The sequence below is a fragment of the Scylla paramamosain genome, chromosome 46 (genome assembly GCF_035594125.1).
Source record: "Scylla paramamosain isolate STU-SP2022 chromosome 46, ASM3559412v1, whole genome shotgun sequence".
Classification (NCBI taxonomy): Eukaryota; Metazoa; Arthropoda; class Malacostraca; order Decapoda; family Portunidae; genus Scylla; species Scylla paramamosain.
In genome coordinates, this window is record NC_087196.1 from 1,491,066 (window position 1) to 1,617,500 (window position 126,435).

The 126,435-nt window shown below is 39.4% G+C and overlaps 2 protein-coding genes across 2 annotated transcripts; both read left to right on the forward strand.

Moving 5' to 3' along the window:
* Positions 1-34,846: 34,846 nt before the first annotated feature.
* On the forward strand, positions 34,847-99,411 carry LOC135094617 (perlucin-like protein). The gene is made up of 6 exons (XM_063994866.1): positions 34,847-34,957; positions 47,800-47,919; positions 66,448-66,622; positions 84,923-85,090; positions 97,243-97,366; positions 97,584-99,411. Exons 2-6 carry the CDS (start codon positions 47,800-47,802, stop codon positions 97,705-97,707), a joined length of 711 nt encoding a protein of 236 aa, XP_063850936.1. The 5' UTR covers positions 34,847-34,957; the 3' UTR covers positions 97,708-99,411.
* An 8,658-nt stretch (positions 99,412-108,069) lies between these two features.
* Positions 108,070-108,462, forward strand: LOC135094636 (uncharacterized). Its single transcript, XM_063994893.1, has one exon. It carries the CDS (start codon positions 108,070-108,072, stop codon positions 108,460-108,462), a length of 393 nt encoding a protein of 130 aa, XP_063850963.1.
* The last annotated feature ends 17,973 nt before the right edge of the window (positions 108,463-126,435 follow it).

The following is a 126,435-nucleotide window of genomic DNA, read 5'->3' on the forward strand; positions in this document are numbered from 1 at the left end:
GGAAGAAATCCTGGAGGCGAATGGACTGGTGACGTTGAAGGAATTGAGGGAGGAAGTAAGCATTGAGAATACTAACTGAAGAAGAGTGCTGGCCCGCCTGACAGGCTGAAAGCCTACCTGGGAGCAGAAGTAAGAAGTAAGAAGTAATATATATATATATATATATATATATATATATATATATATATATATATATATATATATATATATATATATATATATATATATATATATATATATATATATATATATATATATATATATATATATATATATATATATATATATATATATATATATATATATATATATATATATATATATATATATATATATATATATATATATATATATATATTTTTTTTTTTTTTTTTTTTTTTTTTTTTATGTAAGGACACTGGCCAAGGGCAACAAAAATCAATAAAAAAAATGCCCACTGAAATGCCAGTCCCGTAAAAGGGTCTAGAGAGTGGTCAAAAATTGGTGTATAAGTGTCTTGAAACCTCCCTCTTGAAGGAATTCAAGTCATAGGAAGGTGGAAATACAGAAGCAGGAAGAGAGTTCCAGAGTTTACCAGAGAAAGGGATGAATGATTGAGAATACTGGTTAACTCTTGCATTAGAGAGGTGGACAGAATAGGGGTGAGAGAAAGAAGAAAGTCTTGTGCAGCGAGGCCGCGAAAGGAGGGGAGGCATGCAGTTAGCAAGATCAGAAGAGCAGTTAGCATGAAAATAGCGGTAGAAGACAGCTAGATATGCAACATTGCGGCGGTGAGAGAGAGGCTGAAGACAGTCAGTTAGAGGAGAGGAGTTGATGAGACGAAAAGCTTTTGATTCCACCCTGTCTAGAAGAGCAGTATGAGTGGAACCCCCCCAGACATGTGAAGCATACTCCATACATGGACGAATAAGGCCCTTGTACAGAGTTAGCAGCTGGGGGGGTGAGAAAAACTGGCGGAGACGTCTCAGAACACCTAACTTCATAGAAGCTGTTTTAGCTAGAGATGAGATGTGAAGTTTCCAGTTCAGATTATAAGTAAAGGACAGACCGAGGATGTTCAGTGTAGAAGAGGGGGACAGTTGAGTGTCATTGAAGAAGAGGGGATAGTTGTCTGGAAGGTTGTGTCGAGTTGATAGATGGAGGAATTGAGTTTTTGAGGCATTGAACAATACCAAGTTTGCTCTGCCCCAATCAGAAATTTTAGAAAGATCAGAAGTCAGGCGTTCTATGGCCTCCCTGCATGATATGTTTACCTCCTGAAGGGTTGGACGTCTATGAAAAGACGTGGAAAAGTGCAGGATGGTATCATCAGCGTAGGAGTGGATAGGACAAGAAGTTTGCTTTAGAAGATCATTAATGAATAATAAGAAGAGAGTAGGTGACAGGACAGGACCCTGAGGAACACCACTGTTAATAGATTTAGGAGAAGAACAGTGACCGTCTACCACAGCAGTAATAGAACGGTCAGAAAGGAAACTTGAGATGAAGTTACAGAGAGAAGGATAGAAACCGTAGGAGGGTAGTTTGGAAATCAAAGCTTTGTGCCAGACTCTATCAAAAGCTTTTGATATGTCCAAGGCAACAGCAAAAGTTTCACCAAAGTCTCTAAAAGAGGATGACCAAGACTCAGTAAGGAAAGCCAGAAGATCACCAGTAGAGCGGCCTTGACGGAACCCATACTGGCGATCAGATAGAAGGTTGTGAAGTGATAGATGTTTAAGAATCTTCCTGTTGAGGATAGACTGAAAAACTTTAGATAGGCAGGAAATTAAAGCAATAGGACGGTAGTTTGAGGGATTAGAACGGTCACCCTTTTTAGGAACAGGTTGAATGTAGGCAAACTTCCAGCAAGAAGGAAAGGTAGATGTTGACAGACAGAGCTGAAAGAGTTTGACTAGGCAAGGTGCAAGCACGGAGGCACAGTTTCGGAGAACAATAGGAGGGACCCCATCAGGTCCATAAGCCTTCCGAGGGTTTAGGCCAGCGAGGGCATGGAAAACATCATTGCGAAGAATTTTAATACGTGGCATGAAGTAGTCAGAGGGTGGAGGAGAGGGAGGAACAAGCCCAGAATCGTCCAAGGTAGAGTTTTTAGCAAAGGTTTGAGCAAAGAGTTCGGCTTTAGAAATAGATGTGATAGCAGTGGTGCCATCTGGTTGAAGTAGAGGAGGGAAAGAAGAAGCAAAGTTATTGGAGATATTTTTGGCTAGATGCCAGAAATCACGAGGGGAGTTAGATCTTAAAAGGTTTTGACATTTTTTGTTAATGAAGGAGTTTTTGGCTAGTTGGAGAACAGACTTGGCATGGTTCCGGGCAGAAATATAAAGTGCATGAGATTCTGGTGATGGAAGGCTTAAGTACATATATATATATATATATATATATATATATATATATATATATATATATATATATATATATATATATATATATATATATATATATATATATATATATATATATATATATATATATATATATATATATATATATATATATATATATATATATATATATATATATATATATATATATATATATATATATATATATATATATATATATATATATATATATATATATATATATATATATATATATATATATATATATATATATATATATATATATATATATAAACAAATCTACATATATACAGGATACTAAAACTCGATGATTAAACCATAGAGTGATAACGAAGTTTCAGTCTGTAAGAAGCTGTGTGTGCGTGGTTAAGCTTGAGTTGTTTTGAGGATCAACTGAATCAGAATGAAGTGTTACCTGATATGCACACCCATCATCAAACCCTTTGTTCACGCTTCAAATGATCGACATGGATAATGGGCCAGGACAGAAAATAAGAGATGGCAGAATACGAACAGCACACAATAATAATGAGTCCTATAGCTACTAAATCACACTCACAAAGATAAAAAGCCAGTAGCATAAAAAAAAAAAAAAGGCAAAGGAGTCTGCTCGACTCAAACGACGAAATAACAATACGCAAAACTCCACCATCCTGCGTGGCCAGAGGACTGACTCGCCACAACTGGTTATAAAAACGTACACACAAGGCTCCTGAGTGAGCAAATATCTGCAAGAATGAGAGGGAAGAGAGCTGTGTAAACAAGCACTTGATTAGCCCTTAAATATACATTAACCGTAAAATATATCAAGGGTATCCTAACTCTTTATCTACTTGATTTATAACCTCACACCGCTCTCACAGCCACCATATCTGACCTCCATGAAATACTAAAGCCAACTAAGCTGCTTCGTTTCGTCAGTGTCATTGAGTTGGGTTGAGTTGAAGGTCGGGAGTGTTGTCTTTGGAATCGCACTCCGTGACACATGCCTTCTCACTGTCCGGGTCTCCTGTTTTCTCCTTTCTCTTTTCTTTACTTTTTAATCATCCAAAATGTATTCACTGTTCTCTTAATTTTCTCACTATATTAATCTTCAAACAGGTTATCATTGCATGACAGACTCTATAAGAGCATTTTCACACATTGTCTCTCGTTCTATCATGCTTTTAGGCTTAAAAATCTGGATCAGCAAATGCTCATTTCTCAGAATAGAAAGTCAAATTCCTTGGCCACAAAGTCGACAGAGATGGTATTCACACTTTAAATGACAAGGTAAACATGAAAAATTTTCCTATTTCTACTAATGTCGATCAGATCAAGGAATTCACCGGTTTTCCTGGATTTTATCGCCAGTTCATCAAAAATCTCAGTCTTATAGCTCAGCCTCTCACTCATTTCCTGGAGAAAAATGATGCACTCATTTGGTCTGAAAAGGAACAAAATGCCTTTGATCATCTCAAAACTGCCTTGTGTCAAGCACCAGTCCTTGCTTTTCCTAATTTTGAGAAAATTTCATCTTATACACTGGCGCTTCAGGTTTTGGAATCGGTGCTGTTCTCATACAAAAGGATTCACTTGGTAAACATCGCGTATTAGCACATGCTAGCAGATCGCCTCACTGCATCGCAAACTGAAATGTTGCTTGAACTACATCGTAGAGAAACAGATTCTTTCATCGAAGACGGTGACATTGTCTTCACCAGAGTTCACGATCGCAATTCTAGATTAGATCCATTGTTCTCTGGGCCACATCGTGTAATTGAATTTCTCCATGACCACAAAGTAAAAATTCTAGATCTCAAAACAAATGATCGTCCATGTCGATCATTTGAAGCGTGAACAAAGGGTTTGATGATGGGTGTGCATATCAGGTAACACTTCATTCTGATTCAGTTGATCCTCAAAACAACTCAAGCTTAACCACGCACACACAGCTTCTTACAGACTGAAACTTCGTTATCACTCTATGGTTTAATCATCGAGTTTTAGTATCCTGTATATATGTAGATTTGTTTATATATATATATATATATATATATATATATATATATATATATATATATATATATATATATATATATATATATATATATATATATATATATATATATATATATATGTATATATATATATATATATATATATATATATATATATATATATATATATATATATATATATATATATATATATATATATATATATATATCCATTCCACATGCGGTGTGTTAATATATTCATCCCACGTGTGCCCATGGCCAGCTAGTCTGTTCTAATTTTAACCTCTCTCCTCCTTCTTCCCTCTCAAGGGAACTCACATCTTCCTTCCAATCTTTAGGGAAAACACCTGCCTTCACTCTGAGTCCTTCTTTCTGGTCATTGGCAATCAGATGTATATTATTGATAGAGGAAGAAGGTAAATCATCTAAGATTACAACTTTCTCAGTGTAAGGTAAGACTTTTCCTAGTAGCACACTTGCTTTGGGCTTGACAGCCATGACATGTCTTGTCTCCAGCCTATCACGGATGATCACATATCTGTACTTGATCTCCCAGAATTTGAACTAGAATTACTTGCTCTCCGAAATTCCTTCAGGAATGTTGTCTCGCTCCCTGGTGAACCTTTGGGCCACACAGGCATCGTCACACACGCTATCCATCTTACTCATGGGTCCAAATCATCTTACAGCCCCAGCTACAGGGTGCCAAACAGCCGTCGTGTTCTGCTTGATGACGCTGTCCGAGGTATGTTATTTCAGGATGTTGTGGAACCTGCCTGTTCACCTCGTAATGTTCCCTTGTTACTCGTTCCGAAGAAACAAGGTGATTGACGTGTCGTTGTCGACTTCAGGAAACAAAACGCATTTACCATTCCTGACCGTTATCCAGTGCCGATATTAGGTGATCTTCAGTCTCTCGGTGACTCAAATGAGGTATTTTCCACCTTAGATTTACACTCAGGACTCTTCCAAATAGAACTCGAGGAAAGTTCGCGACCATGCACTGCTTTCACTACCTCCTCTGGCTAATTAATGTTCCAACGCATAGCTCAGGGTCTACGTAACTCACCTTTAAGGTTTCAGAGATTCATGAATTCTGCTCTCTCAGGTCTCATCGGTAAAAGTGTGTTCTACTTCCTTGATGACGTTATCATCACATCAAAGTCTCTACAGGACAATTTTCATACACTGTCTGTAGTTCTGCCATGCTTTCAATCTGCTGATTTAAATATCAAATTCAGCAAATGTTCGTTTCTCCGAGAGCAAGTCAAATTCCTTGGCCATAAAGTCGACAGAGATGGTATTCACACTTTAAATGATAATGCTGTGAAAAATTTCTCTGTTCTTGCTAATATCGATCAGTTCAGGCAATTCATCGGTCTTGCTGGATTTTATCGCCAGTATATCAAAAATTTAAACCTTATCGCTCATTCTCTCACTCATTTGCTCAAGAAAAATGTTGCATTCCTCTGGTCTGAAAAGAAGAAAATGCCTTAGATCATTTTAAAACTGCCTTGTGTCAAGCACCAGTCCTTGCTTTTTTTTTCAAATTTCGAGAAAGATTCCATCTTATACACTGACGCTTCTGGCTTTCGAATCGGTGCTGTTCTCTTGCCAAGGGCCAAGGGCAACAAAAATCTAATAAAAAAAATGCCCACTGAAATGCCAGTCCCATAAAAGGGTCAAAGCAGTGGTCAAAAATTGGTGGATAAGTGTCTTGAAACCTCCCTCTTGAAGGAATTCAAGTCGTAGGAAGGTGGAAATACAGAAGCAGGAAGGGAGTTCCAGAGTTTACCAGAGAAATGGATGAATCATTGAGAATACTGGTTAACTCTTGCGTTAGAAAGGTGGACAGAATAGGGGTGAGGGAAAGAAGAAAGTCTTGTGCAGCGAGGCCGCGGAAGGAGGGGAGGCATGCAGTTAGCAAGATCAGAAGAGCAGTTAGCATGAAAATAGCGGTAGAAGACAGCTAGGTATGCAACATTGCGGCGGTGAGAGAGAGGCTGACGACAGTCGGTTACAGGAGAGGAGTTGATGAGACGAAAAGCTTTTGATTCCACCCTGTCTAGAAGAGCAGTATGAGTGGAACCCCCCCAGACATGTGAAGCATACTCCATACATGGACGGACAAGGCCCTTGTACAGAGTTAGCAGCTGGGGGGGTGAGAAAAACTGGCGGAGACGTCTCAGAACACCTAACTTCATAGAAGCTGTTTTAGCTAGAGATGAGATGTGAAGTTTCCAGTTCAGATTATAAGTAAAGGACAGACCGAGGATGTTCAGTGTAGAAGAGGGGGACAGTTGAGTGTCATTGAAGAAGAGGGGATAGTTGTCTAGAAGGTTGTGTCGAGTTGATAGATGGAGGAATTGAGTTTTTGAGGCATTGAACAATACCAAGTTTGCTCTGCCCCAATCAGAAATTTTAGAAAGATCAGAAGTCAGGCGTTCTGTGACTTTCCTGCGTGATATGTTTACCTCCTGAAGGGTTTGACGTCTATGAAAAGATGTGGAAAAGTGCAGGGTGGTATCATCAGCGTAGGAGTGGATAGGACAAGAAGTTTGACTAGGCAAGGTGCAAGCACGGAGGCACAGTTTCGGAGAGCAATAGGAGGGACCCCATCAGGTCCATAAGCCTTCCAAGGGTTTAGGCCAGCGAGGGCATGTAAAACATCATTCCGAAGAATATTAATAGGTGGCATGAAGTAGTCAGAGGGTGGAGGAGAGGGAGGAACAAGCCCAGAATCGTCCAAGGTAGAGTTTTTAGCAAAGGTTTGAGCAAAGAGTTCAGCTTTAGAAATAGATGTGATAGCAGTGATGCCATCTGGTTGAAATAGAGGAGGGAAAGAAGAAGAAGCAAAGTTATTGGAGATATTTTTGGCTAGATGCCAGAAATCACGAGGGGAGTTAGATCTTGAAAGGTTTTGACATTTTCTGTTAATGAAGGAGTTTTTGGCTAGTTGGAGAACAAACTTCGCATGGTTCTGGGAAGAAATATAAAGTGCATGAGATTCTGGTGATGGAAGGCTTAAGTACCTTTTGTGGGCCACCTCTCTATCATGTATAGCACGAGAACAAGCTGTGTTAAAGCAAGGTTTAGAAGGTTTAGGACGAGAAAAAGAGTGAGGAATGTATGCCTCCATGCCAGACACAATCACCTCTGTTATGCGTTCAGCACACAAAGACGGGTCTCTGACACGGAAGCATTAGTCATTCCAAGGGAAATCAGCAAAATACCTCCTCAGGTCCCCCCAACTAGCAGAGGCAAAACGCCAGAGGCACCTTCGCTTAGGGGGATCCTGAGGAGGGATTGGAGTGATAGGACAAGATAAAGATATGAGATTGTGATCAGAGAAGCCCAACGGAGAAGAAAGGGTGACAGCATAAGCAGAAGGATTAGAGGTCAGGAAAAGGTCAAGAATGTTGGGCGTATCTCCAAGACGGTCAGGAATACGAGTAGGGCGTTGCACCAATTGCTCTAGATCATGGAGGATAGCAAAGTTGTAGGCTAGTTCACCAGGATGGTCAGTGAAGGGAGAGGAAAGCCAAAGCTGGTGGTGAACATTGAAGTCTCCAAGAATGGAGATCTCTGCAAAAGGGAAGAGGGTCAGAATGTGCTTCACTTTGGACGTTAAGTAGTCAAAGAATTTCTTATAGTCAGAGGAGTTAGGAGAGAGGTATACAGCGCAGATAAATTTAGTATGAGAGTGACTCTGTAGTCGTAGCCAGATGGTGGAAAACTCGGAAGATTCAAGAGCGTGGGCACGAGAGCAGGTTAAGTCATTGCGCACATAAACGCAGCATCCAGCTTTGGTAAACATCGCGTATTAGCGTATGCTAGCAGACTTCTCAATAAGGCAGAGCAAAATTATGACACAACAAACCGTGAAAGTCTCGCCTTGATTTGGGCGTTACGTCATTTGCGTAAACTCATCTTAGGCTATATGATTCATATCCACAGTGATCATTATGCTATCACAGAGACCTTCAGAGGCAACAACTTCACAGGTCAATTTGCTCGCTGGCATCTCACGATTCAAGAATTTAATCCTATATTTGCATATATTCTTGGTAAGGCAAACTCAGTGGCAGACGCACTATCACGCAATGTTGCCGTTATCTCCACCATTACAGAGAATCCTGCCATGCCAATCATGATTGAAATAAGGAAACATCAACGCTCAGACGTCTTCTGTTCTAGTGTTGCTTATTACCTCGAATGTGGTGATGAGACAAATCTTTCTAAATTGCAAGTGAGTGCTGATACGTTTTTCATGCAAGACGGTCTCTTGTATAAATCAATTGATGTCTCTACTGACGATTCTAGTGAACGTTTATCTCAGCTCGTGGTACCTCAGTCGTTAGTGGGCATCATCTTTCACCACGTTCACGACTCACCCCACGCCGGACATCCAGGTCTGGACAGATGCCTCGCACAAGCAAAACGATCATATTTCTGGCCGATTATGAGGAAGGATATCTTTCAGCATTGTGTGTCTTCAGTGGGTTTCACACAGTCCATCACTCGTTCACGACAGTCCCTCACTTCCATACCCCATCGCTTCCGCTTCTTGGGACTCACTCTCAGTTGATTTGCTTAAACTTCCAATTACAGAGCACGGTTATCAGTATCTTCTAGTTTGTGTGGATAGTTTCACTCGTTTCACCATCCTTCTTGCTCTAAAGGACAAAACTGCAACCTCTGTTGGTCGCGCGAGCATTGACAACATAATTTGTCGTTATGACTCTCCTCGTGTTATATTATCTGACAATGGCGCTGAATTCAATAACTCTGTCTTACAGGAGATTTGTAAAGAATTTCATATCATGAAATGTAACATTATTCCTTACTCGCCCGGTTGAAACGGCAAATTAGTCAAGTGTCCTTGACGTTCTGCATTACATAACAGAAGCAAAGCACACAATGGCTTCCCCAGATAGCCTGCTCTATCAACTCAGTAATCCACTACACTATGAACGACTCTCCACATTTCGTGCTATTTGGTACCGACAAACGTCTTCCATAAGAATTTCTTCACAGCGCTCTGCGTCCTGCCTAAAAAATGGGTGACTACGTCAAATGTCGTCTCCGAGATTTTCAGTACACTCATAAGCTCATTCACGATCGCCTCACTGCATAGCAAGCTGACATGCTGCTGAAACAACATCGTAGAGTGAAAAATTCTTCCATTGAATTCGGTGATATAGTCTTCGCCAGAGTTCACGATCGCAACCTTAAATTAGATCCATTGTTCTTTGGGCCACACCATGTAATCGAATCTCTCCATGGCCACAAAGTAAAAATTTTAGATCTCAGAACCTTAGTAGAACAAATCCATGTCGATCGTTTGAAGCATGTGAACAAAGGGTTTGATGATGAGTGTGCACATCAGGTACTACTAAGTTCTGATTCAAGAGACCCCCCAAGCGACTCAAGCTTAACCACACACACAGATACACACACACACCATCATACAGACAGAAACTTTGTTCCCATTCTAAGGTTTAATCATCCAGTTTCAGTATCCTGTATATATGTGTATATTTTTCGTACCTATATGTGTTGTATATGTATTATATTATATTATCACGTCTGTATACTACTATTAGGGTTATCGTTCCATACTCTCTCTCTCTCTGATAACATAAATTATCTTTTAATTGCTCCCATCTTCCTGCTCTCTTTATTGTTATGTTCAAATTCGAGGACGCATTTTTCGTAGGAGAAGGCAACTGTATTAGTCTTAACAATTATATATATATATATATATATATATATATATATATATATATATATATATATATATATATATATATATATATATATATATATATATATATATATATATATATATATATATATATATATATATATATATATATATATATATATATATATATATATATATATATATATATATATATATATATATATATATATATATATATATATATATATATATATATATATATATATATATATATATATATATATATATATATATATATATATATATATATATATATATATATATATATATATATATATATATATATATATATATATATATATATATATATATATATATATATATATATATATATATATATATATATATATATATATATATATATATATATATATATATATTCATTTCATATATCCATTCCACATGCGGTGTGTTCACATATTCATCCCACGTGTGCCCATGGCCAACCGGTCTGTTCTATTTTTAACCCTCCTCTTCCCTCTTTACCTCTCAAGAGAATTCATACCCCCTTTCAGTCCTTACGGAAAACGCCCTGCGTTCGCATCTGAGTCTTTCACCCTGGTCATTGGCCAAAATAACGACCGGTGTCATTGGTCAATTCACCCCATATCCTGGCATCTCAATGGCTATTTCTTCACCCCAAAATCTGTATCTTGATCCATTTCTCTGATATAAATAAAGCCCGCATGTGTAGCTAGAGAGTCTGATAGAGTCCAGTTCCAGTCACAGTCTGTCAATCTTTCGAAAAAGTTCACATCAGTCTGTTCAGTCATCATCAGTTCACGAAAAGTCCAGTTTATATCAGTTCAGAGAAAGAGAGAGAGAGAGAGAGAGAGAGAGAGAGAGAGAGAGAGAGAGAGAGAGAGAGAGAGAGAGAGAGAGAGAGAGAGAGAGAGAGATCGTCACATCTGTAATCAACTGTTTCATAAATCTCATAAATCATTTCTTTTACTCGCACACATCAACAATATTAACTTATTACTCACGAACTCTACGCTACCAACAATACCAAGCTCACTACCTGTCCTCCACATTACCACCACGCCAAGCTCCTCATCTGATCCAGAAGTGGCAAACATCATCTCAACATAAGCGGCACGTATCTTATCTAAATTAAAACAGTGGTGACAAAAACTATTTAGAAAAAGTGGTGGCAAGAGGTGGCCAAGACATTTTCACTTTCTTCCACATCGAAACAAGGCTGAGCAGTCTTTCAATCCAGAACAGTGACGGTAACATAAAACCGGAACACTCAATATATATATATATATATATATATATATATATATATATATATATATATATATATATATATATATATATATATATATATATATATATATATATATATATATATATATATATATATATATATATATATATATATATATATATATATATATATATATATATATATATATATATATATATATATATATATATATATATATATATATATATATATATATATATATATATATATATTGAGTGTTCCGGATTTATGTTACCGTCACTGTTCTGGATTGAAAGACTGCTCAGCCTTGTTTCGATGTGGAAGAAAGTGAAAATGTCCTGCACAGGAGGAGGCAGTAGACACCTGCCGAAACGATTATTACTCCCAGTGATGTCTAAAGCACTGTTCAGGGGGTGCTGTGAACTTATCATTAAACCCAGCTGTGACCTCCCTTTGTGTCTCACAACACAAGGGGGCAGTCACAGCCTGCCCTCTAAAGACAACTCTCTTCCTCCACACAAAACTACAAGCACCTATTAACACACACACCCTTCACTCAAAAAATTTAAAAATCATCATGGCAACTCCTACACCAGCCTCGGAGTCCACATCTGGGGAGGGGACCATAAATGTCCCCAGGTCGGACTGCCTTTCTGTCGACGACCCTAAGTGTCTTGACACCCCCCTCAACTTTTTCTTCATTAATTTCTGCAACATTCGCGGTCTAAGATCTAATTTTCAATCTGTAGAACACCACCTCTCATCTTCTAATCCTCATCTTCTTTTCCTCACTGAAACTCAGGTGTCTGAGGCAACTGACAGTAGCCCCTTTTCTATTCCCTCCTACTTTCTCTATCCTCATTTTCGATCCAAAGCTGGATGCTGCGTTTATGTGCGCAATGAATTAACCTGCTCTCGTGCCCACGCTCTTAAATCTTCCGAGTTTTCCACAATCTGGCTACGACTACAGAGTCACTCTTATACTAAATTTATCTGTGCTGTATACCTCTCACCTAACTCCTCTGACTATAAGAAATTCTTTGACTACTTAACTTCCAAAGTGGAGCACATTCTGACTCTCTTCCCTTTCGCAGAGATCTCCATTCTTGGAGACTTCAGTGTTCACCACCAGCTTTGGCTTTGCTCTCCCTTCACTGACCATCCTGGTGAACTAGCCTACAACTTTGCTATCCTCCATGACCTAGAGCAACACCCTACTCGTATTCCTGACCGTCTTGGAGATACGCCCAACATTCTTGACCTTTTCCTGATTTTTAATCCTTCTGCTTATGCTGTCACCTTTTCTTCTCCGTTGGGCTCCTCCGATCACAATTTCATATCTTTATCTTGTCCTATTGTTCCAATTCCTCCTCAGGATCCCCCTAAGCGAAGGTGTTTTCTGGCGTTTTGCCTCTGCTAGTTGGGAGGACCTGAGGAGGTATTTTACTGATTTTCCTTGGAATGACTACTGCTACCTTGTGCTGAACACATAACAGAGGTGATAGTGTCTGGCACGGAGGCGTACATTCCTCACTCTTTTTCTCGTCCTAAACCATCTAAACCTTCGTTTAACACAGCTTGTTCTCGTGCTATACATGATAGAGAGGTGGCCCACAAAAGGTACCTAAGCCTTCCATCACCAGAATCTCATGCACTTTTTATTTCTGCCCAGAACCATGCCAAGTCTGTTCTCCAACTAGCCAAAAACTCCATCATTAACAGAAAATGTCAAAACCTTTCAAGATCTAACTCCCCTCGTGATTTCTGGCATCTAGCCAAAAATATCTCCAATAACTTTGCTTCTTCTTCTTTCCCTCCTCTATTTCAACCAGATGGCACCACTGCTATCACATCTATTTCTAAAGCTGAACTCTTTGCTCAAACCTTTGCTAAAAACTCTACCTTGGACGATTCTGGGCTTGTTCCTCCCTCTCCCCCACCCTCTGACTACTTCATGCCACGTATTAAATTTCTTCGTAATGATGTTTTCCATGCCCTCGCTGGTCTAAACCCTCGGAAGGCTTATGGACCTGATGGGGTCCCTCCTATTGTTCTCCGAAACTGTGCCTCCGTGCTTGCACCTTGCCTAGTCAAACTCTTTCAGCTCTGTCTGTCAACATCTACCTTTCCTTCTTGCTGGAAGTTTGCCTACATTCAACCTGTTCCTAAAAAGGGTGACCGTTCTAATCCCTCAAACTACCGTCCTATTGCTTTAATTTCCTGCCTATCTAAAGTTTTTTAATCTATCCTCAACAGGAAGATTTTTAAACATCTATCACTTCACAACCTTCTATCTGATCGCGAGTATGGGTTCCGTCAAGGCCGCTCTACTGGTGATCTGGCTTTCCTTACTGAGTCTTGGTCATCCTCTTTCAGAGATTTTGGTGAATCTTTTGCTGTTGCATTGAACATATTAAAAGCTTTTGATAGAGTCTGGCACAAAGCTTTGATTTCCAAACTACCCTCCTACGGCTTCTATCCTTCTCTCTGTAACTTCATCTCAAGTTTCCTTTCTGACCATTCTATTGCTGCTGTGGTAGACGGTCACTGTTCTTCTTCTAAATCTATTAACAGTGGAGTTCCTCAGGGTTTTGTCCTGTCACCCACTCTCTTCTTATTATTCATTAATGATCTTCTAAACCAAACTTCTTGTCCTATCCACTCCTACGCTGATGATACCACCCTGCACTTTTCCACGTCTTTTCATAGATGTCCAACCCTTAAGGAGGTAAACATATCTCGCAGGGAAGCCACAGAACGCTTGACTTCTGATCTTTCTAAAATTTCTGATTGGGGCAGAGCAAACTTGGTATTGTTCAATGCCTCAAACACTCAATTCCTCCATTTATCAACTCGACACGACCTTCCAGACAAATATCCCCTCTTCTTCAATGACACTCAACTGTCCCCCTCTTCTACACTGAACATCCTCGGTCTGTCCTTTACTTATAATCTGAACTGGAAACTTCACATCTCATCTCTAGCTAAAACAGCTTCTATGAATTTAGGTGTTCAGTTTTTCTCACTCCCCTAGCTGCTAACTCTGCACAAGGGCTTTATCCGTCCATGTATGGAGTATGCTTCACATGTCTGGGGGAGTTCCACTCATACTGCTCTTCTAGATAGGGTGGAATCAAAAGCTTTTCGTCTCATCGACCCTCTCCTCTAACTGACTGTCTTCAGCCTCTCTCTCACCGCCGCAATGTTACATATCTAGCTGTCTTCTACCGCTATTTTCATGCTAACTGCTCTTCTGATCTTGCTAACTGCATGGCTCCATTTCTTCCGCGGCCTCGCAGCACAAGACTCTTCTTTCTCTCACCCCCTATTCTGTCCACCTCTTTAACGCAAGAGTTAACCAGTATTCTCAATCATTCATCCCTTTCTCTGGTAAACTCTGGAACTTCCTTCCTGCTTCTGTATTTCCACCTTCCTATGACTTGAATTCCTTCAAGAGGGAGGTTTCAAGACACTTATTCTTCAATTTTTGACCGCTGCTTTGACCCTTTTATGGGACTGCCATTTCAGTGGGCATATTCTTTTAGTGGATTTTTGTTGCCCTTGGCCAGTGTCCTTCCTACATAAAAAAAAAATATATATATATATATTATATATATATATATATATATATATATATATATATATATATATATATATATATATATATATATATATATATATATATATATATATATATATATATATATATATATTCATGTATATATATATTCATGTATATATATATATATATAATATATATATATATATATATATATATATATATATATATATATATATATATATATATATATATATACATGAATATATATATACATGAATATATATATATATATATATATATATATATATATATATATATATATATATATATATATATATATATATATATATATATATATATATATACATATATATATATATATATATATATATATATATATATATATATATATATATATATATATATATATATATATATATATATATATATACATTATCATTATTATTATTATTATTATTATTATTGTTATTATTATTCTAGCGATCTTTATGAAGAAATTTTAAAAGTAAGATTAACTAGTTTGCATGTATCTAACAATATCCAATAACTTTTTTTTTCTATTCTTCTTTCTAGTTGACGGTGCATCAGCTGAAATTAAAGCTATGTAAGCATAAAAAAATATATATAAATAAATAAATAAATAATACATAAATAAATATCGATAAACTCCAACAGCACGTGTCATGGTGTGTTGTCTTAACAGCCTTCTCATTATCAGTTATCCTTTTTTTGGTCAACATTTATGTGCATAACATAGCAACATATTTTTTTTACAGAAAAGTTACCTGGAGAAAATATGTTTTTATGTTTGGTTGACTGACGCTCCCTTTGCATGTATATTCCCTTCGTTTCGCAAATATAGTGATTTAATTCATCATTACTGTAAACGTTTGTATTTCTAAGATGCGCAAATACATGTTCATTAAATAAAACCAGCGGACAATGTGCAGCCAAACCGGCGCCTCGCTAGTCGGGCCAATTATGTAACACATCTTAACTCGTGGGATACTGCATATGTGTGTTTGTTTATTTTATGCTCGTTATGATATATATATATATATATATATATATATATATATATATATATATATATATATATATATATATATATATATATATATATATATATATATATATATATATATATATATATATATATATATATATATATATATATATATATATATATATATATATATATATATATATATATATATATATATATATATATATATATACTCGTATATATATATATATCATATTAATTAAACATTGTTTGAACATCATTATTGTTATGTAACTCAATCAATAAATAAATCTAAGCAGATATTTCTTTGCTTTATTCGGCTGATCTTCCTGCCACTTACCCAATAACAGACTACGACGTGGACAACAGTGTTAGTGATATTCTGCTTCCAGAAGTTTTGTTTGTCTGCCGGGATGACTCTTTGTAATGAGTTGCGGTCAACTGAAAGTTGGGAAATGCATCGGCATGTGGTGAATAGACATTTCATTTTCTGAACACTTTTGTACCCAGTCAATGGTGGCTTACACCAGTGCTTCCAGAAATTATATATATGACCACATACACTGATAGGTGCGCTTGTATGCACGCCGCGTAGGCACGAACGCACACGCGCGCGTGCACGCACACACACACACACACACACACACACACACACACACACACACACACACACACACACACACACACACACACACACAATGCGATTTAAGTTTTAAGGAACAATAATAATTTAATTAACACAATATGCATAAATTACATAAATCCCCACACAAACAGTTCTTCTCAAGGACTCAGCAGACGCGACAGCTTCTTCATAGTAAATTACTTTTAATAAGGAGCTTCATCTTTTTTGTCGGACGCCGGGTGACTGCATGTTTGTATGCAAAAGCAACAGGGGATCTTTTAGTTAAACAAGAATTAATATTTTAGTTTTGTAAAATTTCACATGCGTATGAGCGATTGGGCGGCTCTCCCGAAGGGTTTTTACTACTTATGCAAGCTACAGCTGGCACCAAGAATTTCGGTATAATCATGACAAATTGAGAACGATATCTGGCATAACCACACAACGGAGCTGAAAATATTCCCAAGGTTAGGGTAATAAGCATGAGGAAACTGTTGGCAACACTGCCAGTTCCTAGAGATTTTTTTTTTTATTGGGGATAGTAAATTGGGGAAAAAGAAGGAATTTGGTTAGAAGAATAGTTTGGTGAAAGATGAAATATAGTAGGAGATCTAAAAGGTGACGAGCTAACCGTCTTGCTGTTTAAGAGACAAACACATGGTCCCTGTTGCTGCTTTTCCCTACCGTGAGGCCGCTGAGGTCTCTCCGCTGTCCTCATCGCCACAGCCTAACGGGCTCAGGAACGAATAACCCGTGCCCTGCAAGATGGGGGGAAGAATACATAAAAAAAAAAAAAAAAAAGGCGGGAGAATTTTACCAAATGAAAAACTACGAATAATATGAATGAAGAGTACAAGTAATACAAAGTAAGTATTGATATTATTAAGTGAATAACGCATACTTCATCAAAAACAAAGAAAACTGTATTATTGGTTAATGAAGAAGAAACTAAATATAAATGATCTTTTCGCCACTTCCAATGTCTCTCTCTCTCTCTCTCTCTCTCTCTCTCTCTCTCTCTCTCTCTCTCTCTCTCTCTCTCTCTCTCTCTCTCTCTCTGTCTCTCTCTCTGTCTCTCTCCCTCTCTCTCTCTCTCTCTGTCCATCTGTTTGTCTGTCTGTTTGTCTGTTTTCCTGTCTGCCTGCCTGTCTCTCTCTCTCTCTCTTTCTCTCTCTCTCTCTCTCTCTCTCTCTCTCTCTCTCTCTCTCTCTCTCTCTCTCTCTCTCTCTCTCAGATTAGGAAACAACAATTGAGGCGCTGCGGGGCCACAAGTACGTAAGCGCAAAAATTAACTTTCGAGATAAACGCGCTCAAAGTTTAACACTGATAATGCACCTAAGATTATTCTAAATATGTGTGTATTATACATCAATAGAAAGGTCTTGAGAAGTTCTATTTAGTTGTGTAGGTTTTGGTGGAAAATGTGAAAATTTTCGGAATATTACGAAAAAAAAAATTTTCGCTACCCCCGAACCATAATTTTTTTTCTCTGTAACAGTGGTTCTAAGTATTTAAATTAAGAGTACCTATTATAATAAGGAATCTATGAAAGTTTCATGAGGATCGCTGTAAAACTAAATTTTTTATGAATATTTTCCCTAGCGAAAAAAAAAATTGCTCGTGATCGGAACTTTAATACTCGTACCATTCAGTTTGGCATCCTGGTATGTTCAAAGGTGTGTAATATTGATAAAAGTCTGTTTGTTTAATGATTATGGTATGTATTAATACACCTTCTTCACCTCCTTTGACTTCACTCTTGTCAGGAGGTAGGCTGACTGGGCGTTGAATTCACCGATGTTCCAATACTCGGTGAAGATGGAACGTACAGCTTCTTCTCCCAGCTTGTCAAAGCAGCTCTTAGGACAGCCACAGGGGTCACGAACACGACGTGCAGCCATCACTTTCCCGGTGCTTCGACTGATGTATTCCTTGCCACTGTTCTTCCTCGCCTTCGCTACATTCTTCTTCCACTCAGCTTCGTTCTTCTTCCTCTTCAGGGACACCTCCTCCCCTGCAGCTTCAGGACGAACATCAGCAACAGGGTTGGTGGTAGAGGTGCTTGCAGAAGCCATCGTAGCGTTGCAAAACGGCAAAAAGTGCGGGAATAACTTGCGTAGGTGTGAGCGTGGCAGTGTTTAAAAGTCCAGAGTGAGTACTAGTCCTCTCCTACCCAGCTGTGAGCGTCGCCATGGTAACTGCGCTGTGATTGGCTGCCGAGAGGCGTGGGTGTGACGTCACGCTCTAGCGCGCTGCTGATTGGGCCGGCCGCGTCTGACAGCCCGCGCTACTTACGGACCTGTGGCTCGCAGAAACAGTGGTATCTCGCTATGTTTTTCTGCACAATTTCGCTCGACTTCCAACCTTCGTATAAGGGGTAGGAAGGTCGAAATTGATTTGGCCGACCTTACCACACGACTTTTACACCCTTCCTCTGTACCGAGCAAGCTATAACTCGATTTCTCCAAATTTTACCTTACGCACTTCTGGCCCGCAGCGCCTCAATTACTTTTTATCAGTGGACTTTCTCTCTCTCTCTCTCTCTCTCTCTCTCTCTCTCTCTCTCTCTCTCTCTCTCTCTCTCTCTCTCTCTCTCTCTCTCTCTCATAGAGAGAGAGAGAGAGAGAGAGAGAGAGAGAGAGAGAGAGAGAGAGAGAGAGAGAGAGAGAGAGAGAGTGGGAGAGGGAGAGAGTCCACTGATAAATCGTAATTGTTGTTTCCTTTCTCTCTCTCTCTCCCCCTCTCTCTCTCTCTCTCTCTCTCTCTCTCTCTCTCTCTCTCTCTCTCTCTCTCTCTCTCTCTCTCTCTCTCGCTCTCTCTCTCTCTCTCTCTCAGAGAGAGGGAGAGAGAGAGGGAGAGATAGAGATAGAGAGAGAGAGAGAGAGAGAGAGAGAGAGAGAGAGAGAGAGAGAGAGAGAGAGAGAGAGAGAGAGAGAGAGAGAGAGAGAGAGTCCATTGATAAAACGTAATTGTTGTTTCCTAATCTCTCTGAGGGAGAGAGAGAGAGAGAGAGAGAGAGAGAGAGAGAGAGAGAGAGAGAGAGAGAGAGAGTCCACTGATAAAACGTAATTGTTGTTCCCTAATCTTGGCTTTTTTTATTTCTTTTTTTTTTATGTAGGAGGGACACTGGCCAAGGGCAACAAAAATAACCCCTAAATAAAAAAAAATAAAAAAAAACACTCAGATGCCGGTCCCCGAATAGTGTCCAACGCAGCAGTCAAAAATTGAAGGATAAGTGTCTTGAAACCTCCCTCTTGAAAGAATTCAAGTCATAGGAAGGTGGAAATACAGAAACAGGCAGGGAGTTCCAGAGTTAACCAGAGAAAGCGATGAATGATTGAGAACACTGGTTTACTCTCGCATTTGAGAGGTGTACAGAATAGGGATGAGAGAAAGTCTTTTGCAGCAGGGCTGCGGGAGGAATGTAGGCATGCAGTTGGCAAGATCAGAAAAGCAGTTACCATAAAAAAATAACAGTAGAAGATAGCAAGAGATGCAACATTGCGGCGATGACAATGAGGTTGAAGACAGTCAGTTAGAGTAAAGAAATTGATGAGACGAAAAGCTTTTGATTCCACCCTGTCTAGAAGAGTAGTATGAGTGCAACCCTCCAGACATGTGAAACATACTCCATACATGGACGGATAATGCCCTTGTACAGAGTTATAGCAGCTGGAAAAGTGGAATATTCGCCTCCTCGTATGAGCTAGCAATTTCCAGGAAGCAGGCCATGAAGTCATCCTCGCTTCTACATCCAGGTACTTCGTCATTGGGACAACTAAGATTACCAGCTGCATCCACCGTCTCCACACTCGTAGTATGAAGGCTGTGGTGCTGGAATGGCTCGTCAGGGAGCAAAGTCTTCCCATGTGTCTTGTCGTTCGGGAATTGTACTTTGAAGAGTGGGTCAATCACTGTTGGTAGAACATATGACCGAGCAGAGTAGAGAGAGACAGGAGAAAGAGAGCAGAGAGAGACAGTTTCGTTTCATGAGATGATGGACATGTCCAGATGTCAGATGTGAAGCTAGGGTTCCTAGTGAACGGACGTGTTTAGTGAGCAGTGATCTGATGCTAATATAGCTGGCTGGCACCTTGTGTTGCTGAGTCGTCTGCTTGTGTTATTTCTCCTGTTTTCAAAGCCTTCGTTGCGAAGGTCTCAGAGGTGGAGGCTAAGTTCCATCGAAGGATTTCGGAGGTGCAGGCTGAGTTTCGTGAGAGGATCTCAGACCTGCAGGCTGAGTTCTTTGAGAGGATCTCAGCACCTGTGGGAGGGTCGTGCCCCATCGTCACCTTGCCTAGTAAGGCGACGGAGGAGCAGTGGTCGGTTGTGTGTAGGGGAGCCAAGAGGGTGAAGGTCCTCAGGACGCCTCGCGTGGAGACGAAGAATCCCTTCAGTGTGTTGGAAGAAGGGAAGGAGATGGAGGTGGACATGGCGGGAGAAGACAAGAAAGAGGGGGCAGATGCAGTTACCCTGCCCCAAGGTAGAGTGCTTGTGTTTGGTGATAGTCAGGTTAGGCACTTAGATAGTGCGTTCTGTGCTAGAGATAGGAAGCGTAGGTCGAGGGTGTGTTTGCCGGGGGCCGGGATAGGGAAGGTCTGTGGTGTCTTGCCGAGGAGGGGAGTTGGTGCTGAGTGGCTGTCTAGGGCTATTACAGTGAATCGCAAGCCCACGAATCATTGTAAGAGTAATGGATGGACGTTCATCGACAAACTGGGACCTTTTCTATGGTAGGGACACCTTGTACGCCAGGTATGGAGTGCATTTATCACGCCAGGGTGTTCGTGTTTTGGCAGGAACACTCGAGCGGGAGGTAACTGCACTCCAGCGCTTTTTTCGTTAGTCGGGAACGAAGAAGGAGTTGTGAGGAGAAAACGAAGGACAAATTAGTTAAATCTAGAAAAGTAGCGAGCTCAGGGAAGGTGAAAAATAGCTTAAGTGTTTACTACACAAACTGTAGAAGTATTTTGAATAAAATAGACTTGCTTAGAGGAATAGCATGTGTAGAGAAATTTGATATCATTCCTTTAACTGAAACTTGGTTAGATATGTCAGGAAAAGTATTTAATCCAGAGGTTATACATTGTTCTATAAAGACAGGGAAAACAGGAGAGGAGGAGGCGTCGCGTTATACATTAGGAACACATTGTAGTGTTGTACTAATAGTAGAATTAAAACATAACAGAGCAGAGTCGATATGGGTAGATATTAAGGAAAGATGACAGTTAATAGCACTGGGAGTAGTGTACAGACCACCGACCAGTACAAAGGAAATTAACACCTCACTGTGGCAGGAAAAAAATAGAGCAGGCAGGTACAGTCAGGTATGTGTGGTAGGAGATTTCAATTTTAGGAATATTGACTGGAGCCTGATGGTGGGTAACAGGGAAGCAGAGGAATTTCTTAAGGTAATTCAGGATAATTTTTTAAAACAGGTAGTCGTAGAACCCACAAGGGGGAATAATATTATAGATTTAATTTTTGCACCATGAATGATATTTATGGGTTTGTTGTATTTCTGGGAAGGGTTGTTTCCACGTATGTAGTGTGTCTATTGTTCGTTCGCTGACGTGGCAGCGCCTCGGTGATGCCAGTCGGGAAGGCCTGAGCCAGTCCTGCCGCTCCACACCCCGTGGATAGGTCACCCTGCTACCGTGCTGCTCGTAGGCAAGGTGACGGTGACTTTGTCTCTTGAGCGTTTGGATGTGGTGGAGCAAGGTGTCCACGGTGTGTAGCCGGTGCAAGGGCTCAGGACTGCTTTGGGCTCCCCAGGACCAGTAGTGTTACGCTGCATGGTAACACTCCGGTTGGTGAGGAGTGCAGATTTGAGACAGCAGTCCAGCACGGCTTAGGACGAGAGTGCTAAAGGGCTACCGAAGTTGAAATGTAGGACGAGAATAGCCGGGTTAAACATTTGGCAACGCTCAACCCGGCTATTCTCGTCCTACAATTCTTACTAACAGGAAGGAATCAGTCACGCAGGTAGAGGTTGGAGGACAGCTAGGTAACAGTGACCATAGGGAAATTAGGTACAATTTAAAATGGGAAGAAACTTTTAGAAGCAAAAACACTAGTAAAATACCTGACTTTAGGAGAGCAGATTTTGAGGAATTAAAAAGGTACCTCCAAGGAGTTGACTGGCAAAGGATGCAGGGTGAGGTCAGGTCCGGGACGGAGTTGAGAGAGATAAGGCAAGATGAGAGAGGTGAGGTGGGGTGTGAGGATGTAGGAAAAGAGGAGGTAAGATGTGTCCGGAAGGGGCGGAAGAGAGAGGGAGGGGGAGATAGGTGTGAGTATGTTGGAATGTCAGGTCATGCTGAAATGAGAGGTGAGGTCGAGTCGAGTAGATGAGGGAGTGGAGAGGATGGTAGGGGCCGAGATGGGGGGATTAGGTGAAGTAAATGTAGATGAACTGTATTTTCGTAATTTCGTAATTTCGTAATTTCGTAATTTCGTGATTTCGTAAAGTTCATACAAGTCAGTTAGCAAATATCCTGTATAGGGAATAAGATCACAGAAAAATAACCCTAAATGGATGACTGCTAGGTTAAAACATTATATAGGGCGTAAGAGAAGTATATATAAGAGATTAAGAGCAGGTGAAGAAGTTTTAAGGTCACAATAAAATGAATTAGTTCGAACAGTCAGGAAGTTAACGAGGAAAGCAAAGGGCAATTATGAATTAAAGGTAGCCAGCCAGGGGAAGACGGACCCCAAGGGATTTTATCAGGTATACAGGACGAAGAATAAGGATACTATAGGTCCATTAAAGGCAGCAGATGGAGAGCTGGTTAGTTCTGGGGAGGAGATTAGTAAAGTTCTAAATGATTATTTTTTAACTGTCTTCACCCAGAAAAACATGCAGGATATGATAGTGAACAGATGTTTAGAGCAGATGAGAATGAGAAAATGACAGATATTTCCATAACTAGGGAAATAGTGGAACAGGAGATAGATGGGCTGAAAAAGTTCAAGACACTTGTACCAGATGAAATATATCCCAGAGTACTTAAGGAATGCAAAGTGGTTATTAGTGAGCCGTTAGTTTCTGTCTTTAGAAAATCACTTGAGTCAGGTGAGGAACCAGTAATGTGGAGGCAGGCTAATGTAGTACCCATCTTTAAGAAAGGGGATAAAACTTTAACTTCTAACTATAGACCTGTCAGCTTAACTTCAGTTGTAGGTAAAATACTGGAGTCAATAATAGCGAGGAACATTAAGGAACATTTAGACAAAACATAACTTGATAAGTCAGTCACAGCATGGCTTCACGAAGAGGAAGTCTTGCCTGACAAACTTGTTAAGTTTTTACAGTAAAGTGTAGGAGGCAGTAGATAATGGAGATAATTATGATATCTTATATCTGGACTTAAGTAAAGCATTTGACAAGGTACCTCATCAAAGGCTCCCGAGAAAGGTTAGGGCACACCGGATAGATGGGAAGGTGTTAGGCTGTATAGGGTCATGGCATAGCAACAGGCGACAGAGAGTTGTAATAAACGGCTCGAAATCCAAGTGCGGTCATGTAATTAGTGGGATGCCACAGGGATCAGTATTAGGGGCATTGTTATTTCTAATATATATCAATGACTTGGATAGTGGAATTAGTAGTGATGTTAGTAAATTTGCGGATGACACAAAGATAGGTAGATTAATTAGGTCAGAATTGGATGCCATCGCCTTGCAGGCAAATTTAGATAGGATGAATGAATGGACGGACAGATGGCAAATGCAATTTAATATCAATAAATGCAAAGTACTTAGCGTAGGTAGAGAAAACCCACACAGTAGGTACACATTAAACAACCAAACTTTGGTAGGTACAACGTACGAGAAAGATTTAGGAGTTATAATTAGCTCTGAACTTCGTCTAGGGAAACAATGCATAGAGGCCAAAAACAGGGGAAATACTGTACTAGGATTCATTTTTAGGAGTGTTAAAAGTAGTGGGCCGTAAGTGATATTAAAGTTATACTTGGTGGTCAGACCTCATCTAGACTACGCTGTGCAGTTCTAGTCCCCACATTACAGGAAAGATATAGGTCTATTAGAATCAGTACAGAGGAGAATGACTAAAAGGATTCAGGGGATGAGGAGTATTCCTTACGAGGCAAGATTGAAGTTGTTAAATTTACATTCTTTACATTCAAGTCTATAAGTGGTGTAAGGGTTAGAACAAGGGGGATGTAAGCAAAATTCTCAGGATTAGCAGCCAGGGTAGAACAAGAATTAACGGGTTCAACCTTGAAAAATTTATGTTTAGGAAGGAGATAGGAAAAAAAAATGTTCTCAAATAGAGTGGTAGATGAGTGGAACGGACACATTAATCATGTTGTTAGTGCTAGGACACTAGAGAGCTTTAAGAGAAGATTAGACAGGTTTATGGATGGGGATAATAGATGGAAATAGGTAGCTATATTTCATACAGGGACTACCACGTGTGGGCCTGGTCACTTCTTGCAGCTTCCCTTATTTCTTATGTTCTTATGTAAAAACTGACGGAGATAGAGTCAAAACACTCAACTTCATAGAAGCCATTTTTAGCAAGAAATTTGATGCCTAGTTTCTAGTTTAAATTATTAGTAAAGGAAAGACTGAAGATATTCAGTGCAGAATAGGGGGAGGAGGGAGCGTTTGAGTGTCAATGAAGAAAAGGGGATATCTTTTTTTTTTTTATGTAGGAGGGACACCGGCCAAGGGCAACAAAAATTCAATAAGAAAAAAAATGGCCACTGAGATACCAGTCCCATAAAAGAGTCGAAAGCGGTAGTAAAAAATGGAAGGAAAAGTGTCTTGAAACTCCCTCTTGAAGGAATTCAAGTCATAGGAAGGTGGAAATACTGAAGCTGGCAGGGAGTTCCAGAGTTTACCCTCTTAAAGGGACGAATGATTCAGAATACTAGTTAACTCTTGCATTAGAGAGTTGCACAGAATAGGGGTGAGAGAAAGAAGAAAGTCTTGTGCAGCGAGGCAGCGGGAGGAGGGGAGACATGCAGTTAGCAAGATCAGAAGAGCAGTTAGCATGAAAATAGCGGTAGAAGACACATAGAGTTGCAACATTGCGGCGATGAGAGAGGCTGAAGACAGTCAGTTAGAGGAGAGGAGTTGATGAGACGAAAAGTTTTTGATTCCACCCTGTCTAGAAGAGCGGTATGAGTGGAACCCTCCCAGACAGGTGAAGCATGCTCCATACATGGACGCATAAGGCCCTTGTACAGAGTTAGTAGCTGTGGGGAGGGAGGGTGAGACAAACTGGCGGAGACCTCTCAGAACACCTAACTTCATAGAAGCTGTTTTAGCTAGGGATGATATGTGAAGTTTCCAGTTTAGATTATAAGTAAAGGACAGACCGAGGATGTTCAGTGCAGAAGAAGGGGACAGTTGAGTGTCATTGAAGAAGAGGGGATACTTGTCTGGAAGGTTGTGTTTAGTTGATAGATGGAGGAATTGAATTTTTGAGGCATTGAACAATACCAGGTTTGCTCTGCCACAATCAGAAATTTTAGAAAGATCAGAAGTTAGGCGTTTTGCAGCTTCCCTGCGTGAAATGTTTACTTCCTGAAGTGTTTGACGTCTATGAAAAGATGTGGAAAAGTGCAGGGTGGTATCATCAGCATAGGACTGGATAGGACAAGAAGTTTGGTTTAGAAGGTCATTGATGAATAATAAGAAGAGAGTGGGTGACAGGACATAACCCTGAAAAACGATAGCAAGTTAGCTCTGCCCCAATCAGAAGGTTTAGAAAGATCAGAAGTTAGGCGTTCTGCAGCTTCCCTGCGTGAAATGTTTACTTCCTGAAGTGTTTGACATTTATGAAAAGACGTGGAAAAGTGCAGGGTGGTATCATCAGCGTAGGAATGGATAGGACAAGAAGTTTGGTTTAGAAGGTCATTGATGAATAATAAGAAGAGAGTGGGTGACAGGACAGAACCCTGAGGAACACCATTGTTAATAGATTTAGGAGAAGAATAGTGACCGTCTACCACAGCATCAATAGAACGGTTAGAAAGGAAACTTGAGATGAAGTTACAGAGAGAAGGATAGAAGCCATAGAAGGGTAGCTTGGAAATCAAAGCTTTGTGCCAGACTCTATCAAAAGCTTTTGACATATCCAAGACAACATCAAATGTTTCACCAAAACCTGTACAAGACCAAGTAAGGAAGACACCAAGACCAAGTAACCAAGACACAGTAAGGAAAGCCAGAAGATCACCAGTGTAGCGGCCTTGACGGAACACATACTGGCGATCAGATAAAAGGTTGTGAAATGATAAATGTTTAAGAATCTTCCTAGTTTAGATTCAAAAACTTTAGATAGGCAGGAAATTAAAGTAATAGCATGATAGTTTAAGGGATTAGAACGGTCACCCTTTTTAGCAACAGGCTGAATGTAGGCAAATTTCCAACAAGAAGAAAAGGTAGATGATGGCAGGCAGAGTTGAAAGACTCTGACTAGGTAAGCACGGAGGCACAGTTTCGGAGAACAATCCATCACGTCCTTAAGCCTTCCAAAGGTTTAGGCCAGCAACGGCATGGAAAACATCAATGCGAAGAATTTTAATAGTTAGCTTGAAGTAGTCAGAGGGTGGAGGATAGAGAGGAACAAGCCTTCAATCGACCAAATTAGAGATTTCAGCAAAGGTTTGAGCGAAGAGATAGATGTGATAGCAGTGGTGCCATCTGGTTGAAATAAAGGAGGGAAAGAAGAAGCAAAGTTATTGAGATATTTTTAGTTAGATGCAAAAAGTCACGAGGGGACTTAGATCTTGAAAGATTTTGGCACTTTCTGTTAATGAAGGAATTTTTGGCTAGATGGAGAGTAGATTTGGCTTGGTTCCGGGCAGAAATATAAAGTGCATGAGATTCTGATGATGGAAGGATTAAGTACTTTTTGTGGGCCACCTCTCTATCCTGTATAGCATGAGAGCAAGCTGTGTTGAACCAAGGTTTGGAAAGTTTAGGACGAGAAAAAGAGTGAGGAATGTACGCCTCCATGCCAGACACTATTACATCTGTTATGCGCTCGGCACACAAAGATGGGTCTCTGACACGGAAGCAGTAGTCACTCCAAGGAAAATCAGCAAAATGCCTCCTCAGGTCCTCCCAGCTGGCAGAGGCAAAACGCCAGAGGCACCTTCGCTTAGGGGGATCCGGAGGAGGGATTGGAGCAACAGCACAAGATACAAATATGAGATTGTGATTGGAGGAGCCTAACGAGAAGAGAGGGTGACAGCATAAGTAGAAGGATTAGAGGTCAGGAAAAGGTCAAGAATGTTGGGCGTATCTCCAAGACGGTCAGGAATACGAGTAGGGTGTTGCACCAATTGCTCTAGGTCGTGGAGGATAGCAAAGTTGAAGGCTAGTTCACCAGGATGGTCAGTGAAGGGAGAGGAAAGCCAAAGCTGGTGGTGAACATTGGAGTCTCCAGGAATGGAGATCTCTGCAAAAGAGAAGAGAGTCAGAATGTACTCCACTTTGGAAGTTAAGTAGTCAAAGAATTTCCTATAGTCAGAGGAGTTATGTGAGAGGTATACACCACAGATGAATTTATTTTGAAAGTGACTCTGTAGTCGTAGCCAGATGGTGGAAAACTCAGAAGATTCAAGAGCGTGGGCACGAGAGCAGGTTAAGTCGTTGTGCACGTGAATGCAATATTAAGCTTTAGATTGAAAAGGAAGATAGAGAAAGTAGGAGGGAACAGAAAAGGGGTTACTGTTAGTTGCTTGATATACCTGAGTTTCAGTGAGGAAAAGAAGATGAGGTTTAGAAGAGGAGACATGGTGTTCTACAGATTGAAAATTAGATTTAAGACCGCGAATGTTGCAGAAGTTAATGAAGAAAAAGTTGAGGGGGAGGTGTCAAGACACTTAGGGTCGTTATTAGAAGAGTAGTCTGACGCAGGGACATTTGTGGACCCCTCACCAGGTTTTGACAGATGAAGGATAGGATTTTTGGGGCATTGGACAGTTCCAACTTTGCTCTGCACCAATTAGAGATTTTAGAAAGCTCATAAGTCATTCGTTCTGTGTCTTCCCTGCATGAGTTGTTTAATTTCTGAAAAGTTGGGTGCCTAATAAAAGACATGGAAAAGTGCAGTGATATCATCAATGTAGGAGTAGATAGGACAAGAAATTGACCAGGATCATTATAGAGTAATAGAGAGAGTGAATGACAGATTCACTCTTCTGTGTAAAAATGGTGTTATCAGTCAGAAGGAGGCTCCTCGCGAAGTGCACGGAAAGGTCAAGCAGCAGAAAAATATAGTGGTGCTCCTTCACGAAGAGCACTCAAAAGCTACCTCTTCACTTATTTCACGCTTTAATACATATTTTTTTTCCACGTTATTGTAATGGTAATTGGGTATAGTGTCATGTTATTGACCGAGTTTAGCCCGAAGAGGAACACGTTTTCCTAATGTTGCCCGTGTTCCATATTCCTTCTGAACATGTCTTTACTCTTAATTATAAGTTAGTATAAGGCTTATTTACTCATTTTATATCATGCAGTATTATTCTCTTCATAATTTAAGTTCTTAATATTTTTTTTATTTTTTTTATGTAGGAAGGATACTGGCCAAGGGCAACAAAAAGCTAATAAAAAAAAATGCCCACTGAAATGCCAGTCCCATAAAAGGGTCAAAGCAGTGGTCAAAAATTGGTGGATAAGTGTCTTGAAACCTCCCTCTTGAAGAAATTCAAGTCATAGGAAGGTGGAAATACAGAAGAAGGCAGGGAGTTCCAGAGTTTATCAGAGAAAGGGATGAATGATTGAGAATACTGGTTAACTCTTGCGTTAGAGAGGTGGACAGAATAGGGGTGAGAGAGAGAAGAAAGTCTTGTGCAGCGAGGCCGCGGAAGGAGGGGAGGCATGCAGTTAGCAAGATCAGAAGAGCAGTTGGCATGAAAATAGCGGTAGAAGACAGCTAGATATGCAACATTGCGGCGGTGAGAGAGGGGCTGAAGACAGTCAGTTAGAGGAGAGGAGTTGATGAGACGAAAAGCTTTTGATTCCACCCTGTCTAGAAGAGCAGTATGAGTGGAACCCCCCCCCAGATATGTGAAGCATACTCCATACTCGTACATGGACGGATAAGGCCCTTGTACAGAGTTAGCAGCTGGGGGGGTGAGAAAAACTGGCGGAGACGTCTCAGAACACCTGACTTCATAGAAGCTGTTTTAGCTAGAGATGAGATGTGAAGTTTCCAGTTCAGATTATAAGTAAAGGACAGACCGAGGATGTTCAGTGTAGAAGAAGGGGACAGTTGAGTGTCATTGAAGAAGAGGGGATAGTTGTCTGGAAGATTGTGTCGAGTTGATAGATGGAGGAATTGAGTTTTTGAGGCATTGAACAATACCAAGTTTGCTCTGCCCCAATCAGAAATTTTAGAAAGATCAGAAGTCAGGCGTTCTGTGGCTTCCCTGCGTGATATGTTTACCTCCTGAAGGGTTGGACATCTATGAAAAGACGTGGAAAAGTGCAGGGTGGTATCATCAGCATAGGAGTGGATAGGACAAGAAGTTTGGTTTAGAAGATCATTAATGAATAATAAGAAGAGGGTGGGTGACAGGACAGAACCCTGAGGAACACCACTGATAATAGATTTAGGAGGAGAACAGTGACCGTCTACCACAGCAGCAATAGAACAGTACAGAAAGGAAACTTGAGATGAAGTTACAGAGAGAAGGATAGAAACCGTAGGAGGGTAGTTTTGAAATCAAAGCTTTGTGCCAGACTCTATCAAAGGCTTTTGATATGTCCAAGGCAACAGCAAAAGTTTCACCAAAGTCTCTAAAAGAGGATGACCAAGACTCAGTAAGGAAAGCCAGAAGATCACCAGTAGAGCGGCCTTGACGGAACCCATACTGGCGATCAGATAGAAGGTTGTGAAGTGATAGATGTTTAAGAATCTTCCTGTTGAGGATAGATTAAAAAACTTTAGATAAGCAGGAAATTAAAGCAATAGGACGGTAGTTTGAGGGATTAGAGCGGTCACCCTTTTTAGGAACAGGTTGAATGTAGGCAAACTTCCAGCAAGAAGGAAAGGTAGATGTTGACAGACAGAGCTGAAAGAGTTTGACTAGGCAAGGTGCAAGCACGGAGGCACAGTTTCGGAGAACAATAGGAGGGACCCCATCAGGTCCATAAGCCTTCCGAGGGTTTAGACCAGCGAGGGCATGGAAAACATCATTACGAAGAAATTTAATACGTGGCATGAAGTAGTCAGAGGGTGGAGAAGAGGGAGGAACAAGCCCAGAATCGTCCAAGGTAGAGTTTTTACCAAAGGTTTGAGCAAAGAGTTCAGCTTTAGAAATAGATGTGATAGCAGTGGTGCCACCTAGTTGAAGGAGAGGAGGGAAAGAAGAAGAAGCAAAGTTATTGGAGATATTTTTGGCTAGATGCCAGAAATCACGAGGGGAGTTAGATCTTGAAAGGTTTTGACATTTTCTGTTAATGAAGGAGTTTTTTTCTAGTTGGAGAACAGACTTGGCATGGTTCCGGGCAGAAATATAAAGTGCATGAGATTCTGGTGATGGAAGGCTTAAGTACCTTTTGTGGGCCACCTCTCTATCATGTATAGCACGAGAACAAGCTGTGTTAAACCAAGGTTTAGAAGGTTTAGGACGAGAAAAAGAGTGAGGAATGTACGCCTCCATGCCAGACACTATCACCTCTGTTATGCGCTCAGCACACAAAGACGGGTCTCTGACACGGAAGCAGTAGTCATTCCAGGGAAAATCAGCAAAATACCTCCTCAGGTCCCCCCAACTAGCAGAGGCAAAACGCCAGAGGCACTTTCGCTTAGGGGGATCCTGAGGAGGGATTGGAGTGATAGGACAAGATAAAGATATGAGATTGTGATCGGAGGAGCCCAACGGAGAAGAAAGGGTGACAGCATAAGCAGAAGGATTAGAGGTCAGGAAAAGGTCAAGAATGTTGGGCGTATCTCCAAGACGGTCAGGAATACGAGTAGGGTGTTGCACCAATTACTCTAGGTCATGGAGGATAGCAAAGTTGTAGGCTAGTTCACCAGGATGGTCAGTGAAGGGAGAGGAAAGCCAAAGCTGGTGGTGAACATTGAAGTCTCCAAGAATGGAGATCTCTGCAAAAGGGAAGAGGGTCAGAATGTGCTCCACTTTGGAAGTTAAGTAGTCAAAGAATTTCTTATAGTCAGAGGAGTTAGGAGAGAGGTATACAGCGCAGATAAATTTAGTATGAGAATGACTCTGTAGTCGTAGCCAGATGGTGGAAAACTCAGAAGATTCAAGAGCGTGGGCACGAGAGCAGGTTAAGTCATTGCGCACATAAACGCAGCATCCAGCTTTGGATCGAAAATGAGGATAGAGAAAGTAGGAGGGAACAGAAAAGGGGCTACTGTCAGTTGCCTCAGACACCTGAGTTTCAGTGAGGAAAAGAAGATGAGGTTTAGAAGAGGAGAGGTGGTGTTCTACAGATTGAAAATTAGATCTTAGACCGCGAATGTTGCAGAAGTTAATGAAGAAAAAGTTGAGTGGGGTGTCAAGACACTTAGGGTCGTCGACGGAAAGCAGTCCGACCTGGGGACATTTATGGTCCCCTCCCCAGATGGGGACTCCGATGTTGGTGTAGGAGTCGCCATGATTTTAAAATTTTTGAGTGAAGGGTGTGTGTGTTATTAGGTGCTTGTAGTTTTGTGTGGAGGAAGAGAGTTGTCTTTAGAGGGCAGGCTGTGACTACCCCTTTGTGTTGTGAGACACAAAGGGAAACGTTCAGTGAGGTCACAGCTGGGTTTAATGATAAGTTCACAGCACCCCCTGAACAGTGCTTTAGACCTCACTGGGAGTAATTATCGTTTCGGCAGGTGTCTACTGCCTCCTCCTGGTATGCATATGCATATGGTATGCATATGGTATGCATATGTAAGGGAAAAGGTGTATTTGAGGTGAGATGTGTAGGGACGAGGGGACGATACACGTCTGGCTTGTGTATCTGAATCAGCAAATTCTTCTTCAGAGCGTAAGAGGCCCTGAGGGGAATAGAGGGCAGCGTTCTTATGGGATAAATTTGGGTGTGGTGTAGTGATGGAGTGTGTGTGTGTGGAAGTATTAGTGATGTGGTGATGTAACCCTGATATTCAGGATCAGGTTGGTGAGTCTTTTGTGGTACCAAGAGCTCTTGTCCGCGAAATTTGCTTGGCGAATTGTGATGGTGACGTAACGCTGTGGAGCAGCATCTGGGCAGACAGGTGGCCATTTTGTGGTTGGGGTTGTGGTAGTGTTGTGGTATTATTGGTGTCTTTGGGGGTGGTGTTATGGTGCAATAGGTAGTCTATGATGATGGTGGTGATGTCTTCTTAAGTTTGAGGAAGTAAAATACGGGAATTATTATTTAGTGACACACTGACGACATCTAGGGAAATTCCTGTAGTTAGGGAAAATATTTTAGCAGCCTATGAAGGAGAAAATGGTTTTAATGCTTTGTGAAGTTACGGGAATGTCAAATATTGACCTCTGAGCAATAAGGGAGGCGGTGCAAGAGCCTGAGTAAAAGGAGGAATCTTTTTTTGTGAGTGAGTGTGAGAATTATCCTGTATTGTTCTAGGGTAGAAATTTGTTCCCCAATTTTCTTTGATGTGTACTAGCTCAATTTGTTTGTGAGTTAACATTATTATTAATACATCCTGTAATTATATAAAATAACTGTGCTTTCTATCCCAACATTGATCTAGTATTATGGAGATTCCTGGCGTGTTGTGCCAAGGTAAGAGTTTTGTGAGAGGGTCTAACAGCTGGCGATTTCGGATAGGTCGGGTAGATGTCCGAAACTTTTTAAAATCCAGACCTGTAAAACTTTCCGGGATCAGTGTAACGTCCACTTTCTTGGGAAGATAACCGGGATCATGACAATAGGAACGGATAATATTTTCTAGGCGTCAAATAAAAAATCACAAATTGCATGAAAAATTACTTTTCATTATGAAGCGTAAAAGGATCCTCACTTACCCCAAGCAGAGCTGTCACCAATCAATCCTGGGTACCCTGCCCTCTCTCCCCCACCAGCCAGAAGAAGGAGGAATCACTACTGTCCTTCAGCTCAAGGAAAATGTTGTTGTTGTTGTTCTTGTTGAGGGCTGAGGCAGCGATCGCATGATAGTGACTATTCATCACATGGTAATGTTTTGTGATTCATGCAAAAAACAACATTCCATTGCAAAGTGAATCCGTCTGAATAAAGTTTACTCAGTGCTTTCAAAACTTAATTACTCTGTTAAGCGCTGCTAGTCTAGCGATCAAAAAATAGCTAATGGCTTATACGCCGATTTGAACAACACTACAAAAAAATGTCTGCTTCTTTTGTCACAAGTAAGCAGTCATCATCGAGCTCAATTACCATGCCAATAAATCCGTGATATTTATTATCATCTCATTCAACACGTTGCCTAATTGACAGTTCATCATTTGTAATCATTAATAATAGAAAAATAAATAAATAAATAAAAAAACTCGTCATTCCTTGGGAATGCCCGAATATGTCATTCGAGTGTACTAAATGACATCAGTAAATCCTGGTTTTCTCGCTATAGTATTGTACCACTTTCGTAGAGTACGTGGGTGGGGGGAGTTATTATATATATATATATATATATATATATATATATATATATATATATATATATATATATATATATATATATATATATATATATATATATATATATATATATATATATATATATATATATATATATATATATATATATATATATATATATATATATATATATATATATATATATATATATATATATATATATATATATATATATATATATATATATATATATATATATATATATGTGTGTGTGTGTGTGTGTGTGTGTGTGTCTGTGTGTGTGTTTCAGCTTATCAAATTGCATGAACAAAAGGTCATTGTTGGTGTAGCGGTGACAAGTTCCTCTTCATGATAAAAAAGACTATCGGAATAAGTATTAAAAGACCTCCCTCCGATCTAATCGAACCATTCAAGAAATGTAAAGAGAGAGAGAGAGAGAGAGAGAGAGAGAGAGTTAGGTTATGCCAACAACTACTATTAGCAGGAATATGCTTAGAAACGTACAAAGAAAATGCATATGTCGTTAATGGGGCGATTCACTCAATTCTTGCAACACACTGATGCATGAAAAAAAAAAAAAAACATTCACTGAGATCTGGTAACTACGTTCGTTGTCAGACAGCACTTAAGAGAGCAATGTATTTATATACTCGCTGTACTTCAGCTGACAAGCCAGAACAGGATAGTTGTGGTCTTTACTGTCCCTTAGCATCGGCAGCAGCAGCAGACTACTTGATATCATCAAAGATCTATTCCTCTAGTCAAAGTAAGTCAAAATAAGGATAAAATAGTATGATGTACTAATGATTGAAGAATTTTATTTGTAATGAATTTTAAACATTGATATGCGAATATTAAAGAGATTGAACTAATTTATACCACCTAATTTGCTGATATATTGTGCCTTGAGATCGCGAATGTCTTTGTAAATCATAATTATGAGCCTGAATTTCAACGAAATTGTTTTATTAGGATCAGTTTTATTTATTTATTTATTTATTTATTTATTTATTTATTTTACATATCTATTTATTTATTTTTTTAGAGGTGATGGTACCTGATATAAAAATGGCTGTCCTAGTAAAACCAGTGGAAACCAGAATAACTGGCGATCTAATTTCAAAACTAGCATATGTGGTGCAATGGAGAGAAATCAGTTTTTTGTTTCCCCTTTCTGAGTTGCTGAGGCCACCTAGTCATGCCAGGTGGGTCCTAGGTCAATTGGGCTTCACTTATTTTGAGAAAGGTCACTTCGTACTGGCTAAAAGATACCCATGACGGTGCTAGGACTCCTTTTATTTCAAGACAACGTTGTGCTGGTACTTTATATAAAGGCGAAATTCTTAGAATTAGTTTACCAATGTTAAAAGACACGTCTGTCCCCGACCGGAGCACTAGCTTGCCGGGCATCGTTATTCACTGAGGAGGCGAGAAATCAAGCGAAATACAATACTAATAATAAGCTCAGTCGCTGCCAGCGTACAACGAAAAAAAAAAAAAGAAAAACGTACATCGTAAGTACTTGAGAAAAGAAATACAAATAAAGGGAGGGATATATATATATATATATATATATATATATATATATATATATATATATATATATATATATATATATATATATATATATATATATATATATATATATATATATATATATATATTATTCAAACAACGTTGTGCTGGTATTTCCCGCACTGTCTTTGTGCGTCTCCTCGCTGGCCGAGGGTTGGTGGCAGTAATGTATATTAAGTCCAAGTTTTGTCGGTGTTCTACACATTGCGACAGTGTGCTAGACTCCTTTATCCTTAAATTCATTTCATTATAGTTGAAGTGAAACGGTTGTATGCATCGTAACAAGTTACGAGAGCAGCTGTGTAAGTTACGAGAGCTTGTGAGAGATACGAGGTTTCCAGTATGCAGAACCTGCTTTTGAGAGAGCCAGACGCGTGTGTAAGCTAGCGAGCGAAAGCGAGGTGTATTTGCAGGAAAGTGAAGCTAATTAGTATACTGAGGTATTCGTTAGACATCATCACTTGTGATGTTTAATTAATATAGTCCGTTTGTCTGGGCTCCGCATTCTGAGAGGGTTTGGTGTGTAATAGCCCGTGACTCAACTTATTTCGTGTCTGTCGTTGTGTCGTGTTTTGTTGTGTGGAGCAGGCAGTTGTCCCCTCTTAGTATGTGTTCGTTGTTTCTTAAAATGCAACTAGCTTGTAATACATCATAGTTTGTCTTAATGGCAAGAGGGTTATGTGTTATACAGTGTTTTGTGTTTAAGCGTCTTCTTTGTCCTCGGATGCACCGTTCTTAGTAGGTAACGCATGTCTTCTGGGAGACAGACTACAAGTTAAAGACGAATTAGAGTACTGAAATCCCTTGTTGAACAGTGGACTGGATTGAGATTGAGGGAGGTAGATCACAGCGTATTTTAAGCCCATACCTAAGTGATTAGTCTTGTGTGACTGTCTCTGAGTGTGACTGGCGAGCCATTTTCTGGCAAAAAAAAAATTTGTCGCGTTGTCCAGTGTAGTATTTTTTTTCCAGTGGAAGACTGGGTGGCGACCTCAAGATTGCTGCTGTATTGTGTATGACCACATGAGCGATTAGTGTTCAGTTGATTTGCCCGCACTAGGCTATACTATGGTTGCCTAGGGAGACAGACCCTTATTGGCAATAGTGAGGAGGCTGGAATTGTGTCGTATATATATCTTATATTTCAGCAAACGTTCTAAAAGAGTTCTTCATTAGATATTATGAAGCAAAATTGAAACACATAGTTGACTTTTTTTTTCACTAGAACAAAGTGTCATAGGAAGGAAAGGATACAGATAAATGGCAAGAAACTGAAATTAAATGAAGATATTAGTGGTGTTCTCCATGGATCTGTTTTTGGCTAATTTATTTATTTATTATTTATTTATTTATTTATTTATTTATCACACAATTAATGCAGGATTAGTAAATTTGCCGATAACACAAATGTCAGAAAAATACTGAAGCCAGAATAAAATACAAACGTATAGCAGAGGGAACTAGATAAAAAGTATGACTGATCATATAAATAAAAGTGAACGTAAATAGAACGTAAACAGAAAAAAAAAAAGCTTTTGCACGCCTTTCCCCCTCTCCCCCGCCTCTTTATTTTGCCCACCTTCCTAATGCAAAAGTTAGCCAGTACTCTCATTCTCTAATAACTTTTACTGAAAAACTCTTTCTGCTTATTTTTTTTTTTTTTTTCCTAATTTCTCCCTCGTATGGCAACATTTTTGATGAGGGAAGTTTCAAAAGATTTCATAGCGTCATATTAGTAATGGTTTCATATTCTCTCTTTAATAAAGGGGCTGGTGCCTCTACTGATTTTTTTTTTTTTTTTAGTTGTGTTGTCCTCACACGGATCACTCTTAAAAAGAAAAAAAAATGGATTTAAGATAAGGCCAGATAAATTTGTGAATTAAGATGTCAGATGCTATTTTCAGAGTTTAGTAGACACATTGTGCAGACCAATTTGCAGTCTCCACATTTTCATAAAAACACATAATAACATTAAAAACTACAAAAAAAAAATATATATATATATATATATATATATATATATATATATATATATATATATATATATATATATATATATATATATATATATATATATATATATATATATATATATATATATATATATATATATATATATATATATATATATATATATATATATATATATATATATATATATATATATATATATATATATATATATATATATATATATATATATATATATATTCTTGAGGACGAGTTACCTGCAAGGAAGACCATTTGAGAGGTTCTTTAATGAAATAATATTTATGTAACTTACTAATGGTGGTAGTTGTGGCGAATCTGGCAACCTAACTGACAATGCTTCAGTGGGATTTACATTTATTTATTTACTTATCTATTTATTCATTTTCTGGAAGCCCGAAACCAACGATTGAAATTTGTTTGTGGTAGCGGCATAGTTTCGTGTGAATTGTTTAGAGTGCACTATTCACAGTTACAGTGGGTGAACTGTCACCGTTCTTGTTATTAAATCTGTAGGCAAACGACGAAGTTAACTAATCATTCGGTGGAGAGATACAATGATGAAAGATTTTTTTTCTCGGACACTAACTTTAGTGAATGATAGTTCTACTCTCAGTTAAAATTAATAAAAATGATAAGGATAGTAGTAGTAGTAGTAGTAGTAGTAGTAGTAGTAGTAATAATAATGATAATAATGTATAAGAAAATTCAGAGAAGAAGAATATTATGACGGAATGGAAATATTTGTTGCCATTACTAGTGGCACTACAGTAATGTGAACTGTGAAGCAAGGTGTCTCGACTCCCTTCGTGACGGGAGAACGCTTTGTCTTGAAGACTCTGTACTGCAGTCAAAGACCTCTTTTCGATGTCAAGGTGGTGCACGTGACAATATTTTTTTTTTTTTTTTTTTTTAAGATAGCAATGGTATCAGCCTTAGGATGAAGCTACTGGTGTAGCACTAATGCCAGCGTTTCTCGTTGTGAAGCTTGACTAAATGCAAACCAGATATCTATATTATATTTTAAGTGATAAGCTGGAAATAGGAGTTTCTTTGATATCAGAATAACAAAAGGCAAAGTTGTATTATGACGCTGAAGCTGGGTAACTAACCTCCATTACTATCCAAGGTAAAGAATCAGTGATTGAAAATAGCGCGATGGGAGAAGGGAAATATCAGAAATTATATCTTAACATTTGCTCTAGGGATGGCCATGGAAACCAACTGTACTAGAAATGTATACATTTACTATTTTACCTACCATACTGTAAATGATACTGAAATTGAAATGCTTCGCGCCTCCAATCAGATACATCAAAGCTTCTCTTGGTTAGCGCAACGAGTGAGTAATTTCATGAAGCCCATACGCATCAAACAATCACAAGTGTTGTTTCATTTCCTTCTCAAAGGTATTCAGTTCCCCTAGAATTACCGGTTACAGTAACAAGTCATTTTCGTTAATTTCAAGCATGACTGACCTCATAAGACAACTTTCAAGAAAATTTCACAAGAGTTTCCCTTATATATAACATTTTCATCAATAATCATCATGTGTTTAATATGTATTTTTTTTTTTTTTATAGATTTCATTCATAATTATAAAGATAATAATAATAGTAATAATAATAATAATAATAATAATAATAATAATAATAATAATAATAATAATAATAATAATAATAAAAATTAATAAAAAAAATAATAAAATAATACTTAATAATAATAATAAAATTATTATTATTATTATTATTATTATTATTATTATTATTATTATTATTATTATTATTATTATTATTATTATTATCATTATTGTTTTTATTATTATTATTATTATTATTATTATTATTATTATTATTATTATTATTATTATTATTATTTATTAATATTATTATTCTCATTATTATTTTATTTTATTATTAAAACTCATAGAGAAGAAAATTAAATAAATTTTTTTTTTTTTTTTTTTTACTTTGGAAATATTTCAGCAGTAATTTTCCCAAAGGTTAAATTACACTATGTAACACGATTTTTGTCTTTGACAGGCCAATGTCATTTTTCAACTCTTTTCATTGCAGAACAATAGAAAATGTCCATTATTTATTTATTTTATTTTATTTTATTTTGTTTTATTTTGTTTTTTTTTTATGTAGGCTGGACACTGGCCAAGGGCAACAAAAATCCAATAAAAAAAATGCCCAATGAAATGCCACTCCCATAAAAGTGTCCAAAGCGGTTGTCAAAAATTGATGAATAAGTGTCTTGAAACCTCCCTCTTGAAGGAATTCAAGTCATAGGAAGGAGGAAATACAGAAGCAGGCAGGGAGTTCCAGAGTTTACCAGAGAAAGGGATGAATGATTCAGAATACTGGTTTACTCTTGCGTTAAAGAGGTGGACAGAAAAGAGGCGAGAGAAAGAAGAATGTCTTGTGCAGCGAGGCCGCGGGAGGAGGGGAGGCATGCAATTAGCAAGATCAGAAGAGCAGTTAGCATGAAAATACCGGTAGAAGACAGCTAGAGATGCAACATTCCGGCGGTGAGAGAGAGGCTGAAGACAGTCAGTTAGAGGAGAGGAGTTGATGAGACGAAAAGCTTTTGATTCCACCCTATCTAGAAGAGCAGTATGAATGGAACCCCACCAGACATGTGAAGCATAATCCATACATGGACGGATAAAGCCCTTGTACAGAATTAGCAGCTGGAGGAGGGGGGGGGGTGAGAAAAACTGGCGGAGTCGTCTCAGAACGCCTAACTTCATAGAAAATGTTTTAGCTAGAGATAAGATGTGAAGTTTCCAGTTCAGATTATAAGTAAAGCACAGACCGAGGATGTTCATTGTAGAAGAGGGGGACAGTTGAGTGTCATTGACGAAGAGGGGATAGTTGTCTGGAAGGTTGTGTCGAGTTGATAAATGGAGGAATTGAGTGCTTGAGGCATTGAACAATACCAGGTTTGCTCTGCCCCAACCAGAAATTTTAGAAATATCAGAAGTCAAGCGTTCTGTGGCTTCCCTGCGTGAAGGGTTGGACGTCTATGAAAAGACGTGGAAAAGTGCAGGGTGGTATCATCAGCATAGGAGTGGATAGGACAAGAAGTTTGGTTTAGAAGATCATTAATGAATAAGAAGAAGAGAGTGGGTGACAGGACAGAGCCCTGAGGAACACCACTGTTAATAGATTTAGGAGAAGAACAGTGATCGTCTACCACAGCAGCAATAGAACGGTCAGAAAGGAAACTTGAGATGAAGTTACAGAGAGAAGGATAGAAGCCGTAGGAGGGTAGTTTGGAAATCAAAGCTTTGTGCCAGACTCTATCAAAAGCTTTTGATATGTCCAGGGCAACAGCAAAAATTTCACCAAAATTTGTAAAAGAGGATGGATGACCAAGACTCAGTAAGGAAAGCCAGAAAATCACCAGTAGAGCGGCCTTGACGGAACCCATACTGGCGATCAGATAGAAGGTTGTGAAGTGATAGATGTTTAAGAATCTTCCTGTTGAGGATAGATTAAAAAACTTTAGATAGGCAGGAATTAAAGCAATAGGACGGTAATTTGAGGGATAAGAAAGGTCACCCTTTTTAGGAACAGGCTGAATGAAGGCAAAGTTCCAGCAAGAAGGAAAGGTAGATGTTGACAGACAAAGCTGAAAGAGTTTGACTACGCAAGGTGCAAGCACGGAGGCACAATAGGAGGGACCCCATCAGGTCCATAAGCCTTCAGAGGGTTTAGGCCAGCAAGGGCATGGAAAACATCATTGCGAAGAATTTTAATAGGTGGCATGAAGTAGTCAGAGGGTGGAGTAGAGGGAGGAACAAGCCCTGAATCGTCCAAGGTAGAGTTTTTACCAAAGGTTTGAGCAATGAGTTCAGCTTTAGAAATAGATGTGGTAGCGGTGGTGCCACCCGGTTGAAATAAAGGAGGGAAAGAAGAAGAAGCAAAGTTATTGGGAGATTTTTTTGGCTAGATGCCAGAAGTCTCAAGGGAAGTTAGATCTTGAAAGGTTTTGACACTTTCTATTAATGAAGGAGCTTTAAGCTAGTTGGAGAACAGACTTGGCATGGTTCCGGGCAGAAATATAAAGTGCATGAGATTCTGGTGATGGAAGGCTTAAGTACTTTTTGTGGGCCACCTCCCTATCATGTATAGCACGAGAACAAGCTGTGTTAAACCAGGTTTAGGAAGAGAAAAAGAGTGAGAATGTACACCTCCATGCCAGACACTATCACCTCTGTTATGCGCTCAACACACAAAGATGGGTCTCTGACACGGAAGCAGTAATCATTCCAAGGAAAATCAGCAAAATACCTCCTTAGGACCTCGCAACTAACAGAGGCAAAACGCCAGACGCACCTTCGCTTATGGGGATCCTGAGGAGGGATTGGAGCGATAGGACAAGATACAGATATAAGATTGTGATCGGAGGAGCCCAACGAAGAAGAAAGGGTGACAGCAAAAGCAGAAGGATTAGAGGTCAGGAAAAGGTCAAGAATGTTGGGCGTATCTCCAAGATGGTCAGGAATACGAGTAGAGTGTTGCACCAATTGCTCTAGGTCGTGGAGGATAGCAAAGTTGAAGGCTAGTTCATCAGGATGGTCAGTGAAGGGAGAGGAAAGCCAAAGCTGGTGGTGAACATTGAAGTCTCCAAGAATGGAGATCTCTGCAAAAGGGAAGAGAGTCAGAATGTTCACTTTGGAAGTTAAGTAGTCAAAGAATTTCTTATAGTCAGAGGAGTTAGGTGAAAGGTATACAGTACAGATAAATTTAGTTTGAGAGTGACTCTGTAGTCGTAGCCAGATGGTAGAAAACTCGGAAGATTCAAGAGCGTGGGCACGAGAGCAGGTTAAGTCATTGCGCACATAAACGCAGCATCCAGCTTTGGATTGAAAATGAGGATAGAGAAAGTAGGAGGGAACTGAAAAGATGAGGTTTAGAAGAGGAGACATGGTGTTCTACAGATTGAAAATTAGATCTTAGACCGCGAATGTTGCAGAAGTTAATGAAGAAAAAGTTGAGGGGGGTGTCAAGACACTTACGGTCGTTGACAGAAAAGCAGTCCGACTTGGGGACATTTATGGTTCCCTCCCCAGATGGGGACTCCGAGGCTAGTGTAGGAGTCGCCATGATAATTTTGAAATGTTTGAGTGAAGGGTGTGTGTGTTATTAGGTGCTTGTAGGTTTGTGTGGAGGAAGAGAATTTTATTTAGAGGGCAGGCAGTGACTTATCTGCGGGTTTCTCAAGTGCACATAAGTTTTTTTTTTTTTTTTTTTCACTAACTCATACACTACTGGTCCACTAACCGTCAGGAAAAGAGCTCGCTTCCGTTTGTCCCCCGTAATGTTGTTGACCTCTAGGAACTGTCCAAACCTCTCCGTGTAGGCTTCAAAGTCCACCCCTTCAATGTACTGCTCCACAACTCCAATCACTGCTGCCATGCTTACTCCCTTGGCCCACACGACAACCCTCAGTATCCTCGTCGCCACGTGTAAGATCCGTAGTAATAGACCAGGTTGAGCTGGGGTTGTAGTTTATTCTGCTCCCGAGCCAGCACAGTCGAAGCCCTTCCTTTTACGTGGTATATAAAGGGTATATATATATATATATATATATATATATATATATATATATATATATATATATATATATATATATATATATATATATATATATATATATATATATATATATATATATATATATATATATATATATATATATATATATATATATATATATATATATATATATATATATATATATATATATTTTTTTTTTTTTTTTTTTTTTTTTTATGTAGGAAGGATACTGGCCAAGGGCAACATAAATCTAATAAAAAAAAAATGCCCACTGAAATGCCAGTCCCATAAAAAGGTCAAAGCAGTGGTCAAAAATTGGTGGATAAGTGTCTTGAAACCTCCCTCTTGAAGGAATTCAAGTCATAGGAAGGTGGAAATACAGAAGCAGGCAGGGAGTTCCAAAGTTTACCAGAGAAAGGGATGAATGATTGAGAATACTGGTTAACTCTTGCGTCAGAGAGGCGGACAGAATAGGGGTGAGAGAAAGAGAAATTCTTGTGCAGCGAGGCCGCTAAAGGAGGGGAGGCATGCAGTTAGCAAGATCAGAAGAGTAGGTGGCATGAAAACAGCGGTAGAAGACAGCTAGATATGCAATATTGCGGCGGTGGGAGGGGGGCTGAAGACAGTCAGTTAGAGGAGAGGAGTTGATGAGACGAAAAGCTTTTGATTCCACCCTGTCTAGAAGAGCAGTATGAGTGGAACCCCCCCAGACATGTGAAGCATACTCCAAACATGGACGGATAAGGCCCTTGTACAGAGTTAGCAGCTGGTGGGGGGGGGGGGAAAAACTGGTGGAGACGTCTCAGAACACCTAACTTCATAGAAGCTGTTTTAGCTAGAGATGAGATGTGAAGTTTCCAGTTCAGATTATAAGTAAAGGACAGACCGAGGATGTTCAGTATAGAAGAGGGGGACAGTTGAGTGTCATTGAAGAAGAGGGGATAGTTGTCTGGAAGGTTGTGTCGAGTTGATAGATGGAAGAATTGAGTTTTTGAGGCATTGAACAATACCAAGTTTGCTCTGCCCCAATCAGAAATTTTAAAAAGATCAGAAGTCAGGCGTTCTGTGGCTTCCCTGCGTGATATGTTTACCTCCTGAAGGGTTGGACGTCTATGAAAAGACGTGGAAAAGTGCAGTGTGGTATCATCAGCATAGGAGTGGATAGGATAAGAAGTTTGGTTTAGAAGATCATTAATGAATAATAAGAAGAGAGTGGGTGACAGGACAGAACCCTGAGGAACACCACTGTTAATAGAATTAAGAGAAGAACAGTGACCGTCTACCACAGCAGCAATAGAACGGTCAGAAAAGAAACTTGAGAGAAAGTTACAGAGAGAAGGATAGAAACCGTAGGAGGGTAGTTTGGAAATCAAAGCTTTGTGCCAGACTCTATCAAAGGCTTTTGGTATGTCGAAGGCAACAGCAAAAGTTTCACCAAAGTCTCTAAAAGAGGATGACCAAGACTCAGTAAGAAAAACCAGAAGATCACCAGTAGAGCGGCCTTGACGGAACCCATACTGGCGATCAGATAGAAGGTTGTGAAGTGATAGATGTTTAAGAATCTTCCTGTTGAAGATAGATTCAAAAACTTTAGATAAGCAGGAAATTAAAGCAATAGGACGGTAGTTTGAGGGATTAGAGTGGTCACCCTTTTTAGGAACAGGTTGAATGTAGGCAAACTTCCAGCAAGAAGGAAAGGTAGATGTTGACAGACAGAGCTGAAAGAGTTTGACTAGGCAAGGTGCAAGCACGGAGGCACAGTTTCGGAGAACAATAGGAGGGACCCCATCAGGTCCATAAGCCTTCCGAGGGTTTAGGCCAGCGATGGCATGGAAAACATCATTGCGAAGAATTTTAATACGTGGCATGAAGTTGTCAGAGGGTGGAGGAGAGGGAGGAACAAGCCCAGAATCGTCCAAGGTAGTGTTTTTAACAAAGGTTTGAGCAAAGAGTTCAGCTTTAGAAATAGATGTGATAGCAGTGGCGCCACCTGGTTGAAGTAGAGGAGGGAAAGAAGAAGAAGCAAAGTTATTGGAGATATTTTTGGCTAGATGCCAGAAATCATGAGGGGAGTTAGATCTTGAAAGGTTTTGACATTTTCTGTTAATGAAGGAGTTTTTGGCTAGTTGGAAAACAGACTTGGCATGGTTCCGGGCAGAAATATAAAGTGCATGAGATTCTGGTGATGGAAGGCTTAAGTACCTTTTGTGGGCCACCTCTCTATCATGTATAGCACGAGAACAAGCTGTGTTAAACCAAGGTTTAGAAGGTTTAGGACGAGAAAAAGAATGAGAAGAAAAGAAAGAAAAAGAATGTACGCCTCCATGCCAGACACAATCACTTCTGTTAAGCGCTCAGCACACAAAGACGGGTCTCTGACACGGAAGCAGTAGTCATTCCAAGGAAAATCAGCAAAATACCTCCTCAGGTCCCCCCAATTAGCAGAGGCAAAACGCCAGAGGCACCTTCGCTTAAGGGGATCCTGAGGAGGGATTGGAGTGATAGGACAAGATAAAGATATGAGATTGTGATCGGAGGAGCCCAACGGAGAAGAAAGGGTGACAGCATAAGCAGAAGGATTAGAGGTCAGGAAAAGGTCAAGAATGTTGGGCGTATCTCCAAGACGGTCAGGAATACGAGTAGGGTGTTGCACCAATTGCTCTAGGTCATGGAGGATAGCAAAGTTGTAGGATAGTTCACCAGGATGGTCAGTGAAGGGAGAGGAAAGCCAAAGCTGGTGGTGAACATTGAAGTCTCCAAGAATGGAGATCTCTGCAAAAGGGAAGAGGGTCAGAATGTGCTCCACTTTGGAAGTTAAGTAGTCAAAGAATTTCTTATAGTCAGAGGAGTTAGGAGAGAGGTATACAGCACAGATAGATTTACTATGAGAATGACTCTGTAGTCGTAGCCAGATGGTGGAAAACTCGGAAGATTCAAGAGCGTGGGCACGAGAGCAGGTTAAGTCATTGCGCACATAAACGCAGCATCAAGCTTTGGATCGAAAATGAGGATAGAGAAAGTAGGAGGGAACTGAAAAGGGGCTACTGTCAGTTGCCTCAGACATCTGAATTTCAGTGAGGAAAAGAAGATGAGGTTTAGAAGAGGAGAGGTGGTGTTTTACGGATTGAAAATTAGATCTTAGACCGCGAATGTTGCAGAAGTTAATGAAGAAAAAGTTGAGGGAGGTGTCAAGACACTTAGGGTCGTCGACGGAAAGGCAGTCTGACCTGGGGACATTTATGGTCCCCTCCCCAGATGGGGACTCCGAGGCTGGTGTAGGAGTCGCCATGAGTTTAAAATTTTTGAGTGAAGGGTGTTTGTGTTATTAGGTGCTTGTAGTTTCGTGTGGAGGAAGAGAGTTGTCTTTAGAGGGCAGGCTGTGACTGCCCAATTGTGTTGTGAGACACCAAGGGAAACGTTCAGTGAGGTCACAGCTGGTTTTAATGATAAGTTCACAGCACCCCCTGAACAGTGCTTTAGACCTCACTGGGAGTAATTATCGTTTCGGCAGGTGTCTACTGCCTCCTCCATATATATATATATATATATATATATATATATATATATATATATATATATATATATATATATATATATATATATATATATATATATATATATATATATATATATATATATATATATATATATATATATATATATATATATATATATATATATATATATATATATATATATATATATATATATATATATATATATATATGCTGCCATCTGATGGCTGTGTAGTGATTTAGTCAACTACTCGTTGACTACCTAGTCAACTAAACTACACCCTCCATGACAGTTTAAATCTCTTGATTTGGTGAGTGGTTGTCGAATGTTCTCTTATTTATTGTATGGACGCACTTTTCCTTGTGTTATTTAACACACACACACACACACACACACACTTCATCTGTGCTATTAACTCTTTCACCGTTAAATATTTAATTCAAGCTCTTCTTTAAACACTAACATCTTTGAGACAACGTTTTTTTTTCCCCTAAAGCCACCTACAAACACTGTAATGGCTAAAAATTGCAAAATCTTTTCTTTTTATGTGCATCTTCTTTCTCTTAGATTTTTATAAAGATAACATACATTTCTTTTAGTGCTATGAATTAGTGCATACCTCAGAGAAAGGGAAAAATGACACACACACACACACACACACACACACACACACACACACACACACACACACACACACACACACACACACACACACACACACACACACTTTTTTAAAAGTCGTGGCAATAGCCTTGCGTGTATCTCGCTATGGGTGATAAGGTTGTCATTAATGAACAGAATGTAAAAATGTGTGAAAATGTGTGAAAGGAATCAGCCTTACTCATAGAACGGGCTATAAACCTTCAGGCTCTCACTAGGAGGGTAAAAACAGGCAATAACGAGTCTGCCGTGCTGACATGGTTGAAATAGAAAGACTCATACATGTTTCTTTCTCCAGATGCGATTGTTTGGAATTTTGGTCTCCATCGTTTTGATGTCTGCGGTCATGCATTCTCCGGGGGAATCATTAGAAACTGTGGAAAGCGTGTTTGTGCCTCCCACAGAAAACTGCACGAAGGTAAGCTTATGTAGCAAATTCAATTTTAGGCAATCATAATAAACTATAATCAGTATATTATATCAGTATCTCAGGGAGTCTCTCTCTCTCTCTCTCTCTCTCTCTCTCTCTCTCTCTCTCTCTCTCTCTCTCTCTCTCTCTCTCTCTCTCTCTCTCTCTCTCTCTCTCTCTCTCTCTCTCGTCATATTTGACCTTTGACGGGGAATGAACGACTGATAACCAAAAGATGGCCAATGGTTTTAATACATATTTCAGCGATGTTGCCGAACAACTGGCATAAAACTTATCCCCCATCATGTATTTAACCCCAACATCAGTAGGAGTGCAGGAAATTATAAAGAATCTAAAGTCTACCTCAACCAGCCATGACGATATTCACCCTAAAGTTGTCAAAGAATGTGCAGATATTATAGCATCTTTTTTTTGAAGAAGGTGTTTTTTCCCAACCAGTTAAAAGTTTCAAAAGATATTGCAGTATTCAAAAAAGGTATAAATACAATACCACACAATTATAGACCAATTTCAATGCTAACAACATTTAGTAAAATATTCGAAAAAGTAATGGTCAAGCATTTAAGAGACTACTTAACCCAGTATAACATACTATCTAATGACCAATATGGATTTAGATCAGGATATTCAACGGATTTAACCTTACATCAACTGTGTCAGTCAATCTATAACAGTCTTGATAAAAAGATGTACCAGATAATACTTTTTTGTGACTTAGCTAAAGCATTTGACACGATCTCGCACACCATCTTACTGGAAAAGTTATCTACTTATGGGATTAGAGACACTGCTAACAAACTGTTTGAAAGTTATGTTTGTGACAGGAAGCAATATGTAAGTATAAATGATCATGTGTCATCTCTAACAACAATCCTTCATGGAGTTCCACAACGATCGGTGTTGGGACCTTTGCTCTTTTTGCTTGATATAAATTATTTAGTAAGGTCTAACACGAAATTAAACTTCCTTCTATTTGCAGATGACACTAATATATATGTTAGTAGGCAAGATCTCAGAGAGTTAAGAGGTATTGTAAACAGTGAACTCGTCCATGTATATAACCGGATTAAAAGTAACAAACTTACATTGTACATTGAATGTTGACAAAACTCATTATATGTTATCACATACTAGGACACGTAACCAAATTACTAATATAACTGTTATGATCAACAACTTAGAAATAAACAGAATAAGATAAATTAAGTTCTTAGGGGTTATTATTGATGATACTTTAAAATGGAAGGCTCACATTGATTTTAGTAAACAAAAAATTTGTAAATTGATAGGGATAACATATATTATAAGGAAGAAACTAAATTCTAACAATATAAGACGAGTATATATGTCATTACCTTATCTTCATTTACTCTATTGTGCAGCGATATGGGGAGGGGCATGTTACAGATTTCTACAAAATCTCTTTGTTATACAGAAAAAAAAAATATTAAGAATTAAGTATTTTAGTTGCAAGTATGAACACATGCTTCAGAAACAACTCTTTATTAAAATTAGATGGCATCATAACCTAGTGCACTTCTTTGTTTATATTTCATTACACAACTGCCCAGTAGCCAAAGAATACTCTCGTATGCATCACAAAACTGACACCAGAACACGGCATGAGCTCAGACTGCCACCGTGCCGGACGTCCCACGCCCAGCAGAGTGTGCTGGTGTGGGGCATCAGGCATGGAACCAGCTGCTAGGTGACACCAAGAACGCCAACACCAGAAACATCTTTAAGGCCAGGCTCAAAAGAGAGCTCATAACTCGATATTAATTCCTACACTTACTATCTCATATCAACCGCTATTTTTTTTTTCCAAGTACCTTTTGTGGAAGACATGAATTATTATTTTCAAAAATAAATATTATAGTCATATAGACAATAGTGTATCTTATGTATAGTACACTTATTTTCTTCATGAAAACACATTTCGGTATGAGCAATGTCTGTTAGGTATGTATACCTATGTGTCAATTACAACTTTGTATTGGCATGTACTGTATCTGTATACTTGTATGTAATGTGATGATGTGTGTTCGGTGTCTGTGCATAGATGTGTATGCATTATGTATGTATGCATGGAACCACATCTATTTGTATCTTTGGATCTTGTGTACACTTGTGATTGTGCATGTGTATTTATGTACTTGAATGTGATGCACATGTATATCTAGTATTCTATATATATATTATGTGCTTGTTGTCATTCATGCGTAAAATAAGATTCAGTTAATGTAAAGTTGCCTTAAAAATTAAGTAAGCAAAGATACATTAGAAAGATAAGTTGTATAATAAGTATATATTATAAGGATTATAAGAAAATGAATGAGAGAAAAACATTAGGAAAGATTGTTTTTACGTCATAGGACAATTACATTAATAATTATTTATGAAGCATGACTACCATTGCTGTGATATTTTTTTTACTATTAAGGCCCGTCTAAGAGATTTTTCTCAACGGGCCCGTAAGTTACTATATGTTAAATGGTTACTCTGTTGTTGTATTTTAAGATCAATAAATTATCAATTATCAATTCTCTCTCTCTCTCTCTCTCTCTCTCTCTCTCTCTCTCTCTCTCTCTCTCTCTCTCTCTCTCTCTCTCTCTCTCTCTCTCTCTCTCTCTCTCTCTCTCTCTCTCTTACCACATATTCTAGTAGCAGGTAGAGACTTTTAACTTGTTTATTCTCCCCCTGTTGTTTTATTTTGTTTACTTATTTATTTATTTTTTGCCAGTCGATAAACAGTGTCGCTTTATCCTCCTATATTGCAAAAGATAATGGTTTTGACCTACAGACAACGCTTCCATTAAAATGATTATAACGCCAACGTTTCTATTTTGGGCCACCGAAGTAAATATCAATAAAAAGCAGTATTCTTAAATATTTTTGTTTTTTCTAAGCAATGAAATACTTCCGCAGACGTTTATTTATTGATACATATTGGCATGACATAGTAATTCTGTAATTATAACTATGTATTTTCTACAACTTTCTCTAATTTTCATTAAGATGGATATTTTCTTCTGAATTTATAAAGTCGCCCGTTATTTGTAAATTTAATTGTTATATTTCATTGGACAATATATTTTTTTAAATATCACTCTCAGGAAAATTATATGATCTTGGTCTTGGAATTTAAGTGATACTTTCGGTATTGACTGAAACACCAAAAAATTTTGATAGAATCTACCGCAGACTTTTAATTACCAAAGTACCCACCTCTAGCTTCCGTGCTTTTCTCTTTAACTTTATCTCTAATATTCTTTCTGCTGTACTTTACTACTGTAGTAAATAGTCACTGTTGTTCTCTGTTCAGTCTACGAAGATATAATCCTCCGGATTATATCATTTCACCCATATAATAGTCTATGAGAGGATAGAGATAGACAATTGAAATATATATATATATATATATATATATATATATATATATATATATATATATATATATATATATATATATATATATATATATATATATATATATATATATATATATATATATATATATATATATATATATATATATATATATATATATATATATATATATATATATATATATATATATATATATATATATATATATATATATATATATATATATATATATATATATATATATATATATATATATATATATATATATATATATATATATATATATATTTATTTATTTATTTATTTCAATTGTCTATCTCTATCCTCTCATAAACTAATGATGCCACTGTACCTTTCAGGCCTTTTCCTAGACGTTCAACCCTTCAGGAATTGAAGAATTCAAAACGCCTCATTTATGTTCGTTCTAAAAATGCCTGAATGGGGCAAAGGAAACTTAGTGCTGTTCAGTGCCTCAAAAACACAGTACCCCCATCTATCTTGACTTAGTGCTGTTGAATGCCTCAATAACAGTAACCCCATCTGATTTGACACAACTAAAATACTATCCCCTTTACTTTAGTGACACTCAACCTTCCTCTCTTCTACAATTAACACGGTCGATCTGTTTTTAGGAAAAAATAAATAAAATAAATAATAAATAAATAGATAAATAAAAATATTGGCAGGAAACTTTACATCTTTGCTTTCGCTAAAACAGCTTCTATGAGGTTCAGTTCTGAATCGTCTCCGCAAGTTTTTATCACTCCTTAGCTCTGTACATAGACCTTATCCACTTCACATATACGCATGGGGAGAGGGGATTTCAGTGATACTCCTCTCTTTAGTAGCATAAAATCACAAGCATCTTAACTCCTTTCCCCTTAGTTGGCGATTTTTTTACTTTTCAAGAGCGACCCTATTTGAAATATATCAACCATTCGCAGCCCATAGTAAAGAAAGTGTACAGAGGTAAATACGTTTTACTTCAAAAGAAATTAGACAGTCAATAAATAAATAAATAAATAAATAAATAATAAATAAATTATATATATATATATATATATATATATATATATATATATATATATATATATATATATATATATATATATATATATATATATATATATATATATATATATATATATATATATATATATATATATATATATATATATATATATATATATATATGTATATATATATATATATACTTTTTTTTATGTAAGAGGGACACTGACCAAGGGCAACAAAAATCCGAAAAAAAAAATGCCCACTTAAATGCCACTCCCATAAAAAGTGTCCAAAGCGGTAGTCAACAATTGGTGGATAAGTGTCTTGAAACCTCCCTCTTGAAGGAATTCAAGTCATAGGAAGATGAAAATACAGAAGCAGGCAGGGAGTTCCAGAGTTTACCAGAGAAAGGGATGAATGATTAAGAATACTGGTTAACTCTTGCGTTAGAAAGGTGGACAGAATAGGGGTGAGAGAAAGGAGAAAGTCTTGTGCAGCTAGGCCGCGGGAGGAGGGGAGGCGTGCAGTTAGCAAGATCAGAAGAGCAGTTAGCATGAAAATAGCGGTAGAAGACAGCTAGAGATGCAACATTGCGGCGATGAGAGAGAGGATGAAGACAGTCAGTTAGAGGAGAGGAGTTGATGAGACGAAAAGCTTTTGATTCCTCCCTGTCTAAAAGAGCTGTATGAGTGGAACACCCCCAGACATGTGAAGCATACTCCATACATAGACGGATAAGGTCCTTGTACAGAGTTGGCAGCTTGGTGGGGTGGGTGAGAAAAACTGGCGGAGACGTCTCAGAACACCTAACTTCACAGAAGCTGTTTTAACTAGAGATGAGATGTGAAGTTTCCAGTTCAGATTATAAGTAAAGGACAGACCGAGGATGTTCAGTGTAGAAGAGGGGGACAGTTGAGTGTCATTGAAGAAGAGGGGATAGTTGTTTGGAAGGTTGTGTCGAGTTGATAGATGGAGGAATTGAGTTTTTGAGGCATTGAACAATACCAAGTTTGCTCTGCCCCAATCAGAAATTTTAGAAAGATCAGAAGTCAAGCGTTCTGTGGCTTCCCTGCGTGATATGTTTACTTCGTGAAGGGTTGGACGTCTATGAAAAGACGTGGAAAAGTGCAGGGTGGTATCATCAGCGTAGGAGTGGATAGGACAAGAAGTTTGGTATATATATATATATATATATATATATATATATATATATATATATATATATATATATATATATATATATATATATATATATATATATATATATATATATATTATTGCTACGACGAGGTTCATGCCCTCTCACAGCTGCCACTAACTTGGGTCAGCTTCCCTAGCCATCTCTTACGATACTACGGATCCAGACACCTGCTGGTCGTCTACAACTATCACATCTCTGAGGCCGCCACTCAGTTTAACCAACCCACTGAGAAGGGAGCATAAAAACTTCAACTTAATCCTCCAAGCTGGAAAAAATCAATAAGCCACGTTCTAGGGCACAGACAAGAAAACCACCCATCTCCAAATGAAATATTACTCACTCTGGCTAGGTGACAGTATATATATAATTTTCCAGAAGACAGACTCCCACCTCCTATAAATTAGGTAGAAATCCGGGAAGGAAATAGATAGCTGTAGCGTAGCACAAATATGGTATGATCTAACTTCAGGCAAGCACAGCTACGAGTCTGGACATTATTAGCATTTGCCAAACGCACGACTCACGAACATACACGATGGAGTCACAACCAGAAAGGACTGAGCCTGCTTTCACCAGAACACTTCGTACAATGACACACACACACACACACACACACACACACACACACACACACACACACACACACACACACACACACACACACACAAAATGTAATATTGTGCAGTCACTCTCTGTCACAGGAACAGCTGGAATATGAGTCGCAAACACTCTCTCGTCTGATATTTGGCTTCTAGATTCTGGCCTTCCGCAGGGCCTTGTATGGCATCCAATAATAGTAATAGTAATAATGATAATAATAATAATAATAATTATTATTATTATTATTATTATTATTATTATTATTATTATTATTATTATTATTATTACTATTATTATTATTATTATTATTATAATGATAAAAATTATAATAATAATAATAACGGTATTTTATACTGCAAGCCCACTCTTAAATATACAGGAATATTCCCTCCCTAAATATGCCTTCGCCTTGACTCAGCACCATTGGCCGTAGTAACGTCACCGACGTTTCCCTAAACTTGCAGGTTTGCCAGATCAAAACTTTCCGTGAAACACTTATGTGGTAGCACTGCAATTAGAGCTTTTGGTTAAAGGAATTCGACGTCCCTAACATTTTCTATATGCAGGAGTCTATTCCTTACCTTATTAGCATGGATATCATAGTAAATTCTATGATATTTTATTAATTTATTTGAATGCATAAACACATAAGTAAACACATGATAAGCCGAATCCTTTGTTATGGTACCGAAGTAGTCGTATGTGAGCCCATGCACGCACGCGCAAGTTTTGAAGGGATGGAGGCCTCCAAACTCCGTGTAAGACCCTTCAGTAAAAATGAGAGAATGGCTCTCCTTCTCTCTCATTAAAGGGAGGCCTGTCGTCGTGTCCAAACGACAGGCTCCTAACATACGGCAGGAGAAGAAACAAACCTAGGAGGAGATACGCCAGCAATATGCTGAAATGGCGAGTTGATAGGAGGTGGACCAGGCATCAGCTCACGACATTGTTGGAACACGCGGTGGTGCCGCTTCTTCCATGTGAAGAACGTATAACTTGAGATAAAGAATATTCTGCAGTTCTTTTACTTGCACTTATGAATAAAAAAAAAAAAAATTCTGATCACGTAATTCTCGTTCATACATTTTACTTTACAGAACATACTTTACGCTGTAAATAAACGTGTCACCTTGCAGGAAAACATCACCTTATTTCATTACCTCTACACTAAAGTCTTGTGAATGTATTTGTATCTTTAAATATTTCCTCATATACGTGTTGAGGGGGACTGAAAATCACGTATTATACGCCAATGAGAATATGCCTAGCACTTCATTATGCATAATGACGAAATAATCCCTAATTATATCCCAAGGGAAAGGTCCAAGGGAGGTCTCCAGGTACCGTGGATCTGCTAAATTTTACTTGGAGGAAGACGTTGTGGGAGGGAATACTCGTACCACCCGCATGTCTACGCTTTCGATATTCCACCGGTTACTGCTTGAACAAAGAGATGGACCCACAAGGCCAGAGGTTCGTTCACTTGGACGACTTAATTTAATGACTGCTCGGGCTTTCGTTACCAAAACCAAGGTGGTGTGCTGTGCTCTGATGACGTCACAACAAAAATGGCCGCCCGATCATACTTACATTGGTGTTATACTCGCTCATTTATTGCAAATGACTACAATACTGTCCGCATATATGCAATAATATGTACTAATAAGTAAACTATTGAGTCTTCAATATATATATATATATATATATATATATATATATATATATATATATATATATATATATATATATATATATATATATATATATATATATATATATATATATATATATATATATATATATATATATATATATATATATATATATATATATATATATATATATATATATATATATATATATATATATATATATATATATATATATATATATATATATATATATATATATATATATATATATATATATATATATATATATATATATATATATATATATATATATATATATATATATATATATATATATATATATATATATATATATATATATATATATATATATAAGAAAGAAAATTATGAAGTGGAATGGGTAATAAATGATATTAGTAACAGATCTTCACCAAGAACCTCATCGCCGAGGACAAGTGTTCCGTAATATAAATCCCCAAGTGGATGAGCGTCAGCCACAAGTTTACTGCTACAAAGGTGGGTAGAATATAGCCGTTTCCATGGCAACGTCGATGATTTGTTTACAGTATCCCAGAGGCACCCAAAACTCGGGTGACTCGGGTTACCCAGGTCCCCGAGTCACGGTACTGAACGCAGCCAGAGACGCTCTAGGCTAGGGCATGCGTTTTGCACTCCCAAGGGTCCGTTCCCTCTCCCAGACTGAGCATTTAACTTTCGAAAATACTAGTGGCTGTATCTGGGGGGGCGGGGGGGTTAGGAGAAGACAAACTACACTATTTTTCTTTATGCCCCAGTAATTTTAAGTTTAAAAAAAAATGAGATTGGGAAAAATTGGGTGGGAAAACACTAAATTTATAAAAGTTTTACCGTAATTTCTCGGTATATATATATATATATATATATATATATATATATATATATATATATATATATAATATATATATATATATATATATAATATATAATATATATGTATATATATATATATATATATATATATATATATATATATATTATATATATATATATATATATATATATATATATATATATATATATATACGAGTATTATATATATATATTATATATATATATATATATATGTATATATATATATAGATATATATATATATATATATATATATATATATATATATATATATATATATATATATATATATATATATATATATATATATATATATGTATATATATTATATATATATATATATATATATATATATATATATATATATATATATATATATATATATATATATATATATATATATATATATATATATATATATATACGTTATAGTTAGGTAATCAACAGTATCAGACATGGCACGATTGATTAATCTCAAGTTCATTAATCATGCTCTTTAGTCTGTCCTAATCTTCTGTTTATCGTTCGGGTGCGTCCATGTCCATGGATGCACTTGTACTTTCATCTGGGCAGGCATTGTCCTGATCGTGGCCGTGGATCACGTAAATAGGTAGTGGGGCCTCACGAGGGGTAACACCGGGGGCGTTGCTATGGGCGACGTGGGCGTGGCCGTTGTCAGGGGAAATACTATAGGCAGTGGAAGGTGATCCAACATTAAGGTGTAGTCTAAATACATTCTGTATTTAGACATCGCGGAAGTGACAGCAAACTGCATTTGTTCAATGGTGGCTCTCAGCAGTCACTCTGGACAAAACGCGTCTGTCCCTGGCCATGGTCCTGGAGGAGGGCGTATCCGATCCCATATAAGCGTGAAGCATCTTGTATGGAGGACGATGGGTAAGGCTAGACCAAAAGGTGCATTGACGCTACCGAAAGCTTTGTCAGTGTCCGGAATTCTGTTGAATGTACGCTTGGGGGTCATCAGGAGATGGAGAGGCTGGTCCATGGCTGCAATGTCCGAGGCGAACTCTGTAAGCTGTTTCATCAGCACCAAGGAGGATCGAAGATCGGTCATTTGAGCGGGCTTCGGGAAGTTACGTAAGGAAACACCCAAAACATTCTATTCCAAGGAGAAAAAAAATACTGCTTTATGGGGGAAATTCCTAAAAGTCAACAAACCAGACCTAATCTAGCCTATAAGCTTTCCAGCAATCAGAAATCACGGTTGTTCAGTGGAAAATGCAGTTAATTATGATGAGGAGGTTGGCGCTATCTAAACGGGCATTATGAAACAGTCCCGAATCTCTCAACACAGCCCGCCAAACACCCACTGTTCCTCTCTCAGCCTGTCCACATTATATTTTCCTTTTATAAAGTTGCTTTCATCTATTTTCACTATTTTTCCTTCACTCGTTTTGTGATTTTTTTTATTTATTTTCACTATTTTTCCTTCACTAGTTTTGTTTTTTGTTTTTTTTATATCTATTTTCACTATTTTTCCTTCACCTATCTTTCCATCTCTCTTGAGGCATCACTCAATAAAGCATCTCGAAGCAGAGGCTAGCCTATTCACAAATTCCTGTTTCAATGATTTTTAGATCGCTTTTGTTAAAAATGTACGCACTGATAAACGTGATAACAGTTTTTATATCCATGCGAGGGTGATAAAAAAAATAGATAAATAAATAAACACGCGCTTTCCTTGTGCACATTTTTTTTTCTGTAGCTTCTTTTTTTTCTGGCAGCGCCAGAAAACAATATATATATATATATATATATATATATATATATATATATATATATATATATATATATATATATATATATATATATATATATATATATATATATATATATATATATATATATATATATATATATATTAAGGGTGTATATGGGCAGGAGTCTTTCTCTAATACATATCTCATTGAATGTGATAGCTAGTTGAGCATTTATTATTTTTCTTAAGATATTTTCCTTATATCTTATGATTGTCTTATATTCTTTTTTAATTGGCTGTATGACTTCGCCGAAGCTAGTCATTTTCGCTAGATCGCGATTTCGGGTCCTTGACCCTTCTTCAGTAGCGAAGGTCTATCCGTATTGAGGGTGTCGGAGAGAATGGCTCAAGCTAACATAACATAACAAAGAGAGAAAAGATGGGGAGGGAGAAGTGGGGATAGTGGGAAGAATAGGGGGGTGATAAGAAGGGAATTGTAGTAGGAGAAATAGTCACTGGGGCTTGACCCAGGCGCAATTTGAATTAGGAGGGACATCTTTTTTTTTTTTTTTTTTTTTTAACGTGTTATTTTCATTCTAAGATGGCCAGGAAGACAAGGGTTTATCGGGGAAAGCAGGAGAGTCCGCCACCAACCAAGCAAGCCAAGCCCAACACAGCCACAGCCACGGACGCCACCCACGCACCCAAATCCCCGGGCCAAACCACGCACAAGTTAGGGGCCAGACTATCCAGAGCCTGCATTATCAGGATGTGAAAGAGGAGTGAAGGACAGTCAGAGTAAAAAGGGTTTATTTGTGCAAAGAAGGACAGAGGAAGAATTACATCCGTATAGCGGAGGGACCTACAGTTTTACGTGGGTTCCGAACCACGGATAGTAGTAGAGTGATTTGGTGATGGCCGGGATATTTATTGTATGATGTAATGTGGTGGGTGAAAAAAGCGGTGTTGGTCCTTTTTTCTCGTGTCCTGTGACTCGTCCTGCAAAAAGGCCACCCTGCTAAAAAAAAAAAAAAAAAGTGAATATAAAAAATGTCGTGGTGTTATGTGCATGGGGAGGGTGAGGATGGTTTGTGATAATGATTGACGTGATGGTAGGATGTGCAATGACAGAGGCTCGAAAAGGCTCCCTCACCGCAACGAGGGGTCAAATCTAATACCATCTGCTTGCACGCGGTAAGTCGCTGGTGGCGGGGGGTGAATGGGGATTCCTGCATGGATGCTTCCAGGGCCCCGCCCCACCATCTCTTGACTACCTTCCTGCCCAGCCCTTGCCGCACCCAACTACCTCTGTGTGGGGGGTGAAGTGGCTTCCACTGAATGGTGTGGTTACCGTCCCCATCATCAGTACTGGCCGCTCCTTAACTACCTCGGGGGGTACCGCTACCGGAACGTCATGCCGACGGCCGGGGGCCCCATTGCCGTGACGTCAGTGGGAGGAGTGCGGTTCGTGCTATCCCCGTCTCTCTGGAAGTGGTCCGGTGCCCTCTTGAAACCTAGGCTGCGAGGCAGGAAAATAATGTATAAAAAACAAAAATATGAATACAAAGCCATAAGACAAAAAATATGAAAAAACCACTAGGTGTTGGCACACGACCCCACTCCCTCGGTCAGAGGCATGGTATGTTAATGGCGGTGTTTTTTTGTCTAGTCCCTTTCCCAGGAGCGGTCCGGTGCCTCCTTAAAACCTAGGCTGCGAGACAGAAAAATAATGCATAAAAACATAAATCTGAATACAAAACCATAAGACAAAAAATATGAAAAAAACCACTAGGTGTTGGCAGCGCGGGCCCGCCCACGTGAACGAGGAGAACGACGATGATGCCACTCAGACACCATGAGTGGTACAGAAAAAGGAGATAGTGAAGGGAAGAAAGGAGGAGTCCATTATTAGAAGACAGGTTCAGGAGGCACAGTGGGAGGATCAAGGAGATTGCAGTGCGGCAAGTGACGGAAAGCTGGGGGGAGGTTGGTAATGAAATTGTATGTGATTGTGTGTCTGTCGGAGAAGGAGCTTAGTTGTTTTTCGATTCTATTGTGGAGTGTTATGTTAAGAGGGGGGATGTTGGACTCCTAGTGAATGGAGAGAGAGGTTCTGAAGTCGAACCATTTCGTCCCAAGAGCGAAACGAATTGCTCGGTTTTGAACCTTCTGAAGTTTAGAGAGGTTGGAGGGAGCAGAGAGAGAGAGGGCAAGAGGGCAGTAGGTTAAGAGAGGGAGAATGAAAACTTTGTAGAGGTGAAGTTTTGTTTTTGTGTTGCTGTCGCGAAATCTTTCCAGGTTGCTCAAGGCCTTGGCGGCTATGGTTGCTTTTTGTTTTATATGTATATTGAAGTTGAGGTGCTTATCTATGGTGAGGCCAAGCACTTTGTTGTTGTTACTGATGGGGATTGGGGTGGGGATTGGATCAATTCTGTTTAGTGAGATTTGGCGGGGCTGACTTCTTTTAATGTTGAAATAAGTGACTTTTGATTTTTCGGGATGGGAAAGAATTCGCCATTTCATCTCCCACAGGCCAGTCGCCATCAGTTCCCATTGAATTTTGTCGGTTAGGAGATCTAACGACCTGGCACGGGCCAATTGCGTTACATCGTCCGCGTATTGAATAGTTAGTGAGTCATTGTGGGCTGGGAGGGGTAGGTCAGCTGTGTACATGTTAAAAAGGGTTGGGGAGAGTACGGAGCCTTGTGGGACTCCAGCCTGAGGGGTAAAAAATGACGAAAAGGTGCCCTGGTGGCGGATTCTTGTCTGTCTCTCATCCAGAAAACTACACAAGATGCGTTGTGTTAGATAAGGGAGATTGAAGTTATTACAAATTTTATATTTTAAACCGGTGTGCCAAACGGTGTCAAAAGCTTTTTTGACATCTTTTGTCACGAGTGCTGTCTTGTAATATGGCTTGTTGAAATTTAGGTAGGCTACTATGCTGTTAAGGGCGTCCTCAGTTGAGGCGTTCCTCCGGAAACCGAACTGCTGTGGTGCCAGCAATCCGTTATCTTCGAGGAACGCTCTCAATCTTAAAATGATTAGACGCTCAAAAGTTTTTCCAAGAATTTCAAGTAGGCTTATGGGGCGATAGTTTTCTGGTAAGTGAGAGTTTTTTCCGGGCTTGGCAATTAGGGTGATGTTTGAAATTTTGAAAGCCTTTGGGAAGTATCCAGAGGCGAGGCAAGCATTGAATATTTTTGTCAGGCTGGATATGATTTCTGGAGGAAGACTCCGCACCATTGGCCAGGTGACTCCTGAGGGGCCGGGGGCTCGCCGCGGAGTGTGCCTGAGCAACCTGGCGACATCTTCCTCCTCAATGGGTGTGATGAGAGGGTGTTGTGGGTCTAGTCGTGTTAAGTGTATGATGTTATGTGGTAGTGTGTTTGCTAGGTTTTGGCGCACAATATCGGTGATATGGTGTATGTGGGCAATACTGGGCTCATGAAGAGGGAGAGGGTGTGGTTGGAAGGAGTTACGCCAGTGTGTCTGGAAGGTGTTGGTGACCTGGTCTGGGTTGGTGACTCGATCACCGTTCACTAGGAGGTACTCGAATCTTTCCCGCTGGCTTCCCTTCAGCTTGTGCACCATGTGCCAGAACTGCGTAGGGTTTCTACAGCGAGCTCCGTCCATACGGGAGACTAGAGCCCTCCAGTGAGCGCTGTGATCATCCTGTAGGCTATTTAGTATGTGTGTGCGAAGGGTGCATAGGTCTCTGTAGATGGGAATGTTGTTGTTATAAAGATTCATGAATAATGATCCTCTCGCCACCACGTAGTGTGTGTGTGTGTGTGTGTGTGTGTATGTTTGTGTGTGTGTGTGTGTGTGTGTGTGTGTGTGTGTGTGTGTGTGTGTGTGTGTGTGTGTGTGTAACTTTCTTAAAAAGTACTCGTACAAATTAACGAAAAGAGAGAGAGAGAGAGAGAGAAGGAGAAAGAGAGAGAGAGAGAGAGAGAGAGAGAGAGAGAGAGAGAGAGAGAGAGAGAGAGAGAGAGAGAGAGAGAGAGAGAGAGAGAGAGAGAGTGTGTGATGGTGCCATTTTTTTCTCAAGATTACTAATAATAGTGTGCATCCTCTTCATAGCACCTTAGTGAATAAATTTCGGGTGGCTCATTGAACACTGGGCTTATGATTTTGTGTACAAGGGAAGTACTTCGTGATAAGTTCGCTAAGGGAAGTACTTTGTGATGAATTTGGAGTTACTATTACTTCTGATGCATTTTATTTATTTATTAATTACTTATTTGTTTGTTTGTTTTTTTTTTGTTTGTTTTTTTTTTACTTCAGTTATATCTCAGTTCGCATACTTTATCTGGGATATGATGGATTCCATTATTTTTCTTTAATGGCTTTTCATGAATCCTCATAACGACAACAACAACAACTATAACAAAAAACAACAATAATAACAACAACAATAAAAATAACAACACCATCACCAGGAGCAGTAATAATAATTATGAAAATAATAATGATAATAATAATAATAGTAATGATAATAATAATAATAATAATAATAATAATAATAATAATAATAATAATAATAATAATAATATTATTATTATTATTATTATTATTATTATTATTATTATTATTATTATTATTATTATTATTACCAATAAGATAATAATGATAACAATAATAATTAATTATTATTGTAGGCACATGCCGAAACGCTAATTGTTCCCAGTGAGGTCTAAAACACTGTATCAGAGAGTGCGGTGAACTTATCATTAGACCCAGCTGTGACCTCACTGAACGTTTCCCTTTGTGTCTCACGACACAAGGGGACAGTCACAGCTTGCCCTCTAAAGACAACTCTCTCCCTCCACACAAAACTACAACCACCTAATAACACACACCCTTCACTCAAAAATTCAAAATAATCATGGCGACTCCTACACCAGCCTCGGAGTCCCCATCTGGGGAGGGAACCACAAATGTCCCCAGGTCAGACTGCTCTTCACAAACCCCTCAATTTTTTTCTTCATTAACTTCTGCAACATTCGCAGTCTTAAATCTAATTTTCAATCTGTAGAACACCTCCTCTCCTCTTTTAAACCTCATCTTCTTTTCCTCACTGAAACACAAGTGTCTGAGACAACTGACAGTAGCCCCTTTTCTGTTCCCTCCTACTTTTTCTATCCTCATTTTCAATCTATAGCTGGATGTTGCACTTATGTGCGCAATGACTTAACCTGCTCTCGTGCCCACGCTCTTGAATTTTCAGAGTTTTCCACCATCCGTCTACGACTACAGAATCATTCTCAAACTAAATTTATCTGTGCTGTATACCTCTCACCTAACTCCTCTGACTACAAGAAATTCTTTGACTACTTAACTTCCAAAGTGGAGCACATTCTGACTCTCTTCCCTTTTGCAGAGATCTCCATTCTGGGAGACTTCAATGTTCACCACCAGCTTTGGGTTTCCTCTCCCTTCACTGACCATCCTGGTGAATTAACCTTCAACTTTGCTATCCTTCACGACCTAGAGCAACTGGTGCAACACCCTATTCGTATTCCTGACCGTCTTGGAGATACGCCCAACATTCTTGACCTTTTCCTGACCTCTAATCCTTCTGATTATGCTGCCATCCTCTCTTCTCTGTTGAACTCCTCCATTCACATGTGTGCCGAGCGTATAACAGAGGTGATAGTGTCTGGCATGGAGGCGTACATTCCTCACCCTTCTTCTCGACCTAAACCTTCCAAATCTTGGTTTAACACAGCTTGTTCTCGTTCTATACATGATAGAGAGGTGGCCCACAAAAGGTACTTAAGCCTCCCATCACCAGAATCTCACGTACTTTATATTTCTGCCCGGAACCATGCCAAGTCTGTTCTCTAAATAGCCAAAAACTCCTTCATTAATAGAAAGTGTCAAGATCTTTCAAGATCTAATTCCCCTCGTGACTTTTGGCATCTAGCCAAAAATATCTCCAATAACTTTGCTTCTTCTTTTTTCCCCTCCTTTATTTCAACCAGATGGCTACACTGCTATCACATCTATCTCTAAAGCTGAACTCTTCTCTCAAACCTTTGCTAAAAACTCTACCTTGGACGATTCAGGGCTTGTTCCTCCTTCTCCTCCAGCCTCTGACTACTTAATGCTACCTATTAAAATTCTTTGTAATGATGTTTTCCATGCCCTCGCTGGCCTAAACCCTCGGAAGGCTTATGGACCTGATGGGGTCCCTCCTATTGTTCTCCGAAACTGTTCCTCCGTGCTTGCACCTTCCCTAATCAAACTCTTTCAACTCTTTCTATCAACATCTACCTTTCCTTCTTGTTGGAAGTTTGCCTACATTCAGCCTGTTCTTAAAAAGGGTGACTGTTCTAATCCCTTAAACTACCATCCTATTGCTTTAATTTCCTGCCTATCTAAAGTTTTTTAATCTATCCTCAATGGGAAGATTCTTATACAGCTATCACTTCACAACCTTCTATCTGATCGCCAGTGTGGGTTCCGTCAAGGCCGCTCTACTGGTGATCTGGTTTTCCTTACTGAGACTTGGTCATCCTCTTTTTCAGATTTTCGTGAAACTTTTGCTGTTGCCTTAGACATATGAAAAGCTTTTGATAGAGTCTGGCATAAAGCTTTGATTTCCTAACTATCCTCCTACGGCTTCTATCCTTCTCTCTGTAACTTCATTTCGTTTCCTTTCTGACTCTTCTATTGCTGCTGTGGTAGACGGTCACTGTTCTTCTCCTAAATCTATTAACAGTGGTGTTCCTCAGGGTTCTGTCCTGTCACCTACTCTCTTCTTATTATTCGTCAATGACTTTCTAAACCAGACTTCTTGTCCTATCCACTTCTACACTGATGTCATCTGATGTGATGATACACTTCTATCCTTCACTTTTCCACGTCTTTTCATAGACGTCCAACACTTCAGGAAGTAAACATTCCACGCAGGGAAGCCACAGAACATCTGACTTCTGTGACTTCTGATCTTTCTAAAACTTCTGATTGGGGCAGAGCAAATTTGGTTTTGTTCAATGCCTCAAAAACTCAATTCCTCCATCTATCAACTCGACACAACTTTCCAGAAAACTATCCTCTCTTCAGTGACACTCAAACTGTTCCCCTCTTCTACACTGAACATCCACGGTTGGTCTTTTACTTATAATCTGAACTGGAAACTTCACATATCTCTAGTTTAAGCAGCTTCTGGGTGTTCTGAGTTGTCTCCGGCCAGTTTTTCTCATCCCCCCCCCCCCCCACCAGCTGCTAACTCTGTACAAGGGCCTTATCCGTCCATGTATGAAGTATGTTTCACATGTCTGGGGGAGGTTCCACTCATACCGCTCTTCTAGACAGAGTGGAATCAAAAGCTTTTCATCTCCCCAACTCCTCTCCTCTAACTGACTGTCTGCAGCCTCTCTCTCTCACCGCCGCAATGTTGCATCTCTAGCTGTCTTCTACCGCTATTTTCATGGTAACTACTCTTCTGATCTTGCTAACTACATGCCTCCCCTCCTCCTGCGGCTTCGCTGCACAAGACTTTCTTCTTTCTCTCACTCCTATTCTGTCCACCTCTCTAACGCAAGAGTTAACCAATATTCTCAATCATTCATCCCTTTCTCTGGTAAACTCTGGAACTCCCTGCCTGCTTCTGTATTTCCACCTTCCTATGACATGAATTCCTTCAAGAAGGAGGTTTCAAGACACTTATTCATAAATTTTTGACCACTGCTTTGACCCTTTTCTGAGAGTGGCATCTCAGTGGGCTTTTTATTTATTTTTTATTGGATTTTTGTTGCCCTTGGGCAGTGTCCTTCCTACATAATAATAATAATTAATATTTAATTATTAATAAATAATTAATAATTAATTAATCAATAATAATAATTAATAATAATAATAATAATAATAATAATAATAATAATAATAATAATAATAATAATAATGAAAATTATGTAGTAGTAGTAGTAGTAGTAGTAGTAGTAGCAGTAGTAGTAGTAGTAGTAGTAGTAGTAGTAGTAGTAGTAGTAGTAGTAGTACAGTAATAATAATGTTTTGCTTTTTTTTTTTAAATCCTCAGAACCTTTTGGAGTTGCTTCTGTGGCAACATGGCATGCACGTGGCCAGACTTGTAGAAGAGGAACACACCTCAGGGAGCACACTGAAGTTGATATACATCACTCTTTTGGAAATGAAGGAGCTTATGAATGCAAAAGAAAATCGTTCCCAAACAGAAAACGTCGTTAATTATACCGGTATGTAACAGTTGCATATATTCAGCCGCACTTTCATCATTCCTTTTGCAGAATTCAGTGATTATGTGTTTGGAGAACAGTGTTATCAGAATTGAAGCCTTTAATTACGGGAAACAATCCTCGCCCACTCCTCTTCTGTAGTTTCATATATCACGTTCATTTCCATCCAAATCATGTATTTACATTCCACCTAGATTTAGCCAATATTGACTTTGTTGTTTTCCTTAAGATTGTAGGAAATACTCATAAAACGAAGCTTGCATCGGCTGCTCATCATGGCCAATTAAAAGCTTTCCTTATTTCCCGTGTTGAGATTACTGGGAGAGTATATGTAGTACCTACCAACTTAATTATTTCTAGCATTCAGGTATCAATTATCTCAGGCACCGTGATTCTGCTCGTAATTGTAGTAGACTTGATTGAGCGTCTCCCTCCTCTTGGTCCTTCGGATAGTTCTTGTTGTCGTGGCAGTTGTAAGGGTGACGGAATCACATTTTGTTGTGTTTCTGCAGTAAGTATATTTGACAGCGAGAACAGAATGACCTCAGATTGCCGACTCCCTCTCCGACTGACCATTCCTCCTCCTCAAAGGATGTTCCAAAGAGTAGTGTCTCGGAGAGACAACTAGCTTGATCCCATGGCCCTTTAGCCAAAAGAGCCGGAGCATTGCTGTCCAGTCTCCATCACCTCCATATTGCTCAGACAAAAAAATAAATAAATAAATAAATAAAATAAATAAATAAATAAAACAATAATAATAATAATAATAATAATAATAATAATAATAATAATAATAATAATAATAATAATAATAATAATAATAATAATAGTAATAAAATAAAAAAATAAATGAAATAAAACGACTTCAAGAAGGCTTTTAACTTGATGAGGCACTATCTCTGAAGTTTTTTCACTCCCACTCATCGAGCTAAAAAGTTATCTATACCAAGAGTCATGTACATATATATTAGAGGAAACTTTTAACATCAAGGGAGTTTTCCATGGGGGACTATATCCCCCTATCTGTTCAATGTCACACTAGATTGGGCACTCCAAATTACCAGGAGACGTTGGGGCCCATCCTGCTGCCATCTGCCCCCCCTAAACTATATCGTCTGAAAAAAAAAAAAAAAAAAACATAGTCTCCAATATTTCGTTCCTCTAGCCTCTCTAGTCAGTATTTCCCGGACATTACCCCGTCACATCATATATTTACTTTTATTATCATATATATATATATATATAGAGAGAGAGAGAGAGAGAGAGAGAGAGAGAGAGAGAGAGAGAGAGAGAGAGAGAGAGAGAGAGAGAGAGAGAGAGAGAGAGAGAGAGAGAGAGAGAGAGAGAGAGAGAGAGAGAGAGAGAGAGAGAGAGAGAGAGAGAGAGAGAGAGAGAGAGAGAGAGAGAGAGAGAGAGAGAGAGAGAGGAGAGAGAGAGAGAGAGGATAAAGAAGTTCACGCAGGATAGCTGATGGGGCAAGGTTCTATTCACCATTAGGATTGGTTTAATATGGGTCACATGTCATTCATAATCAAAGTTATCAAAAAAAAAATAGAGAGAGAGAGAGAGAGAGAGAGAGAGAGAGAGAGAGAGAGAGAGAGAGAGAGAGAGAGAGAGAGAGAGAGAGAGAGAGAGAGAGAGAGAGAGAGAGAGAGGATAAAGAAGTTCACGCAGGCTAGCTGATGGGGCAAGGTTCTATTCACCATTAGGATTGGTTTAATATGGGTCACATGTCATTCATCATCAAAGTTATAAAAAAAAATATATATATATATATATATATATATATATATATATATATATATATATATATATATATATATATATATATATATATATATATATATATATATATATATATATATATATATATATATATATATATATATATATATATATATTTTTTTTTTTTTTTTTTTTTTTTTTTTTTTTTTTTTTTTTTTATAACATTGATGATGAATGACATGTGACCCATATTCAACCAATCCTAATGGTGAATAGAACCTTGTCCCATCAGCTAGCCTGCGTGAACTTCCTTATCCTCCTCTCTTGCTGAGTCTCAGACACTGAGCACTTGTCACTGAACACTATCACGTTTGGTATCAGTCCAAAATTTACGATGGGCTGATTTTGTTCTAATACATGCTAAAGTTTGAGCAGTGGAAAGGCGCATTTTGCCCGCTCTGGCACTCAACTGATGGAAGGAAACTGCTTATGGCTCTTAGAATATACTAGTCTTGTCTGGAAAGACACTATGCAAATCTGCAATAATTACCAAAATAAGTCTAACTGTACATGCCTTTTCCGTTTGAAGTAGTTATTATGCCACAAAAGGCTTTACAACATACAAACTAACTAACGATATAAGGGAAGTGAAGTGGTTGATGGCATCTCTTGCTTACGCATATCGACATTGTTCTTCCATCTTGAAAAATGAGTTTCTCTGTATGAAATGCCGATTGACTGATTGATTAAAAAAGAAAAAAAAAAAAAGGAACTCACCGAAACATCGTGGTCATATGGCACAGCGGAGACAAAGAGGGAGGAAAGAAAAGCAGGGAAATGGGGAACGAAACGCGACATCATTCTTTCACTGGCAGTCTGCGTCCACCAGCGACAAAAGGGTTCACGGTTCACGGAGCCGACGGGCACCAAACCCTCCAATGACAGGCGAGCCATCAATAAGAAAAGTGGCACCGTCAACCACGTTTCAAACCCTGCTACCACGACAAGGTGACTCCTCACGACGGGTGTGTGAAATACCGAAAGCAAGTTTAAATAATTGAATAATAATACAATAATACATAATATAATAATACATTAACACTATAATAATACAATGCTTGTATGTTCCTTAGATGCCTAATACAGACAACAAATGCGTGAAAACACACACACACACACACACAAAAAAAAAAAAAAAGAAAGAAAGAAAGAAAGAAAACAAAAAAAAGCGATTGCTACAGGGTATTACGTCTCGTATATGCCAAAACAATTAGGCTCCGCAATACTAATCCTCCCGGATGTTGAATTTTCTTGAAATATAGATCTAATATATAACACTATGTAACACGATTTTTGTCTTTGACAAGCAGGTGTCTTTTCAATGTAAAACAATAGAAAATATCTATTATTCATGTCAAACTTTGCTATTGTGGCTTTTATAATGATTTTGCCCCAAAATTGATAAATTTCACCATTTTCAACATTTTTTGGACAGAAAAATCAAATGAAAAAAATAATTTTAAAACTTCTGAAATTAATTTTAAGGATTAAAAATTAAGTTTTTCTTGATTTGCGTTAATACAACAAATCACTTTCACGTATGAGCACCCAACTGTAGTCTCCCATCTTGTTTTCATTGAAGGATCCCTGACATCTCTGTTCAAAGTTCATTATATCTTGGTGGAAGCGCTTCCTCTGAATATGCTCCCATATCCTCCTTGAAGTTGTCGAGGTGAACATCTAGGATAAGGACCTTCAAGAACATTTTGCAACCCATCTCATCATATCATTTCACTAAAGCTTCACCCAGTTCCACAAAGTTATCAGCCTTGTTGTAGCCAAGAAAGTCCTGTACTACAGCAATGAAACACTCCAAACCTTTTTTTTCTCTTTTTCTGTGAGCTTCTGTAGAAGTTCTGAGCACTCCATCATTTTCTTTACTTGTGGTCCAATGAAGATACCAGCTTTCCTCTTTGCTTCTGAAAGCTTAGGAAAGAAGTCTTGAAGATATATGAAGGCAGCGGACTCCTTGTCAAGAGCTGTAACAAACTGTTTCATGAGACCCAGTTTGATGTGTAGTGGATGAATTTATACACATTTGAATGTGAAGTGTTGATGAATTGACCACATATATATCAGAATGCATCCGGAGAATGATTGCAGCCTCTTGATGCAATTTCACCTCTTGCAATGTGTCTTCTCAGGCAACCAAAGCAGAACTGATTGGTGGTCTGACGTCCTTACGTTTATATTGTCAAGAAGTACTCTAGAATGTTCTTATTCTTTCTAAAATGTATTCCAGAATGTTCTCAATCTTTGTAGAATATTCTTAAACCTACTTTTGAATATTCTGAATCATTCTAGAAAATTCTTGTAGATTCTAGAAAATTCTTGATACTTCTACATATTTCTAGTGTATTCTAGAAAGTTCTAGAATATTCTGGAAAAGGTTACATTGAATAGAATGTTCTGAAATGTTCTAGAAGCTTCCAAAAATGTCTGATACAAAATTTGATATGATTTGAGAAGATTTCTGAAATGTAAGCAAATTCTTCTAAATATGAGAAATTTCTTGCTAGATCTTGTCGGTTCAAGAATGATATTATTAAAATATAAAAAAAATATTTAGAACACTTTATATTCTTTCTTTCATTGTTTTGACTTATTTGCAACATTTAAAAAGCAATTAGATAAGCAATTGAGATTTTGCAAAGGTCTTTACCTGACATGAAAACCGATAGTAACCCATACAATAATGAAATAAGGCATAAATGTAAATTCATTGTTCTAACCACAAAAACAAAGTTTTTGGATCAAAATAACTTTTTTTTTCTATTTTGTTTGATGAAAGTAACTGGAAAATTATGGTTTGGGACAAGGACAAGACAAAAGTGAAATTTTGTTACTTAGTGGTAATATAAAGATTGCAAATATGTATGCATGTACACAAATATGTATAGAATATCAATTACAAGCTTAAAATTATCTCATACATACACCTATAAGACATGTACAGAGGCATATAGTAAATGTCGCTTGTATTGGTATCTATGACTTGACCACTGAGGACGGCGGTGCTTAGCATCGGATTGGATGGTTTCTCAATACCTTTGTGAGGAAATCTTAACCTTCATCCTATGGCAAGGAAAATCATTTCGGGACCCGAAGGATCAAGGGATACAGTTATCAGTCATATGTCAGGCAGCACTACATTTGAATCACGTGCACCACGCAAACTGTGTGTTTTTTTTTTTTTTTTTTTATGTAGGAAGGATACTGTCCAAGGGCAACAAAAATCCAGTAGAAAAAAAAAAGCCAAATGAGATCCCAGTCCCATAAAAGACTCCAAGGCGGTAGTTAAAATTTAAAGGATAAGTGTGTTGAAACCTCCCTCTTGAAGGAATTCAAGTCATAGGAAGGTGGAAATATAGAAGCAGGCAGGGAGTTCCAGACTTTACCAGAGGAAGGGATGAATGAGTGAGAATACTGGTTAACTCTTGCATTAGAGAGGTGCACAGAATATGGGTGAGAGAAAGAAGAAAGTCTTGTGCAGCGAGGTTGCGGGAGGAGGGGAGACATGCAGTTAGCGAGATCAGAAGAGCAGCTAACATGAAAATAGCGGTAGAAGACACCTAGAGATGCAACGTTGCGGCGATGAGAGAGAGGCTGAAGACAGTCAGTTAGAGGAGAGGAGTTGATGACACGAAAAGCTCTTCATTCTACCCTGTCTAGAAGAGCGGCATGAGTGGAACCCACCTAAGACATGCAAAGCATACTCCATATATGGACGTAAAAGGCCCTTGTACAGAGTTAGCAGCTAAGGGGCTGAGAATAACTAGCGGAAACGTCTCAAAACACCTGACTTCATAGAAGCTGTTTTAGTTAGGGATGAGAAGTGAAATTTCCAGTTCAGATTATAAGTAAAGGACAGACCGAGGATGTTCAGTGTAGAAGAGGGGGACAGTTGAGTGTCATTGAAGAAAAGGGGATAGTTGTCTGGAAGGTTGTGTCGAGTTGATTGATGGAGGAATTTAGTTTCTGAGCTATTAAACAATACCAAGTTTGCTCTGCCCCAATCAGAAATTTTAGAAAGATCAGAAGTCAGGTGTTCTGTGGCTTCCCTGCGTGAAACGTTTACTTCCAGAAGGGTTGGACGTCTATGAAAAGACGTTGAAAAGTGCAGGGTGGTATCATCAGCGTAGGTCTGGATAGGACAATAAGTTTCGTTTAGAAGGTCATTGATGAATAATAAGAATAGAGTGGGTGACAGGACAGAACCCTGGGGAACACCACTGTTAATAGATTTAGGAGAAGAACAGTGACCATCTACCACAGCAGCAATACAACGGTCAGAAAGGAAACTTGAGATGAAGTTACAGACAAAAGGATAGAAGCCGTAGGAGGGTATTTTGGAAATCAAAGTTTTGTGCCAGACTCTATAAAAGCTTTTGATATGTCCAAGGTAACAGCAAAAGTTTCACCAAAATCTCTAAAAGAGGATGACCAACACTCAGTAAGGAAAGCCAGAACATCACCAATAGAGCGGCCTTGATGGAACCCATACTGGCGATCAGATAGAAGGTTGTGAAGTGATAGATGTTTAAGAATCTTCCTTTTGAGGATAGATTCAAAACTTTAGACAGGCAGAAAATTAAAATAATAGGACGGTAGTTTGAGGGATTAGAATGGTCACCTTTTTAGAAACAGATTGAATGTAGGCAAACTTCCAGCAAGAAGGAAAGGTAGACGTTGACAGACAGAGCTGAAAAAGCTTAACTAGTGAAGGTGCAAGCACGGGGGCACAGTTTCGGAGTACAATAGGAGGGACTCCATCAAGTCCATAAGCCTTCCGATTGTTTAGGCCAGCGAGGGCATGGAAAACATCATTACAAAGAATTAATAGGTAGCATTTAGTAGTCAGCGGATGGAGGAGAGGGAGGAACAAGCCCTGAATCGTCCAAGGTAGAGTTTTTAGCAAAGGTTTGAGCGATGAGTTCAGCTTTACAGATAGATGTGATAGCAGTGGTGCCATCTGGTTGAAATAAAGGAGGGAAAAAAGAAGAAGCAAAGTTACTGGAGATATTTTTGGCTAGATGCCAAAAGTCACGAGGGGAATTAGATCTTGAAAGATTTTGACACTTTCTGTTAATGAAAGAATTTTAGGCTAGTTGGAGAACAGACTTGGCATGACTCCGGGAAGAAATATAAAGTGCATGAGATTCTGGTGATGGAAGGCTTAAGTACTTTTTGTGGGCCACCTCTCTATCATGTATAGAACGAGAACAAGCTGTGTTGAAGCATGGTTTGGAAGGTTTAGGTCGAGAAAAAGAGTGAGGAATGTACGCCTCCATACCAAACACTATTACCTCTGTTATGCGCTCAGCACACAAAGACGGGTCCCTGACACAGAAGCAGTAATCATTCCAAGGAAAATCAGCAAAATATCTCCTCAGGTCACCCCAACTAGTAGAGGCAAAACGCCAGAGACACCTTCGCCTAGGGGATCCTAAGGAGGGATTGGAGCGATAGGACAAGATACAGATATGAGACTGTGGTCGGAAGAGCCCAACGGAGAAGAGAGGGTGACAGCATAAGCAGAAGGATTAGAGGTCAGGAAAAGGTCAAGAATGTTGGGCGTATCTCCAAGACGGTCAGGAATGCGAGTAGGGTGCTGCACCAATCGCTCTAGGTCATGGAGGATAGCAAAGTTGAAGGCTAGTTCATCAGGATGGTCAGTGAAGGGAGAGGAAAGCCAAAGCTGGTGGTGAACATTGAAGTCTCCAAGAATGAAGATCTCTGCAAAAGGGAAGAAAGTCAGAATGTGCTCCACTTTGGAAATTAAGTAGTCAAAGAATTTCTTATAGTCAGAGGAGTTAAGTGAGAGATATACAACTCAAATAAATTTAGTTCGAGAGCGACTCTGTAGTTGTAGCCAGATGGTGGAAAACTTGGAAGATTCAAGAGCATGGGCAATGAGAGCAGGTTAAATCGTTGCGCACATGAACATAACATCCAGTTTTGGATGGAAAATGAGGATAGAGAAAGTAGGAGGGAACAGAAAAGGGGCTACTGTCAGTTGCCTCAGACACCTGAGTTTCAATGAAGAAAAGAAGATGAGGTTTAGAAGAGGAGAGGTGGTATTCTACAGATTGAAAACTAGATTTTAGACCACGAATGTTGCAGAAGTTAATGAAGAAAAAGTTGAGGTGGGTATCAAGACACTTAGGTTCGTCGTCAGAAGGGCAGTCCGACCTGGGGACATTTGTGGTCGGAGTCCCCAGGACTCCGAGGCTTGTGTAGGAGTCGCCAAGAATTTTGAAATTTTGAGTGAAGGGTGTGTGTGTTATTAGATGGTTGTAGTATTGTGTGGAGGAAGAGAGTTGTCTTTAGAGGGTCTTATTTACTGAACTGTAATATGTGTTGCTCCAATAGGGTCCACTCGGATCCTATGTCATATCAGTAAAGCATTCAGCTATACAGTTTTTGACTGTGGAACACTAGATGTTGGTCCCATATAAACGACGGTAGTGACGACACTTCTGTTAGGCTGTGGACTCGTGAAGTGAGGCAGCCCACACTTTCAGGTGTTACCAAACTGTTGATGATGTGGCTCAGTCTCGCATCTGAAGTTTTCCACACGGGTATCTTGTAATCTCTCTCGATGATCTCTTCGTGACAGTTTCCTCATAGACTGTGGATTGCCGTTCCATTATTATTATTATTATTATTATTATTATTATTATTATTATTATTATTATTATTATTGTTATTATTATTATTATTATTATTATTATTATTATTATTATTATTATTATTATTAATATTATTATTATTATGAAGATCAAGATCAGAGTTAAAGTATACACCTTACAACGCCAGGCCTAAAAACACTTTACACTAAAAACATTTACACATTTTCACAAAGTCCTCTACACCTCCTCCTCCCTTCTTCTACACTTTCCTCCTCTTCTTCCTCCGCTTCTACGCTTGGTATCATATTTACACATTTCGAAAAGTCTTCTACACCTTCGCCTTCCGTCTTCCTCCAACACTTCCTCCTCCTCCTCCTCCTCCTCCTCTTCCTCCTCCTCCTCCTCCTCTTCTTCTTTTTCTTCTTCTTCTTTCTCATGTTTCTCTTCCTCTTAAATGTACATATTAAAAGCTGTAGTAAATAATTTATTATACCGTGATATATCGATGGGTCCGTAGAGGGTAGGAGATCTGTGAATGAGAGAAAAGTGTATCGGTGGCCGATTCGGACAAAAAAAAAAATCGAGAGAGAGAGAGAGAGAGAGAGAGAGAGAGAGAGAGAGAGAGAGAGAGAGAGGAGAGAGAGAGAGAGAGAGAGAGAGAGAGAGAGAGAGAGAGAGAGAGAGAGAAAGAGAGAGAGAGAGAGAGAGAGAGAGAGAGAGAGAGAGAGAGAGAGAGAGAGAGAGAGAGAGAGAGAGAGAGAGAGAGAGAGAGAGAGAGAGAGAGAGAGAGAGAGAGAACTGTTGTACATGGCCATGCTAGTCCTACCCACAGTGTTGGTGGATTTTCCCAGACAGGAGGCATGCCTGAGGAGATGAGATTTAACTGGAAGCTGAGGAAAGGAGACTGAAGGCGCTGGTGGGTAGGGAAGCCAAGAGTTTTGAGGCCGAGGAGAAGGCGATAATGTATGAGCGAGAGATGAAGAGATTTGAGGCAGAGAGACAGTGAGAGAGAGAGAGAGGAGACTGAGAAGGATAGAATATTTGAATAGGAGAAGACCTGGATAGAGATTAATCCAACTCATGTTAATCGAAGAGGAGGAGTGAAAGAAGATACAGTTGAAAACCAGTTGGCTAAAAGTTTAAAGGTATTTTTTTTATTTATTTAGGAAAGGCACCACCCAAGGGAAACATAATTGTGATAAATAGATAAAAGGCCCACTAAGGTGCCGGTCCCCGAACAGAGTCCAAAGCAGTCACGAAAAATTAAAAGATGAGTTCTTTCAACACGGATGTTTGAAGATATTTAAGTCGTAGGAAGGAGGAAATAGAAAAGCAGGAATGGAATTCCAGAGTTTACCAGAGAAAGGGATGACTGATTGAAAATACTTGTTAACTCTTGCATTAGATAGGTGGACAGAACAGGTGTGAGAGAGAAGAAAAAAAAAAGTTTTGTGCAGAGAGGTTGCAGGAGGATGGGAGGTATACAGTTAGCAAGATCCGAAGAACAATTAGCATGAAAATAGCAGTAGAAGACAGCAAGAGATGCACCATTGTGGCGATAAGAGAACGGTTGAAAAGAGTCAGTTATAAAAGAGGAGTTAATAAGACGAAAAGCTTTTCATTCCATCTTGTAAGGAGGATGCAGTAGCCACCTGCCGAAACGACAATTATTCTCAGTGAATCATCGATAACCCACCTGTGACCTTACTGTATGTTATCCTTTGCGTCTTACAACACAAGTGGGTAGTCACAACCTGCCCATTAAAGGTAACCCTCTTCATTCATACAAAATTATATGTATCTAATTACACACCCTTCTCTCAAAATTATAAATGAAATATGGCAAGTCTTGTACCACCCTCTGAGTCTTCATCAGGGGAGGGGACCACAAATTGTCCCCAGGTCGGACTTCCTTTCTGGCATAGAACCTAAGTGTCTTGACACCCCCCTTAACTTTTTCTTCATTAACTTCTGCAACATTAGTGGACTTGGATCCAATTTTCAATCTGTAGAACACCACCTCTTATCTACTAAACCTTATCTTCTTTTTCTCATCGAAACACAGGTGTCTGATGCCTCTTTTCTGTTTCCTATGTGCGCAATGACTTCGCCTGCTCTCCTGCTCCCGCTCTTGAATCTTCCAAATTTTCCACCACCTGGCTACAGCTAAGAAGTCACTCTCAAACTAAATTTATCCATGTTGTATACCTCTCACCTAACTCCTGAATAATGAGAAAAAAAAAAAAAACTCTGACTACTAAAATTCCAAAGTGAGCATATGTTGATTCTGTTCCTATTTGCAGAGATCTCTATTCTTGGAGACTTAATTATTCACCACCAGCTTTGGCTTTCCTCTCCCTTCACTAACCACCCTGGTGAACTTGCTTGTAATTTTGCTATCTTCCACGTCCTAGAGCATCTGGTGCAACACCCTACTCCTATTCCTGACCGTCTAGGAGATACGGCCAACATATTTGATCTTTTCCTAACTTCTAATCCTTCCGCTTATGCTATCTCTCTATCTTCTCCGTTGGGTTCCTCTCAATCACAACCTCATATCTGTATCCTGTCCTATCGCTCCAATTTCACTTAATCATCGCCCAAAGTGGAGATGCTTCTGGCGGTTTGCTTCTGTTTACTGGGGGTTCTTGAGGAGGTATTATTCTGATTTTATTTGGAATGACTATTAGTTTCGTGTTAGAGACCCGTCTCTGAGTTCTAAGAGCATAACAGAGGTGACAGTATCTGGCATGGAGGCGTACATTCCTCATTTTTCTCTCAACTTAAACCTTTAAAACCTTGTTTTAACCAAACCTGTTCTCGTGCTATAAATTATAGAGAGACAGCCCACAAAATGTATTAAAGCCTTCATCAGCAATATCTCATGCTCTTTATATTTCTGCCTGGAATCATGCCAAGTCTTTTGTCTATCCAGCCAAAAACTCCTTCATTAAAATAAAGTGTCAAAATTTTCAAAATTCATCTCCGCTTGTGATTTCTAGCACCTACTGAAAAATATATACAGTAACTTTACTTCTTCGCCTTTTTCTCCTTTATCTAAAACCTGATGGCACCATTGCCATCTCATGTATCTCTAAAGCTGAACTCTTCGCCCAAACATTTGCTAAAAATTCCACCTTCGTTGATTCAGGGCTTATTCCTCCCCTCCATCCTCCAAGTACTTTATGCTACCCAACAAGATTCTTCGCAGTGATTTTTCCATCCCCTTGCTGGCCTTAACTTTTGGAAGGCTTGTGGACCTGATGGGGTACCTCCTATTGTCCTCCAAAACTGTGCCTCCGTGCTTGCACCTTGCCTAGTGAAACTCTTCCAACTATGTCTATAAACATCTGTCTTTCCTTCTTGCTCGAAATTTTCATACATTCAGTCTGTTTCTTAAAAGGGCGACCGCTCTAATCCTTCAATCTACCGTCCTATCATTAATTTCCTGCCTCTCAAAAGTTTTGGAATCTATCCTCAACAGGAAGATTCTTAAACATCTATCATTTCGCAATTTGATCGCCGGTATGGGTTCCATCGAGATCGCTCTACTTGTGATCTGGCCTTCCTTACGAGTCTTGGTCATCTTTTACAGGGATTTTGATGAAACTTTTACTGTTGTCTCAGACATATTAAAAGTTTTTTTGATAGAGTTTGGCACAAAGCTTTGGTTTCCAAATTACTCTCCTATGGCTTCTCTCCTTCTTTTTGGAGCTTCATCTCAAGTTTCCTTCCTGACCATTGTATTGTTGCTGTGGCAGACAGTCACTGTTTTAGGCATCCTGAGGAGGGACTGGCTTGAAAGCGAAAGATACAGATGTGAGGTTGTGGTCGGAGCCCAACATAGAAGATAGGGTGACAGTATAAGCGAAATGATTAGAGGTTAGAAAAAGATCAAGATTGTTGGGCGTATCTCCAAGACGGTCAGGAATACGTGTAGGGTATTGAACCAGAATTTAATGAAAAGAAGGTGACAGAGAGGTTTAGTTTTGAGAAAAAGGCAGCTGAATTTGACTAGCCGAAGGAGCGTTGGGTTGGCCCATTTGCTAATATGTTGAAGGGCAATGCGTTAAAAATATATGACAGGATGTCAAAAGATGATCTACAGGATTATGAGGAGTTTAATGCTGACATCCTGAGAAACTATGTACTGCAGCCTGAGGCCTTATATTGGTTGCAGTTCCGTGGAGGGAAGAAAAGGCCTGGTGACTGTTACTTTAAGTGTGGTCGCTATCTCGAGGAGATTTTTGAAAAGTGAATGGCTAAAGAGCATGTAACTTCTTTCTGTGAACTAAAGAAACTCATGGTGATAGAGCATTTCGTCAATATGTCCGAGAAGGATATATTGTTACCGGTGCAGGAGAAAAGGTTTAAAACCTTTAAAAAAAGGTTTAAAAAAAGGAGGCAGCTACATGGATATGTTGTCCCACAGACCTATGCCTCATTGGATTAGTGGGATGTCTGGCAGGCCCAATTAAATAAAGCATGTCTTGAGGTGCGGCAGGCAATGGTTTGTTGGGAAGTCCATGTTATGGTAGTGGGGTTGGTAATAAGTCTCATAGAATAAGTTTCGTTAATAATAATAAGTCTCTGTTCCTGCTAATTGAGGGTGACTCCATGAGCAGTTCTAATTTGTCCGGCGTCCGTTGTGTCCTTATGTAGAGTATTAATAGGAGCAGGCTCCTGCCCTCTCCCTCTTTCTGCATAAGTCAGTGTATTGTGTGTTGTGTGTTGTGTGTGTGTCAAATGCTATTAATGTACAGACTCACTGCTGTGTTTGACCGGCATTAGAGGATTGTATAATAGTAACCAGGCTACAGCTGTCTACACTCTTCCTGAATTCCTTTCAATTCTAGCAGAGGTGGAAACATGTCTGCTGGAAGACTGTAAATGGCTGTTACCTGGCCAGTGTGTGTGTGTGTATAATATTTATGTTGGACAGTGGGTGGTTTTGTTATCGTGGGCGATTGTCAAACGAGGATATTACCTTCAAACTGGGGGTGTATTGTCTATACTGTCTGTGCTCTCTAGCACGTGTCCCATTAGTTCTTTCTAACTTGGAGGTTTAAGTTGGCATTTGTTATACTCCACGCTCTGCTGGTGGGTTAAAAAGAGTGGCGACCTATTCGAGGCTGCATAGTTCTTGGCGACCAGTGCCTGGATTCATTGTACTTGAGTCCTGCACCGAACTAGAAGGAGCTGGCACGATTTTAGTGGCAGCTGTGAAGGGGCTGTAACCTGATCATAACAATATATATCAGAGAGAGAGAGAGAGAGAGAGAGAGAGAGAGAGAGAGAGAGAGAGAGAGAGAGAGAGAGAGAGAGAGAGAGAGAGAGAGAGAGAGAGAGAGAGAGAGAGAGAACTTTTATTAATAGCCAGCAATTACAATGTGGGGGTATATGTATAAATGGTTCTACTCATATTATAATACATAACTGTAGTTAGCTTTTTTTAAAGCCAAGCCTTCCAGGGAAGTTATAGGAATTAATTAGCAAGGATGTGATCTGGAAGGTGGCAACAAGAATGACGATGTATTTCATATTTCGGTCTTACCAGGGTACATTGAGCTAATTGCAAATATAATAAATCTAGATATAATAACTAAGTACAGGTACAGGTACAATAAACATAATAAACATAAGTACACACATGATTTCATTACAAAATAGTTGTAGTTGTTAGATTTAAGCAAGGTCAGTTAGGGGAAATTATTATATCAGATAAGATTACTTATGTTATATTGTAATTTTTTTTTTCTTCTTTTCAAATGTATTGTTAGAAGATGGATCTTAACATTAATTAGCATAGTGCATACAGGTAGCTGCATTAATGACAAGTGACGATACAGATGTAATAAATACAGATACAGGTATAATAAGAAAAATAAACACAAGTATATACATAATTTCAATGCAGAGTTTTACTCTGCAAGGTTTAAGCAGATGTTACGACCACAAATCCCAGCCCCTTCACCAAGCTGCCGCCCCTGGATTAGCTTCCCTGAGCCACCTGCTACATGGACTCGTGCGGGGATAAAATATGGATGTACAGGGTCCCTTGTGACTCCTGCACCCTTTTCACCACAGTTGTAACTCCAGGTTACACTAAGCTGAGGTCGCCTGACTGTTTTACTAAACCATGAACAAGGGAAATACTCCAAACAACACTTAACGTCCACAGCTGGAGAAGAATTGACAGCCACGTCTAGGAAAAATAGTTAACATACAATAGCATGTATATGGTTGAGGTATAATATCCTGTTGGGCTTCCACCCTTTGTGACAAGACCTCCCACTGTCTAACAAAATGTTATAGCCTCAAGCTAAGTAATATCGTTTGCTGCCTCCTAGACCTTGTCATTACCTGAGGCCTTGTCATTACCTGAGGAGGTAGTAAACTTCACTACACAGTTAATTACTCAAGTTTTCTGTGGCTGAATGGCATCAGTCCACAATAGCATTTAAGATAAAACAGGGTTACTAACAAAAGACACAAGAAACTACTACGAAAGCGTGCCCACGAATACACAAGAGGGTCAGTCACCACTCAACTTGACTTATACACTCGCATTGCCGAGGAGTCACTTCCCTGGGTATAGTGCATGTAATACACAATTACCCTTACTGACAGACTACTATGGAGACTCCTACACTACATAAATAAGTCAGGGCGTAAGGCCGGTATTGACTCACTTATCCCCGTAAGACCCAGCTAACTATTATCTCACCTTAGTATCCTTCAAATATTAGAACACGTCTCAGTACGTCTGCTTCTTCCAACTGCCGGGTAGTGCGCCATAACACTCTCCCGCGCTGCTGCTAAGAGGGGGCGTATAAGGACAGAAGAGGGATAAAAGCGACACACACACATACAGAGACCCGCCCACACCCACTCCCCACGCGGTCGCTACTTGAATAAAACACTTTTGCTTTTAAAAATTCTTCTGTTAAAACAAAGGAGGCCAGATGAACACTGATCATTTCTTTGTCAAGGGCAAGTCTTCTGCTGTAAACTACATGAGACTCAAACTGACTGAACAAAGGGAAATAGGGAAAATTAATCAGGAAAGGACTCTCTGGGCACGGAAATTCTAATGATAAGTTAATGGCAGCGAACGGCAACTCTTAATCATACATCTAGCGTTCGTACTCTCTCTCTCTCTCTCTCTCTCTCTCTCTCTCTCTCTCTCTCTCTCTCTCTCTCTCTCTCTCTCTCTCTCTCTCTTTCTCTCTCTCTCTCTCTCTTGTTTATTATTATTCTTTCTCGTTCTTCACTTTATATTGCATTATATCACTGTACATTTCACGATGTAAGTTTAGAGATATTATTGCACATGGTGAAAAAATAAAATAAGTTAATAGATTGTTATGGTATGATTTGTAAGTTAATTTTTAAATGTGTTCATAGAGGGTGCATCCTGAATTTGAGAAGGAACATTTTTCCATACAAAATGGCCTAAGTAAGAAGATGAGTGCTGAAATTTTCTAAGTCAGTGAAAAGGAATGGTGACGTTATCACAGTGACAGGTGTTATAGTCATGAGATAAAGAAGGTTTTGTATTGTGTTTTTATTTGAATATATGAAGATAGCTATCTATAGGTGTAGTAATATCGTCTAGTTTAATTATCTTTATTTCTTTGAAGAGAGGATTTGTATGTTCTAGGTAATTACTGTTGATTATTATTCTTACTATTTTCTTGAGTTGTATTCAAAGAAATTAGATAAGTAGGGTATGTTATGTACCATATGGGGGTTACAGTAGGTTAATAGTGGATGAATGTGAGCATAATAAATGTCCTTAAGTAAAACCTGTGGCATGAAGTCTTTTGTTTGGTAGTGTAAGACAATGTGTCTCGAGATTTTTAAAGTATGTTTTTTTTTTTTTTAATGCTTAAAAGTTTAAGAATCGTCATATATTACACCAAGAAATTTTATTTTATTAGTTTTAGAGATTATTTTATTGTTTATTTGTAAGTGGGAAAAATTATTGTTTGTTTATGGTAAATAGCGTGAGTTTTGAAAGTATTAATAATGAGACAGAGAAAGATGAGCTGGGAAGAGACGTGACAGTGAGTGAGAACGGCATAAGTAGGTGACAAATTTGGATGAGAAAATAAAAGAGATCGGGAAAGAGAGAGAGAGAGAGAGAGAGAGAGAGAGAGAGAGAGAGAGAGAGAGAGAGAGAGAGAGAGAGAGAGAGAGAGAGAGAGAGAGAGAGAGAAACAATGGATTTAGTTTTCATCAAAGTGTGGATATTGTACAAGAATTTCGTCGAGAATGTCTTGCTTTAACAAATGTTTGAAAAGAATAATTAAATCTTAGTCCTGTGGCAGCAGATGTCTTACAATGGGACATTCTAAGCAATAATGATTGATAGTATTGGCTGCCGGAAGGTAGCGCAATCTGCATGAGGAGTGATGAGGTACATCCACTGTCTGAGATGCCTGCCACAAAATTCGGTACCCCAGCCTTGCATGGTACTCACCACATTGTGTCGCCACATTATGAGTCTGTGGGGAAGACACTTGTGGGAGCAGTGATCAAAATGTTCATAGTGTTTTATGGAAACACTGTCGTCTCGTTCAGCGTTTCTTCGTTGCTTTACTCAGGCATGCAAGGCATAGTATAGTTAACCGCTTTGGAGGCTGAAGTGTAAGAGAGAGCTAGTTACACGACACCGTGGTAAATCCGCGTCAATTTCTACAGCAGGAACATGCATGTTGAGTTAGTTACAGTGGCACACAACCTTTTGATGAGATTGCTGCCATCCGGTCGATTAAAATGATCAGGTTTCAAGACACTTATCCACCAATTTTTGACCACTGCTTTGACCCTTTTAAGGGACTGGCATTTCAGTGGGCATTTTTTTTATTAGATTTTTGTTGCCCTTGGCCAGTATCCTTCCTACATAAAAAAAAAAAAGGTGCTCTTGGGACCAGCGCTACTCTGATGACATTGAAGTAATCAGGTGCAAGATGGGATAAGAACAGAAACTTTTGAGTGAAGTAGGTGACATTAGTGTAAATTCGATTAATAAGTGGTGGCAAGTTGAGTTCTAACTACATGTTAACAATTCATGTGGAGGCTGGGAAACCAAGAGAGAGAGAGAGAGAGAGAGAGAGAGAGAGAGAGAGAGAGAGAGAGAGAGAGAGAGAGAGAGAGAGAGAGAGAGAGAGAGAGAGAGAGAGAGAGAGAGAGAGAGAGAGAGAGAGAGAGAGAGAGAGAGAGAGAGAGAGAGCCACACCTCATCCTTCCTTCCTTCTTCTACACTTTCTCCTCCTCCTCCTCCTCCTCCTGCTCTTCTTCTTCTTCTTCTTCTTCTTCCTCCTCCTCCTTCTCTTTCTCTTAAGTATATATAACAAACGTTGTAATAGTTATCTATCATACTGTGGTATATCCAGGGATCCCACTACTTATAATAATAATAATTATTACTATTATTATTATTATTATTATTATTATTATTATTATTATCACCATCATCATCATCACCATAATTTAGGTGTTTTAAAGTATGAAATACTCGTACATTTTAAGTAAAGTAATGGCCAGGAATATGCTAAGGTATTAAACTTGTCTCAAATAGACATTTTTTTTCCCCCATTGCCTAAAGCTAGGTCAGCATACCAAAGTTTAGTGGCAAAGGAATTTAGAAAATAAATTTAAATTGAAAAGAGAAAAATACTGTCCATTCACATTTCCATTAATTATTTGTGTGTGTTTTTTTTTTTTACAGTGTTGATTATTGATAGTTGATATTTTTCTTAGCTTTTCAAGTTCTGGATTTTTACTTCGGAAACACATACACATTACTTCTCTGTTTAAGAGTTCATTGTCACTGTTATAGTAACCAACCATATAATTATATTATATTATATTTCAGATAAGAATTGTGATTATCCTTTTGTCCGAGCGGGATCTAACTGCGTGATGCTGACTTCACAAAAGATGTCTTGGGACGATGCACGCCATTACTGCGCTTCTGAAGGGAGCGACCTGGCCATTTTCGAGGACGTCAATACCTACGCAGAGATTCTTGCTATGATCAGAAGTAGGAGTAATTATTAATGTTTCCATAGTGAAGATTGCAATAAATCTATTCATATATTATTCATGTAGGTCAAGAACTACAACACTATGAAAACATTCCATGAATTAATTACTCTGATCTTCATCTGCTCCTGATGTCTAGAATAGCACGATTCCCTCTATATTTATGCCCAAAATCATGCCAGATCAATATTTCAACATGCTAAAAACTTGTCCATTAATACGAGAATCTTGCCAAAATTTGAACGTTGAACCTTCTAAGCATAGTTTTAATTCAGACTGTTCTTGTAATGTACATGATACATAGAAAGCTTTCATCTCCCGAATTTTATGCACTTCACATTTCTGACCAGAATCGCGCCAAAAATGTTTTTCAATAGGCCAAAAACTCTATCTCCAATGAAAAATGTGAACTTTTTTTTCCAGATTAAACTACCAAACTGACTTGCCACTTAGTAAAATATATTTTCCTAATGGCAATACTGCCATCTCATACATGTCTAAAAATGAAGCTTAAACCTTTGTTAAAAATTATGTACACTGTATAATTTAGCGATTGTTCCTTACACTTTTCCACCTTCCGACTACTTCATGCTTTGCATTAGAATCCTTTCTAGTGATATTTTCCATACCTTCTCTGGCCTTAACCCTGAGAATGTTTATGGACTTCATGGAATCCTTCCAGTTATTTTCCATAACGCTGCCTCTGTGATACACCTTATCTATTCACTCTTCCATTAACAGTTATCTTTCCCTCCTCCAGAAACTTCGCCTTTAAACTGTAGGCTTCTTGCTTTTATTTTCTACTTTTTTTTTTTTTTCTTAACAGGGAGAATCTTAAACATATATCACTTCACAACCTCAAATCTCATCACCAGTATGGGTTACACTGACCATTCTAGTACATGTAGCTTTCTGGTCATCCTCAATTAATCTTGGTAGATTTTGGGGGAGAATTTTGGTGCAACTTTCGTTGTTGCCTTAGACATGCAAAAAAAAAAAAAAAAAAAAAAAGACAAGTCTGACGCAAACCTTTGATTTCTAAACTACCCTTCTACGGCTTCTTTAACTTCATCTCGAGTTTCCTTTCTGACTGTTCTGTTTTTGCTGTGGTGGACGGTCACTATGGTGTTTCGGTTTTATACTGACATCACTATTTTTTTTCTATTACTCATCAACGACCTTGTCAAATAAAATCCCCTCTATACTGCCCGTACACTGTTACAATGATGACACCATCTTATGTTTTCTTATTTAAAGAGCTGTTAACGTGGGGAAGCCACAGAATACATGTGCTGCTGCAACAACATCAACTACTACTACTACTACTATTACTACTACTACTACTTCTACATCATTTTTATTATTATTATTATTATTATTATTATTATTATTATTATTATTATTATTAGTAGTAGTAGTAGTAGTAGTAGTAGTAGTAGTAGTAGTAGTAGTAGCAGTAGTAGTAGTATTGTTATCATCATCATCATCATCATCTTCATCATCTTCATCATCCTCGTAATCATCAATATTGTTATTGTTTCAATAATAATAATAATAAATAAATAAATAAATCTTCCCCTGTCAATATATATATGATAAGATGAGTGAGAGAAACTGCGTGTAGACTCCTCTGAACTCCACTGAACTGGCAATTTCAGTGAGGATGGCTTAATTTAGTGACATCTCGACTGGTGATGTGAGCCAATCATGAAACAAGTGCACTATATATATATATATATATATATATATATATATATATATATATATATATATATATATATATATATATATATATATATATATATATATATATATATATATATATATATATTGTTTTTACTTCTAATGTAACGAAACGATACATTCCTTTCTCCCATCATAAAGAGTCCTTTCCTTGTGTATAAGCACATCTGCCTATCGTCTTGGTAAACAAAGGGAGAATGGTATATTCCTCAGGAACACAAGAAAATAGCAGTTTGTCTTCCTTCTTGAAGAAGACAATAAAAAGCTTTTTTTTTTCAGAACGATAACAACAGGGTGGTAGCTTGTACAAGGATAAAATTCCTAGTTGACTGTAGTTATTTGTCAGTATTTGTCCAAAGGTTCAAAGAAACAACTGTAGAAAAACTGCCGTATATTACAACAAGACTGTGGAGGTAAGGAGCATAAGTTTGCGTCATCGCGATAATTCATCACGATAACGATATCGGGTTATCGCTTATTCGACAATTATTTTTCCTTCGTTATTGATTCATCAGTATCACCGATACTTTTGGTTCCAAACTAGCTATAAAAATAATAATCGACAATTTTAGTTTTTTTTGAAACATGAACATGTTGAAGTTTTTAACTTTCAAAATCAATTGTGGTTATCTTACTTAGAAAAGTAGTGAAGAGATAGGATTACAATTGAATTTTAAGTTTTCTAAAAATTTTCTAAGTTTTCTATGATAAAGATAAAAAATAAAGATTTGGATCTATCGATTTTTTAATTAGAATATCAATATCGTTATCAATGGTATCGGAAACTATTCATCATGTCAGGTTATAGAGGCGAATTTTTCACCTAATCCCAGAGAATGGGGAGCCCTTAATACAATAAAATTAATTCTATAATGGTAAGGTCTTAAACCAGCTCAAACAAATCCCAGATAATTACACCGCGCCAATGAGGTTGACGAATCTAATAAGTCTTCTTTGCTTCGCCGTCCTGTTACCTCTGTTGCTACGCAAGCCGGGAAGAGATACCAGACTTTGACTAATTCCCCAATTGATTTCAAAAGTCCATTGAATTAAACTTCTTAAAGTAACAACTATAAAGTAAACAGTAACTTAATTATTCATATTTTTCATCCCTGAACTCACAACCTAGTCGCCCCCCCCCACTAAAAACAAAATTATAACTCTTAATAAATTTCCCCATTGGAAACCTTTATCCTTAGTTTCCCGCCGATTTCCTCACAAGCAAAGCCAGTCTCTCTCGGATTCTCCTCAGGTGAGCATGCAGTCTGATAATCTCCTCTTCCATTTCCTGTAATATTAAGCAAGTGTTTATTTAACAATAATTTTACTAAAGTCAGTCTCTCTCGGATTCTCCTCAGATATTCCTGTTGATAAACTGTTTTCTGAGTGGATAGATATTCGCATTTTTTTTTTTTTTTTTTCTTTTTTGTTGGTTTTCTCCACGGGACTAGTGAAACCACCTGGTTCGAGATCACCGTGTGAGACTGTCCTCAGGTCTATACATACTTTTGGGTATATTTGTTATTTATTTATTTATTCTCTGGTCTCCCCCGCAATTCAGTAGTCGCGAAAATATCTCCATCGTAGTTTTTATGTAATTGAAGAATACGCTACCATTTATTTTTATATTTCTGAATTCCTTTCTTATTATTATTATTTCGGATTATTCCATTATTTATTAAAAATCATAAAAGTGTCCGTTTTTGTATTTCTCTTAATCCAGTGATAGGATTTATAATTATCGTCTGCCACAAGGGAACATCACACCCCTTAGAGGGCACTAAATAGGTATGACACAGGTTTGAGTTGAAGAAGTTTGCAGTAATTGCACTTCTATTGGATGAAGAGGAAGAGTTTAACCGTAAAAACAAGCGGTTATGGGTAGATAAAGCCTTGAGGAAAAGAAAAATCGAAGGTGAATACTGGACTCTCTACAAGGAATTGGAAGATGATGAAGTAAAATTCTTTCAGTACTTTAAAATGTCAACTATTTGTTGAATAAGATAGAGATAGATCTTCTCAAGAAAAACACTACTTTTCGGGAGGCAATTATCCCAAAACAAAGACCGGCTGTGTGCTTAAGTCAAGTATATCCTTTTATTTTTACATTAAGCTAGTACATAAAAATTTGTATGAGAAAGACTCCTCAAGGCAAGTATGTCCTTTTTCTTTCTATATTAGGCTAATTCATAACAAAAATTTGTATGAGAAAGACTAGTTTAAGGCAAGTATCCTTTTATTTCTATATTAGGCTAGAGCAAAACAAAAATTTGTATGAGAAAGACTGGCTGTGTGTTTCAGGTAAGTTTGCATTTTTATGTTTTTTTAATGAACTTTCATTTCACAGATTTGTCAGGTTCTTGTACTGGCTATCCATGTGACGATGGTGATGGATATGGTGATGCTACTGTTATTGTTTTGAATTGTAGGTGGTAATGTAGAATATCCAGCTGTTGGTGTTGGTGATGCAACGGGCGAAATGTTTCTTAATATTTGTGTAATTTCTAAGTCAGATGCAACTGAAAAAAAAGAAAACTTTGCTTTTGCACATATTTTTTATGAGAGATTAATTAATTTATTTTATTTTTTTTATTTTTATTTATTTATTTATTTTTTCACTGGGGCTGCAACACTTTGAAAGAATAAATCTATAGGCTCACTAGGCTTTCATCCCTAGTCACTCTCGACTATATATTTCTTTAAAACAGAGGAAGCTGTCTCCGATGGCTTCATGGGTCTTCTTGATGGAATGCTCACTGGTTTCTTGAGTTCACATCCGCTTCCTTGTCCTGAATCGTTCTTTCCAACAACAACAACTGATCTTTATCTCTACTTTTTTTCTTTTTTGGTGAGGGGGGCACCATATCCTCCTCCTCCGTGGCCTCCACGTTCTCAGTAAATACCTCTGCTCCATCATCAAGATTAGTTACTCTATCTCTCTCACGCAGAAAAGGCTTCACAAAAGACATTTCATCTGCATACTTGTATTTCCCTTCGCTTGCTGCTTCCTGACCACTTTTGTTAGCAGTCTTTCTTATGGATATTCAATACTGGTCGCGCAAGGAAGTCCATCTCTGTTTACACTCCTATCCTAGTGAAGGAAGAAAATACATTATTTAACAGTAGCCTATCAAATTGTTTCGTTGTAATAAAAGAAAAATCTGGACAAGTTTCTATAAAATTATATTTTGAATATTTCAAAGTTATGCCGATACATCAACCTAATTATTAATAGGACAATGCTTTTCCTCAATCATAGCATGCGTAGAAAATATATAAAAAGTTTTTGTAATACCAGTACACTTAAAAGTAGTTATTTGTTAGTGTTCAGCAACATTTCTATATTAAAATTTCAAATTTCTTGCCACTGGCGATAGCTTCAGAACAATCTCATTCAGCTAACGCTTCGGACATTCAACAGTACATGATATTGTGAAGGAAGTGTGTAAAGTTATCATCAAGATATTGCAACCGGAAGCTATGGCAACACCTACAGAGGAGACCTGGAAGCAAATAGCAACAGACTTCTGGGGCTTGTGGAATTTTCCCAACTGTATAGGCGCCGTTGACGGGAAGCACTCTCTTGGCAGTAGCCGCGCATTGAGTTCATATTCAAGTTTATCAGTGATTTATAACATGTAAAAGGAAAGGAATGCTTTGATTCAAAGAGTTATATCGCAGAATATGAGAAATATTATTCTTGATTAATAACATTTTAAAAGGAAATCAATGCTTTTATTCAGAGTTATATCATCATATATGAAAAGTGTAATAAACTTTGAGATTCTTACCTGGTTTGTTGAGTTCTCCTATTCTATTCCATAGAATCCTTGAATAAGTTATCACTAAATCTCCTGTTTGACATATCACAGGGTTCTTCATGTTGTCCAACAAGCTCAATCTGTTTTTCATCCATGATGAAAAGGCACTTATGGTTCCTGTGGCTGCTGGTCAGTGACTGACCGTTGGCGGGGTGTCGTTCACACTATCGGCAACGGTTCGGTACGGCACCGGCATGGCACCGTCACGTCACGTCAAAATATTCTTGGAAAGAATCCGTGACGTAACGGTGCCGTGATGTGATGGTGACGTGACAGTGTCGAACCGATTGGTGTGAACAGATCCACTGGATTACATATAGGAAATTCTGACGTGATGTAATGAGACGGAGACGTGATGAATAGTGTGAATGGGCCTTTATCGGTTATCAGTTATCGGGCAATATATTAATCGCAAATTATTGATTATCTGTTATCGTCGATATCGCTATCGATTTATCGATTACCGAGATAACTTTTTTTTTTTTATTTATCATTCCCATTTATAGTTAAGAGGAGTGCACACCTGACACACCACCCGCGGGCCCCGAGCAGCTCGGGGGTAAAGGTACTGCCGACAGGGACCGTTCAGGGTGCAAGCCCAGCTGACACAGAAACACAACAACACACACATATACTTTTGTCATTTTTATTTCCTGTGACCTGCATGTCACCCATGTGTTTTGTGATGTGTAGCCTTTGTAATATACAAGTATTATTGTGATCTACTACGGACACAGTTCTCAGCTGTGCCCATCCCTAACAGGGCCCCCAAGAGTTCCAAGACCCACAGTGCATCGGCTCCCACCTTGATCTCCCACGCTTCAGAGAGATTCTGCCAACAGAATCCGTGGGGGGCCCATATACAGCAGGAATATATATATATATATATATATATATATATATATATATATATATATATATATATATATATATATATATATATATATATATATATATATATATATATATATATATATATATATATATATATATATATATATATATATATAACAAAAAAAAACAATAAAAGAATATGCCCACTGAAATGCCAGTCCCATAAAAGGGTCAAAGCAGTGGTCAAAAATTGATGAATAAGTGTCTTCAAACCTCCCTCTTGAAGGAATTCAAGTCATAGGAAGGTGGAAATATAGAAGCAAGCAGTGAGTTCCAGAGTTTACCAGAGAAAGGGATGAATGATTGAGAATACTGGTTAACTCTTGCGTTAAAAAGGTGGACAGAATAGGGGTGAGAGAAAGAAGAAAGTCTTGTGCAGCGAGGCCACGAAAGGAGGGGAGGCATGCAGTTAGCAAGATCAGAAGAGCAGTTAGCATGAAAATAGCGGTAGAAGACAGCTAGATATGCAACATTGCGGCGGTGAGAGAGAGGCTGAAGACAGTCAGTTAGAGGAGAGGAGTTGATGAGACGAAAAGCTTTTGATTCCACCCTGTCTAGAACAGCAGTATGAGTGGAACCCCCCAGACATGGACGGATAAGGCCCTTGTACAGAGTTAGCAACTGGGGGGGCTGAGAAAAATTGGCGGAGACTTCTCAGAACACCTAACTTCATAGAAGCTGTTTTAGCTAGAGATGAAATGTGAAGTTTCCAGTTCAGATTATAAGTAAAGGACAGACCGAGGATTTTCAGTGTAGAAGAGGGGGACAGTTGAGTGTCATTGAAGAAGAGGGGATAGTTGTCTGGAAGGTTGTGTCGAGTTGATAGATGGAGGAATTGAGTTTTTGAGGCATTGAACAATACCAAGTTTGCTCTGCCCCAATCAGAAATTTTAGAAAGATCAGAAGTCAAGCGTTCTGTGGCTTCCCTGCGTGATATGTTTACCTCCTGAAGGGTTGGACGTCTATGAAAAGACGTGGAAAAGTGCAGGGTGGTATCATCAGCGCAGGAGTGGATAGGACAAGAAGTTTGGTTTAAAAGATCATTAATGAATAATAAGAAGAGAGTGGGTGACAGGACAGAACCCTGAGGAACACCACTGTTAATAGATTTAGGAGAAGAACAGTGACCGTCTACCACAGCAGCAATAGAACGGTCAGAAAGGAAACTTGAGATGAAGTTACAGAGAGAAGGATAGAAACCGTAGGAGGGTAGTTTGGAAATCAAAGCCTTGTGCCAGACTCTATCAAATACTTTTGATATGTCCAAGGCAACAGCAAAAGTTTCACGAAAATCTCTAAAAGAGGATGACCAAGACTCAGTAAGGAAAGCCAGAAGATCACCAGTAGACTGCAAGGACTGCAAGGCAGTCAATTATTACGAGCCAAACGAAACCTATTATTGATGTTATTTCATTCTGAGCAGCCCGGGCCGGCACAGCCCAACGTAACGCTATTGAAACGCTAATATCTCCGGAACTACGACTCCGATCGTGACAAAATTAGTATCATATGATAGCACAATTCTATTAATATTATATGATGTAGCTTTCATCTTTTCTATTGGGTGAAGTCAATGGGTAAATTGCAAAAAAATATAAGGGTATCGAAAACTTTTCGATGAATTTTAATGAAACTTAAGAGAAGTCATGTTGTTCTAATTTTAACAAAATTCCTTATGTTGCTCAAATTTTAATAAAATTCTTTGTCTACTTTTAAGTAGCGCTGTGCATGCGCAAAATCTAAATTCCAGCTTTTTAACTAATTAACTGATCGAGCTCAAATTTTGTTGGTAATAAAAGTAATACAAGTTATAACGGAAAAAAAAAAAAAAACGTCAAATTTCCAACACTGCTGCGCATGCGGGAAATATAATATAAAACTTTTTGTAGAGTGACCGTCAGTTTTCTGCAATTTTCACCAGTTTCCTTTTGTCTTAACGAGAGCGGGTACATACTCGTACCACTGAACACAATAATATTTCCTATCCAACGGTATATAAGCACAACCATTAGGCTCTCGCAAAGTTTTGAGTTAGACTTGAATATTAGGCAAGTACGCGATGTGTGCAGTGCCTGAGATTGCCACCAACTTTTCAGCTAATGAACTAATAAAGCTCAAATTAATACTGATTAATAATAATAATAATGATAATAATAATAATAATAATAATAATAATAATAATAATAATAATAATAATAATAATAATTAATAATAATAATAATAAGCTTAGATTAATATAAGTTATTACGAAGAAGCATGTCAAATTTGTAACACTTTTGCGCATGCGCAAAATATATAATAAAACTTTTAATAAACCTAACGTCAGTTTTCTGCAATTTTCACCAACTTCCTTTTGTCTCAACGAGAGCAGACACATACCAATGAACGCAGAATGAAATTTCCTATCCAGCGATAAATAGCACAACTCTTTGGCTCCCAAAGTTCTGAGCTAGAGTGATTTGAATATTAGGCAAGTGGGTTATGTGTAGGGTGTCTGAAATTCTCTCTCTCTCTCTCTCTCTCTCTCTCTCTCTCTCTCTCTCTCTCTCTCTCTCTCTCTCTCTCTCTCTCTCTCTCTCTCTCTCTCTCTCTCTCTCTCACTTATTGAAATATCCCCTTTACTAATGCATTACTGACAGCTACGCTTGTCAATCGGCTTTCGAGGTGTTTTACTGGTAAATAAAAATGCACACACAAAAAAAAAATAAACAAATAAATAAAAAATACATAGCTTTTGCAAAAAATTGAGAAAGGCAAAAAAAGAAAAATGTGTGGAGGCGTGTATAAAACACTATACACAGCCAAGAGACCTATATGTGCGCGTTTGTGATTATATATGTGTGTGTAGCCATGGTTAGCCGTATAGCACATGGCAATTGAAACAGCAAAATAAAAAAAAAAAAAATGCAATAAACACAATAGCCAAACAGAAAATCACAGACAAATACAGATAATGGCGGCAATTCGGAGTAGGTCATAAACACAGCGCGGTGGAGTGCCTCGGCAAATGAGAAGGCCGGAACAACGTAAACAAAGGAACTGGCCGATGAGAGAAGCGAACACAAAGCGGATAGGCACAAGCTAGCCAATGACAGCTTGGGAAGCAAGAAAGTGCGCCAGAACAGATGGCAAACCGAGAAAGTGCAAATATATAGAGTTAACACTATAAATGAGAGGCTCAGCAAAACAAATATACACCAGATATTTAGATAATAGGTGCAGAAGCTAGAACCTAGGGTGGCTAGCCGGGAAAGGCGGCAGGCAATGAACACTGCGGGTAGAGAGGCAGCAGGAGACGAAGCTTGATCAAAGAGCCCAGAAGCCGTGTAGGACGAGCCAATGTGAAAAATGGCATATATATATATATATATATATATATATATATATATATATATATATATATATATATATATATATATATATATATATATATATATATATATATATATATATATATAAAGTGTACAATGGAGCGCAGAGAGTGCTTGCCTGGCCGCCCCCAAGCAATGTACATAATTTATAATACTCAAGTCGACCTACGCTAGTGGTTCTCAACCTATGGGTAATTTGGAGCGCAGAGAGTGCTTGTCTGGCCACCCCCGAGCAATGTAGATATAATAATACTCAGGTCGACCTACACCAGTGGTTCTCAACATATGGGTAATTTGAATAATTTGGGTGACTAATGGAGGCCTGAGGTCGACCTGCACCAGTGGTTCTCAACCTATGCTTAATTTCAATAATCTGAGGACTGACTAATGAAGTCCTGAGAATAAAGGCATTCATATTGTTACGAATGTGTGAATGCATGTATGTAATAACAATAATAATAATAATAATAATAATAGTAATAATAATAATAATGATAATAATAATAATAATAATAATTAACTGCTTATTAAACATTATTAAGTAGCTCGAGAGCTGAAAATATACATGTACAGGGGGTTAAAATATACTAATAATTATGGAATACTTAAGATAATACTTAACCTAATTCATATGAAGTGCACACTTGGGTTCATTATTTATGATTTTCACTATTGTTGGGATGCCACTGTTGTTGGGATGCCACTGTTTTTGTATCTGTCTGTACGGGCACATATAGGAACCAGTTTATTATAATGTCTAACACTGTGGCGAGGTGGAGGCACGACTTGGGAAAGGAGATTTCTGTGACGTGGGTGGTGAAGGAATGTTTTTTTAGCAAACTGCCGAAGGAGGTGATGATGGTGGTCTTGGAGGGTGGCGAGGACTTCCTGATAGGTGTTGTAGCTGGACCCTCCTAAATGTTATTTAGAGAACGCGTTGGGCGCTCGAAAGAAAACGAGACAATAGAGGTAGAGGTGAAGGAAAGGGCTCTCCCTACGTCATCCGGAGAGGTTCATCTAAGCTCCACCCACAGGCTGCAAGAGTGCGCGTGGTATGACATGAGCATTATATGGAAATTGCTCCCGAGGCACAAGCAGAATATTTCTGGCGCGCGGGAAAGCAAGGCGGGAGCCGATGTATCGTGGGACAATGGGACCTGGTAGGGCCCAGCTGAGAACGGTGTCCGAAGAAGGACATAAAGGTACTTGTAAATTGCTTGGTACACATCACGAGACATATGGGTGACGCGCAGGTCACAGGAAATAAAAATGACAAATGTATGTGTTTGTGCTAGTGTGTTTCTGTGTCAGCTGTGCTTGGGCCCCTGTCAGTAGTGAATTAACCCTCAGCTGCCCGTGCCTCGGGGGCGACACATGTGCCTGGCGTGCACTGTTCTGTACCTCCACAGTCTTGTTGTTGTTTCCTTGAACCTCTGGACAAATACCGACACCAAGCAGACAAGAACTTCACCCTCTCAGAGTACGAGACTTTGGTGATAGGCGAAACGACAGATGTTAGAGGATGAGTTCACGGGGACTCAAGCCAGCCTTTCAAGCTGTGTTTATTAACAAAATTTTCGTTTTAGCGCTGGGAACTGTTGCGCTTTGAGGAGAGAAGAAATTTGTCATTACACCGGATATTTCTGATGAATCAAGACTAGAAAGATGTCATATAATAGAGAACTTTGCTTTTGGCATTTGGGAACCGTTATCTCGAGTGGATGCCCTTCCTAACCTTCGACAAGGTTACGATTCGAACCCACGTACCTGAGCATCCATTAGCCCCATGTGAAAGCGGTACCACTGTTCCAAGACGGCCGGTAACCGTGCTCTCATCTATTTATATATATATTTACCTACCTGCACACACACACACACACGCACACACGCTATATATATATACTCGTATATATATATATATATATATATATATATATATATATATATATATATATATATATATATATATATATATATATATATATATATATATATATATATATATATATATATATATATATATATATATTATAAATAGATTGACTGGTAAATGTAAACATATAGATATCCATAGAATTATTTATTCATATATTAATTTATTTATATATGGATGTCAAGTTAGAAATAGTATGTATGAAAGTTGCTCAAGAGCCCAGCTAAAGCACCTGAATTCAGTAGGTATTTAATGTAATGTACACTAGAAATGAAATGGAGAGAGAGAGAGAGAGAGAGAGAGAGAGAGAGAGAGAGAGAGAGAGAGAGAGAGAGAGAGAGAGAGAGAGAGAGAGAGAGAGAGAGACCAATAATCACTTTATTTCCAGGATATGAAGGTGAACTTCCAGATATATGGGTCGGTGGCTCAGACGTGGACAGGGAGGGCTCGTGGCGTTGGGTAAACGGAAAAATAATACCATCAGGGCCACCAATGTGGGGATCTAGTGATCAGTAAGATAACCGAAGCTTAACATTATATATATATATATATATATATATATATATATATATATATATATATATATATATATATATATATATATATATATATATATATATATATATATATATATATATATATATATATATATATATATATTTATCTTTTTATTTATTTATTTATTATTATTATTATTAATATTGCGTATTAATAACTTTTTCTTTCCAGTTTCAGAGCTGAACCAAGCGGAGGTCGCAGGGAAAACTGTGCCATTCTGTATAAAAATGACAAATATTACATGCATGATATCATTTGTTCACATCAAGCGGCACCGTTATGTGGGAAAAACTGAACATAACTGTGAACTTATGTACAAAAACTGGTCAAACGTATACAGTGACAATTAAACAAAAAAAATACCAGAAGCTAAATGTACATATAAAATGAAAATTGAAAGGATGTTCAGCTTAAAGAAACTTAAAATTGCTTGGAGTGGAATGAAACTATTGTGTGGCTTTAATAAGAACATATCATTGGACCCACCAAATGTCACCAGTTATATATAAGATTTAAACTCTTTCTATGTTGGGTTTGATATTCATAACTTTAATCTAGAATGTGAGAATATATTGTCAGCAATATATTGTTAGAAGTATTAATGTTGAACACATTCTTATAACACATGATGATGTAATGAATTCCCTGAAAAGAATTCAGAGTGAGAAAGCCAGTGGACCTGATAACATCTCCTGTAAATTATTTAAAACATGTGCAGAGCAACTTGCTGAACCACTGCGGATTTTTTTTCCAAATTTCATTAGACCAGTGTGTTCATCACAAAGATAAATTACAATTTGCTTATTCTCAAAATAGGAGTGTCCAGGATGCTGTGTTAACTTTATTTCTTCAAACTTGTGAACATCTTGTATCGAAAAATTCACAAGTAGGAATTGTTTTTGTAGATTTCAGTAGTGCATTTAATACTATAGAACCACATGTTTTGCTTATTATTATTATTATTATTATTTTTTTTTTTTTTAGAAATGAAGGTAAACAGTAATTTATTCTTGTGGATATATAGCTATCTTACAGAGAGACTACAATATACTAAAGTAAAAAAAAAATCAAATCTGAGACTGTAACCACGAATACAGGAGCTCATCAGGGTTGTGTGCTCTCTCCGTTGCTTTTTACTATGTACACGAATGACTGCATAAGCAGTACGCCTTGCTCGTCCATAATAAAATATACCGATGATACTGCTATTGTAGGTAAAATCAGCAATGATAGCTCGGAAGATTATCTGACACAAGTAAGGGATTTTCTCTCCTGGTGCAGTGACAATTATCTTAATCTCAATGTAAAGAAAACCAAGGAAATGATAGTAGATTTCAAAATAAATACTAGACTATCTGACACAATTGTTATAGCTAATGAAGAAATTGAAAGAGTCGAGGAATATAGCTATTCAGGTGTAATAAATGATCAAAAGTTAACAGGATCTGGAAATTCACATCAAGTTTATAACAAATGTCAACAGCGTATCGATTTTCTTAGAAAACTGAGAAATACTCATGTAGATCGGACAATATTATCACTATTTTATAAGTCTGTGGTAGAGTCCGTCTTGTGTTTCTCAATTACAATATGGTATAGAAAGTTAACATGTAGAGATAAGAACAAAATGAAGAAAATTGTTAAAACTGCTGGTAAACTTCGTGCAAAAACTGTGTCATTAGATGAATTATATAACACATATGTAAGGAAACATATAAATAAGATTATGACTGTTGGAAGTCATCCGCTGAATGAATATTATGTCTTCCTTAGATCAGGCAAAAGGTTGGCTCTCCCAAGGCTACACACAAATAGGTTTAAAAATTCTTTTATTCTGTATAACTATTTAGCATCTTAGCATAGCTAACTTACTATACTTTTAATATAACACAATTTACTTTTTAGAATTAAGTTTTATATCTTTTGGAGGGCTCGGAAATCATAAAGAATTTCATGTTGAATATGTATTCAGTGTGACAATAAAGCTTATCTTATCTTATCTTATCTTTGTAACATTGAAAATAACATGTACACACACGCACACACACGCACAGACACGTATATGATTTTTCACATGAGTTGGTATAATTATTTTGTTTTGCATAAGCATGAAAACTTCATTGTTCTTATGATTTTTTTTTCTTTCTTTTTTTTTTTGTGTGTGTGTGTTTAACTTCTACAAAATATTAATTACCACATATGAGTAATGCAGCTACGTCTGTGTTCCCTGTGCTGCGGTGTTGCGATAGCATTGTGTTTCACTAACTTAATATAATGTTAACCATGTGGCAACATTGTTACATGGATCTCTTTTTCTATCATGCTTAAGATGGTAAGATAAGATGACGACAAATCCACTCCCGTACTGTGCTGCTGAAGCACATTGATATCCAGTTCAATAATGACACTGTATATATAAAAACTGAATGGGAAACGGGGTCTGGTTGTTACGGATCCTATTTATTTATTTACTTTCTTTTTGTAACTCCAAAACGTGTGTAGTTTACAAAAATCATGCACTTCTAAAATGTATGTGCGTGAGCAAAATAAATTTAATTAAATTTCAATCTGAAACCGTGAAACCTGTTTTACACAACCACTCCCTTTTCTTGTCTTCTCACAAACTATTGTATCAGGGTCCATCTTTGGAAAGCATGTGGGCTTCCTTAAAGATAATTTTCTCAATGATGGAGCAGAATCCTTCTTTAACGATCACTATAATATTATGAAAACATCGTTGAGAAGCCCTCTTGCTTTCTGCTACAGGCTGATGAATGTATTCCACGAAAGACGCAGAAACGTTTGAAAAGAGTAGTAAGTTTGTGCATGACATCTATTTGCAAGTTACATAGCAAGAAAGATATTCTGAAATATCTGTACATGCAAAAGTGAAAGGATAATTCACGCTTCCAAGTTATAAAGACAAGGCGAGGAGGAAATTTCAGGGGCAAAGGTTGCAGGATGTACTCAAGGTATCACATGTTACTTGGCTGCACCACTTGTCAACTGAATAGATTTGTGGAATCCCCTAGTTCGAAACTGTTGTCCGAGGACTGCACCCGCAGAACCCAATGTTTACAAAGGTCCACTGATAAACAGAGGTGTTCACACGAGTCCCCAGACAACATGGCTGGAGACTGGAGTTAGAGATTAATCAACTTTAATGATTAATTTCTAGGTGGTCAAAGGTGGCCTTCAGTTTCATAAGGAACTATCCTTTTAAAAGGCTGTAATATCACATCCAAACAATTATCTTATAACTCTGAGCCACATGAAAGTAGTGTTGCTTTGCAGTTGGCAAGATGTGCTGCTTCCCATGAATTTACTTTCACTAGACTAAATATTTATTATTTACAGACTAGAACAACCACATGACCCAAACAGAGTAACTAGTCTTCACGCGCCAAGACAAAGCATCTGCTGAGCGCGCCCACAGATCAGAAACAAGAGCAGAATGTTTCACCGTTCCCACCATGCCTCGCAGTCACGAATCGGCTGGATGGAGATGGTGCACACACGTGGACGTAAATAAGTGATGTGATGAGTTTTGTACTGCATTACTTGCATTTGATCAGATATGGGTGCTTTTATGGTATGTGGGTGCTGATGCAACACCAGGAACAGGAAAGCAAAAGCAATCAAACCTTTCCGGTTTCTCCAAAAGATTTAAATACAAAGAGTGGAAGGCAACATGGAAACGGGAGGCTAACTTTAGTGTGGAAAATGCCCGAATTTGCTCCCTTTACTTCAAGAAAAGTGACTCCTATAACTCAGAGAAAGAAAATATTCTTTGTTATTCATCAAAGAACATCAGGCTGCCTCATTCCTGGTCTATACTGCCTGTACATCTTCCTCGGTCTAAAGCAGAACCAGGTATGTTAATAATATCAGGTTTACCTAGTCCTGTAGTCACCAAGCGAGTTTGGGATTGATTGTTTCTATAACCAGATACTTCAAGTTATTTGATAACTCATGTCTAGATACTGGCATCTGTGGGTGTCCTGCCCCACTGAAGTTGAAGTTGTTAGGTAATTATTTACAAATATAGAGGGATACAAATTATTTACAGTATTTTATGATATATTTGGAACGAATCTGACCATTATTTATGCTGCAGATTACTATATTTCGAAATACCCCTTCATGTTTATGGGTTAAGTATGAGAATCTAAAATTTCAGGGTGAGGCTGTAATTCTATATCGAACGTAATGTCTACCTGTTGTTGGTAGTGCTACTGCTGCTGAATGTGGTCTCTCATAAAATCAAGGTATTTAACACACTAATGTCTAATGCATATTTAGGTCAAGTTAGGTTAAAGTGCATGTAATATAGAATGGAAGCCCCCTATGTTAGTTTACGTTATGATGGGTTAGGTTAGGTTGGTATCTGTGGCTCGGGTTGGTTAGGTTAGAGATCTTTTGGGGGGTCCCAGGAAGGCGAAACCCCATGTCTAGGGTTAGGTTAGGTGGGGAGAGGCCATATTAGGTTGGGGAGAAAAAAAAATCTTCTCAGGATATTTTTGGTTTGCCATATATGGGTTATTTTGGCTGCCTCCACCTAAACACCCAGTTTTCCCACAAGTCCCCAAGTTTGTTGGGACTGGAGGCGGATGACAAAGGAATATAATATAAGGAGGCGCTACTTGAGCAATTTAGCCAACAATCACTGACTTAAATAAAAATGAAGGCCTCATTGAAAATAAATAAGTAAATGAATAAACATGAAAATCATTGGAAATACCTTAGTTTGTTTACACCCAATTTCGTCACCACTCATTGTCACCCATCATGTTCACCACCAAATAACTGGCAGAAACATACAGCCTACGAAAGCACAAGTGTTGTATTACTGTTGTTAATCTGGATAAAATATTGAAGTTATGAGTGGCAGAAACATAATATAAATGTGAAGTAACATGATAATAAAACAGGTAAAAAGAGTGGTATTGAAATGAAAGTGAAACTTGGTGACGAAGCAGGTTTGATTGATTGATTGATTGATTGATTTAAGTTAGGGCGCCGCAACAACGCGGTCATATGGCGCCGCTTCAAACCTTTAAGTGACAAAGCTTGCAGTTCTTAAAATAGCGGTTTAAAACAAAATTATAGGCATGGGAAAAACGTTAAAAGACCACTATAAAAGAAAACATAAAGAAAATGGGGAAAACCATAAAAGAAAAAAAAATGAGAGGGTTGGTATAGTGGTTTAATCAATTTAATTCAATTTAATTTAATTTCAAGTGAGGGAGTACTGATCCCACTGTTCCAGACCACTGTGTCTGATATTGTTCGCTCCATACCTATTGTGATTTCCAATGTTGCGCGCTTGCTTAGATTTGATACTCAATGGAATAACAGCATACACTAATAACTTTCTAATTTTATTTCGCTAAAAATAATGCACTAACTACTCGGGAATATCACTTTACACAACCGCAAAATGCACTTTAATATACTTTAAGATTCAAGTATGATTATTATGCATGAAGCGTTCAGCACTACATCAACATTCAATTTCATGAAAACATCGTAATAATTAGGAAAGTTATCTTTTCACTTCAAGATATAATATTATACATTATAATAATAACCAACAAAATATTCCTACCTACAATATCTATCAATATGAGCTGCGCCAGACTACACTGCAGATTTTTAAGTTCTCGGCAATCCAGTGAGCTGAGCCATCTCGTCCTAGTCTGGCCCTCTCATATCCCGGACTCCTCTCTGCGAGATCTAGTGGCTCTCTGCTTTCCTTAGCATCTAGGTGCTCCCTATATCCGTGACATCGCACGATGTTTTCGCCTCGAACCATTATCACTACCATTATAGCTTATTTTCGTAACCTTTTCACGTATGATCCATTTCCTTGCTCCCTCATAATCGGATATTTAAGTCATAGACACCTGGCTCTTTCTTGTGATATCTTTTAGTCATACGGTAATCTATTAGTCAGCTGATCATCCTCTGGGCCGTGTCATTGGTCATGTCGACATCCGCTGATCGTTTTCGGTATCTCTTAGTTCTCAGATAACTTCAGGATATAGGAGTTGATTCTAAAAGCTTCTCTTTTGTTCCGTTGCTTCTCTTTATGTTGATATTTATTTTTGTATTTCTTGTTCACCTCCTCCAATAACCTCAGGGTAAGGGAATTGATTCTAGAAGCTTTCCGCTTTTTTCCGTTGCGTCTCTCAATCCTGATATTTACTTTTGTATCTCTTTTTCACCTTTGTCTTTTGCTGTCTTCTGTTTTTCTATCTTGATTTCTCATCCTGTGATATTTCCTATTTGTCTTGGCATTTGCTTGTATATCTCTTACTCTACTTTGTCTTTTGCTGTCTTTTACTTTTATATTAGTCATTGGGAACTTGCTGTTGTTCTCGATACCTTCTCTTGACTCATCGGCCTGCGATATGTATTGGTAATCTTGCTATTTGCTCTTGTAACTCCATTTGATCGTCTGTGCTCTCGCCGACTTCTTCCCGCACTATCTTCTGGTTTTCCGTCTATTCCCTTCTTTCTTCTGTTATTACCTATGCTTCTCTTTCTACGTCTACTTCTGTTCTTGTGCCTTCTTAGATATTATTTTTTATTGTTCTGCTCCTGCGTCGTCTCGAGTCACCACATAACCAAGACACTAACCCCACTGATCCAGATATCTGGCGTTATTCGTTGCGTGCTCAAGACACTGACCCCATTGATCCAGGTCCCAAGACCCAGCGTTGTTCTGTATTTTCCTCACTTGCCTCCATGTTCTCTTAAGGCGAAAATAAGGTTCTGCTCAATGTTATATTACTTATAAAATTAATAGAAAAAGTTAAAAGGTAATCTATAACTTGTTGACCAACCTTCTCCACAAACATAAGAACCTCATGTCCAGGGAAGAGAGCCCTTTCTCCAAGTATCAGCCACACCTGGAAGGTCCCTTCCTTATCGTGACAGCGGAAAAGATATCGCTCCTGCAGCTCCACCAGACAGGGACAGTCCACTAGACAGTGTCGCACTATAAGGGGAACCAAGCAGCCATCACATAATAGTTGGATGAGGTAACCATGAGCGAGACGTGTGTGACCCGGCTGGAGACGGGCCAGTGCAGTCTCTAAGCAGTGCCTCTGCACATAGACATATGTCCATGGGCGAAAAGTTACAGACGTTATCTCACTCATCTTTGTGGTGACAACCACATCTTCCCACCTGCTCTGCCAACTGACAAGAATTGCCTTGTATACGCTTGTTGAGATAAAATAGCTACACCCCTTGCCTATAGTTAAAATAAGGCGTGTACGTGAACATACCTGTGTCATCATGTACCTAACCGGGTTTCACATAGCGGTACTGAGTGTTACCAACTGTAGCGACATGTCCCTAAACGTAGGGACATTTAGCTAATTTTGACCGTAAGGAAGTAGGGACGCCCAGAAAAATTTCCCTTCAGCGTACGGACTTAAAGCAATCATCAATATTTTGTATATGTCCATGTAACACACACACACACACACACACACACACACACACACACACACACACACACACACACACACGGTCCGCTAGCGTAGTGGTTAGTGTGGTCAGCGCACTCTGCTGAAAGCCGAGGGACCAGGGTTTGATCGCCTGGGCGGACGTGTAGCCCCTGTTCACCTAGCAGTGAATAGGTAAGGGATGTAAGTCGAGGAACTGTGACCTCGTTGTTCCAGTGTGTTGTGTATGAGTGGTTTCGGTTTAACCCAAAGATTGGTCAATACGAGCCCTGAGCTCTTTCCATAGGGGAACGGCCGGCTGTTTCGAGAGACCAGCAGCAGACTGTACAGTGAAGTAGAATTACACACACACACACACACACACACACACACACACACACACACACACACTTTGTATGCCTACTGCATACTCATATACGTATATACAATTTTCTCATTCTCTAAAAAAAAATATATATATATATATATATATATATATATATATATATATATATATATATATATATATATATATATATATATATATATATATATATATATATATATATATATATATATATATATATATATATATATATATATATATATATATATATATATATATATATATATATATATATATATATATATATATATATATATATATATATATATATATATATATATATATATATATATATATATATATATATATATATATATATATATATATATATATATATATATATATATATATATATATATATATATATATATATATATATATATATATATATATATATATATATATATATATATATATAGATAGATACTCGTAGATAGATAGATAGATAGATAGATAGATATATAGATATAGATATAAATATATATATATATATATATATATATATATATATATATATATATATATATATATATATATATATATATATATATATATATATATATATATATATATATATATATATATATATATATATATATATATATATATATATATATATATATATATATATATATATATATATATATATATATATATATATATATATATATATATATATATATATAGGTTGGCTGAGTAACCCAGCCACAGGGGGCACAAACCAGTGCAACTCAGTGCCGGTCCCAAGCCCGGATAAATGGGGAGGGTTGCGTCAAGAAGGGCATCCGGCGTAAAAATTTTCCAGTACAATGATACGGATCATAAATGAAAGCACCATACCGGATCGGTCGCAGCCAGGGTTACCAACGACCGCCTACGGCGCTGTGCCCCAACAGGGTGCCGGTGGATAGTATGTGACTGTTGGGAGGAGGAGAAGAAGAGGAGGAGGACGGGTTCGGAGGAAGCAAGAAAGAAGGAAGGACAGAAAAGTAGAGATAAGAGTTGGGTCTTTAAATGTTGGCACCATGACTGGTAAAGGGAGAGAATTGGCTGACACGATGGAGAAAAGAAAGATAGATGTCTTCTGTGTACAGGAAACTAAATGGCGGGAAAGCGAAGCGAGGCTGATTGGAGGAGGTTGCAAGTTGTTCTATTATGGCGTTGATGGAGGGAGGAATGGCATTGGAGTAATAGTAAAGGAAAAGTATTTCAACAGTGTACTGTAAGTAAAGAGGGTATCTGATAGAGTAATGAGTTTGGAAATGGAAATCGAAGAGATACATATAAATGTGATCAGTGCATACACCCCACAGATGGGGGTGTGAGTTGGGCGAAGAGGAGGAGTTATGGAGTGAGGTGGAGGAAGTGATACAGAACATCCCCAGAGAGGAGAGGATTGTTATTGGAGCAGACTTTAATTGATATATCGGAGAAGGAAATAATGGTGACGAGGATGTGATAGGCAAATATGGTGTGGGAGAGAAATGCGGAGGGACAGATGGTTGTTAACTGTGCGAAACGGATGGAGATGGCATTGGTGAACACCTATTTTAAGAAGAGGGAGGAGCACAGAGTTACATACATAAGTGGAGGAGGGAGCACACAGATAAACTTTATACTGTGTAGGAGATGCAACATGAAAGAGTTTAGCGATTGTAAGGTTGTGCCCGGGGAGAGTGTGGCAAGACAGCATAGAGTGTTAGTTGGGAACTTGAGCCTGAAAATGAAGACAAGGAGGAAAGTGAGAACTGAACCAAAGATCAAAATAATGGTGGAAACTAAAGGAGGAGGAGTACAATACAGCATTTAAGCAGGAGGTGAGCCAAGCTTTGGCAGAAAGGGAAGAGGTCAGTTGGGAGGAGATCATACATACAGCCATACATGTACTTGGGATGACATCAGGACGAAGAGAAGAAGACAAGGAAACCTGGTAGTGGAATGAGGAATTGCAGGATAGCATGAAGAGGGAGAGGCTGACAAAACGAAACTGGGAAAGACATAGGGACGAAGGAAATCTTCAGGAATACAAGGAAATGTGTAGCACAGCGAAGAAGGAAGTGGCAAAGGCAAAGGAAAAGGCACATGAAGAGTTACATGAGAAGTTAGATACCAAGGAAGGGGAGAAAGACCTCTATCGACTGGCCAGACAGGGAAACAGAGTTGGGAGGGATGTGCAGCATGTTAAAATGATAAAGGATGCAAACGGAAATATACTGACAAGGGAAGAGAATATATTAAAAAGACGGAAGGATTATTTTGAGGATCTGATGAACATCGAAAATGAAAGGGAAAGAAGGTTAGAGGAGGTGGAAGAGTTAAATCAGGAAGTGCCAAGGATCAGTAGAGAAGAGGTAAGGAACGCTTTGAGGAGGATAAAGGGAGGTAAAGCAGTAGGTCCAAATAAGATACCAGTGGAAGCATGGAGAAGTTTAGGAGAGATGGCAATGGGTTGGCTAAACAGACTGTTCAACGGGATCTTGGAAGACGAGAGGATGCCAGATGAGTGGAGAAAAAGTTTGAAAAAGATTGAAACTGAGCAGGACCAAGACTGAGTACATGTGTCTCAACGGAGGTGATGGTGAGACAATAAGGCTACAAGGTGTGCAAATGACAAAGGTTGACGAATTTAGATATTTGGGGTCCACGGTACAGAGTAATGGAGACTGTGGTAGGGAGGTAAAGAAGAGAGTGCAAGCGGGATGGAATGGGTGGAGGAAGACGGCAGCAGTGATATGTGACAGAAAGATTTCCGCAAGAACAAAGGGAAAGATTTATAACAGTAGTGAGACCCACCATGCTGTACGGTATGGAAACAGTACCACTAACGAAAAAGCAGGAAGTGGAGTTGGAAGTAGCGGAATTGAAGATGTTGCGATTTGCTCTTGGAGTGACGAGGATGGATAAAATCAGAAATTATTACATCAGAGGAACAACACACGTACGTCGGTTTGGGGACAATGCAAGGGAGGTTAGGCTGAGGTGGTTTGGACATGTCAGGAGGAGTGACAAGGGGTTTGTGGGGAGGAGGATGCTGGACATGGATCTAGCTGGCATGAGGAAGAGAGGGAGACCAAAGAGAAGGTATATGGATGCTGTGAAGGGAGACATGCAAGTGGTGGGCGTGACAGAGGAAGGCACAGAAGATCGAGCGCACTGGAGAAGAGTGATTTGCTGTGGTGACCCCTAAATGGAAGAAGCCGAAAAAAGATAGGTTGCCTGAGTGGCAGTAGGCTGTCCTATAACATGAAAATTAAGATTAAAAGGATTCAAATAACAGTCTACAAGGGATTCTAAATGAAGAGGTACTCTACAAAATTTTTGGCATAAAAGTCTCAAATTAAGGAGAGACAGAGAGAAAGAGAGAGAGAGAGAGAGAGAGAGAGAGAGAGAGAGAGAGAGAGAGAGAGAGAGAGAGAGAGAGAGAGAGAGAGAGAGAGAGAGAGAGAGAGAGAAAGAGAGAAATATATAACTCAAGGTGCTCCATAAGTTAATCTACAAATTACTATTACCGTTACCTTGCTTTGGTTAATATATCAGTGCAGTGATGTGGTTGCGTCTCTCTCTAGCAAGCAGGTAGTGCTGTATTGCTGTACAACCAAAAATAAACCCAAGACTGTGGTCTGTGTTTGCCTCCGTGTCCTTGACGTGGAAAACACCACAGTTGGTGACCCCGGAGTGACGCCGTGACACGCGATGGTGACCACATACGACATGCGTGACGTTCCTGCCTTCACGCCTGACATGGCCACATGTTTTCCTCACCTCGAAGAGATTTGGGATGGTGTGGCGAGACGCGCTTTGGCGACGGCGCTTTACCACTCAGTGTGGCAACGGGAGGGCCCCACGGTTCCTCAGAGGCTTTGGTGTCTCATCCCGGACTCCCCCTCGCAGCTGTGGTGTGATGTGCCCCGTCCCGTCTCGCCGCCATCCGCTGGTGCGCCACCTCGCCGTCCGTCCCCGCTGCGCGCCCAACCCACCCTCGCCCAACGCCACCCGCTCGGGCATCACCTCCCGCCCCGCCCAATGCTGCCCGCTCGGGCACCACCTCCCGTCCCACCCGACGCCGCCCGCTGGTGCTCTCGCCGCCTGCTCCGAACCGCCGTCGCATATCTGCGGATATGGGTACGCATAGGTCCGAAACTGGGCTGCCTCGTAGGGGCCGCGTGCGTGCATGCAACGCGCCGCGACGCCGTGGGGGGGAGGGGGGGGGCTTGCGTGATCCCTATGACCTGATGAGCGAGGCTAGAGGGGGCTTCGGCCCCTGCTCCTCCTTACTTAGGGGAGAGCAGCTAGCAAGGTCGCTAATGAAAAACCAGACAAAATGGTTCCCAGAGTTATGCTGCCAGTACGGTTCAACGGTGCCGCTCACCAGAGGGGCCACCTTTTGAAGTCATCCTGTGTTGGATGGTTGGGTGTCTGGGCTGGGATGCGTTGTTGGGGCAGGTCTTAGTTCCGTCGTGGACAAACTTTCGAGTCATGAGAGGCCACTTTTTAAAACGAATAGCCTCCATGAGGACGAGGTACCCCGTTCATGGCGGCCAGCGCTCGCTCCCTTCGTTGTCCCAGCAGGTGGTCTCCCTTGGTCCTTGGAGCCAATTTATTTCTGTAGTATCCATATGAGTAAATATAAAAGCTCCTCTGGTCCTCGAGAGACGGTCGACCAGGCCCTCAAGACATCACCTTCTGGTCGTGATGGTGATGTGTAGGCGGGGACTTGTACTCCTCCTCCTCTTGTTTCTCAAGGTGAAAGACGCCTTGGGTCAGTCCTATCTTGACACTTTCATGATCATTAATATCTATGCCTCCTATTCACTCAGTTCTCAAAAGCCTTTCGGAACAATTCTCCATATCTGTCTCAGATATGATGGTGACTGTCTCTCTAATCGGTGTTACATGACATTTACATCAGACGATGCTGACAAAGCTGCTCTTGAGGCAATAAATTATCTGCGTCTTGGAAAGAGCAACTTAACTGCTGAAGTAATTCCATCAAGCAATGTAGCTGATATTGAGAATGATTATTGTCCCAATGTCTTTGGAACACAACAAATAACATCAAGAAATATGGTGAAATAAGGTGTCTTAATCAAAGCTAAAAATTTATCACAGGCAATGATGCTGCTCCATCTACCATGCCCTTCAAACTCTCAGAAGATGACATCCTTCAGGTATGTCCAGATAATGTTTAACGAGTGGCCAAGATTAAAGGCAATGGTAATATGATAATGCTCACATTCTATGGTTCTTTTCTCCCTGACTGTGTTAAGATCGGTCATCTCTCTCTCTCTCTCTCTCTCTCTCTCTCTCTCTCTCTCTCTCTCTCTCTCTCTCTCTCTCTCTCTCTCTCTCTCTCTCTCTCTCTCCCAGTAAAAGTTTTCATCGATCGTCCACTGCAATGTTACTGATGTTATGAATTCTGTCATGGGAGGAACAATTGTACAATTTTTTCCTAGTCTGGTCACTCCTCTGCCCTTGACTGCCCTAGAATATGAATCAGACCCTTACTGCTTGTTCTGCAGGGAAGTTCATCCACTACGGTCTCGACAATGTAAGAGGTGCCGCCTTGAACAGGACATCCTTTAACTGGCTAATTCTCAATTCATTAGTCTTGGTAATGCCAGGCGGGAACTTCTTTTTAGACACAAAGATGCTGGGGCAAATGCATACGCCTCCTCCCTCCGCTCTAATTCCTCTTTCTCTACCACGCGAAAGAAATGCTGCAACACCTTCCCGCCTTTCTCAACTATCTAATGTCTCTTCTCATTCCTGTGAGAATATCGCTGCTTTAATTACTGTCTGCAACAGGTTTTCTGTTATGGAAAGTTTCACCCCTCTGCATCTTCAACCAAACCCTCTACTACATCTTCAGCAAAACCCTCAATTGCATCTTCACCAGCTACACCACAGACTCCTCGTAGAAAAGTACATATTGTCAAAGTCCATGTCCCCATGGATTCCCAACCATGAACGACTTCCAAGACTTTTAAACCACCACAGCAACACATTAACAACTATTTCACTTTTACTGTTCAGTCCTACCAGAAACGTTCGTTGGAGTCTGCTGAGTCCTTAGACTCAACAGGCGTCCCTCCCTCGGAAAATCCCTGTGGGAGCGTCTGATGTCTCCCAGCCAGACGTAATTAAAGTGATTCATCCAATTCTGATATGGATATGGAGGGTTTCTCTTCCCATCATCCAAATAAGACTTCCTCCAAGAGTGATAATGATACATCTTTGTCGAGGAATGCTCCTCTGGTCTCTTCAGAAGTTTCGGAGACTCGTGTGCAGGTAGCTATCCCGACACCAGTTACAAAATCTCAGGTTTCTGCGCCTATAAGTAATGTAGGATCAGATAAGCCTTGCCAGCCGAGTAAGCTTCAGGTTCGCATAAGGAAGTTTATAAGTGTGGCTTTTTTTTCTGAAAACCGCCTCAAAATAGTAAAATTCAAGATCCTGCAGTGGAATTGTCGCATGCAGTGGAATTGTTTGCGTGCCTCCTGGGAAGATCTCCGGGTGTCGATCACAATAATTTTCTCCTGTTTGCATATGTTTGCAAAAGACAAATCTCAGAGAATCAACTCACTTTGGTCCTCCTGGTTATCGTGCTTGCTTCTTCACTCCATTTCCTGGTCAGGGCCACCACGGTGGCACTGCCATCTTTATTCGCAATGATATTCCTTTTATTCATCTGCAAATTCACTTGTCGCTGCAGGTTGTTGCTCTTAAGGTTTTTATTAATCGTTTTTTTATTAATTGTGCACTCTGTATCTGCCTCCCAGTATTCCTATCAAGAGAAATTAACATTTCTTTTCTCGCCTTTAAAATTATCTTCCTTCTCTTATTTTACTTGGAGACTTCAGTGGCAGCCATCCTTTATGAATGATGACGCTGTCAACCCTCGTGGTCTTTTAATTGCTTCTTTTATCGAGGATTCATGATTGAAGACTTTAAACTCTGGAGACATGACCCATTTCCACAGTCAAACTGGTACTTTTACAATAATAGATTCCTTTCTTTGTACCTCTAATTCTTTTCTTGATTTTAACTGGAAAGTTTTACCAGATCAATATGGGAGCGAACCCTTCCCAGTTTTATTGGAGTCAACTGCTTCTGCACCACAGTCACGGCCTCCCCGATGGCTGCTAGATAAGGCTGATTGACACCTATTCAAAGATCTCAGCACCCCTGCCTGCTCATTGGATGATACAGGAAACATTTATGAGGCTGCAGCATACTCTATTGATGTCTTGCACTTAAGTGCTATTCAGACCATCCCTAAGACTTCTGGCCAGTTTCCTAAATGTCCTGTCCCATGGTGGAATGCGGATTGTACAGCCGCTGTTGAAGAACCGCCTTTTCTCGCCTTCGACGGCATCGTGGGGACGTCCACTGTTTGGAATCTTTTCGACGAGTGTGTGCCCGTGCTCGCCGCACTTTAAAGATGGCTCGGCAGGAGTTTTGGGAGAGTTTTGTGATCTCTTCCATCACAGTTCGCACACCACTCACCGAGGTCTTCAACAGAGTCCACAAAATATCTGGAAAGTACTCTCCTCCTTCTCCACCTGTTTTATCCCATGATAGGAAAACGGTGGCAGACCTAAAGACAGTTGCCGGCCTGTTTGTTGAGTATTTTGCAAGTGTCTCTAGAAAGGATCCAAGATCCTTTCTAGAGACACTTCATCTTAGATATTTGGAATCTGTTGGCGTCTATTTTGCCTCCCTTGGTTTTATAATGTCCCATTTTCTCGGTCAGAGCCTTTGTCCCAGTGCCACGATTCATTCCCAGATCCCGATAACATCCCATATTCCTTTTTGCGCCACATGTCCAATGAAGCTTTTACCTTTTTACTCGACCTCTATAACTTTATTTGGAATACCGGTAATTTTCCATCCTCTTGGGGTGTGGCTGTAATTATTCCCATTCCAAAGCCTGGAAAAGATCAGCTAACGACCAATTATCGCCCCATTTCTTTAATTTCATGCATTTGTAAGTTGCTGGAAAAGATGGTGACTATCAGGCTCATGTGTTACTTGGGGAGAGGGAATTACTTGTCTCGGGTTCAGTATGGTTTCCGGAAAATGCGATCTACGACTGATGCTTTATTGTCTCTGGAATCTTTCATTTGTGAGGCATTTCCTAATAAGCAACACCGTGTCACAGTCTTTTTTTGATTTAGAGAAAGCTTATAATACAGCTTGGCATCATGGCATTTTACTTTGTTTGAGTTTGACCTTCGTGGCCGACTCCCTATTTTTATACAACAGTTTTTATCTCGTCGTTTTGTACAGGTACGGGATGGAGGTGATCTATCTTGAGTACGCCTACTTAAGGATGGCGTGCTGCAAAGAAGTATTCTTAGTGTCAAATGTTTCGCTTTAGTGTCACTGGTGTACTTCCGGAAAGAGTTCTTGGTAGCTTATATGCCGATGACTTGTCTACTTTTATGCAACTCGGATGCCATTGGTTGACAGGAAGCTGTAGGTGGCACTCAATAGGATATCTCAGTGGGCCGCAACTCGGGGATTTCGTTTCTCGGTTTTAAAGACTGTGGTCAAGCATTTTTGCCGCCTTCGTGGTGTTTATCCTGACTCAGACTTGTATCTATATGATAGAAGAATCTCTTGTGTGGAAGAAACTCGTTTCCTGGGACTTATATTTGACAGTCACGTGACTTGGGTACCCAGCTTTCACTATATCAAAGCAGCATGCATGAAGGCGCTGTCACTTCTAAGAGTTTTGGCTCATACTTCTTGGGGCGCTGACAGATAGACCCTCATAGCCCTGCACCGAATTCTTTTTCTTTCTAAATTAGAGTACGGTTGTGAAATCTATTCGTCTGCTACTAAGGCTCGGCTCCGTGTGTTGGATTACGTGCACCACGCTGGTATTCGCCTGGCAACTATTGCGTTCCGCTCATCTCCAATCCCTACCTTACTGATGGATACTGGTGTCCTGCCACTGGACCTACGCCATCAGCCTCTAGTGATGAGGTGTTGGTATCGAATCCACCGCCTTTCTGAGTTTGTCACTTGTACAACAGTTCCTCATGATGCACGTTTCTCCATGTATGATGTTCGCTCTAGATTTCCTAAGCCTCTTGGATATCGGGTGAGGTCTGCCATGACCGAGTTTGAAATACTCTAAGTATTGGTAGTTTTCGCGGTTGTCGATCTGCCCTTCTGTTGCTGACAATGAAAATTTATGAGTTTCGTGCTTTATTTTTGGAACACTCTTCGACACACTTAGGCTCCATCCCTGTGTACACATATGGTTCAAAGTCTGATGCAAGAGTGCGATATAGTCTTATATTCCCTTCTTTCTGTCGAGGCGGTAGCCTTTCGGTAGTTGCCTCTGTTTTTATGGGAGAGTTATCCGCCATTATTCTTGCCATAAAAATAATTTTTACTGTACCGGTTTCAACTTTTACTATATTTAGTGACTCTCGTAATGCGTTGGATCATTTTACTTCCTCCATCCCTCCCTTAAACTTACCTGTATTAGAATGAATTAACCTGCTTCATCGCAGAGGATATCACATAACATTTTGTTGGGTATCTGCACATGTGGGAGTTCATGGTAATGAGAAGGCCTGGTTAAAGAGGCGGCAACTCGAGTTCCTCCTTCCATCCCCATTCTCTTTCATGATTTATACTCCAGTAAAAGGATTGCAGTTCTTGCCAGTCGGGAGGGTAGGTGGGAAGATGTAGTTGCCACTACTATGATGGGTGAAAATAATTTCTGTAATTTCCCGTCCATTGACATACGTCCATGTACAGCGGCGCAGCTCACTGGCCTATCTCCGGACAGGTCACACACGTCTCACTCATGGTTACCTCATGTCCCGGGAAACCCAGCCATTCTGTAATGACTTTTTTAGGTCCCCTTACAGTGCGACACTTTCTAGTAGACTGTTCCAGTCTGGTGGAGCTGCGGGAGCAATATCTCTTCCGTCGTCGCGATGAGGATGGAACCTTCCATATGTCGCTGATACTTGAAGAGAGGTTCTTATTTTTCTGGAGGAGGCTGGTCTTTTAAAGAAATTATAGATTACCTTTCAAGTACCTACTCTCTTATTTATTTTAAAAGTAATATAATATTGGACAGAACCTTATTTTTTTGTACTGAGAGAACATTGAGACAAGTGAGGAAGACACATAACGAACAACGTTGGGTCTTGGGCCGTGGATCAGTGGGGTCAGTGTCTTGGACACATAACAAACAACGCCAGATATCTGGGTCAGTGGGATTAGTGTCATAGGCACGTAACAAACAACGCCAGATATCTGGGTCAGTGGGGTCAGTCTTGGGTACGTAACAAACAACGTCAGATATCTGGGTCAGTGGGGTCTTGGGTACATAACAAACAATGCCAGATATCTAGGCCAGTGGGGTCAGTGTCCTGGGTACGGAACGAACAACGCCAGACAGTGGTGTGGGTCAATGGGGTCAGTACCCTCTCACTTTAAATTAAATCAAATTAAATAAAGTAATTAAAATGTTATGATACCAGTCCTCTCATTTTTACCACTTAAGGTTTTTTTTTTTTTTTAATGGCTCTTTTTTTATGTTTTCTTTTATACTAGTCTTTTAACATTTTTACCTTACCTATAATTTTGTTTTTAATGCTGAGATTTTAAGAACTGCAATCTTTGTCGCTTTTAAAGGTTTCTAGGAGCGTCATATGACCGCGATGTTGCTTCGCTATAAATTAAATCAATCAATAAATCAATTAATACTGGCATCCACTTTTTTCCTATTATTCATCAATGACCTAAACCAATTTTTTTGTTCTATCCACTGCTACGTTGATGATATGACCCTGGATCTCTCCACATCTTTTCGTAGACCTCCAACCCTTCAGTAAGTAAACAGCTCACGCAAGAAAGCCACAGAACGCAATCTTCCAAATAACTATTCTCTCTTCTTCAGTGACACTATACTGTCTCCCTCTTCTACACTGAACATCCTCGGCCTGTCCTTTAATTATAATCTAAACTGGAAACTTCAATTATCATCTCTAGCTATAGTAGCTTCTATGGAGTTAGACGTTCTGAATCATTTGTGCCAATTTTTCCCAGCTGCTAATTCTGTACACCTTATCCATCCATGTATGGATTATGGTTCACATGTTTGGGGTGGGGGGGGATTCCACTCGTACCGTAATTTTAGAGAAGGTGGAATCAAAAGCTTTTCGTCTTATCAATTCTCTTTTGACTGTCTTCAGCGTCTCTCTCATCACCGCACTGTTGCATTCCTTGCTCTTTTCTACCACTGTTTTCATGCTAACTGCTTTCCTGTTTTTTTTTTTTTACTTTATGCCTCCCCTCTTTTGGCCTTGCTGCACAAGATTTTCTTATTTCTATCATGTCTATTGTGTCCACATCTGTAATGCACGAGTTAACCAGTATTTTGAATCACTCATGATTTTCCCTGGTAAACTCTGAAACTCCCTGCTTGCACCTGAATTTTCACCTTCCTAAGACTTAAATTCTTTCTGGAGGGAAGTTTCAAGACACTTATCCTCAGTTTCTTGATTACTCTATATGACCTCAATGAAAACTGGCATTAAATGGGCCTTTTTTTCTTTTTTCTTTTTTTTCTTACGCCTGACAGTGGCCCTCTTTCATAAAAAAGAAATAATAAATAAAATAATAATAATAATAATAATAATAATATTAATAATAATAATAATAACAATAATAATAATAATAATAATAATAATAATAATAGTATAATATGTTGATTTCCTTAAAAACACGTCATAAAATCATCTCTATATTAAAGGCAAGACTGTGAATATTGTATTTGTCGCGTGCAATCTTAATTCATTCTTGCCATAGTACTCAGTGTTATATAAATCGCAGAGAAAACTCAACTATTGCTTGCATGCTTAAGCACATGGTTGGATAATTAATTATAAGTGATGGTATTGTGGTTTTAGACAAAATGGAATAGAAAGGAGGCAGCATTCACATGCTCACCTGCTTGGCTACCCAATGCAATTTGGATGTTCATGGCTGGAAGTCATATCTTTGCCCAAATCTACTACCTGTAAGATGTTAATCTTGATACTTAAACATACTGCAAAGATGGTAGTGCAGAATGGACTTGAATGTTGGCTTGATAGGTGAGCTAACACATTGTGGCAGGTACATCACACTGCAGCCACCTTTACGAGTACTTCTGTACATGAAAACTTATGAGCTTGATTCAAAGGATTAATATGAGTAGCTCGGTCATAATGCCATGTAACCATTAGGCTGATACATATCCCGTCACCTGGAAAGCCAAGGACAATATCAGCGACACAGGCCTCAGATATTTTATGAGCTCATACACAAAGTAAGGAGGAACTTCCAAGTCTACAAAACAGTTACCTCTCTTCTGATGATCCCTAGGAAAGCGAAATTAGAACAAATCATTATTCCACTTGGAATTATTTAATCAGTACATTGCTTAGTAAGATAAAATCATGGGCAACGTATATCCGAATGAAAAGCTGCGTAAGTGGACAAATCGTGTCTCTCCTCACGTTCTTCAGTACAACGGCTAAGTGTTTTGTCCTTCTGGCCACTTGGCGGCGCTGCATTCGCGCGGCGACCAGCTTGCCCATTAGAGTAGACCGTCCTTCTACGTAGTATACAGAGTCCTTGTTCAAACCTTCGAAGCTGAGCTGGTTACAATTTATCATAGCGACGAATCAGGCCACAACTTATGACCGCGACTGTACATGCAAGTTATGGAAATGATACTAAAAATGATAATGAAAAATGAGAATGCACATAATAATTGGTACAGCTTTGAAAATTAAATGAGATACAGTAACCGAATGTGATGAGATGGGTCAAGATAAAAGTTGAATAATATAATAGTATTGAAGAAGATAAAAAAAAAAATCTATGAAAAGAAGTGAAGGAAATGTAGGGCATGTAGAAATTTTGAGTGTGTTATGGATCATAGTATAAAGAAGTTGATTGATCAGGAAAATAACATTGCTGAGCTCTCTCTCTCTCTCTCTCTCTCTCTCTCTCTCTCTCTCTCTCTCTCTCTCTCTCTCTCTCTCTCTCTCTCTCTCTCTCTCAGTACAATGGTTATTGACAAAGACAATGACATAATTTTGTCTTGAGGACACAATTGTAAGGAATGCATTCACGTGACTAGATGAGCTTGAAGACACCAAATGTATAGTTGAAACTCTAGGGCAACTGCAGGGAGATGTCTAAAGCTACACTTATATGCAGGGACTTACTGCGGTGATTACTCTTTTATCCTGTTAGGATAAAACGTACGTCTAACTCGTCCCAAGTGTGGACTGTCACTAGAGTGTGAGAACGTGACTTGGAGCATTTAGAGGAGAGGGCGAGGAGCAGGGACTCACACAACTCCGCCTAGCTCGCCTCGCTGCGGATAGGCTACCTGTCGGGGACCTGTCAACTCTTGTCCCCAGCCTGTCAACTCTTGCTCTCTCTCTCTCTCTCTCTCTCTCTCTCTCTCTCTCTCTCTCTCTCTCTTTCCTTCTTCGTACACTTATTTATCATTCTAATTACGCCCTACTAGACAATTATAATATATATATATATATATATATATATATATATATATATATATATATATATATATATATATATATATATATATATATATATATATATATATTAGGGTGGCCCTCTGTAGGGGGGTGAAATTTCAAACGAATAATGTCTATGCTCCAAACCCGGATTCTTGTTCCTTTTGACCCAGAAACGTGCTGTGCAAGGTTTCATTGAAATCGGAATATATTTAAACGGTGCTCAACGACTCTGAAATTTTACTCATCGAACGCTAGTCACAAGCACTCCGGGTCCCCCTCCCACGTTGCTCTCGTGGGAGTATTAGCCGCTTTCCTCTCCTGGCGGGGGTTGTGTGGTTGCTAGCCACTCATTGTCGCCCGGTCCGTGCAAGCGTTCCCTTCCTGGTGTCCGGGAACTGGCGCCGATGGTCCGCGACGACCTGGACGAGGAACTGCAGTTGTTCTTCGTCCTTCGTCAGGAGCCGGTTATATTCCTGAATCAGGGCGACGCCTCGTTCCGCGTGGTCATTGGTGACCGACAGGTTCCCCAGCGCTTTGCACGCCTTGCCGTACGCCTCATCCTTCTTCCAGTCTGCCGGTTCCAACGCCAGGAATCCCTTGTCGATGGACATCTTGGAGAAGAACGAGGACGTATTGGAGGTCACGAAGTCCTCAAGGCTGCAGCCGCTGATCGCTGAAGCGGGAATGGTCACTCGCTTCTGGGCTGTGTCGTTGCCGTCCTTCTCCTCAATCGCCGCTACCATCTTCTTCTTTGTTTCTGATGAAACCCGGTCGTCGAAGAACGCCAGGGCTACCAGCTCTTCCGAGAGGTACCAGGTCTGTCCGCTCTTTCAGGGCCTGAAGGAACCACTCGATGTCGACCTCTCCTGCTCCATCCTCGATCGGCTGGAACTCGCCTTGGTTGATGAAGGGCCACCTCTCCTGGAAACGCTTGAACAGCAGGACAGCAGGCCCTGTAGTTGGCCCCATCACCGACGTGAAGACCGCCTCGATCACGAGCTCGAGAATGTGATGCCGGCAGGCGAGGTAGAGGAGGTCGCTCTTCAGCTGCCGCTCAATCAGGGTACACGCCCCGGTGTGGCGACCCGTGTTGGCGGCGGTGGTGTCAAAGGACATCCCCACGACCCGGTCAGCGACGCTCCACTTCTCCAACGCCTCCACGACGGCCTTCGCTTCATTCGCCCCTCTTCCACTGGGAAGCTTCGCCACCTGCAGCAGCTGAACCTCCCCTCCCCCAGACACGAGGATGGGCAGGCGGTCGACGTGGGCGTTGCTGGTGAGATCCGGCATCAGCTTCCCGTCCCAGTGGACTACCAAGGGGCCTTCTACTCGCAGCTTCTCCTTGAGGGCGGAGGCCAGTTGCTCGCGGTGACGACGGCGCTGGCTTTGGATCGATGTCCTGTTGATGTTGTACTCAACTGTGTCGTGCCCCAGGGCACGCGCTGTCTCGGTGAGGACGAACACTGCGCCACGGTCGCTCACCTTGACGCGATCCAAAGAGGCCGCCACGTCCGGGGTGACGATGTTGAGGTTCGCTCGAGGCCGTTTGGGTGGGACTGGGGAGATACCAAGTGTGGGGCTTCCTTCGGCGCTGGTGCTAGAGGAGGTTGAGGACGAATCCTCCAACTGGACTCTTGCCGCGGACGTCGACGCCTCCTCCTCCGCGCGTCGCTTCCTCACCTCCTGTGTCGCTTGCCGCTGTGACGATCGCTGTTCTTGGGCAGCTAGTGCTGTGTCCACCCCTCCCATGCGTCCCCGGCGTCCTGGTTCACGTTGAGCGAGAAGAAAAGCTTTGTCCTCCTCGTTTGTCATTGTCTCTAAAGCGCCGGCCTTCGCGACGTCGAAGAGATTCGCCAGGCGCTCCTTGAACTCCTCCTCCCTCTTCACTTGTGTTCCTGTTGTCCGTGCCTTGTTCTTGCGTACAAGGGTGTACTCCTTGTACAAGGTCTGGATGTTCTTGACGACGGTGTCAATCCGCTGCATGGGAATTCTAGCCTTAGCCCACAGCGCCTCAACAATTTTCGAGACCTTCCGGGACGCGTCCACCACCGTCATCTTCTCTACGTCCAACTTGTAGGTCAGGAGGCCCAGAACTTCTCCAGAGGATGGAAGTTGGGCTCCAGATATCTCGTTTATGGGGGCACACAGATAACGTCGCTTAGAAGCCATATTAGCCTGAAAATGAGAAAGGATTGACAACAGTTAGTAACGCACTCCAGAAACATGCAAACACGTTGAAAAAGTACTGCCAAGCACTAGACAAATCCTAGACAGAGGAAAAGGAGCACTAGACGAGAGTTGCCACACACAGTCCTTGGTCCATAGTCCACCAACGAGAGCATCTGAGAATAGAGCCGCGGCATTTGTCACCGACAAAGCCCCTGTATCGTTGAACGTGAAAATGATCTTATATAGTAAAACTTCAAGGTCGTTGAGCACCGGGTAAATATTATTCGATTTAAAAAAAAAATTACTCGCGTGGTTTTCTCATAGAGTGGAACAAGAATCCGGGTTTGGAGACTGGATTTTCAAACTTTCGAAAATAAGGGCCACCCTAATATATATATATATATATATATATATATATATATGTGTGTGTGTGTGTGTGTGTGTGTGTGTGTGTGTGTGTGATTATTATGTGTGTCTGTCGTTTGTTGAAACTGGCTCTCCCTAGAACGTGGCTGGCGTTTGCTTCTCAGGTGTTGGAGTTAGTGGTTGGTGAAATATCTCCTTGTCTGTTGGTGGGAGAAACAGACTGATGATCTTATTTGTGTAACTTGAGGTTACTACCGCTAGGGGAAAGGGTGCAAAAGTCAACAGGGGACCTTGTATCCCATATTAAGCCCTGCACCCAGTCACGTAGATGGTGACTTGGGGGAAGCTAGTCCAAGTGAAACTGCTGGGGAAAGAGCAGGGGTGTGTAGTCGTAACAGAAATTGACGACCTCGCAAGGATGTCTGGAAGCTTTGTAACCACGTAGGGGGAAATAGTTAAATGTTTATTTTGTTGTTCTTTGTGTGGCCAAACTCACACTACACCATGGAGGAAAAGGTTGGTATCAGGGATGGCTCACGGCCTGAGTCCCCTGCCTCAGCTGGAAGTTGCAGTTTAGACCTGACACTTGTGTGAGGACACTCAGTCCCACAAATAGTATCCAAGGATGTTTGAGTCCTGCTTGCATCCTTGGTAGTTTCTCCCAGAGAGAAGGCATGTCTGAGGAGATGATATTTAAATTGCAGATGAGGAGAATGGAGTTGGAAGCAGGGGAGGCTAGAGAAGCTAAGAGATTGGAGGCTGAGAAGAAGAGAGAATTAACAAGGCTTGCTGAGGAAAGGGAGACTAAAGAATGAGGAGGCTAGGAAAGCCAGGAGGCTTGAGGCAAAGGAAAAGGTGAGAATGTATGAGAAAGAAATGAAGATACTTGAGGCAGAAAGAGAATATGAAAAGACTGAAAAGAATAGGATGTTTAAGTTGAAGAAAACTCGGAATGAGGCTAATTCACCGTAGAAGGCCATGTGGTAAAGAATTTTAAATTGATACCAGAGTTTGATGAAAAGAAGGTGATAGAGTGGTTCAGGAGGTTTGAGAAAAATGCAGCCGAATTTGATTGGCCTCAAGAGCGATAGGTTGGCCTTGTGGCCAACATTTTAAAGGGCAAGGCGTTAGAGGTCTATGACAGGATGTCAGTTTAGGATGTGGAGGATTATGAAGAGTTCAGAACTGACATCCTCAGAACCGACGAGCTGCGGCCAGAGGCTTATTTATATATTGCAGTTCCGTGGCGGTAAGAAAAGGCCTGAGGACAAGTATCTCGATTGTGCTCGCTACCTCGAGGAGGTATTTGAGAAATGGCTGGCTAGCGAGCGTGTCACCTCCTTCTGTGAGCTAAGGGTAATGGAACAGTTCATTAATGTGGCCGAAGAGTTGGTACCACTGCTCCGGGAGAAGAGGTTTAAGACCTTAAAGGAGGCAGATATGTAGGCCGATGACCACATGTTGGCGCTCCGAGCTGTGTCGCATTGGATGGGTGGCGCGTCTGGTGGGCCCAGTGATGTTGTGTCTGGTGGCGCGGCCGGTGCCAGTTTGTCAGGAAGTCCACTCAATAGCAATGGTTTTGGAAATCAGGGCGAGTAAGCCAAACTGGAAACAAGTCTCCACCTTACAGTCCCCGTTACAGTATGGAGCCTATGTATCACTACTGCAAGAATACTGGGCATTTTCAGTATAATTGTCCAAAATTAGTAACAGCCACACCTTCAAATCTCCGCCCCCCCTCTCCCGGGAAGCCGGTGGCTCTGACTGTGTCTCAGGGCCGGGACCAGGAGAGTAATGAAGTCCGGGCAGTATTTGGTCGTGAGGGTATAAAGGCAGGGAGTATTACCCCCTCATCAGTTGATACCAGACCTCACATCCCCCGTGAGGTCTGGTTTGGACTGATGTTGTCCATTCTTGTGTCGGGGCACTGTTGAGACTGGTGGGGTTGAATACCTTGTCACTATTTTGGGAGATACAGCGGCACAGCAGTCGCTGTGCAGAAATTTTAGTTGGAGGCGAGTTGCCTCTGATAGGCCTTTATGGTGCCGGGGAATTGGCGTCGTGGAAAGCTTCGTTACGGCGGAGATGAGGCCGTCATGCCCACCAGTGACCGCGGAGGCGCGAGTGGCACTAGCGGAGAACCTGCCAGTGTCGGGCGTTGATTCCTCTGAGTCAGGCTCGGAGGAGGAGAAACGAACGGCCTTTTGAGCAATTTGAGTATGGAGGGCCAAGTTTGTTTATTGTTGTTATTGTTGTAGCTGCCACTGCTTTGTGATTTGTGTACGCCCCTGTTTTGAGTATGACGTACTTCGCTCAATAAATGAGTTGAATTTGACTTTGTTATTTCCCAAAATTTCTTATTTTTAATTAATTAATTTATTTATTTTTATGGGAGGGCATGTCATGTATGAGAAATAAGAATAAGAAAGAAGTGTGCAAAAGAGATGAGAGAGAGAGAGAGAGAGAGAGAGAGAGAGAGAGAGAGAGAGAGAGAGAGAGAGAGAGAGAGAGAGAGAGAGAGAGAATGACAGGTCACCGACAGGTAGCCTATCTGCAGCATTCTAGTATAACTTTCAACCTCGCGGGGTTGTTTGTATTCCCTATTTTATTTATTTCGCTTTTATTTATTTATTTATTTATTTTTTTTTTTTTTGTGTGTGTTTCACCCATTATTTAGTAGAAGATTTGCGCTTGATAGCATTGTCAGTACTTGTCCAGCCCTCATAGTTTAGTCACCAGAATTTTCAGAATTAAAGTGTTTCTTTGTAGCAGTTAGCAGTCCGTGAGTGAGAGGCGTGGCGAGGAGTTATATGCATTCAGAGAAGATAAGAACTAGAACATTTAGAATAACGACAATGAGTGTTAAAATTCGCAGTTTTACAGAAGATATAATGTAAGTACTTCGTATGTGAAATTGTAATTTGTGCAGCCACTCAGATCAATAAATTCATTGTTGATACCAGAGGAAAGATTTATTCACTGAAGGACATCTTGATAGTATGTTCTTAGCAAATGAGCCCATTTCTATACATTATAAGTGAAAGGTAATAATGATAACAAAAAATATATTATCAGCATTAACGATAATAAATAATAAATTACTTCCTGTTACTACTACAGCTACTATTACTCCTACTGCTACTGCTACTACTGCTACTACTAACAATAATAATAAAATAGTAGTAGTAGTAGTAGTAGTAGTAGTAACAATAATAATAATAATAATAATAATAATAATAATAATAATAATAATAATAATAATAATACCTGCCGAAACGATAATTACTCCCAGTGAGGTCTAAAGCACTGTTCAGGGGGTGCTGTGAACTTATCATTAAACCCAGCTGTGACCTCACTGAACGTTTCCCTTTGTGTCTCACAACATAAGGGGGTAGTCACAGCCTGCCCTCTAAAGACAACTCTCTTCCTCCACACAAAACTACAAGCACCTAATAACACACACACCCTTCACTCAAAAAATTTTAAAATCATGGCGACTCCTACACCAGCCTCGGAGTCCCCATCTGGGGAGGGGACCATAAATGTCCCCAGGTCGGACTGCCTTTCCGTCGACGACCCTAAGTGTCTTGACACCCCCCTCAACTTTTTCTTCATTAACTTCTGCAACATTCGCGGTCTAAGATCTAATTTTCAATCTGTAGAACACCACCTCTCCTCTTCTAAACCTCATCTTCTTTTCCTCACTGAAACTCAGGTGTCTGAGGCAACTGACAGTAGCCCCTTTTCTGTTCCCTTCTACTTTCTCTATCCTCATTTTCGATCCAAAGCTGGATGCTGCGTTTATGTGCGCAATGACTTAACCTGCTCTCGTGCCCACGCTCTTGAATCTTCCGAGTTTTCCACCATCTGGCTACGACTACAGAGTCATTCTCATACTAAATTTATCTGTGCTGTATACCTCTCTCCTAACTCCTCTGACTATAAGAAATTCTTTGACTACCTAACTTCCAAAGTGGAGCACATTCTGACCCTCTTCCCTTTTGCAGAGATCTCCATTCTTGGAGACTTCAATGTTCACCACCAGCTTTGGCTTTCCTCTCCCTTCACTGACCATCCTGGTGAACTAGCCTACAACTTTGCTATCCTCCATGACCTAGAGCAATTGGTGCAACACCCTACTCGTATTCCTGACCGTCTTGGAGATACGCCCAACATTCTTGACCTTTTCCTGACCTCTAATCCTTTTGCTTATGCTGTCACCCTTTCTTCTCCGTTGGGCTCCTCCGATCACAATCTCATATCTTTATCTTGTCCTATCACTCCAATCCCTCCTCAGGATCCCCCTAAGCGAAGGTGCCTCTGGCGTTTTGCCTCTGCTAGTTGGGGGGACCTGAGGCGGTATTTTTCTGATTTTCCTTGGAATGACTACTGCTTCCGTGTCAGAGACCCGTCTTTGTGTGCTGAGCGCATAACAGAGGTGATAGTGTCTGGCATGGAGGCGTACATTCCTCACTCTTTTTCTCGTCCTAAACCTTCTAAACCTTGGTTTAACACAGCTTGTTCTCGTGCTATACATGATAGAGAGGTGGCCCACAAAAGGTACTTAAGCCTTCCTTCACCAGAATCTCATGCACTTTATATTTCTGCCCGGAACCATGCCAAGTCTGTTCTCCAACTAGCCAAAAACTCCTTCATTAACAGAAAATGTCAAAACCTTTCAAGATCTAACTCCCCTCGTGATTTCTGGCATCTAGCCAAAAATATCTCCAATAACTTTGCTTCTTCTTCTTTCCCTCCTCTACTTCAACCAGATGGCACCACTGCTATCACATCTATTTCCAAAGCTGAACTCTTTGCTCAAACCTTTGCTAAAAACTCTACCTTGGACGATTCTGGGCTTGTTCCTCCCTCTGCTCCACCCTCTGACTACTTCATGCCTCGTATTAAAATTCTTCGTAATGATGTTTTCCATGCCCTCGCTGGCCTAAACCCTCGGAAGACTTATGGACCTGATGGGGTCCCTCCTATTGTTCTCCGAAACTGTGCCTCCGTGCTTGCACCTTGCCTAGTCAAACTCTTTCAGCTCTGTCTGT

Bases quoted from the DNA above. Each gene is read 5' to 3' on its own strand.
- LOC135094617 (XM_063994866.1), top strand. From the start codon at position 47,800: ATGCGATTGTTTGGAATTTTGGTCTCCATCGTTTTGATGTCTGCGGTC. The intron at 47,920-66,447 runs GTAAGCTTATGT...TTAAATCCTCAG, and splicing joins CCACAGAAAACTGCACGAAG to AACCTTTTGGAGTTGCTTCT. The intron at 97,367-97,583 runs GTAAGATAACCG...TTTTCTTTCCAG, and splicing joins ATGTGGGGATCTAGTGATCA to TTTCAGAGCTGAACCAAGCG.
- LOC135094636 (XM_063994893.1), top strand. From the start codon at position 108,070: ATGCTGTACGGTATGGAAACAGTACCACTAACGAAAAAGCAGGAAGTG.